Below are 144179 nucleotides of genomic sequence, written 5' to 3' on the forward strand. Positions count from 1 at the left end.
GCAGTTTCAGGGACTGTGAGAATGTCCCAGCATGAGGTCAGTGTCTCTACCCAAATAATTGTGAGGCTGGGTCATGCCACACCAACCCTTTTGCTGACTGTGTATTTTAAAGGGGTAAAATAGTCGCAGTAGATGTTCAAACTATACTTTCATTCCCCGACAATTTAGTCTTGTATTTCCAAAATCAGGGCTTTGGATCTTTATCGGATCTTGTCTACCCCTAAAATCTGACACAGCTTTCTAAAACTTTGTTTCTGCTGCTATCTCTCACTCCACCGTAAGGCACGCACATTATTTTTTTGACTGAGTTTTAACATCTCCAATGGAAATTGTTCCGAATTTTGCAACAGCACAAAACTTTCTGTGAGAGAAATTGTGGTTTGCAAGTCTTCTGCTCAGAATGTAATATTACAGTACAAAAAACAATACAAAGCTTTGACTAAAAACAAATATAATCGGGTCAAGAAATATAATCGTAAACCAGCATATTCTGATGGCTAAAATACGTTTTCTCGAGTCCAGCTTTAGGTAAATCGGATCCTGCCCCTAAATGCTCCCTGCTTTTCACAAGGTTGAAACACATAAACAGTGTCCTGTAATCGAATTAAGGCACGGTTAGTGCTAAACAGAATGTGCATGCCAAACCTATCAGCAGTCTGTGCCTGGTAGGCAATAGGCTTAAACCTCACAATACTGTACAGCTTTTAGCATTTGACAATAAATCAGAAGATGACAGACCCTCTACCAATTATTCTGGAGAAGAGCAAACAGAAAGAACCATGCCACTGTACGAATAGATCACGCTATGGCAGGGGTCTGCAACCTGCAGCTCTCCAGCTGTTCATGGACTACAAATCCCATCAGCCCCTGCCAGCGAAACCATGCTGGCAGGGGCTGATGGGAATTGTAGTCCATGAACGGCTGGAGAGCCACAGGTTGCAGACCCCTGCACTATGGAAAGTGTAAGCTTTGATGGCAGAAGAGAGATAAAGTCAACTTGTTTAACATCTATATAACTGCTGTGTATGCTAAAAATCTGCCCAATCCATCCTGTTAGGGCTACAAGACAAGTGTCTGCAAACCCAGAAGAAATCCCAGGTTTGCAAGAAAGTAACTTAAAAACAGTCACTAATCCCTGCCAAATCGGTAACGAAATTGGCACGTTGAAGGGGGAAAAAATGCACCATATGGCAAAATGTCAGCAAAACTGTTGGGAAAATAAAGGCAAGATTGTAGGAACTACAAGAAGAGAAAGTGAGCTGGCAAGGATGAAAAGAGTGGGTGGGACAAACAGCTGGAGTGAGGAAAGAGCAGGAAAGATAGACAGGAAGGAAAATTGGAAGCAAGGATCTGAAAGGAAATCATACTTTCCCTTCCCTATGACTCTCCAGGCTACCCTGATCTCATCAGATCTCAGATGCTAAGTAGGGTTGGTCCTCGCTAGCACTTGGATAGGAGACAACCATGGGACATTATGCAGAAGAAGGCAATGGCAAACCACCTCAGTCTCTTGCCTTGAAAACCCTACCGAGTTGCCGTAAGTCAGCTGTGACTTGACAACACTTTACACACAAATGCGCGCACAGATATCATTCTTTGGTCACATGGGAAGATGAGTCACTGGAAAAGACGGAAATACTTGGAAAGTTGAAGGCAGCAAGAAGAAAGCATGAGATAGTGTGACTCAATAATGGAAGCAACACAGTCCTCTGTTTGCAAGACCTCAGCAAGCCTGTTAACGGTAGGATATTTTGGAGGTCATTGATTCCTAAGTCATAAGTGTCTTGACAGCTTGTAACATGTAAATACACATGCATTGTGATTTTATCAGGTAGGTAACATTCTGCCAAAGGAAGGGTATGTATCAGCGATCTAACAATGGTTCCACAATATCATTTATCTCTTATGCCTGGAAACATCAAATGCATCTATTGGGGCAAGAGTTTGCAACCCTACCCAGGAAGGGGAAATGTTCCTTAAAGACAGGGGCCTAGCAGAACCAATTGGGGGTGTGTGGCTTAAATATTAAGCCAGGATCATGATTATTCACAATCTTACTTTGGAAGATACAAGATTACACATTCCCATTTGAATGATCAGTCTATCTGTGAATCTCACATTGATCTTGGAATTGTTATCAGATGACTACACTGGATTTGTAGTACTGATCACAAAGGAACACATTATGCGCATTCTCAAGAAGTCTATTGCTTTAGAAAATGGGAAATCTGATTATATCAACAAGTAGATTTGAACGAGACATTTAGTAACACAGTTCTGGGCATGAGGCTGTAATTCATTCACCTGACTTACTGTACAGATTACAGTTTTAATGCTGACATGGGACAAAGGCGCACACTTGATAGCTTTAAAAGGGGCTTGGACAGATTTATGGAGGAGAAGTCGATTTATGGCTACCAATCTTGATCCTCTTTGATCTGAGATTGCAAATGCCTTAACAGACCAGGTGATCGGGAGCAACAGCCGCAGAAGGCCATTGCTTTCACCTCCTGCAGGTGAGCTCCCAAAGGCACCTGGTGGGCCACTGCGAGTAGCAGAGAGCTGGACTAGATGGACTCTGGTCTGATCCAGCTGGCTTGTTCTTATGTTCTTACTTGAAATATGCACATTTCTCTTTAAAAAATGTTTTTTGTTTTTTTAAACCAATCAGTTGCTTTTCTAGGTGACCCTACCCAAAGCAATGCTCTATAAAAGCATAATGAAAACACAGTTAAGGCACAATAAAAACTTAGCTTGAATACTAATTTTAGAAGGAAGATGGTCACCTGCTTCCTACACATTTCAGGAACTACTTTGGGGCCTTATTAGAGAAGGAACTCCAGAGAATTGGAGCCATGACAGGGAAGTACAATCTACTGAGCGGTTGGGGGAGTCTTCTGGAGGTTTTACCAGATACCGGTGAACCCAGTGGGTTCACATGCAATTGGCTGGGCCTTGCCTGGTTAGGTTATTTTAACCTTATGTGCACTACAGAAGCCTTTGCATCCAGCAGAGCAGCCACACTGGGGGTTCCTTGTTCTGCATTTGGATCCACTACAGAACTGTTGACCAACTGCAGAAGCAATTCTGCAGTTCATAGCTTGCATTTCTGAGGTGCACACAACAGTTTTGATTTTTACACGTATAGGACCCCTCCAGCAAAGATGCATGCTTTAATTCTGCACTTTGAATGGACTGAAGCATTCCTACTGCCATGCTGAACTCTGTCCATCGGGTAAGGCTGTATGTTTTGACATTGTATCCGTATCCTCATTTCTACTTAATGCTTAAATTCAGATGTTCCAAGGCTATTTCACACAATACATTAATGAACAACAACCTGTCTTTTCAAGAGGCGTAGAAACTCTGAAAATGCAGTGGCATAGTGGCTAAGAGCAGGTGCACTCTGATCTGGAGGAACCAGGTTTGATTCCCAGCTCTGCCGCCTGAGCTGTGGAGGCTTATCTGGGGAATTCAGATTAGCCTGTGCACTCCCACACACGCCAGCTGGGTGACCTTGGGCTAGTCACAGCTTCTTGGAGCTCTCTCAGCCCCACCTACCTCACAGGGTGTTTGTTGTGAGGGGGGAAGGGCAAAGAGATTGTAAGCCCCTTTGAGTCTCCTTACAGGAGAGAAAGGGGGAATATAAATCCAAACTCCTCTTCTTCTTCAACAGGTATTCCAATCATGATGCACAATGACCCCCACATCCGATTATATTGGATGCGTACAATGATATTCTTGACAACATATGTGAAATTCCCGTTCTCTAGATTAGCTTGCCATCAATACACAAAGACCACTCATGCAACACACATCCAAATCATGAAATATAATTATAGATGGGTTATGCGAATCTGTCTTTCTATGAGTTACTCTCTTTTATCCATTAAGGTGGCATTGTACAAAAATTGCAGAGATCAGGAACTTACAGTATTAAAAAGTGCATTTTATTTGCAGTTATCCAAGCACAGAAGTGTCCACCATGTCTCCATTTTAAAAAAAATCACAAACCATTCTATGGCAATAAGACACCCTCAAACATTCACAGAGGGGCGCAGAGCAGGGAGGATGGGAAAGGAAGATGTTAAAAGCAGAAGCCGATTCTTTTTTAAATGAGAAAAAAAGGCAGTTCTGGTTCACAGTCAGGTCTTTCCACCATTCCTTCCAGGCATGAGAATGAAGGTCTGGCCGTGCGGACCATCATCGCTCGTGTTTCGTATTAGAGTCGCTACGTTCCACCGTCACCCCGTTGCCATTTCGAATTGCTTCCTTTCGGCTCCAGTCTCTTTCCATGTAGAATTCAGCTAACACTGGGCAATGGCTTGAGGCTACTCCACCCCATGACCAGTTGTCAGGGATCCAGGGGTTAGTGAGACCTTCTCTGACCACTGCCCAATAACCTGCAGAGACAGAAAATGTCAAGGAAAAAGAAAAGGGTGAAATTTTTTGAAGAAGACACCCAATGACAAAGCTTTGGGTCTTTTCCTTTTAGTATCCAAGGGAATGGCATAAAAAGGGTCTGAAAAACTGTAATCAACGTTCCCTGTAAGCCACGCAGCCATGCAGGTTGGGCAGCTGCCCAGCAGGGGTCGCTCTTGCGGGCAGCTCAGTTCTACTCAGTGAGAGTGAACTTCAGCACAGAGGTAAGGAAGCCTTAGAGGGACAGCTGACTGCAGTTCTTTTGAAATTAATCTACTGTGAATTTATTGTGTCTAGGAGCAGCATTAGGAAACTAATGAGAGCCACGTGTAAACTGCTAAAGCTTTCGAAAGGAAAAAAGCAGTAAAAAATGCAGAACAGTCACACCTCCTGACACCAGGGGATATGCAGTAGACATAGGCACAGGGAAAGCTACAGTTGGCCACACATCCCTTCTTCACATATTCACTGCAGAAACTATGAAATATTGCTAAGTAAAACATTCCCTGACTTAGATAACCCAGATCTTAAGAGCTAAGCCCTGGTTAGTATTTGGATGGGAAGCTACACAGAGGCAGGCAATAGCAAGCCACCTCTGAACATCTTTTCGCCTTGAAAACCCTATGAGGTCACCATACATTTGTTGCATCTCGATAGCAAAAAATCCAACCAAACAAAAAACACATCACAGCAACTTCCAGATACAGTGTGTTGTAGGTCTATTTGGAAGACAGACATCCAGGCTTCAGAGCTTTCTAAGGCCCTTTATACATGCAGCATTTACTCTGTGAACGTCAGCTTTGCAATGAGTTTCTTTGTTTTAGTGTGATTTTCCTGCTGCAAAGTGTCCCCAGTTGATCCAATCTGCCATTTAACCCACACATTCTCTCCATAACTTCCCACTGAGGAGATTGCTCTCTGATGCCTTTTTCCTTTTTCTTTTTTTTTTTTTGGGGGGGGGGGGCGTGTGCCATCTTGGATCTAGATTTATTTTGATAGTCCATGTTAATTTTTTTTAAAAAAGAAGAAAGTTCTTCTGACTGCTCTGAATTGCTGCCCCAAGAATGGGAGGAACTGCTGTTGGGTAGCCAGAGAGGAGCCAAACAACCCAATGCAAGCCAAAATGCATGCTGTTTCCCATCGCTTTCCCTGTGAAGTAAGAGGAAAAGTCATGCTTCAGAATTTTCAGAAACTGTGGAGATTCTCTGATCTGAGGGACAGTGAGTTTGGAGAAGGGGAAACGAGTGCATTACAGAGAATCCAACGCTTAATGTGAAGCAGACTGCAAGAGCATAAATGCCCTAAGTCTACTTAACAAAATGTGCTGACGGAAACTTATTTAGGTGCCCCAGATCTGGTGATTCTCACAGCATTACGACAAAAGCCTGATTCCGTATAGCCTTTGAATGTCCACCTCCTACAGAACTGGCAACTCACCAGTGAAAATCTTTTTCAAGCTACGACTGATCCAGATGTTGTCCAGTGACTTCGACCCCTGAGGGTTCTTTGTGCTGATGTTTGTAAACGTATTGGCGGGGACCAGATGGTGGAACTTCTCCTTCCTCAACAGGTCACAGTCGCTGCTGTCAGGAGCTTGACTGAAGTATCCTAAAATGATCACCTCTTTTTCTCCTGGGGAAGAAATAAAACAAAAATGGAGGGTTCAGTGAGTGACTGAGGAGAAGCCCCCCCCCCCAACCTTCACTCCTCTGATTCAATAGAGCTCTGCCTGTTCTCCTTTGCTATCCCCCTATGCATGGAACACCTAGCAAACCAGGTGCTCAGGAGCAGCAGCAGCCCATTGCTTTCACATCCTGCATGTGAGCTCCTAAAGCAGTGATGGCGAACCTTTTCGAGACTGAGTGCCCAAATGGCAACCCAAAACCCACTTATTTATCGCAAAGTGCCAACATGGCAATTTAACCTGAATACTAAGGTTTTCGCTGAGAAAAAATGGTTGGCTCCGAGGCGTGCGTTACTCAGGAGTAAGCTTGGTGGTAGTCGATCGCTTTGCTTTGAAGCAACCATGCAACTCATCCAACGGGTGAATCACCACCCTAGGAGGGTTTACTCAGAAGCAAACCCCATTGCCAGCAATCGAGCTTACTTCCAGGTAAACGATCACGCTTTAGTTCTTCGCATGGAAGTCCGTGGGGTTTAACAGCGCTTAACAGGGTTACCTACACTATTTCCCAAAAACTGGGTCTTAGGTTTAATGCTAATAATCGAGCCCAGCGGCCCAGGCCAGTCTAGATGTGTTTTGGGGGGGGGGGGACACTCTGTTTGCATGTGTCCACAGAGAGGGCTCTGTGCCACCTCTGGCACCCGTGCCATAGGTTCGCCATCACTGTCCTAAAGGCACCTGGTGGGCCACTGTGAGTAGCAGAGTGCTGGACTAGATGGACTCTGATCTGATCCAGCAGGCTCTTTCTTATGTTCTTAACACTTTTACTGATTTCCAAATGAGTATTTTTCTATTTTACATTCACATGCACAATATGTTTTTTAAATACACACACACATATTCTGGGAGAGCAACTGGGAATTTTACAAATGCACTCACTTTCTACTAGGTTAAATCTTTTTGATGCAAAATTTTATGTGGCCTCGATTTTTAATTAGTTTCTTTTGGACGGCTACCATCCCACCGGATTTCTGTACTCAGTTCCATCTCTGTGGCAGTGTACTGTACCTGGACTTTTAGCTTAATTATTTATGTTGGTCTTTGCTTCTGTATAATTCATTGCTAACATTCTCTTTTGGCCAAGTTTCCTTATCTGTTCTTGAAGCTGACCATCTGTGCAACAAGAGAAATTCTTGGGTTCAGCTACCAGATACCCTAAGGGATATGCTCAATAATGATGGAGAGAGGAGGCTCAAGATTTGATTAAACATCAATTAATAACTTGCTAAGATTCTATAAATATTTTCAGTTGTTAAAAGGTTAGAAATATTTAACAAGCGCAAAATGCGATGCCAAGAACCTACTGACTGTCGCATTATTTGTTTAAGCAGACATTTATTTCTCGGGAACATTTTCTAAATACTTATTGTGGACTCTTAAGACTCAAGTTATTATTGCTATGCAAATCATCAGCCAGCAGAGGGTGCCCATGATCAGTCAAAAATCCTCACCCTCTTGTATCCCATATTGCAACAACAGTACTTTACAAGGGTTCTCAAACCATAAATGTTACAGAGAGTACACAGCTAGAAAAGGCATTTGAACCCTTTCTGGTATAGCAAACACCCCGCTCTGTAAACAGGGGAACCATGTTGTAAAACAGACAACTGAGTGATTGTCACATTATTTGCAACCAATTTAAACGTATCTACGCTTACAAGGAAGTGTTTTCCCAGCACAACAGGTGTGGCTTTCCAAGCAATGCGTTCCTTCATACAGTTCAACTTGAAAAACTATTCCAGGTCAGAATGGTGATATGGGCAAGAAGGAGTTAACATGTCATGAACGGGGGAAAGTAACAGGAAAACTTAAATGGTCTCTAGTCCTTTGGATATTACAAAGGAAATAACACTAAGAGTAAAGCAGGATAACCTTTTGGGAAAGGGCATCATCCAATCCCCAGTCAGCCAACATTTTACATTTGGTTGGTCCACCTTGACTGCCCAGTCACATAAGTGGCTGCCAATACTATTTGGGAAAATTCCTTAATATTTTGGGGGTGGGGTCTAGGGATGGTGGGTTTGGGGAAGAACCTCAGCAGAGTATAATGCCTTAGAGTCTGGCCCTTTTCTCCAGAGGAACTGAGCTTTGCAGTCTGAAGATCAGCTGTAATTCCATAAGACCTTTTGACCTCACCTGGAGGCTGGAAGCCCCCTGATGGCAATTGCATAATCAGCACGGTCTGCATAGAAGGAATCTGGCCATATAAAAGGTATCTGCTTTTTCAAGGTTCCCACTTGGTCTTGCCTCCAATCCATATAAGTACTGAAGAACATGGATGGGCCTCTTGGGACTGTTATAGCTCTGGAGGTCTTGAAAGTTTTCTATACTTTGTCTCAGAAACAGATGTTAGTATGGTCAGATGACGTACAGCAGTTGAGACAATTATATAGTTCCGCATAAAAATATAGCCCCAAATGAATATGATAATTATAATTCATTTTCACATGCTGCCTTTGTCAAAGCCATTATTTTGTGCATTATTGAATATGGTACTTTGATTCAAGAGCATTTACAACTTTCAAACATATGGGCAGAAGCAGGGCTAGGTAGGCACTAGGACCCAGGTGGAGCATTCTACAAAAAAGAAGGTCCGGCATGTGAGTTCTGTGGCAGAAGAGTATACAACCCTACTAACATCTTTTTCTAAGTCAGTGTCAAGTAGGGTGATTAGAATCCTGGTCTATGACTTGGCTTCATTAGACTTGGAGCTGAGTTGCAACCAAAACAGAGAACCATCTGATGTTGTACCAGCAAAGCCTCACGAGAACAGAGGCTTCTTACACATGAGGAGGGAGGTGTGTGGGTTCTTACTGGGTCACTGATTGAGGCAGCACCCCATGGTACCTGCTTGGTCCCTGATGTAGGTAGAGAAGGTGCCATTTTGACAGTCGGCACAGCCAATCTTTGCTTCAGGGGGTTCAATTCTATGGGACCCAAAAAGGGTAGGGCCCATCTCCCAATGCCCCCTGAAGCAAAGTTCCACAAACCTGGACGGTGTCATCCAGAGACTCTCCTGAAGATATCCTGAAAGCTTTGTGACTGTACCTTCAGAAATGTGCACCCCGCAGACCTCCACCAGAAATTCCCCATTGACAGCAATGCAGCTAAGTCACTGCAGAACAAAGAATCTTGGGAAAATTTCGGGGGGTATCTGCATGGGGCCCATTTTTAAATGTATGGGCACCAAAATTTCAGGGTATCATCTGGTGACTGTCCTGATGATACCCCCCCAAGTTTGGTGCAGTTTGGTTCAGGGGGGCCAAAGTTATGGACCCTCAAAAGGGTAGCCCCCATCTCCTTAGCTCCCATTGGAAAGAATGGGGGATAGGGGCACCTCTTTTGGGGGTCCATAACTTTGGCCCCCCAGAACCAAACTGCACCAAAACTGGGTGGTAACATCAGGACAGTAACCGGATGATACCCTGAAATTTTGGTGCTGATATATCTATAAATGCGCCCCCTGCAGGCCAAAACGTGGAAAAACAACAAAAAATAAAAACGCATCCGAAATTCTCGATGTTCCCACAGATTCAGGGCAGTCTGAATCTGCAAGGTTCGGAATTTGACCAATCCAAGCCCATTGATCCGAATCTGGTCTGAATCAAATTGGAATGAATCTGGCTGGTATCGACCAACTCAAATTACTATGTCAGGCTGCACAGGGAGGCCACTGAAATTCACAAACACCAAGACAACTTCAATAAGAAAGAAGAGACTTTGAAAATAAGAAAGCATGGCTCCCAGTACTTAAAAAATGGACTGATAACCCCACCCACAATACAGTGCACTCAACCACATTTTTCCATCGCAAGTTCCACCCAAACACTTAATGATTGGTTCCCCACCCTGGGACATGAACAATACACCACACTAAACTTTCTCTTCTCACTAGACACAGTGTGAAACAGACTTTTCTCTGTGATACACCTCTGAAGATGCCAGCCACAGATGTAGGCGAAATGTTAGGAACAAGATCCACCAAACCATGGCCACACAGCCCGGAAAACCGACCAGAACTAGTATCAAGAAAATAGTTAGATAGTTGGCTTTGCCCAGTGAAGAAAAAGAACTCAAAAATCTAAAGGGCTCAGGGACCGATAAAAATGCAGGAATTGAGCAGATACCGTTACCTTAAAGAAACATTAGGTTAGGGACTTGTGAAGGGATTGAGGGAAATATCCCAAGAGGTAAGGTGACCCTATTTCGCTAGAGTGAGATTCTGGGGCTTAAGGAGGAGTTCCAAATAAAATCACTCTTCCTCTCTCACCGACAGAAATACCCTGTCAATTCAGGAAAGCTGTGGGTGTGTGAAAGTGTAGCTGTTTAAAGCAGACTTCTACGGTCCCTTGCCTTAAAGAACCACAACTTTTTACCTCCCTCGTCTTATCTACCACTAAGCATTGAGCTCTTCTAAACAAGAGACAACAGACAAATCCTTTTCTGTTGTGAAAGGAAGGTATTGGTATGAATCACTGAAGAAGGGGGGGAGGAGTAAAAAGTACCTCAGAGTCCTATTCTACCTTCCTGGGCTTCCCCTCCAATAGCGGCACATAATTCTAGCAGTTATTCATCAAAATTGCTTTATTGAACACTCACCAAAATCAACTTGGTCACTGCTAGTGGAAGGTGTGACGGGGACAGTGGAGAGATGAGAAAGCACTGGGCCGTCTGATGCACACACTTTAGTCCCTTAAAAGGGTTTTATTCAGCCAAGGCTGTTGGGGGTAGGCTGCTGTGGGGATGAGGGTGGCTTGACTCTCCTGTGCCAATGTGACAAGCAGGAAGGAGGTGGGAGGCATGCCACCAGAACAAAGAATCTTGGGAAAATTTCTGGGGGTGCCTGCATGGGGCGTATTTTTAGATGTATGGGCATCAAAATTTCAGGGTATCATCTGGAGACTGTCCTGATGATACCCCCCCCCCCCCACCAGTTTGGTGCAGTTTGGTTCAGGGAGGCCAAAGTTATGAATGGTGTAGGGATGAGGCATGTGAGTGAGGAGTATCTAGGGGAAATGGAGCCCAGGGGCAAAATCTGAATTTTCCGTGGTTCCCCCCCCCCCCCACACACCAGTGCCCTGGTCTACCCCTGTAGCTGGCAAAGCACCCACATCTATTGCCCAGTGCCGGCACTAGGGTCTACTGCCCGGAGCCGGAGAGGTGCCCAGGTCTACTGCCCAGAGTCAGCGAGCATGGCCTGGGCCTGGTCCCACATGATTAGATGGCATGCGCCTGGGGACATATGATACCCCATGTCCCTCTGGCAGACATGCCCCTGTGTGAGTGCATGCAATCCCAGCTTGCACAGCTAGGGCAGCTTTCCCCATCCCTGAGTGAAAGATGCCCAGGTTACATTTGTGGGCAAGGTACAGAAGTTGCCCTTGGGATGCCCCTAAGAGGGTATGAGTAAACATGCTGACCATCATTCCACAGTTCTTCTAGAATACTGCCAAGAGTGCTTCCCCCAAATGAGCAGTACAATGCTATTTTGGAGTCCATTTGCAAGGAAACTAATCAATATTTGTCTAATGGAGAATCACTCTGGAAGCTCTTTCCTAGCTTTAAAAAAATATGCATTAAAGTGGGGGGGGGGGATCTAACTCAATTGTGACCCAACAAATCTTGCATCAATTTTAGCAGCTTTAGTCTTTTAAAAGGAGCAATGAGTCTAGGCTAGAACAACCCTTTCTTTCCATGCTAAAGGTATAGCAGTCATGGTCAACAACAAGCAACTTACAGAGCCATGAAGCTCAAACACGCACAACGGATTGCATGCAAAGGCTCTCCCTCTCTGCACACCTCTTCTGAAACTGGAGATGGGTATGATGGATTCTGAAATTGGTTTTAAGCCACTGACCTTGAAAAACCAAGCTAAGTCATCCAATGTTTACAGCATGCCACATTTTTAGCTTTGGTAAACAACAAACAACAGGGTAGTTGCCCCAGACCCCAACAGAGCCCCAATGGCAACATATGTTATGGATGTGGAATCTATCTGGATCTCAGCCTGAAGTATCAGAAAAAGGGAAAGCAATAAGAAATGAAGAAACAGGGCTCTTTCACACATGCCAAATAATGCACTTTCAATCCACTGTAGTTGCACTTTGCAGCTGGATTTTACTCTGCAAAATGGCAATCGCCACTTGCAAATGATTGTTAAAGAGCATTGGAAGTAGAATGAAAGTGCATTATTCTTTAGATGTGAAGGTGAGGACAGATTCAAGGATCTAGTTGGCTACATGCAAGTGGGCAGGCTCAACTACACTCTCACCTTTAAAAAACACTCATGGTAGAAGCCCTTGGTATTTCTTAGAACAAACTTCAGTGTGAGATACTTTTGAAGAGCCTCCAGATGAGAGGTTAAGGTGTGATAGATCACACAAGCACTTTCCATCCCTTTAAATTTCCAGCTGATGTCTTAGCAAATTAAGGACGTCTTGACGAAACCCAAGGTCTTTTTATGAATTCACTGGGGGAGCCCAAAATAGGGCATTTCCGAGGTTTGTAAAATAGCTGAGGGTTGATGTATGTTTTTAAACCCAAGTGGATACAAGACCCACCAGAGTTTTTGTTTTTAATTTCTTTTAACTGCACAGGTTCAGTCTGAAGAAAAATAATGGCCTTACCTTTCAGTGTTTCCTGTAGAGTCTGTGCAAAAGCTGCTAGTTTGTGGCTATTGTGGTTTTTCACAGCATTGTCCCCCGTTGAGAGCAAAGGGGCCAGATGAATGTTAACCAGTGTGAGGTCATTCATCCCCACCTACATGCATGCGAGAAAGAAAGCATGAGCACACAGGCTTTTCATAGGACATCCACAAAGCCAGGCACCACTGTAAAAACTGAAACCATCTGCCAAGGTGACCATGAATCACTACAACAGAACTTCTCCTGCATCCCTGGCACATACCCCGCCCTCGGTCAGTATCTTGACATCCCCAGCCCACGCCTATAGTTCCTTTTACGGCATGAAGTCACGTTTGTTTCATCACACTGACAATTTTCACAGAAAATGAGTAACCATCAATTTAGAATTCTAAATTTAGATTTCTGCATTTAAATTTCACATTTGGAAGAATTCAGGAGAGAGTGTGTCAGGTTCAAATCCCAATGTAGTGTCGTCAGGCCAATTACTGTTTTGCCTAATCTCATTGGACTGCTGTGAAGATAGTTTAGGGATGTATCTCATATACCTCTGGGGATAGGAGAGATAAAAATTTGGAAGACAAGCAGACCTTAAATCTGAAGCCCTGTATTTCTTAAACTAGCGGTATTCTTCAGTAATCTGTCATTTTAAATAATCATCCCCCTCTCTAACTACATTGTATTCCTATATACCTGTGGTGGTGAACCTATGGCGCTCCAGATGTTCATGGACTACAATTCCCAACAGCCCCCAATTGGCCATGCTGGCAGGGGTTGATGGGAATTGTAGTCCATGAACAACTGGAGTGCCATAGGTTTGCCACCACTGCCAAATACTAACCAGGGGCGGATATTTCTGTTACAATCCTTTCCCTCTGCTATAATGAATTCTCACAGCTTTCCCTTTCCTTCCTGTCTTTTTGATGAGTGACAAACTATGAATGATCTCCATGATGCAGCTTATGTGAACAACATGAACTGTTACATGATTACAAAGGAAAAATTCGTTTAAGGAAACTGAGCTACTTTGGGATCCCAGCACGGCAGGAATTTTTGTTATCAACCAAGCTCCCCAATTTGGATTCCAAGAAAATTATTTTCCACTAAGTACACCATGATAATACTGCATATAAAAACATGCACGTGTTCTAAATGGGTCAAGTTTGCTAATATTCATCATGTAAGCAACCTGGACAGGGGTTGTGGACCAAATGGAGCAATATCAAGCTTAACACCCTTAGCAAAATTCCCTGTTGCTATCTCTGTCTAGCACCTTGCTACATAGCAGTCACAATTGTGACAATTATCTGACACATTTGAAAAAAGTGTTCTCATTAATAACCACGGAAAAGCTGTGCTTTGTTTGCATGTACAAGAAATTACTTTGGATCAAACATTTTATCCTGCAAGAAGGAGAAGCAGACACAGCAAAGCTCCTCCCCTAAGTCTGCTTGGCCCAACTGTCACTTGCCCCCTTCCTTCCTCTCACCAGTGGCCATTTTGGGAAGGGAAAGCAAGTGAGATCTTTCTTGGCAGCCTGGTTGGCCCAACAGCTCCTAATCTCTCCATTAACAGCTAGTTGCCTTTGAAGACAGAGCAAAATGTAGTATGGTCCTCGTTTGTGTATCTGCTTTCACTAAATTGGGCATAACATTGGGTGCTGTGTGGTTTCCAGGCTGTATGGCCGTGTTCTAGCAGCATTGTCTCCTGACGTTTCGCCTGCATCTGTGGCTGGCATCTTCAGAGGATCTGATGTTGGGAAAGCAAGTGGAGTACATATATCTGTTGGAGTGTCCAGGGTGGGTGGAGAAACATTGTCTGTGAGTAACAAAGAAGGCAACCAGGTCAATAGTTGAGGGCATCTGAATAGAAGTATGAGTAACAATGAAGACTATAGCATGGGAGTAACAATGGACATAGAATATTACATGGACATAGAATATTATTTGAAAAAACAGAAATTCTGGACCACTCTGAAAGCCACTACGTCAGACTACACAGAGAAGCAATTGAAATCCATAAGCACATGGACAATTGGATGACTTAGCTTGGTTTTTCAAGGTCTGTGACCTTGCTATCTCCATTGTTACTCCCATGCTATAGTCTTCATTGTTACTCATACTTCTATTCAGATGCCCTCAACTATTGACCTGGTTGCCTTCTTTGTTACTCACAGACAATGTTTCTCCACCCACCCTGGACACTCCAACAGATATATATACTCCACTTGCTTTCCCAACATCAGATCCTCTGAAGATGCCAGCCACAGATGCAGGCGAAACGTCAGGAGACAATGCTGCTAGAACGCGGCCATACAGCCCGGAAACCACACAGCACCCAAGTGATTCCGGCCGTGAAAGCCTTCGACAATACATTGGGCATAACATTCATTAGTTGCTTTGGATTTTTCTTTTGAAAAATCAAAGTGGAATATAGAAATATCAAAATAAATAGATATCAAAGTAGACGAGGGTCAGCTATATACTGGAGTATAAAATCGCAGAAGCAAAGAAAACAACAGGTCTCTTGAACACATTACCTTGAAGTGTGCAACATAAGGTTGAGGGTACGTCTGCCTCCCATTCCCATTTGTGTGCGAGTTCTCATATGTGGTGGCATCCTTCAACTCTACACCTGCAGTCACATCCCACAAGAAGCCCAAATATTCCACACCCTGGGAAGTAAAAGGGAAAAATTAATGAAGAAAGACCTCTTGTGTTTAAAAAAAAACCAAAACTCATACAACTACTCAAACCAAGACCAAAAATATACCAAAAATGAGCAATATTCTGAAGCCCCAGTTCAGGAATCCTACTCCAAGGTTTGGTTTACCTAAACTGGCTCTTGTCAACTGTCTTTGTGTGAGAAGATGTTCCCAGAGGTAACAGAGTTTTTAATCATGATAAAGAGAATTATGATGAACGGGCCACTTGAATTCACCACAAAGGTCTCTCACAGACATTATTTGTACCTGTGATGGATCAAGAACTTATCAAGTCTGGCTAGACACCTCCAGAAAATATACAAGCAGAATATGAAGACATCCTTTCCCCACTGATTAGCCCCCCAGTAGTTGGTGTTTGGACATGTGGTTCAACTCAATTACTATGGCTAAAAGTACAGGATAATGATTATTATTATTATTTCAACTTATTTCCTGCCCTTTACAATAGTCTCAGGGTGGGTTACAAAAAAAGCTTGATAAAACCCAAGGTCTAAAATTCCCACCCCAACCTCCCTCAAAAGTGGGCAGATTGTACAGGACACCTCGAGCCCCCCACCCACCCACACCAGTATGAAGTAACAGCTGAACACCCAGGTGAAGAGGCTGGTCTTCACCCAGTTCTGGAACACCAAAAGAGCAGATGCCTGGCGGGCGCCAGTGGGAGGACCTTCCATAGTGCAGGGGCTATTTTGACAAGGACCTCCAGACTACCCCTCCCCCCCACCTCTGAAGAAGGTGGGACAGCTAGATGACCCTCCTGCTCTGACCTCAGTGTCCAAACAGGGATACATGGGCAAATGTGCTCTGTCAAGTACCCAGGACTTAAGCTGTTTAGAGCCTTGTAGATTAATACCTGTACTTTGATTTGGCCTAGTAGTGCATCAGAAGCTAGTGCAGACTCCTCAGATTTAGGGTAATGTGATCCCAGTACGAAACACCTGTCAGATCTATCCATCATGATGCTGTCTAAACACTTTTTAAAGCTACATCACCCATCACAGCCCCTCTGTGTCTTCTGACTCTGAGGCCCATGAATATATTACACTTCGTTATGAAGAAGTACTTGTTTATTTTTTGCTGTCTATCAATATGTTTGGATGACTGAAGAAGAAGAAAAATTGCTATCCATTTCCTCCACACCATGCATAATTTTTCAACTGCTAAACAAATCATCCTCTATCCTTAGTTTCCCTACTTGGAAACTGGAGTTTTGATACGTGTCTTTCAATCCTCTAGCCCAGAGGTCTTCAAACTATGGCCCTCCAGATGTTCAGGAACTACAATTCCCATCAGCCTCTGCCAGCATGGCCAAGTAGCAGGGCTGATGGGAATTGTAGTTCCTGAACATCTGGAGGGCCATAGTTTGAAGACCCCTGCTCTAGCCAAAAGGCCACATCTCTAAATTTAGGATATTTTGTTAGTACATCAACATTTGTACACTGGATCTCTTTTAAGAATTCTTGCACATATACCAATCACTGCCAGCACCTTGTTCAGTTTCCCGTTGGTACGCTTTTGTCTCTTGTTACAACTCCGTTTAACTTTGTGCACCTTTCAGCTGACAGCACTGAATTTTGGAAATTAAATCTGCCCCCTTGCCATGAATAAGGCTTATTCTGGGATGAGCGCCAGGCTGGCACCCTGTCGAAAGAGCAAAAACTGAACTTGTTCGTAAAATATTTTGAAGCTATGGCTGTGAAACCATTCATTTGTGAGTTTTGACTGCAGTAAGATTTTTATGTTTCTGAATTTTTTGTAAATGCAGTGGATGGGAACCTGTTCCACAGAAATGACCAGTAGAGGTAAACCTTTCCCTCTTTGCCCTTTCTGCAGCAGACATGATGCCAAAAAGGCTATGCTGGGAGCTGCAGAATATGTGTGGATTACAGGCCATGCAAACAGGGAAACTGTTAGAGAAGGAAGCAACCAACACCCTCTTTTCTGCCTTTGGTGTCAGCAGAAACTGTACAGCCAGAGGGATTCTTCTTGTGCCAACAGAAAGGAGTCAGAGGATCCAACCCAATGTGTTGAGACTACACAGCTCAATTCAGCCATCTTGCAGAATTATGATTTAATTAAACTCCGTTATAATGAATGTGACTGAAGGCGGGACACTCTGTGATTATAGTTAGCATCCATCAAACCAGGTTCTGAAGACACAGATTTAAATTAGTTTATTATTCACCAGAGGTAGGCATAATCAAGTGTTGTAGACCTCATAACTTAGATACCAGCTTGTTCTCCAGTAATTTCCCTTCCTGGCTACTGAGTGAAGGCAATGAAACCAGCATTAATAGAAAGATACCAGGAGATGAGTGGTATCCTAGAAGCCAAACCATGGTTTTACAATCTAAAGGAATGGTTCTTCATCACGCCTCAACCAAGCCTTCTCCTTGGATCCCATTGGTAAATCCCTGATAACAGAAGGAATTTGGGCCCAGAGGCGTAACTCCAAGGGGACCAGGGTGTGCGTGACGCACCAGGCGCGTGCCCCTGTGGGGGCGTAGCGAGGGCATTCCGGGGGCATGGTGGCGGTGTTCTGGGGCAGGAGGACACACCAGTGCACCGGGTGCTTTCCCCCCTTGCTATGCCTCTGTTTGGGCCCCACCCATAATAGGGGGAAGGGACCTTCAGAAACAGAATGAGGGGTAACGGGGAAGGTGGGAATCTCTGCAAACCACCACTGTTCTATTAGCAGATGTTTACTATTTGCGCCAACCCATATTTACAGGAATCACTTTGAACAACTAGATTACAGCATAAAATCTGTCCGAACACAAGCATCCTTGGAGGCTAGTGGGTAGACACAAATATGTGTGGTTTAAACAGAACTCTTCTCTTTTTTGAACAAAAACTTACTGCAGTGTGAGGGGAAAAAGTGAGCATTTCCAAAATCAATAACAAAGTCATGGGGAAATTCAATTATCAGAAGTCAGCTCAAAGCAGAAAAGAAATACAATCCTTAACCGCTACCTTTTTAAAAAAATTGCAGAAGGCTTTATCACAGATTAAACTATGCCATTAGATAGACAAAAACAAAATGTTACAAGGAGTCACAATGATGAGACCAGAATACCTTTTGGGGTTCGCCTGAGACCTTCTCAGAAGTAACTCCTTTCCAGCACCCTCGTGGGCCTCTCCACTTGCGAATATTCGGCAGAGTTGGCTGATTTAACTCCATGCAAAACTGGAGAGAGACAACATAAGCAACAGAAGTCACAACACAAGAGCATTCGTAGGTCTTTACTAAAGTACAAAATTCTTCTACAATATCTCAGTCTGTAAACATTTCTGAGTAAGCGATTCATTTTAAAAGAAACAGGACTAAGAAACAGTTTAAAGAATATGGGGGTAGGAGGAGTAAGTGTCCTAGAAAACGTTTCAGTTTTAGGATTTTTCAAAATAACTTGGAGAGGGAATTTAATTCAAAGTACAGGATTTGGGGGTGGGGGAGGTTCCCCCCAATTCTTGAACGAGGCTACTGGTTTTCACTGGTGACACAGCCTTACATTAGACAAGGTGCCTAAACCAAGGATTCAGAAGCAGTCACGGTAATTAAAACAATCTCAAAAAATGCAACATTCTATTAATAGCACTGAAACGCGTGCCCTTCCCAAAGAAGGTGGAGAAGACTGTTGGATTTCCAGCGCTTCAGTGTCGCATTCAATTTGAGTCACATCCCACAAGAACCTCGGAAGGAACAGGCTTTTAGCTGATGGCAGGTGGTGTGTTGATCAGATTTGTCTTAAAAGACTGGATCCTCTGGGGAAGTCTGCTAGAAGCAGCCAGTGCTAAACGTGAAGCATTACACTTTCAACTCAAAGCTTTCCACATGTCAATCTGGCAGCCTTGCCAAATCAAAAATTCCCGTTATCCTTGGTTGCCAGGATCAGACTGCTGTCAAACCAGGTCTGTTAACTGACAACTAAACAATTTATCCATTCGTTTTGTTATTATAATACAATTTCAGAGTACATTATGCTTTGCTGAGTGACATAACAGGAAGAGTGCCCAGCTGACATTTTCACAGAGTGGGAGATCAAGGGAGAGGAAGAAAGAGAAAATGGATAAATAATGAAAAGCAGACAAGCTTGAATAAATTCTGTTCTGCTGGTAACATGTATGTGCAGTTTACATTTCAAGTACAGTTTTACCATAGAGTTTCTGAAAATTCCTAGAGAGGCATGACTCCATTTCTGGGTTTTTCCTAGAAGTGATGTCATACCAACGGTGCCCCCACACATTCACCTCAGACTTTTGCCAAGTCATGCTTGGTAACCTTAGTACTATGAGCAAAAGAGGAAGTCTTTCACTCTTTGGCAATTGAGTACCTTAAGATCACAAATCTTTGCTTTCTGTAACAAACAAGTGAGTCCAGATGTTTTTAAACTTATGCTTTACCTTCTTTCTTAAATAAACTTTTAAAATCCATTTTGTGTTTCAGGGCCCATGGCTCCATTTTGCTACCACCCCAAAAGGCTGGGTCAGACCTTTGACAGCTGTGCAGCCAGCAAGGGATGCTCTGTTCAAAGGAAGAAGCAGAAATCCAGGCTCCAATTATTAATATCAAGCTTGGCCAATCCTGAGGCTTCATACTGCCTGCCAATTGCCTGCCCTGTTGCTCCAAGTCTTGTTTTCTTAACAGGGGCTCTGAAGTCTGCAAACATACAGTCCTAAACAGTTAGCTAAACTAGATCCCTGCTCTAACCTGTGAAGCTTGTACTGGGAAATCATGTATCTGAATCATATTTTCAAAACAAATATACAAAAAAATGCTTACAAATGAAGATCACACCTTATTGTGTCAAATGCATAATTACAACTTCTCAGTGTAGCTCAGGCGCCCAACTCTGGCATGAAAACTTGCTGGTGTCCTTGGGCCAGGTCACTCTCAGCCAGCTTACTACACAGGGTTGTTGGGAGGATAAAATGGAGGAGGTGATGTATACATGAGTTCCTTAAAGGAAGTGATGTATACATGAGTTCCTTAATGTGATGTATACATGAGTTCCTTAAAGGAAGGGTGTACTAAATATGTATGAATCAGATAAAGAAATAAATAAATAAATAAATAAATACATACATACATACATACATACATACATACATACATACATACATACATACATACATACATACATACATAAGTATATAATACATGGGGAAACAAAACAAATACAGTCTTCACAATAGCAGCTATTCTATCCCCATGCAGACATACACCTTGCCGGGGGGGGGGGGGGGTCACATAAATTGAACAAAACAAATAATAAATAAATAAAAGTAAACAATCATGATTGAAGCAGTGTTATATTGGTTTCCTTACAGTGCTGAGTCATTCCTCATTTGACTCAGCGCTGACATACACAGATACTGTGTAAATTGATCTACTATGGACAGATTGGAAGTAATATGACACTACTTAAAAGATGAACTCCTAAATAAGTGGAAGACTATTTGCACTCATTATAAAGACCTACATATGATTTGATACACAACTCTTCCTACTAGTTTGATTATTTTTGCACTAATGTAATATATGATTTGTACACACACACACATTTTGACCTCTGAAAAAGACCTTTGGGTTGAAATGCATCAGGTCAATATTTGTAACGTCTTATGTGCTGTTATTGTGGGGGTTTTATTGAAGATTCAACTCCTGAATTTATATTTCCATTGAATTTCTACAATTTTAAACAGTTGCAAATGTTAATATATTCTTCTTACAGTGTAATAAAAATATTTTGCATACAGTTTTAATATTCCCTCAGATTTTCTCAAACCTTTGGTTCCTTCCTTACAGATGGGCCTTTTGGAACTCGCAAGTAAAATATTTCTCAATCATAAGGCATATGACTAACTAACACAAGGTTTCTGCAGGCAGGTGACCTCTCTTAAAAGTTCCATCCAAGTTGGAAACATTGATTTTTGCTCAGCTCTTGGTCAGAGGTCGAATTAGTAACTATTCAGATTACGCATTAATACTGCATCAAAAAAGATATGCTGCAAAGAATGTCTTTAGCAGTTAATTATTCATTAAAGAGGAAACAAAACAAAATAAAATAAAAATCAATTGTAATGGACCTCGCTAGTTTCCAGGGGAAACATCTTTAAATATTTAAGAAGTAAATATATCAAATTATTTTTCTCAGATTAAAGGGCAGAAGTCAATGAAAACAAAACGCTAAAGGCAAAAGGATGAAGTTGAAGGAAAATGAGAAAACATCTCAACAGAAAATCAGCACCACAAGCAAAGATAGAATGAGTGATTTTATCTCCCTTCCCCTCTTCACCATATAGTGGCTACTCCAAGTATTGGAAAGGATTCAGTGGTGGGATCCAAAAATTTTAGTAACAGGTTCCCATGGTGGTGGGATTCAAACTGTGGCGTAATGCCAATGGGGCTGGGCAGGGCCCGACGGGGGCGTGGCCGGGCATTCTGGGGGCGGGGCATTCCTGGGCGGGGCTGTGGCAAGGACGCAGCCGCTGCGCCGGTCCTTGGGCGGGAAACAAATGCACACAGGCGCAGGCTGCCAGGCACGCCAGTGCACCTCCTGCTAGACTGCTTCAAGTTCTGTGCGCTACTGCTGAGAGGAGGGGCGTAACTAAGGCAAAAATTACATGGCAAAATCACCAATTAGTAATCCCCTCTCGGCACATACAAATAATTAGTAACCTACTTTTGGGAACCTGTGGGAACCTGCTGGATCCCACCTCTGAAAGGACTGCTGTGGGACTGGGAACATCTGCAATCCTTGAGTGAGAACATCACTGCATCTAATGCATAGCCCTTCAAAATTGAACAAAATCCTGACATGAAATGATATTTGAAAACAGGTGAATAGCATACTATGACATTTTCGACTTTTCACGATGGGAATGCAAAATGAAATCAAGAGATCAATTATTAGAAGATCAAGTATGGTTTTTCTATGCACCGTTACTAGAAATATTCAAAATAAGGGAAAGATCTCAGGATTTTGAAGATTCCAAGACTGAATCTGAAGTGGAACTACACATGAATGACAAACAAGTTACTGCTAAAAAGTATAAGTGTTGAGATTCGACACAGAATAAGAACGAGTGATAGACTATGACAAAATGGACATCAACTTTGGGTATAATATACATATGGAACAGTGGGGAAATATATGGTTAAAGAGCCTTAATAATTTCCAGACTTAAAGAAAACTTTTATAAAATGATGTATTGTTGGTACCTGATGCCAAAGAAATTGGCAAAGATGCATAAAAACATTTCAAATGTTTGTTGGATCATCATGAAGGAACTTTTTTACCACTTACAGTGGACATATAACAAGGCTAAAATTGTTGGCTGCAAATACATTCAATCATTCAAAATATTTAAAAGACTAATATACAAAGGAAACTAGAAGCTTTCCTTTTGCGTCATATAGACAGACCACTTTTTAAAAATGGAACTTTGCTTTTATATACAGCAACAGCAGCAAGAATATTATATGAGCAAAAATGGAAAACTTCATCTATACCTACAACAGAAGATTAGGAGAACTTATTGAAATTCATCATTGGAAACCCCTGATAGATAGACCTTTTACAGAAAAAATGAACTGATGATATGTGAATTTTGAAAAATAGAACAAGAAAACAGATATAACCAAAAAAGTGTGAAACTTATTAATAACTAAGAATTAATTTTACTATTGTAACTTGAGAGCAAGAAGAAAACTTTTAAGTTTGTTTATATTTGGTACAGACAATATCAAGAGCCCTCGCTTTCCCCTATTATATGTACTTTTTGTGTTTTTCCCCTCTTTTTTGTTTGTTAAGTTTTAATAATAGTAAATAATAAATAAAACAAAAACCTGAAACCTACTAGTCTACTCTTTGGCAGAGAAAAGGGTGTGTGGAATAATAACCACTTCTGTTTCTGGGGAAGAAAGTTGAACTTGTCCCCCATTCCACCCCTGGTCCCCTAATAGCCACTTAAGTGATAGACTTAAGAAAGAAGTCTACCTTCTGAATTTCAAATAAAGGAGGATAATTTCACAGTCTGCCCTTATTTTCTGCACCCAGTTCCCCATATAGCTAAAGTTTTGTGGGCATGCTTGGTGGGTTGCCTACTGTGAAGCTGACAAACATTAACATGTCTTTAAACCTCTAGGCATAAGCTCCTTCAAAATCTAGCAGCTGTCCCACACTTCTCCATGCCAGAACATTCATTCACCCAACCAGTTTCAATCCTCTGATTCCCAGCTCCATTACTATTCAGTTCAGCCTTCATCAAAACCAGACATCAGCAAATAATACAGCAGATCAGCAGAACAAGATGAATGACCATAAAACAATTATTAGTTTAAAATATAACAATTTAGATAATAAAGTCAACAGCTTTATTACTGGCTACACAACCAACGGTCAAAGTGATCTGCTCTTGTGCAAGCAGGCTGGCTGGTTGTGATTACTAATTGGAGCCCAACGACGAAAAACATTTATTCACAGCTATCTTATGGCGACTCAGCAGCGTTTTCAAGACAAGAGATGTTCAAAGGTGGTGTTGCCATTGTTTGCCTCTGCATCTAGTCCCTGATATTCCTTGGAGGTCTCATATCTGAATACTAGCCAAAGTTGAGGCCCAAGGTCACCCAGCAAGATTTCATGGCATGATTGGTATTAAAACCCAGGTTTCTCAGGTTCTAATACCATGCTGGCTCTCATTTAGCTTTTGAGCTATGAGTGACACAAAAACCTTGAGATGTGTACCACTTGCTATCACACAAGTGTCATTTGCAACAGTGTTCTGCTGTGGTAGAAATCAACACGAGCCCTCATTTATTTAGCTGTTTATACACAGGGGTGTACCGGGGGGAATGTCCCAGGCAGCCTGGTGGGGTGGGGCCATGGGTCGCCCCTCAGCCCGGTCCCGCCAGGCTGCTCCTTCAGTTAGTGGAGGCTGGGCCGGGAGCCTGCTCTGGGCTGCCCCTTGGCCAAGCCCCGCCAGACTGGCCGGAATCATTGCTGTCCTCCCCCGCCAGCTGAAGGAGAAGCCTGGTAGGGCTGGCCTGAGGGGCAGCCCATAGCTGGGCGCCCCCATGAGGTCTAATGGGTGGCGCCCGGGTCAATTAACCCCCTGTGTCTCCCTGGCAGATACGCCACTGTTTATACACCGCTTTACTCCCCTAGCGGATTCAAAGTGGCTTACTTAATCCTCCCTTCCTCCATTTTATTCTCAATAAAGCATCCTGTAATAAAAGTCAGGCTGAGAGAGTCATGGCAAGCTTTCATGAGCAGACTGGAGATTCAAACCTGGGTCTTCGAGATCCTAGTCCAACACTCTAATCACTAGACCTTGTTGGATGGCACAACTTGTATGCTAAAGCAATCAAGAAGATTTATTGCAAGCCAAGTTGGTTTAATTTACTTGAACATACTTTGACTTTGATAAATCAACAAATGGCAGAAATCAAAAGCAACTTGTACTAATCTGATTTATTTTTGCCATCAAGCCAAAATCATGAGCAAAACCAAAAAAACATGCCACAAAGCACCTTAGCCAGGAACACAGCTGATGCAGGCATTTGCAATGTTTGCAAGTTTTGAAGTTTTATAGTGTGCTGTGAGTTTTACCGTTTGCAAACAAAAAAAAAAACAAGCATCGATGAGAAACCTCGCTCTTCCTCTCCCTTGAGTATGAACTAGGAACATGATTCTGGAGCTACTGCCAGCCATTTGCTGAAGAAGCAGCTATGAATTCGGCTCTCCGGAGTCTCAGTTAAACTACTGGAAAGTATTGAGCATGTGTCTGTGTGCACCCAGAAAACTTGGTTATGCATTAATCAAGGTTCTTCAAGAGCAGTGGTTCTCAACCTGTGGGTCGCGACCCCTTTGGGGGTCGAACGACCCTTTCACTGGAGTCACCTAAGATTCTCTGCATCAGTGTTCTCCATCTGTAAAATGGATAAATGTTAGGGTTGGGGGTCACCACAACATGAGGAACTGTATTAAAGGGTCGTGGCATTAGGAAGGTTGAGAACCACTGTTCAAGAGGAAATTCTTATCTTCAGCAGAATGGGAGGGTATGTGTTATATACAAAGTAGCGTAGTTGGGTGATGAGGGGACAAAATATGGGGGCAACTGCCAGACAGGGTAGCTGAGGGTTTTTTTCCCCAATGATCCTTAGGTTGGGTCTAACTGATATGAAAAGGCAGAGGTAAAGATAGAAAAGCTCAGAAAAGAATCAAACAGAAAATTAAAGGAAGATTTTTTTTTCCTTTTTTCCCCATATTTTTGATTGAAAAACAATGGGAAAATTGGGGAACACCCCCACCCCCACCTCCACCCCCACAACTCATGTGAAATGCTTTTAAAGATAAAGTCTTATTCACTTGGCATGTATGGCATGAAAACATGAAAATTTTTCCCCAATTTTTTCTCCACTGGAAAAATTGGGAAATCTTGGAGTGCTGAAAAATTTTAAATGACAGTTTTTTCCTCGTGTGTAATGAATGGTGTGCTAACATAACATATATGGAAGCAGTTTGCAACTCTCCCTCTTATTTTATTATTGGGTGTATTTGCAGTTTTGTTTGTAGACAACTAAGACAGTGATACTTTTAAGTTAAATCCTCTTTCATTCTTTACTGAATATCCTACCTTGCAGATTATATTGACTCACTCTCTGAAATCTGCCTAGAATTCAAGTGAGAAAGGCGGACTATAAATAACAAATAAATACATTTCCATGGAAATGCCATTTAAAACAATGTTATGTTAAGTAATACATGGGGCATTTTATGTTGTTAAGGTAGCAAAACAGGTTTAAGTTTGACAGGAAGTATTGCGTATATTTCAATTCCCCCCCATCCAAGATTTCCATTTTGTTCCCTGACAAAACAAAATGGAATTTGCATCACAAGGCAAAGGGCCTCTTGCCAGGACACACGGTGTCTCATTAATCTTAGTTACAGATAAACATTATGCCACAGATATGTACCTTAGATGTGATAATATCTACCTTATCATTTGGCAAGATGATGAATGACCTAACTATTTCAAAAGCTCACAGATACCATCTACTTGGGCTACATATCAGACTGCCATGGAAACCATAACTGCAGTTAGGAAGGGAAACGGAGTTATAAAAAATCTGCTGCCTTCTCTTCACACATACTTATTTAGAACTCTTTTGACACTATAAACAATACCATTAATAAAAGACATCAGAGAAGCTAACTGTTTTAAAAGGCACAGATCAATTAAATATGAATTGTCTGGAAGCTACAGCTTAACAAAATTTTCTATACTGTCTAAGTCTTAATATCCCTGTTCTAGCAAACTGAACTTCTACCGGTATGTATTATGTGTTCATGTTTTATATTATTGCCATCTCATGCACATTCTGGAACCTGTTTATTCTGGAACCTACCCAATAAATATTAGCACATAACATTCTAGGGTGTTCAGGCACCTAAAATTTATGTTAAATATTGTCCATATAATACCAGGTTCTTCCTTTTGCTCTCAACCTGTAAGGGAATAATGATTTCCAGTTTAGCATTTGAGAGGAACATGGTTTAACAGTTTCAAGTTTGTGATGCCTTCATCTTTTATTAAAAAGCCTAGTTTGTTAAGTATCAGACATGCAAACAATAGAAGCCGGCTCCAGTCTGACTCTGCTAACCTTCCAAGATTGGTAAAATGAGTAGCTAGCTTTCTGGGGGCAAAGTGTAGGTGACCGGGGAAGGCAATGGCAAACCATCCTGTAAACAAAGTCTGCCTAGTGAGCACTGTGATGTGATGTCACCCTATGGGTTGTAATGACCTGCTGCTTGCACAGGTGCCTACCTTTTTTACTAGAAGGAGAGGCATGGCTCAATAAGAGAGCGCAGACATGAACCCCACACCAAAGTTCCATGGACTAATCCCTATACTATTCTCTGCTGTAGCTACCACAGGGCAGGGTGGGGACAGGAGCCCTGGGTGGGCGCCGTTGGGGTCTCGTGGTGGGTGGAAAATTGCCCCCACAACCTTCTTCCTTCCCCCCTCACCCTGCTCTGCCAGGCTCAGTGGAAGTCGCTGTGCATGCCCCTATTCATCCCAGCCCCGCCACCAGCTAAGGTAAGTGGGGAGCAGGGGGGGCGCAGGGAACAGTGTGGGAGGTCCGGGGGCGGGGCAGAAAACTTGGAATCTGCCCCGGGCTCCATTTTCCCAAGCTACACCCCCTCTGCCCAAGAAAGCGGAGAGCCACTACCAGCCACAATAGACAGTGTGCTACTGTCTTGCCTATACTCCCTCTGTAAGACAGCTTCATCTACTCAAAATTAGCTTGTGCACCACAACTGCTGAAGGGAGCAGCAGCAAATTAGGAGATTCCTTCAATCAAGAGCCAAAGAATTACTTCTAGATATATCCAAGGGCTTAAACGTCCCTTTTCATCACACTTGAAAAGCTCATGTTTTATCTCACCCAACACTGCAGTTATCACAAATTGTTCTGAAACTAGATGGTTTACCATAGCACTATCAAGAAACCCAAGCGCGAAGTCTCTTGTATGTGCAGTTGCGAAGTTTTTGGGATCTTGGCCTAGTTCAAAAAGTAGATGTGTAGCCCATAGTCTAGTGGCTAATCGTCATAGCTAGCAAACAAAAGAGCAGAAGGGCTTTTGGTTTTTGACCTGGATCTTTTGTCTCTGTTCCACTGACACTGGAGCTTTCTTCTGGCAGAAACAGTCGGTGGCAGAAAACTCCACATCAGTAGAATACAGATACTGGAGCGTGGTCTTTGAGTGGCGTCACATGGCAATAAACAGAAAGACAGGACAGGGAAGTTGACAACCAAATCCTGCTCCTCTGACATGAGGCAATATGAAGAAAGGGTTTCAGGAATTACTTCTTTATGTGGCATGGTTAACAGTAAATAGGGTGTCCTGTTGCCAATAACTGTACTTGTGTTACTCTATAAACAGATTAAAAATACCTTTTCCAGTGCATCTCTGTCAACCAACTCCTGGACAGCCAAAAGCTTGATGCTATAAGGGAGAGAAACACAGAAAATGTGTCATTTCAAACAACATCCAACTAGAACGTGGAAGTACAAAACATTATGCGGTAAATTAGCCAGCTGCTTATGCTATTCTAGACCCGCCACAGTAAACAGCTCTACATCAGTACAACCAGCTACTGAACACCTTTATTTGTTCTGCCTTGCAAATGTTTGTGGTACTTTGTGGGGCCCAGATACTGCGGTTTGGTCTATTTAAAGCGGATAGAGATCATGCACATTGACTTTTCTGCCTGACAATTACTCTATTGAAATCCAGTAGGTTAGAACCTATAGCTGGAGAATTTTTGGAATGGCAAGATCCTATGCACTGTCTTGTAGAATTGGGATTTGGGTCCACCTAGTTAGGCATTCAGTAGCCAACCAGATGCTGCTGGATTGTTTAACTGGTATCTGTGCAACTCATTAGATTATTGGAACTATGCTGCCTTTGAACCCAGAGGTGCCATTTAGCTGTTATGACTAACAGTAAGGAATACGCTCATCTCCCACTAATCTGTCTGAAAGCCACTGAAGCAACTAGTCAATCACCTCATCTTGTGCTAATGAAGTCCTCAGAAGCATTTCAGCCAATCTCAAACATTATCATCATCAAACACATTCCACTGGCCAATGAAAACCAATGGAAGGGCAGGATCATACCTGGCATTACTTCAACAAGCCACTCTGTAAAACAAAACCAAACCAGAAACCCCCTAAAACAGTGGTGGCGAACCTATGGCACGGGTGCCAGAGGTGGCACTCAGAGCCCTCTCTATGGGCACGCGCACACAGAGTTCGTCATGTGTGTGTGGGGGGGTGGAAAATCCCCACACACACATCTAGGCTGTCCTGGGCCGCTGGGCACGACATGTAGGTAACCCTGTTAAGTGCTGTTAAACCCCACTGATTTTCATGGGAAGAACTAAAGCACAATCCTTTACCTGGGAGTAAGCTCGGTTGCTGGCAATGGGGCTTGCTTCTAAACCATCCTAGGGTCGTGATTCACCCATTCGAAGCGTTGCATGGTTGCTTAAAAGCAAAGCCACCGACTACCACCAAGCTTACTCCCAAGTAATGTGTGCCTTGGAGCCAACCGTTTTTTTTTAAAAAATAAAACCTCAGTATTCAAATTAAATTGCTGTGTTGGCACTTTGCAATAAATAAGTGGGTTTTAGGTTGCAATTTGGGCACTCGGCCTCAAAAAGGTTCACCATCACTGCCCTAAAACATACTGCCCAATTAACAAAAGTCAATTTGTTAAAACCTGAGCATCTTCAAACATGAGCCAGTCACTATTAAAAGACTGATTCTGTGTCAAAGCACAAGCTCAAACCCAATAAAATTTTTTAGTGCAGAATGGGATGGAAAAATAGAGAGAGAGAACATTTCAAGGCTGACCTTTTGCCTTATATAACAGGTTCACAAAGATTGTTTGAAGTTTATTTGTAACCTTCAGCTTGACTGCGTGTTGATGTAGAGCCATATGCTGCAACGCACAGGAGAACGAAGAAGGACATAAGATGGCTCCTCTGGCTGTTGTTAACTTTAGCCAGGCTTCCGTGCTGACTAATAGAAAGCACAAAGCTTCTAAAGAAGCATAATCACCAAGCCAAGATTTATAGCACTGCACTGTGGAAGAGAGATCTATTTGTCTAAATGGTAGCTGGCAGCCTGGCACCAGTAACTGTTGTAGGAAGCAGAACTGATTGGACATCCTCCATGGTTTTTCAGAACTTGAGCTGCAACCGCTCTAAAAATAGGAGGCCATTATTGCTGTCTGGTTCGATCCGCTGCACTTTCGCAAGGACTGCAAAGGTTGGCTTTAAAAGAAGCAACAACAACAAAAAATCTTAGTGCAGCTTATATACATAGCCAGCTATGGAGAAATGATCGTCCGAAGAACAGGAACATCCTGGATGGAAATCTGCATTGAACCTTAGAATTGACAACCTAAGGTCATGGTGGCGAACCTTTGGCACTCCAGATGTTATGGACTACAATTCCCATCAGCCCCTTCCAGCATGGCCAATTGGCCATGATGGCAGGGGCTGATGGGAATTGTAGTCCATAACATCTGGAGTGCCAAAGGTTTGCCACCACTGACCTAAAGGATACTGGGCATGGATTCAGTCTCAGCATCATCTCTCAATTCTGGATAAAGAAGGGACCTGCAGAAAGACTGGCCACTCTGGCCACAAAGCTGCAGTAGGCCACAGCAGGTCAGATGGTCCCTCTAGAGTCTAGATCTTCAGGTTCGTCCTTGCTGAGTCCTCTGACCAACCTGCAGACTGCAATCATCGCTAAGACCTTGTGGATCAGAAGTCTTCTGTCAAAAATCTGGGAACCCAGGGAGTTTGTCAAATATTCCACAATAATTCTCCAGCTAAACCAATAACGAGGAAAGACAGATTGTAGTCAACTGAAGGTAGAAGAATAATAGCCATCCACAGTGGAAATTTCAAACATTGTAGTGTATTTGTTTCAGGCTTTTCTTCTTATGTCCATTTTATTTGGTTCAGAGGGAAAAACCAAAGGAGTATTTTTGGCAATAGACTGGAATACAACCTTTTATTTGTCTCTGCAGGACCATCGCCTTGCCTGAAACGTCAAGATTTGACATATGGATTTTTTTATACTTCCCCCACTCAGCTGTTCCGACACTTTTGTTCTCTTTCTCCAACTAAAGAACAGTACGTACCTTCAAAGTACCAGCAAATCCAGAGTGACCCTACTGCAGTACACTATACTGGCTTGTTTAATTTCATCTCATGGCACACCAACACTTGATTTGTATTAAAATTCTCCCTGCAACTTGGAAGGACAATCTAGAGAACCCCATATTTATAAGCATCTCATGATTATCTCCATCCTTCTACTGTCAATCAAATAGTGGGAAGGCATAACAATCACAAACTACAGAGACTACACAGGCATAACAATAGACTACAGAGGCTATAGAAAAGATTATTGTGGATAAACCCATATAGACCCTCGGACACCCATCTCAGCAACTGCTTGTACTTTCCTCTCTGCTTTACAATTTGGGAACCCTGATTCTCATGGTTACACTAGATATACACACACACATGGAAATGTTCACACAACACATAAAATGGGTAGGAAGGATACAGTTCTTATTGATTTGTCTCGTAAAAAATAATGTAAGTAGTAAGTACAGATCTAAGTGCAACAAAAAGGTCTACTTCCTGGACAAGAGCAACCTTCTAACAAAAGCCAATGACACTTAAGGAAATTCAGCACTGATCCATCTGTAGGATTGTAAGACTGGACATGGTGGTTACCGCTGGCACACTTATGACATAGAAAAGAAATTTTCCTTGTGGCAGGACATGTTTGTTCGTCTATCAACAAATGAAGAATCTCTAACAGTAGCAGATGTTGCATGGAAAATGTATAGAAACGACCTAAGGCTTCCATCAATCTGTCATGGAGAAATGGAAATAATCCCATCTGTGGGAGAGAAGGTGGGTTGGATCCAGACACTTCTGTCAGTGGAACAGAGAAGTCCTACCTCCCCTCTCCTACAGCAGCCCATCAATCTCCCCAAAACTTGGCTTGTGGGGGTGTGTGGTCAGTGTGGTCATCAAAAACAGAATGAGAGGCAGATCAGGAGTCTGCAGCAGAAGACAGGACATGTAGAAGTTCCCTCACCCCCTTAGACTAAAGAAAATGTAGTCTGAAACCAACCTGATGTTTTCAAAATGATTCAAAGTTTTAGCGAAGAAGTGTAAAAAAAATGCATAGTTTGGTTTTCAGTCAATGCTGTGGTAAAAATGCGGCAATTCTGACCACCCTTAGCAGAAAATTTGAGTTGTGTCTCAGTATAGGAACATAAAATATACAGAATTATCAGGGTTTCTCTACCTGACTTGGGCATGTAGAACAAGGATCTCCTCTAAAATGAAGAAATATATCCAACTTGTGATGGACTTCAAAAACAGAGTTACAGGCCATGCTTCCAACTGACTTCCTGTGTCATTCTTTCCTACCATATCATATAGCTAGTTTTGCTAACTTCTACCACATCTTCCCCTCTGCTCCCAGGGCACTTTCGCACCTGCAGAATAATGCACATTCAATCCACTTTCAATGTACTTTGCAGCTGGATTTTACTGTGAAAAATAGCAAAATCCAGTTGCAAACAATTAGACTGAAAGTGCATTATTCTGCAGGTGCGAAAATGTCCCAAGTCTTCAAATCATCCATGTGTTCCATTCAATGCTAGAGAAAGATTTGATCACTAGATCAAATGCTGGAGATACATTTGATCTACTAGATAATTTGATCTATTGGGGTAGCCATTTTCCCTTCTTCCCGGAAGACTGAGATGCAAACTGGCACTGGCACCACCTAAATTGAATCAACTCTGCTGTATATCCTGCTTGTAAGGCAGACAAGAAACCTTAGCCCCGCAGCTTAAAACATGCCCCCCCCCCCCCCGGCATTTAAATATCCAGCCTGATGAGGAATTCTCAGAATTCCCACACTTTTTGTGATATTTTAATTGGTCCAAAAAAAACTGTGTTCTGGAATTGTTAGTTTTTCTGTTGCACATGTTTTTAGAGGTTTTTGCAATGTAATGAAATGGAAGTAATATCTTTCTACCCAGTGCTGATTAAATTTGCCCTCGTGCCAAAAATAGATGGCTTACAGACAGTTAATATACCAAAAGGAAATAAGGGGTTTTATTGAACTGAAGCTGAAATGCAATTGACGTGTTTTTTTTTAACCGCACCAGGAGAATGCTATTGCTTCTGGGAAGTGAAGTGGACGGACTGCCTTTCAGAATAACAGCTAGCGCAACAACAACAACAGGCATTCCCCAGAAATGACTCTTCCCTTGGCACCTTTTGGAACACTATGTAGGTTGAAAATACTGTGGGATGGATAAGAACATAAAGGAAAGCTCCACTGCAGCCAAGGAGGCTCCCTGGAGTGGCAATTGAGAGGGGGTGTCACAGCATCTTTGCCAAACAAAATTAGGCCCCTTCCGCACACACAAAATAATGCATTTTCAAACCACTTTCACAACTGTTTGCAAGTGGATTTTGCTATTCCTCACAGCTTCAAAAAGCACTGAAAGCAGTTTGAAAGTGAATTATTCTGCATGTGCGGAATGAGCCCTTGATTCTTGTTTCTCCACCCAAAGAGCTTGCTTGGTGGCTCAAGTGAAGAAGCAGACACCTGGCTTGATTGATTTAGTCGCGGGAACACTGTTGTTTGAGGACCAAACTAAATATGGTGGAACCCCCATGTCTACCACAGAGATGCCGTCGCCATTTTGATTGGTTTAAAAGTGTGGTGATTCTGACCAAGCCTGCAAGGCTCATGTGCTTGTTTAAACTGGAAATCTTGTCTGGGAAATCTTGCAATCCGTTTTCCCACTGGCATGAATTCCTCTTTTCTCTTTTATGGCCATAACGGTAATTATGGAGAGCCAGCGTGGTATAGTGGTTAAGAGCAGGTGGATTCTAATCGGGAAAACGGGGTTTGATTCCTCACTCCTCCACCTGAGTGGCAGAGGCTTATCTGGTGAACCAGATGTGTTTCCGCACTCCTACATTCCTGCTTGGGCTAGTCACAGTTCTCTCAGAACTCTCTCAGTCCCACCTACCTCACAAGGCATCTGTTGTGGGGAGAAGAAGGGAAAGGAGCTTGTAAGCCACCTGGAGTCTCCTCACAGGAGAGAAAGGTGGGGTATAAATCCAAACTCCTCTTCTTCTAATTGAGTGGTGAGGGCATATACATTTATTCAAAGACTTTTGATCCTGAAAACGTGGACTCTATGAGGTATACAAATAAAAAGCGACATAAAATCCAAGTTGTGTGGCACCAGCTTGATTAATATGAACTCAGTATCACAGGCTGAGCCTGATTAGCAGGAAGCCATTTGCACGGGGCTTTATTCTAATTATAGTACATCCTTCTATTAAAACAAAGCCTTACAGTTTTAGCTAATTTAATCCAGATTTGTTTGCTACTACATTAGCACTTGGAATGAATCCTATCCCACTGGGCTGACTTATTTTGTAATCGTGGAAAACGCACTGGGTTATGAACGTTCCATCGATTTTGTTTAAATCTTCAGGGTGTATTGCTGGAGCCAGCAGGTTCCTTAAACCTTTTGCTGCACAAGGAGTACTGGGGATATCATTCTTCATCTCTCTCTCTACAGAAGTATTTAAATTTGGTTTGGATGACTCATATCACGGATAAAATTCTCTCCACTGGAAGAAGGAAGACTAACATTGAAAACAAAGACCTGGGCCTCCCGATAACAATGGCTGGCTCATGATTCCCAAATAAAGAACATGATTATTTTACAAATAAACAAACGTGTGTGCTTGGTCCCTTTGCTTCGTTTTTCTAATTTCCTTTGATGCCTCAGAAGTGCCATTTCCTCCTGATTCTGCCTCACTGCTTCAACTGAAGAACCAGCTAGCTCTTTATTTGTGTGTGCGCGCGTTTGGGAAAAATTAAAGAAACAGTCAATGGTTTATCATCATTTCTTGACACAAAACCAAGCTAAAAATAAAATTAAGGGGCTGTGAGATGAACTCAGAAATAGAAGGGGGTGTTGCTTGTGGGATTTATCATCCACGGCGTTTAATCCTGCGCCCTTGCCAAAAGGCTTTAAACTCTACGTAATCAAACGTAATTTAAGGTTGTTTGGTTCCCTGCTTTCAGAGTCCTTCTGCCAAATCCCACGCAGGGCTTTCAGAAAGAAAATGTTCATCTCGCCTTAATTTTCAACAGTGCTATGCGCTCCCTAGACTATCTTTTGAGACTCTACCATGTTGTAAGTATTTTAAAAAATTGTGTTGAATTGTTTCACATTTGAAATGGAGGACATCAGGTAGTACACATTTGGCCTGTTTCCTTGCGCCGAAAATGCTTCCACGTACAAAACAGCGCGAAACCTGCTTGCTGTATTACGAATTCAACGAAGGACATTTTGCAGCAGAGTTTTCCGAGCAGACTGCAGTCCCTGAAGGTTTCAAATCATTGTTGTTCTGACAAACTTTGGTACATTTCAGAAGCACAGACATATGAAATTTATGTTCCACTAGTCTTGAAGCTTGTTCGAGAACCGGTACACATCCAGGTTCCAGTTAGCTTAGTGGATGTCTTGTACTGCACTGGATTTTTATCTGTGTTATTAGGATCTGTTTGTACTCTTGTAGTTTTGAACACTTATTACACTTATAACAAGTCTTCATATGAAAGAAGACAGAAATTGCTGAGAGCCTTTTTCAGTGTAATTTCTATTGGGTTGTGATGTATCATGAAGGCATATGTGCAGTTTTGCCATGTGTACTCAAAGTATAGAGTTGACTGTTGTTTCAGGGTGTTTTTACACAGAAAAAATATATATGCAGCCTGCCTTTGTCAGGCTGTATCCACAAATCTCCAGGAATTTCCCCACCCAGAGGTGGCAACCGTATATTAAACCAGAGAAACCATAAGGGGTTGCACTGGTTCACAGCAAAACCTGAAAGCAAAGGTCACATAACCCCTTTTATTACAAACAACTAAAACACCACAATATAGTGTGCAAACCTTTATTTGTGGAATTTGCTATGGACCAAAGGGGCTACGCATACTTTCTGAGAATACTTAAATTGAACCACTGGATTAAAAAGGAACACCTCTATTACAGAAGAAGGAGGTTTCACTAAGTAATACAGTAACGATTTGGATCTTTACTTATTGCATAAAATAGAATATAAAGACTACTATATTTTCTCATTTGCTCTCAGGCTAGGGATGGAGAAAGAGGGAACTGTGCCTGAGGCACGACCTGTGTGCATGCCCTGCCCACACCCCGCTTCTGGGAGGAGGGGTCTGGGGGGCGATTTTCCGCCCCCACGTGATGCCAATAGTGCACACCTGGGGCACGGTGCCCCCCTGCCCTGTTGCAGCTTCGCCACCTTTTCAGCCTGATAAAGTATTTGTACAAGAACGATACTTGATCAACTACTGATTGGATAGTTTCCAATTTTTGTTCTCTGTTCTCAGCGTATGCCAAAGGTATAATACACTCACTGCAGTCAGCAAAGCATTCTAATACAGAATGATTACAACAGGCCTTAAGATCACGGCTCAAAATATATTTTGATTCCCCCCACCTCACTCCATCCATTTGACGAAAAATACTGGAGAACTGGAAAACTTGCACTCTGTGTTGTGTTACGCAGTCAATCTTAATGAAAAATATTATATGGCTTTCGGTTTTGGACCCTTTAAATATTTCTCCCCAAGCTTTCCCATGGTGTTGCATACAGTGACATTTTTATTGCTCCGAAACACTGTATAAGATTGCCACATTTTTCTTTGGCCTGGCTCCTGCACTTTCAAAAGCACATGACATAACACAATTGAGCAAGCAAAGCTGCTTTGGGTTGTGGCCACGGCTCAAAGTAGAGCATTTGTGCATGAAGAATGTCATATGACCAATCCATGGCCTGTGTAGATGAAAGCAGCAGGTCGTGAGTAATGTGAGAGGTTTCCCTCCTGAGATGCTGGACAGCCATTGCCAGTCAGAGTAGACAAGACTAACCTTGGTAGACAAACGGTCTACTCTAACAGGATAAGACAGCTACATGCATTCAAGCTTTCCTTAAAGGCCCAGCTTCAAATCCCCACTGGGTAACTCTACACCAGACACACTCCGTCTAACTTAACTCACAGGTTATTGGATTATAAAATAAAGGAGGTGGGCAAGGGGCTTTAAATCCTTGTTGGGAAGAAAGGAGGGGATAAATGAAGCAAACAAACACCAGTCAAATCTCACATGGAGTGAATCAGACAAACCCCACATGGAATACAATTCCACAACCAAACTCAACACACTTTCCTCTGTGCCACACTGGCCCAAGAAATACTATATTTCAGAAGAAACACACCTGTGCCCTGTGCTGGATTTACCTTTGAGCTTGGCAGGCCAAAGTCTAGGGCAGTGGTGGTGAACCTACGGCCCGGGTGCCAGAGGTGGCACTCAGAGCCCTCTCCATGGGCACGCGCAAACAGAGTGCCCCCCCCCCCCACATCTAGGCTGGCCTGGGCCACTGGGCTCGATTATTAGCATTAAACCTAAAGTGTGGGTAACCCTTTTAAGTGCTGTTAAACCCCACTGATTTTCATGCGAAGAACTAAAGCGTGATCCTTTACCTGGGAGTAAGCTCGGTTGCTGGCAATGGGGCTTGCTTCTGAGTAAACCCTCCTAGGGTCATGTTTCACCCATTGGAAGAGTTGCACGGTTGCTTCAAAGCAAAGCCACCGACTACCACCAAGCTGAGTAACGCACGCCTCGGAGCCAACCGTTTTTTCTAAACAAAAACCTCAGTATTCAGGTTAAATTGCCGTGTTGGCACTTTGCGATAAATAAGTGGGTTTTGGGTTGCAATTTGGGCACTCGGTCTCGAAAAGGTTCGCCATCACTGGTCTAGGGCTTCAAAATCTAGGGCACCTCCAGCCAAGGCGCGTAACATTTTTGACACTGTCATAGGCCTTTTTTACACATACTGTCATAATACACTATAGTCTCTACCCAACCCTTCAGTAATTTTCCTTGCACTCCATTTCAGAATATTACTGTCTTAAGCCGATAACTTGACACTAGAATTGATTTCTGTATTGGAGTCCTTTGAGGACTTCAGAGAAGTGGACCTCATTTTGTGACAACGCCCCTTCCTGTTTTCCTTTCTGATAAACGTTGAAGATTAATTTTACTTTTCATTTTCAGATTCCGATCCGAGCATGACATAACAGTGAACTTACAATTTCATTTTCCTAAAAATTCCTGCTTATTCCACAAAATGCTTACAAAGTTCGGTTACGGCAAAAGATTTCATAGTGTTAATCTTAACATTTATTCATCTTTTTTTTTTTGATCACTTTGGTATTCAACAATAACATCTTATGTCTTTTAGAGGAGGAATTGTGAATTGCGGAATTTTAAACACCCATCATCATCTTTAGCTTTATTCAATTTTGTATATACTCTTCCACCTTTCTCTAGTCATGAGGGGGGGCGGGATTGGGAGGAGACTCACAAGTGGAATAGCCTACTAGGGCCTCTCTTCATCTAAATCCAGAACTGTTTTGTGTCATTTATCTATTTTAGTTACAATATTCAAGAAGAAACAGCCAATCTACACATTATGAAAGCCACCAAATCCCATTATCTATGTGGCTTACACTGTGCAGAGCAGGTTGCTATAGAAATAATCTCTCATGTGGAATGTTTCCAGGCACCCAGTGTCTTCAAAGGCCGTTTTCCCACTAGAAAAATGAAAGTGGATACAAACTGGTTTGGGAAGAATCGGGACCTTTTGAGTGCAGTTTCATGGTCCCCACTGCAGCTTGTGGCCCCCAAACAACCCCTGCTCCAGGCGATGCCGCAAGATTCTGCTCAGGGGCTTTCCTGATTGGCTGCTGTGTTGTGCTGGGGCAGGAATTTTTAAAAATTTTCTACCCTGCGGATCCACGACTGCATTGAGCATGCGCAGAACAACTGTATGCAGAAATGGGGAAACGGGCGATTAAAGCAATGCCCCGTTTCTGTGCTGCTTTGTCCCCCCACATCAACGTGGATACAAGGTTTAGCATTGCTTTGTATTGCTTTTTACTCAGAAAATCATTCTAAACCAGCCTCACGTCGCCTCATATCCTCGTGGATCTCGGCTACGTGAAATTTTTTTTAAGGGCGGTGCATGCACCGCGCACAGCCCACTGCACCCTGATTGGATGGGAGGCTCCACGTCACTCACAACAGCGAGAGAGTCAACCCACCGATCTTCCCCACTGCTCCCCTCCAATCCGGATTGATCCTGGCGTTGTTCAAAAGGTCTCCTTTCATCCAGGTCCGGGAAAAGCACGCGCTATGGGGGAGAAGGAGCAGCAGAACCGGCTTCGCCCAGAACGCAGTGGGGAATTGTGTGTGAAACCTGGTTTTTTCCCCGCGAGTAGCGCACGCTATTTAGTCAGTGGGAAATCGACCAAATATTCCTCAAAGTTGCGGCCTAGAAGATGCCACATGTGATTCCATAGATGCTGTCTTGGGTGTGGGGTTTGGCCTGTACCAGAATGGCAGACCAGGAGGGAAGGTGACATGTTTAGGCCAATCTCATCATATCTCAGAAGCTAAGCAGGGTCAGAACTTGGAAGGGAGACCACCAAGGAAGGCTCTGCAGAGGAAAAGAGGCCACCAAGGAAGGCTCTGCAGAGGAAGGCAATGGCAAAACAACTCTGGTCTTGAAAGCCCCTCGCTGGGGTTGCCAAAAGTCGGCTGCGACCTGACGGCACTTCACACACACATGCAGGGTGGCAGATCAGCTGGATACTCTGTGTACACTAATCTGAGCTCTTTGAAGAAAGCGCAAAATGGAAACATAGCTAAATACACAAAATAAAGAAATCTACAAGCCAACACAAAATGATATTTGAAGTTGACGTTTTTGCCTGAAGCATCAGTAGAAACAGAAATTGAGAACACAAATCTATTTCTTCCTTATAACCTGCCGGAACTTTTAAAGAAGCAATTGGAGCCAGCCGTGCAATTTAAAAAAAACTGAGACTCCATGTCCTTTTAGATAGAACTTTTGAATTTCACAACTGCTATATTCATTTCATGTGGGAAGCAACATGACTGCGTCAAAAACCACAGCGTGTCTGTGTGTGGGGAAAGCTTGTGGCCTTTTCTTAATGCTCTATTATAATTTTTTTTAAACCACAAAGCAAACAAGATTATTTTCTCATCGGGACACAGCGTTCTCCCCCCATATAGCAAAGGAGTTCAGTAGTATTATAGGAAACTCAAGCTTCACATCAGCCACAAAAATCTTGTTGTGTATATTACAATGTCATTGCCACTACTGTTTCGAATCAAAAGTGCATGATATTTGATACATAAAAATTCAGAGTTGTTTCAGAAACTGTAATTCTAGCCCAGAGCACATGAAATTTCATCAGAGTCTACACTACTTAAGCGAAATAATTTCTTTAAAGAAGCATGCAGGAATATGCCAACAGCTCACATATACACATTCACAGAACTATACAACCTGGATATTGTAGCTGATTCAATTATATTACAACCGGAACATAAAAATAATTTGCTTTCTGAAGTTTTTCTTTTCTTATGCAGGGAAAATACCCAAGGGGAACACACAATGACCCCAAAACACATTAAGGAAAGCCAGAATAAATGCATCTTTTGTTGAACTGCTATATAATCAAGTAATAATTCCTAAAGGAGGATGTTTGACACTCTGGGTGTATGTAAGGAATCCGGATAGAAATGTGGCAGAAAGCTGCTGAGACCAGAAGGAAAGGTGAGGACAGAAATCAAAATTTGCTTGTCCTTCAGAGGCTTCATAAACCTGGCTACAGGAAGGTGGTGTGGAAATCTAAGAGTCTGTCCCAGTGGAATGCAGAAGGCCAGGGCAGCTAGGACAGAGTATGGATCAAAGAGAAAACTACACTCCAGCCATGAAACCAGCCCATAGTGACAACATATAAGCCTCCTAAGAAATGTTTGGACCATTCACAATCTAGGATTTGATTATGAATGAAACAGAGCAGGTATTTGGTAACTGTCTGCCAACTGTCTGACATGAAAGTGTATATGAACCACAGAAGGAATAAGGTTTGAACAAATGGGGGCCAACTCTCAGATTGTGAGGGGGATTGTATCTAGGTGATTGAGATGAATTCGTAGCTCAATGTAATTGCTACAAGATATATATAACCAGCCTGATATGTTATCACTGATTCTGGGACATTCTTTCCTTGACCTTTGCTTTATAGCTTCACACGCCAAGTAGATAACTAGGCTTTCCCCTGACACTTTGGTCTCATGGGAACCAGGATTGTTTCGATTATCTTGAGGGGGCAGGATGACAGGCTGCTCTCTGTCTCTGTCACCGACCTTGGGACGCTTCAGCTCCAAACTAACTCTTTCTCATATTTCTTGGGAAAATGGGACAGGGGATTAACATCGGAATAAGGGGATAGCAAAAGCCAGGTTTGCTAGAACTGGCTTTGTCAAGTTGGGTGCTCTGATGCCTATCAATAAACACTGCTGATCAACAATACAGAGTCTGTTTATTGCTTCAAGGTTCGAGACCTAACGCAGGTACGGTGTTCATTACATACAGAACAATCCAACAGTCACTCCCTGTCCCCTGAGGGAAATTCTGTGGGGTGGGCTTGCAAGAGAGGCTTTTCAGCACCTTCAAGGAAACGACAGATCCCCAACTTGACAAAGCCAGTTCTGGCAAACCTGGCTTTTGCTATCCCCCTTATTCCGATGTTAATCCCCTGTCCCATTTTCCCAAGAAATATGAGAAAGAGTTAGTTTGGAGCTGAAGCGTCCCAAGGTCCCAAGTTACCACAGGTATAACAATAGATCATGTACTGCACAGATGGGTGCAGGGTTTCAAAACTGACCTGGTGCTCTCCCAGGCACCATTCATGAGTCATCCTGTCCTTAGTCCCAGCCCTTTATCTGATGGGTGCACTTATCAAAGTAATAAAAGGGAGGAATCCTTCTGGTGACAGTCTCCAAACCGATCAATCAGATAAAGTTATCAGAATGAGTAATGAAGGACATGCACAAATTACATATGGCATCTCGGTATCGGAGCATCAAGGATACTGTGGAACACAACAATAGCAACTCTTGTCGAGAGCTCCAGCATGTACTAAGTCAAAGGTTTTATGTCCGTCAGCAGTCACACACAACAGTTCCAACTCAGCAAGATTCTGTTTCCTGAAAAGTGGCAATGGTTTCATCACTACCCTTTTGACAAACGGCTGTGGGCACAGCAGCTTAGCAACTCAAAACACAACACTGTCTGGTGTGGGCCAAGAGAGAGGGGAGGAGTTTCTTGTAGTAGCTGTGTGTAAGCTGGCACATACTCAGTTTTGAGTTCTAATCCCACTACCTGAAGGGCGCTGAAAGCTACCATGAGCCCTTGAAAAGATTACCTCCAGCACACCCCTTAACCTCCAGAAGAGAACATGTAATATACTTGATTAAAACAGGGGTAATGCTGGTACCCCCATAGGGGCAGCTTACCCATGGTCCCTGGTTTCCAGGGCAACCGCTCCCCTCCCCGTCCCCGATTTTGAACTCACTATTTCTCCTAGGCACCGACTGGTATCATCAACACAATTTTGAATTCACTATCTCTCCTAGGCTCCAACTGTATAATCAAGCAGTAAAATCTTTTCCTTGCCCTTTACCATTTCAAGCAGGAAGATGTTTATACATTTGAAACTTGCCCTACCTCATGACTGAATGTTTAAGAAAACACAAAGATAGTAGATATATTTGCCAGATTTGTGATTCTTTGATTGTGAGATTTTAAAATCAGAATTTAAAGCAGCATTCAAAGAAGCAAACCCTTTTCCCACCACCATTTGAAACAAAAAATAAAGGGGGGGGGATTTCAGTTGTCTGATGATTGCATAAACCCATGAAGCCATTTTTACCAAATCAGATCATTGGTCTGTAAAGGTCAGTCCTGTCTATTCTGATTGGTCCTAGTGCTCCAGAGTCTCAGAGCCAGCGTGGTGTAGTGGTTAAGATCAGGGGGATTATGATCTGGAGAACCAGGTTTGATTCCCCACTCCTCCACCGGAGTGGCAGCGGCTTATTTGGTGAACCAGATATGTTTCCGCACTCCTACATTCCTGCTGGGTGACCTTGGACCAGTCACAGTTCTTCGGAAGTCTCTCAGCCCCACCTATCTCACAAGGTGCCTGTTGTGGGGAGAGGAAGGGAAAGCTTGTAAGCCACCTTGAGTCTCCTTACAGAACAGAAAGGTGGGGTATAAACCCAAACTCTTCCTCTTCCTCCCCCTCCCCCTCCCCCCTCCCCCTCCTCCTCCTCCTCCTCCTGGCAGAGGTTCCTCACATCACTTAGTACTTGATTCTTGTTTAAAACTGAAAATTCCAGTGATTGAATTCTGGACCTTCTGGGTGCAAAGCAGATACGGTGCCTCTGAGTGAGTCTCTCCCTGAGGGCATACGTTGGTGATACTCATGTGAGAATCTTGTGGCCCATGTGAACAATGCCTGAGATAACTGGGAGCAATTAGGGAGGCATGCTAGCATCTTTATCACCAATGTATCAGATGTTGATACAATAGGGGAATGTGAATGTGTTAGAATGTGGATGGGACCAGGGCAAGTCTACATTCCTATCTGCGATAATCAGCCACAGTATTACTGAGCTGGGCTAATCTTGAATTACTGGAAAACACTTCCATTAGGTTTTTTCCCCCTTGAGGGCTAATAGCAGTGCGTGGGGGTGAGGAGCTGGGGAGCACTCATTGGCAAAAACGACACAGAGGCAGAATTACCCCCCCTTCCAGTTCCTACTATTGCTTCTATGAACATATTAAAAACACTACAGACACAGATCTTCCAACATCTCTTCCCATTTGACGCTTAATTAGCAACTTTCTTTCTTTCTTTCTTTCTTTCTTTCTTTCTTTCTTTCTTTCTTTCTTTCTTTCTTTCTTTCTTTCTTTCTTTCTTTCTTTCTTTCTTTCTTTCTTTCTTTAGCTTGATAAACCGCCCAGCCCCCGGAGGGCTCTGGGCAGTGTACAATAAACGTAAAAAGCATTTACAATGTAAAATATCATAAAATAGTATACCAATAAAAAACACTAAAATACATTATAGCAGCAGTTCATATATCAATACAAATACTGAAGGCGTTCAAAGGCCAGGAGGGTCAGCATTGCCCAAAAATAGATGGAATCAGTAACCAGGCAATGCTGGAGATGGCAAGCTATTGCGGGGGCTTCAGAGGGGGGGCAGGCAAACTGCGGCTGGCATTCCCAAAGGCCCGGTGGAATAACTCGGTCTTGCAGGCCCTGCGGAACTCACCAAGGTTCCGCAGGGCCCGGACAGCAGATAGTAAAGCATTCCACCAAGACGGTATCTTAACAAGTTGTATCTTAACAACCTTACACTTGTGAGTTAGGAGAGTGCGTAAAGCCCCATCAGTAGTAGGGTTTCCAAGGCAAGAGACAAACAGAGGTGTTTTGCCATTGCCTGCCTCTGCACAGACTTCCTTGGTAGTCTCCCATCCAAATCAGGGCCTGCTTAGCTTCTAAAGTGAGGTTAGATCAGGCTAGCCTGGGCCATGCAGGCCAGGGCTGTGAGGTAGATCAGGCCAAGAAAAAGAGTGATCGGTCCAAGGTCTCCCAGCAAGCTTCACAGCAGAATCCAGATTCAGATCTGAGTTTCCGAGATACTAGTTCTCTGCCCTGACCTCTTCATCTCCCTCTCACTGCTTCAGATTCAGAACTTAATCTCTGTGAATGAGCCTTGATACCCCATATCTCTGTGCTTGTTATGGAAGGACTACAGGCTTCAATAACTAAAACCTGAGTCTTTCCCCTGGATATCTGGTTCTGTCATTTTCAATGGAACAGGAATACTAGAGCGAAGGCAGATGTTCACTGTTTCTGTTCCCAAACATTCCTAAAGGCAAGAGAGATTTTTTTCTTTCTCAATGTCAGTGATCCCTTGGCTTGGAAGGGAAAGCTAAAGTGGTATATGACATAGTTAAATTAAAAAACGAATATCAGTGTCTTTCCTCTAGGAAAAGCATGCAGTTTGGGCTGGAGAGTTAGAGGAGAACCAGACCTCTGGTCTCAAAAAGCAAATGCTTGAACACAGCCTTACAACAAAATTAGTCTGACAGGAACTTTTGAAAATAATTTAGGCCCACTTTTGCAGAACCTCTGGTCAAACGGGCTTGTAGCCTACATGAATTGCAAGTTACTGAAAAACAAACAATCAACTCCGTTCCCCAAAACGTGAACACACACATTAAATACTGTCAAAACAACATCAAAGCCTTATATCGCAACATCATGACACCTGTTCCCTTCACTTGTTTTAGCTGTCAGTTCAGAGCAGTCAATCTAAAAAACTGTATAACAGAAGAGTAACAGATGAGAGCCGGAAAACGAATACTCAGTTGCTCTCAATTCCTTCCCAGTGACCTTATTTAAAGCCCCTTTCTCCAAATTCGTTTAACCCTTGCTTCTCCCTGCAGCTTTGTGGGTACATACACTGAAAGGAGCAGGATGGCAGCAAGATAAATTCACTCAGTTCTGAAAATGAATCCTTTATAACACAGATTTCACCTCACAGAAGCTCTTTTCTGATTTTTCCACCTTTTCCCAAAACGGCCAGTCACCCCACACCCTGACCAGTCGGTCCCCTGTACACAAACAAAAGCTCACTTTGGCTACTCTCTCCTCCTGGGCCTGATCTGTCCCAGTTCCCACTTTCCTATGGTGACCAGACGTCCCGCTTTTGGCGGGACAGTCCCGCCTTAAAACAATTTGTCCCGCGGGTTTTTTGAACCGTCCCGATTTTTGGAAGGCTGCTGTACTGCCTTCTGGGGCGCGCCCGGTTTACAAAGATAACAATCTGGGTCCCGGTTTACAAAGATGACAATCTGGTCACCTTACACTTTCCCTACTAACCGGTCCCCCGACACACTTGGTACTTGCAGTGCGGAACTATCCTTCCTGCCACTGAGGCCATAGGTCTGGTTCCACCGTCCTCTCCCTCTCATGTGAGTCAGATATCACAAAACTTCCCATCGCATGCTTGCAGCTTGGTGGGTCTTTTAACTACGATACGTGCTTGGGTCTTTGTGGCAAAGGAAACACAGCACTGAGAAGCCCTCCATTGGGCTTTATGGGCTTACACCACCCAAAAAGGTGTCATAAGCCCAAGCCCACGGACCCAGCGTTCCTGCAGGCAAAGGCTGGGTGGAAAAAACCTAATGTTGGCTCCGCCCCCCAGCCACGCTTCTGGAACATTCCCACTACGCTGGTGGAGGTGGTGAGGGTACAGGAGTGCTAAAGTGTCGCTCTGCACTGTGTCTGCCCACCATGGAGAGCCACAGCAGCTGCATTACAACAGATCTGCCCTTCCGCCAGGGAAAGTACCCCGGGGAGGGAAAATATACCAGCCCCGCCCCCTCCATAGGCAGATTCAGTCCCCCCCCCCAAGATTGGGCTGTGAGTCATTTTGTCGCAGCTAGCTGACTTGGTAGTTAAATTGTATCTCCAAATCAATTATAAATCCATTAACTACCATCTGTAACCTCACTGAATTCCTATTCTCCCTCTGCAGAAAGCCTTATAACGCCACAACACTTCGTATTAAAACCAGACTTTTCAAAAATCAAAACGAAGCAGTCTGAAGATACTAGGCTTTCCGCAGCATGCAACAAACCTGCAAATTCTCCCTCTCTTTGCCCTCCTTCTCTTTTACGTGCGGTCACCACATGACCGCCTGTTTTGGAGCAGCGTGAGCTTTTGTGAAGAGCAGGCGTGTTGAACTCAAGTAACACCGACCTGGGCAAAAAGCCAAGCAGACATCTATGGGGTTACTAGAATTCCTTGTGGAAGAAAGAGGAACATGTTTTTTAAAATGACAACAGCATTAAAATTGCTGACAGCAGACACGCCACGACACGATGAGAAGAGCGATTTCCATTATCAACGTGAATTGTGCAACAGTGCGGCTGAGGTGAAACCACTGAAATTGAGCAGAGAAGTTTCCTAATTTGTTTGGGGGAGGGGGAGGAAGCCTACAGGCCCACAGACATCAGAGCAGCGTCAGGATCTTACAGCTCCTCTCACTGGGATACGAACTGTCATTACTGACGATCAGTCTCCAATCCAGATCTCCAGCGGGGAAGATACAAGACTTTTAGCATTGCTTCCCCGGATCTCCCAAGGGTTCGCAACCTATCAAAAGAGCCATTTCTGCCCCTGCCCCCTCTGTCTGGAACCAACATATTTGAGCTTTATAATGAAGGTAACATAGACAATCAAGTTTAACATAGCCTATGACTGCTGCCCTATTGGACCACCTTTCCTTCCCAGCCTCGCGGGCTCTGCACAGAATTGGCTGCCAGCTCTAGGACAGGCAGCATATCCTGCCCGGCCATTTACTCTAGGGCAGTGGTGGCGAACCTCTGGCATGGGTGCCAGAGGTGGCACTCAGAGCCCTCTCTGTGGGCACGCACTAAGAGAGTGCCCCTCCACACATCTAGGCTGGCCTGGGCCGTTGGGCTCGATTGTTAGCATTAAGCCTAAGACCTAATTTTGGGGAAGCAGTGTAGGTAACCCTGTTAAGCGCTGTTAAACTCCACTGATTTTCATGCGAAGAACTAAAGCATGATCCTTTACCTGGGAGTAAGCTCGGTAGCTTGCAATGGGGCTTGCTTCTGAGTAAACCCTCCTAGGGTCATGATTCACCCATTGGAAGAGTTGCACGGTTGCTTCAAAGCAAATCCACCGACTACCACCTAGCTTTCTCCTGAGTAACACACGCCTCGGAGCCAACCATTTTTTCTTAACTAAAACCTCGGTATTCAGGTTAAATGGCCGTGTTGGCACTTTGTGATAAATAAGTGGGTTTTGGGTTGCAATTTGGGCACTCAGTCTTGAAAAGGTTCGCTATCACTGCTCTAGCGAATCTCTGCAGAATGGCAAAAGAGCTACATGTGGTTCAGGAATTGCAGACTGCATACCTCCGCCTTAAGACAAGACACTGAGAAACCAAACTTGAAAACTAATAAATGCAACTGTTGAGTTCAGACATGGGGAAATCTATAGAATTGATAGGATTACAGGAGCAAAACATACGGCCAGCTGCACCTCACTGTGTTTTCAGAGTAAGGTAACAGATATGACCCGCCAATCTTATGTGAGGGTTGCTGTGACTTTAAAACCAGTGTGGGTGGAACATGGATAGCAACAGATTAGCCTAGCGGTGGCCAACCTATAGTGCTCCAGATGTTCATGGACTACAATTCCCATCAGCTCCTGCCAGAATGGCAATTGGCCATGCTGGCAGGGGCTGATGGGAATTGTAGTCCATGAACATCTGGAGAACCATAGGTTGGCCATCCCTGGATTAGCCGGTCATGTGCTCCTGCCTCAGCACATCTGCTGCCCCAGCAATAACACCAACATCTGCCTGGTGCTTTGCCCATGGCTCCAACTCTTGCCCTTGGTCCTCATCCATACAGCAATGAAGCCAACACCTCTCACCAAGACAACTAGGTCAGCAGCTCATTCCCAAGCACTCTGTGGGAGCTCAGCCTCCACAGCAGTGAAATGTTTGAGGGTGTTATTGTCGTTCATTTCCATGAGGCTCTTTGATGACAGTGGTGACTGCAGAGACAGAAACCCATAGCGCTTTAATTTGCTGACCCACCTCCTACAGAACTCAGGAGAAGCGGTAGTGCCGATGTCAGCATGGAGCCTGGAATTCCCACTGTGGGCACTCACTGGTCCGCACAAATCCTGCTGATCTTATTGTCAAAGGTTTTCATGGCCGGAATCACTAGGACGTTGTGGGTTTTATGGGTTGTATGGCCGTGTTCCAGCTGTATTTTCTCCTGACATTTCGCCTGCATCTGTGGCTGGCATCTTCAGAGGATCCTCTGTGACTAAAGTATGGTAGTCTCAGGTTTGTTCATCTTAGCTTCTAATGGAGGTTCTAATGTGAAGCATTCCCTGGACAATTAGACTGAAAGTGAACCATCAGGAAAAGCCCACACACTGGAAAGAGAAGACTTCGGCTGATTTCTCAAGACGCAACCTTGCAAATGGTTCACATCTCCCTTTCACAGCCACCTTTTATCATATCATCCAGCCCTATATGGTCGCAACCGGTTTCGCAGCCTCCCTTAAGGCAGGAATAAGCAGCAATAGCTTATCAGCCACACAATAGGATACTCACCCAAGTCAATGGTTCATGTCCGGTGCTGCTCCATTGTGCTGCTCCATTGCTTCCCCCCCCCCCCCCAACATCGTGATTATGGTTGCATTGCTACAGAGTATTTCAAAACATATGCTATTGCTGGCAAGGTGATGAAAGGGACATTCCCCAACCACTTCCAGACTGCTGTAATAAAGCTACCCATTGGGTCATTTTCCAGTCAGCTTACCTGCCATATTGATCCACCCTTGAATTCACCTAAGAACCTTCCCCCTGACTTTGACCTCCAACTACACGGAGCCAAGTTCTGGGAACATAAAGCAAAATAAGCCACCCACCATTGTGCTATTCACTGAAGAGATGTTCACAAATATTTCTTCTTCTATTCAAAAAGACTGAAGTAATTTATGTCAAAGACATTTCTTGTTTACAATCCTAAGAGATGATGCCAAGTTTGGCGATGACGGGTGAACTCACACCTTTGTGGATGTCAAAACTTCAGCAGGAAAGTCAGCCAACCATCAAAGTATGTCTTTGGGTTCAGTGTTTCAACATTTAATGAAAGCAACACAGGAAAGCAGAATCAGAAACAGTCACTGGTGAGCAACTGTCGGTAGACAGAAAGGATTCTTTACCAAGCAACCAGATGAGGAAGGTCCAGGAGACTGGGGAGAAGGGAGGTTAATCATTTTTGTACTTATTTGCAAGGATTCTGTGACAGATCTCCCCAAGCATGTGACCCTTCAGAGAGCAGCACTAACTGCAAAGAAAGCATCTGAAAATACCCAAGGGGCAGAAAAAAACCCCAATGGCAGTCTCTCCTCTCTTGCTCTGCAAGGTTTCTACTGGAGTCAATACTGGACTCATAGGTGTCAAACTCACAGCGCTCCAGATGTTATGGACTACAGTTCCCATCATCCCCTGCCAGCATCATGCTGGCAGGGGATGATGGGGACTGTAGTCCATAACATCTGGAGAGCCGCGAGTGTGACACCTGTGATAGGAGACCTCTGCTGTGTCTCATTAATGGTGCAGACACTCTTCCAAACCCGAAAGTTCAAAAAGCAGATATTTTAAGTTTGTGATATCTGAACACCAGTTTCTTTCTACTCTTGTTCTATTACATCACACGAACTTCAAGGGAAACTGGTAACTGAGTAGTCTTTGCTCCAGAAAAGTGTTTCAAAGAATGCTTAAAGGCCAAGTTCATACAAATTTTATTAATTGGATTGCTGTCATTAGAAGAAAAGGAGGAAAGAGAGTAAAGGTTTCCATGTGTGGAGCTGTGGCAGGCAATTAAAATGCTATCTAATATTTAAGCACTAGCAGAAGAGATGGTAGAAGGCTGTAGTATACAAGTTTGATTGAGATCTCAATAATATTTGTGAAAGCGACGTTGACGTGCACGAAAACCAGGTGGAATACTAGCCACAGGAATGGAGCCTACGTGTATATAGCTTATACATGGATATATATTTCCTGATGTTGTAGAATAGGGGTGGCCAACCTATGGTGCTCCACATGTTCATGGACTACAATTCCCATCAGCCTCTGCCAGGACTGATGGAAATTGTAGTCCATGAACAGCTGCAGCACCATAGGTTGGTCACCCCTATTGTAGAATGTGCAAAGGGCAGTAGGTCAATGCACTTGGCTCTTCTTGCCTTCTCTGCATGATAACATATTCTGTGCATGGTCTTGTGTACATTGTTCCACCGCCAAGGATAACAAAAGTAAGCAGCAGAATTACTTAGGTAGTAGCTTCCTGCTCTGCCCAGAAAGCAAGCATGAGCTAAGAGTATCAGTTAAAAGAAAATACAGCAAGACCGTCCTCTTGATATGGCTGTATATGTGTATCTGTCTGTCTTACATATGCAAGGGAGAAGGAAAAGGAGAAGGAAACATTTAAAAACAGATCTGAAGACAATTTTTAAATCTTGAAATAGTGAGATACACCCTTTTCCATGTATCTCTGAGAGGGAAGCGAGTTAGAGACTTTTTTCAAATGAAAGCTAGGAGAACCTGCTACACTACAATGGTAATATTTTATTCTCGACTTCTTTAAAAAAATGCATAAACCCTGGGAAGGAAGGGTTGCCACTTCTACACTCTGTCTCAGATAAAGATGTTAGTATGGTCGGTTGAGGTTCAGCAATAGAGAAAACTGCACGCTTCCACATTAGAAAATAGTCCTGAACAAACATGAGAATTATCATTCATTTTTACATGCTGCCTTTGTCAAAACCATTATTTTGTGCATTACTGAACATGGTGCTTTGATACAAGAGGATTAATTGTTCATTGAACAACTATCACCAATACTTGCCTTGTGCAAACTGGTAGCCACTAGGACCCAAGTAGAGCATTCTACAACAAAGAAGGTCTGGCATGTTGAGTTCTGCAGCGGAGGAATATACAATCGTACTATCATCTTTTTCAGAGTCAGAGTATAGCTCCAGGAAAAAAATGGTGCACTTTGAAATGGACATATGATGGGTGGCTGAGCTGCCCCCTTTTTAGATTCCCCTCTGTAAAGACAGACAGGTGGGTATGGGGTGAAATCTGATCAAGCCTCCCAAATAGCCAGCAGAAGCCCCCCCCCACTGAAATATTACCCTTCCTCCCCATCAGCCTTATGTATGTCAACGAAGCCCCCCCACACACACGCGTGCTTTCTCTTCATCTTAACCATATATACATTTTTGATCTTTAAAAAAATTCACCCAGGGTATTGATCAGTCCAGCATAAGCAGGAGCAAAAAATAAAAGGAGAGGAGTTGTGACAACAGCGATAACAGCAGCCTCCTTTGAAAATCCTGATTATTTAAGCCTTGCGCAGAAAAAGCGAATTAACCCCACATCTGAAAATGCACAGGAATGGCAGATGTGTGAAAGAACCATGCCCAATCCAATTCCAGCGTATCAACTCCCAAGAAAATCAAGAATAAGTCTAGCATGTGGCAAAACCCACACTGTGCTATGTCTGGCTGGATGTATGCACCAAGTAAAGTTTACTCTTTGCTCCTGCCTCTGTCAGAGGCCAGAGGCATGAGGGGGGATGGCGCCTGGAGTAAAACCTGTTTGGGGTGCGCCTCCTCCCCGCCCCACTACCTTGGCTGGGCCATCACCAGGCGCCCCTCATTCCTACCCCACCAGGCTGCTCCTTCAGCCGGCGACGGCTCCACTGGCTGAAGGAGCAGTCTGGTGAGGAGGGGCTGAGGGGAGGGATGTGGGGACGCTTCCACATGACCAGCTGGCGTGCACCTGGGGCCATGTGACCGCACATGTCCCCGTGAGCACTCTGCCTCTGCTAAAGGCTACAGGAAACCGTCGTGGTAGGTCAGTGAGATGCAACCTTGAGAGAAGGTTACCAACTGTGGCTTGGGAAATTCCTGGAGATTTAGGGTCAGTGCCAGGGGAAAGAAGGGAGTGGGTATGGGATACTTGGTTTCTAAGGAAAATAAGCAACTGTTCAAAAATACTTGCCGCTCATATTTTGCCATACTCCTGCACAAAAAGTGTTTTCCTAAGGATTTTACTTCCAACTCTGTACAAAAGGCCTCTCAAACACAGTGAATACTTGAGCTGATGGATCCAAAGGTTCAACTGTAATCTCCGAACTATTTTAACTTGCTGCTAAGTAAATCTCCTGATGCTATAAAGGTTCGTTGCATTGGAACAGCCAAAACCAAAATGTTCCACTCTGCCTGCAAGCCGGGAATGAATTTCAACATTGAAGAACAGCTTTTAAAAATAGGACCTGTCTGTGTCGAGATGGAGTGATTCATAAAGCTGAAATATCCAGTAAGTTAGGAATGCTACAGAGCAGGAATCCAACCAAGTTGCTGCCTATTTGTTCTTTAAAAAGAGAGCAACCAGCCATGAAGCACCCTACCCAGAATCGAACTACTGACCTTCTATCTTGATTCACCATTTGCTGTGACTGGCAATGATTCTTCAAGATCTCTAGCAAAAGCTTTGCCTTAAACTTGCCACTCAAAATACTTTAAATTGACACACAAGAAAAGCAGTTGGCACTATCATCAAGTTAGAGGAGCACCACTCATGGACCAAATGTGGGAATTTAAGATATTGGAAGCTGATACAGCCCAACAAGAACCTCCATCATGTACCTCATTGTCAGGTGTAGAGAGTTTCTAACAACTGGGGGTATGGTTCTGACCAAGTTCATAGTGAAAAGTATTTGGGATACCAGTCCAGTGGAATGCACTACCTCGGAGTGTGGTGGAGTCTCCTTCTTTGGAGGTTTTTAAAGAGAAGATGGCCATCTGTCAGGAGTGCTCTGATTATGTGTTCCTGCACTGCAGGGGGTGGACATGATGGCCCTTGGAGTCTCTTCCAAATCTATGATTCCACAAGGCAAGGTGGACTTCTGCAAGTCAGATGGAAATCATATGTTCTCCACAGTGGGTAGGGTCTGCTTTGAAAGAGAGCATGGTTTCTTTTTACAAGTTGGGGTTGCAAGAGAGATAAATTTCACACATCATGGATAGTTCCACAGTTCTCGCCATTTAAAGCAGCCAAGAAAGGCTAACATTGGGGGGAGGGCTGCTCAGCTCTTTTCTTCCCTGCCATTTTTCTGCCCAAGAGCATCCACTCCAGAAAGCTGCGGTTCTTCTCCAGTTTGAGGCCATCTTCATGTAGGATCGAGATTCCATACCCGTGGCATTTCTTGGATGGACTGAAAAAGTATACCCAATTGCCTGAATGGTGCCTCAGGCTAATACAAGGTCTGCGGACAGAGTCCATACAGTTCAGTATTATTACTAAGAATTATACCTGTGCCCTAATCTATCTGGTTTAAAGATTTGGGGTAATATTAAAAGAGACTGCAAGGGACTGTCTGACAATTTACTGTTATTCAATATTTCATACAACACCTTGAAAGAAAGAAAGAAAGAAAGAAAGAAAGAAAGAAAGAAAGAAAGAAAGAAAGAAAGAAAGAAAGAAAGAAAGAAAGGAAGGAAGGAAGGAAGGAAGGAAGGAAGGAAGGAAGGAAGGAAGGAAGGAAGGAAGGAAGGAAGGAAGGAAGGAAGGAAGGAAGGAAGGAAGGAAGGAAGGAAGGAAGGAAGGAAGGAAGAAAGAAAGACCTTCATAGTGCTTCTGTTTTTTTAAAAAATGCCCAGTACTCATATATTAGGTTGCACAGATTTCTATTCCCCCCTCAGGACTTGAGACAGTCCCCCCCACACGTGCCAATAGTCAGTACTAATTAGCATCACCAAAAAGGGAGGGCTTCTTATATTTTGCTTGACCACACAGAGGCTCATTCCGCACATGCAGAATAATGCACTTTCTAACTGCTTTCAGTGCTCTTTGAAGCTGTGCGGAATGGCAAAATCCACTTCCAAACAGTTGTGAAAGTGGTTTGAAAACGCATTATTTTGCGTGTGCGGAAGGGGCCAGAGACTGCTGGATTTACCAGCTGCTGGTTTTTACGCTTTCAGTTTAATATCTACCCTGTTGAAGCGAACTGCTATTTGTAGAATTTCTAACTTAACGCCTTTTTAACGTGACACTCGTGTTGCATTTTTAACTTGAATTTTGCTTGACTGACATTTTGTGGTCAATACAGACAATTTTCTAAAATAAACAAATACATTTTAAAAATCTGAGTTTTGGAACTGGCCAACCACCAACGAATTGCAATTCTCTTTGTAGTAACAGCGTGCTGGTTCAGGTTAATCAAAGCAGGAACATTTACATGCAACCAGAAAAACAGGTTAGATGTCTTATAGGTAGCTGGATGGCTAAAAGAAGCCAGGTATGCTACAATGTTCATTTCCCCAAGTGTTTTATCATCATCATCATCATCATCACCACCACCATCATCATCATCATCTCACCAAGGATTCCCCATTGCCTTCCATGGACTCTTTATGAAAATTAAGTTAAATGCTTAGTCATTGCTCATTCCAGCAACCTCCCATATTTCTGCAGGACACAATTTGTCGCCTACAGGAGAGCTTACAGCCTTACAACAAGGCCTGCAGATGAATTGAAAGGACGGTGCTTGGAGCATCCCTGTTTAGAATTCAAATGAATTCAAATTCTGGATGAAAAACTTCTGGTGTCCTTTTACCGCTGTGCGATAGAGAGTGTCCTAACCTACTGCATCTGTGTATGGTTCTCCAGTTGCACAGTGGCGAATAGGAAGGCGCTCCAAAGGGTGATCACTACTGCACAAAGGATTATCGGCTGCCCTCTTCCCTCCTTGGAAGAAATCTATAATTCCCGAAGCCTAAATAAAGCCCAAAATATTCTGAGGGACCCGTCTCATCCAGCACACTCTCTTTTTAAACTGTTACCATCTGGCAGACGATACAGGGCCCTCAGAACTAGGACAAAGAGGCTTAGAGACAGCTTCTACTCTAGAGCTGTGGCTATGCTAAACTCCGCTGCTTCATATTGATGTATTTGGGGCTGTGTAGGGATGGGTGGAGGAAGGGGAAAGTGAGGATGATGTATGAGTCTGAAATTGTGTGCATCGAGGAATGCTGCTGTTAATTTCGTTGTGCGTGCACAATGACAATAAAATGCTTATGCTTATGCTTATGCTTAAAAAAAAGGGAATACACAGCTAAGAGACATCCATCTTTTGGGTTCACATTATTCCCACAATGCTAATTGATGACAACCAACAGTTTCACTGCCAATAAAAGAAAGACACCAAAGCATTAAAAAAAAATGTGTGGAGTTACTGAAACTAATTGACTTTTTTCAAATGTTCAAAATAGGATGTCTTCTGCCCTACAACGATAGATCTTCTACCTCAAAGAGCCAGAGTTGGAAAACTCCCTGCTACAAAGACCAAGAATGACAATAGGAATAGATTTGTCCCTGTGTGGTTTAAAAAAAAACCTGAAGCTTTTCTAAATCAGCAATTTCTGCACGCATGATGGAAAGCCACTTCAAGTTCAGCAAGAACACATTAAAAGCTCTCTCATCAGCAAACTCCCACTGAGGTCAATGACCAGGAATTAGTCCGAGGGAAGCGCTGGAACAGACCCAGGCAGGGGCGTGGATGGGAGAAGAGCATGCATATGTGCGGTTTATTGCAGCCACAGGCGTATGACAAAGGAGAGGAAATAAACTCTGTACAACAATATTACTAGGGCAATATTTCAGAGCATCCTATTAAGCTGCAGATTTAATAGATGCAACATTTTTTTTCCTTCCATCGACAAGTGAGGGCAACTCCATAAATTACCGGTGACATTTACTTATAGACTGAGGCTTCTAGTAAATTTTGCAGCATACGTCTATTACTTTCTTTTCTTTTTTTTACAAAAGTTAAGAAAAACTCTTCCTGTACTTTAATCTTTATGTCTTCTCTTCAACTGTACACATTGAAACCTAAACAGACGTGGCAATAAAAACGGTCTGTGCCTTTTGTTTATTACCAAAGGAGAGACCTTCCTACAAGTTATCTCCTTTTACAAAATAGCTCCACCTACTCACTTGATTTCAGAGGTCAGGTTTAAGAAACTGACTAATTCTCTGGCAAAGGTGACCATAATAAGCCCCTTCTTTTCTCTTGCTCTTCATGCCCTTGCCTGATTCTAAGTTCGGACCCTCTCTGAGCCACTAGCCCCGTGGTGGTGAACCTTTGGCACTCCAGATGTTATGGACTACAATTCCCACCAGCCCCTGCCAGCATGGCCAAAAATTAATATAAGACACTGTCTTATATTCGGGGAAACACGGTAGTATATATTGAGAAGATCCAAGAGAAGGGAAGAATAAAATCTCTTCCCCGAATATGTGATATGGATCCAACTTGGGCCTTCCTTGGCTACTTCTGAAAGACAATTAAAGGCAAAGAGATTCCATCATGACTCATTGTCCTCTCATCTGACCTATGTTAAACTTTCTGTTTCTTCAGGAAGGACAATTGAAGATTATTTGGCTGGTTATATAAAACACCACATGATGAGTTGTTCTTTAGATGAATGAACTTAGAGATTTATCTAGAGCAGATAGAACAGACAAATATATGAGGATGACAAGGAGAAATAGTATGATTAGGATCTGGTGAAAAGAATACATTAACATGCGAGAACAGATCATCATGTACTCAGTACAGCCTGTGGGGTGAGGTTGCATACATAAATTGTTCAACCATTATCTGGAGTATTTGAGCCATAGATGCAGATTCAACAGGAATTAAAACTATTGGAAGCCTTCTGAAGTATGCAGGAGAACGTTTTCTGAGCAGTCAACCAAAGTGTATCACCTGTCAGTATAGAATCAGCATTCCTCGTTGAAGACCAAGCACAGCACAAATCTGGTTCTGTCCATTTCGGGCTATGCACAGCACTGACTGGCCAGTGCTTGTAAAGTCTTGAACCTGCCCTTCCACAATGCAAATTGTAAACAGACTTTCTTCATATCATTTTTCCCTAATAGACATAAGTACAATTGGAAGATTTGAGTAAAAAGGTAAGACAGATGAAGCAGATCAAGTCAGATGAACTGATATCTGTCAAAGAACTTTGTGGGAAAATAGTGAGTTTTATTTCAGGGGTGAATCTATATGCACCTTTTGAGAAAAGAATTCTGAAATAAATATTGTGATGACGAGTGCATGTGTCTGGATGAAGGACCTAAGATTTATAACCCAATCTTAACCATGTTTGCTCATTCAAATTCAGTTATTTGCTGGTATGGGTAGGGTTGCAAGGATTGGCACTCGAGGCATTATCTCCCCATGAAATGAACAGGAATAGCTCATTTACTGCTCTATTACTCATTATTTAAACTGCTCATTCCAACTGTCTTCATTTGGAGGGTTATATACCAGCGGTAAGTTCAGAAGTTATATTTCAATAATCTTGTTTTGGTTTCCCCACATATTTTACTCCCTCAGCATCATCAGAAATAATTCGAAAACAGACAGGAGATGCAATCATACTGTCAGATGAAATTAAATCTCCCCTCAGCTTTCGTGTTCATTAATTTAAACAGAAGACCTGCAACTTATGCTCAAAGACCTGACAGCCCCTTTGCTTCCTTCTAATCACAGAGAGTCACGAACTCTTTAAAGGGCAAAATGGAGAAGCCGCATTTGCTGTTAACAGCACAGGAAATCAATACTAAGTGATGCACTACTAAGGTTGTCATTTTCTAACTGATCTATTGAGCTGTCTCTTTAATAGCTATTTTCACCTGCAGCAATTATCTGGTTAATTAGGTTCAGGCCACACGAAGCTTCAATTGCCTGTTTCTGCACATCAAACCTCTATTAAAGGGAAAGGACTTTCGGGTGTTGTGGGTTTTCTGGTTTGTATGGCCAAAAGGACTTTGTTTTCTCTGGACAGCTGGCAAATCTATGTTCCTGAAACAAGAAGGTCTTACTGGGATGTCTGGAGTCCTATGGGATGAGTCACAAGGAAAGGTGGTGTATATGAATATTTCAATATTTCAATCATTAAAATAAATAGTAACTTAACACACAGGGTTGGATCACAATCGTGCCAGAGAGTGTCAAAGGCTCATTCCGCACATGCAGAATAATGCACTTTCAAACTGCTTTCAGTGCTCTTTGAAGCTGTGCGGAATGGCAAAATCCACTTGCAAACAGTTGTGAAAGTGGTTTGAAAACTCATTATTTTGCGTGTGCGGAAGGGGCCAAAGAAATGACCAGGCTTTAGGAGCATATGATGAAAAGTTCTCAGCCCTTGATTATAGGAGCTGGAAGTAATATCCAGTAGCATACAAGAGCATCGCTAAATTTCAGTACCACATTGGATGAACAGGCAAAAAAGTATTTACCATCAGTTGGAAACAGAATGCAACTTTAAAATGGTAAGTACATCCTGCAGAAAGAAACAAATAACTGAGAACATGTATCCCACAACAAATGTCTCCCTCCCCACCCCCCACTGCTACATGTTTCACTCCCAGCAAGAGTCATTCTGCAAAAACTTGGCTCAAATTTTCTTTAATTGTCAACAGTCTTTATTATGATCTGCCGTTCCCTCTCCAACTAACATTCCTTTCCCTGTGCTCTCATGTTCTGACATCTAGCAGTACTGAAAGCTCCTTGGGGCAGGGAGTCTTTTTCGCTACCTTTTGTTGTGGTAAAAGGGGGAGACTCATGATTGTGGCCCCAAGATTGTGCAATGATCTCCCCACCCCCAATGAGGCACATCAAGCATCTTCTTGAAATGCATTTAGAAAACTGGTAAAGATGCACCTATTTTTCTTGGCTTTTGGCTGAGGAGAGGGCATCCCCCTTTTGAAAATATCATGAATTTTAGGAATTTCAATAGGTTTTATTGTTACATGCGGTCGTTGTTTTTAGGTCGCAATGGGTCTTATGTTGTAACTTGCCCTGAAATCTTCTCTCTGGAATATTGTGAACTTCTTAAATTGTACAAGATTTACAGCCACCATGTAGTCTGTGGGATAATGATTTCAATGGGTTTTAAAACAAAGCCACATCTTTCAGTTTGGGTGCAGAATACAGATACTGCCTTATTTTAGGAAATTCACTAAGGGAGGGATACATTTAAAAAGAAAGGGAGCAAAGAATATCTGGTGCCAGAGTGGAGTGCTAGCACTGGAAACGTGCCACAGATATACCTATGGATGCCTACATAAGGAAGAGAAACCTATTTCTCATCAGTTTCATCAGGGTTGGTCTTGAAGTCTCCAGCAAATATTTTTGCATCTTTTGATTTGAATACCTTCAAGTTCAGCAAATACAGGGCTTGTAACCTCTTGCCCCCTGCTTAGATTCCTGTATGCGAGGGCAGATTATTGATTTAAGAAGAAAAAATAAGGGCAAAGTACACAAAAGTTCCAAGTAGCACTGGCTCAAACAAAAAAAAAAATCAAAATCAAAGCTCACTACTTTGTTTCATTTTGGCTGACACCAATAAAGATATCAAATGAATTTTGTTTTGAGATTCAGAGCAGGTCATTCCAAGCATAATACATACTCCACCGCTGTTATCTACATTCTATAGCAGCAATTCCCAAACAGGGTTCCGTGGTACCCTGGGGTGACGTGAGCATGTCCCAGGGGTACCACCACCATGCTACCGGCCCCCCTCACTTTTGCAGTGTCTCCCACTGGCACCAGCAAGGATATGGAGCTGGCCCAGGGGGCAGGGCCTGCTGCAAGGTCAGCAGCCATTTCCCACCCCCACCCCCGTGCTTCCCTTCACCCTGGGAAGGGAAGGTGGGGGGTGGCAAGCAGGGGAACTGGGAAGGGACATGGGGGGGGAGGGCAGGGGTACCGTGAGATATGAAGTGAGGTCAAGGGTACCGTGACGTTGAAAAGGTTGGAAAACACTGTTCTATAGTGCTATCTATCTATCTATCTATCTATCTATCTATCTATCTATCTATCTATCTATCTATCTATCTATCTATCTATCTATCTATATTTTTTTGCTATTTTCACTGATTTATTACAAAAAGCTGATCTGGTGCTTTGCACAAAGCAACTCAAGCATAAAAGTAAAAGGCTAAAGGTAACACTTTTAAATTCTCTCTACGCAACCAGGAAGATTTCAAAAAAATGAAAAGACAGGAAGAAAAAGATGCAATTTGTAACTTAATTTAGGAACCTTGAGAAAAGAGCTGAAGTAGCACTGCACTGCAGATTCACAAATGCTGGGGGTACAAAATATCTTTAAATCTGTTCTGGGAGTGTAGCTGGTAACAGATCCAAGGTACAAGCACTGAGGGTGGCATTTGGTACAAAACGTGATCCTGAGATTCACAAGGATGAAAGGGGAGGGGTGGTCTAGAAGTATAATAAATAAGACAATCCAAAGGGCAGTAACCCATTGCTAAATACATTGTCAACAGGCTTCGAACTTTTCTTTAAATCTACTGCCGGTCACTTTATGCTAGACAGGTATATTCTAGCCCTCATAGTTACAGAGAAAAAAAGTTCAGAAATGTGAAGAATTGCTTATCAAAAGATCTAAGTTAAATTCCAATGGTCAATAAATCAATTTGAAATTTCCTAGCACAGCTTATTTTATCTGGTTAATCAGAAGACGCTTACACCGGGGACCTGTAAAACGTTTTTCAGAAAAAATGTTTTGTTCAAATGTAAATTTTGGCACATACGCTGCAATATGTTTAATTACATACGTTACTGAAGAGTTCAGTGTCTTTAATGTTCAAGTTCCGCTTCATTTCTAAATATGCTGGTAGACTTTCACATTGTGATTGTATGAAAAAGTCTGCGTACTTTTGTTCAGTACAGAATTCGTTTTCCATCTTCAACTTTTATTTTTTTCCTACCTCCCAAATCAGAAAAAGTTAAAGACACGTGTGCTATGGTAGTGCAGCATTCCACAATTTGCTACTCTTTTTCAAATACTGAGTATACTTCCAATTCCCATTAAAAAGATACTCATACTTCTGAATTCTGTAAGTATGCTAAGCGGTATAATTTTACATGTCAAGTTATAAATCACGCGCTCGTGTTCTTTAATCAGTAGAAGCAGTTTAGGTTTAACAGGAAGGCAACTATTGCATATCTTTTAATTACCCCTCCCCCCTTTTTGTTTTTTTCCAACCGCTCCCCCAGCTTCAAAATTTTCAGAAATTTTATATCTCTACATCAGTACTGCAGAAGGAAGCAGCTCCCTCCTTCCCATGATAGGGTTTTCCTGAGCTGAAATGGGCACATTTTTTGACCCATTGGGGAGGGTTCCATTTGCACTGAAGGAGCTTGATTGTGCAACCCTGATGGGATAACTAAGGCCCTTTCCCCACTTACCTTAAGCCCCACGCTACTCTCCTCAAGTAGTGTGGGGTCCCGGGGCACTCCCCACTACAGGGGCGGCAACAATGCAGCCGCCCCGATGCTGCCACTCTCGCGCCCCCTCAGCGCGTGGCATCCTTGGCACTCCTCAAAACAGCGCCTTTTGATGACCCCACGCAGAGCGTGGGGTTGTGGGGACGCCCAGGCGCGCGCCAGAGATAAGAACATAAGAACAAGCCTGTTGGATCAGACCAGAGTCCATCTAGTCCAGCTCTCTGCTACTCACAGTGGCCCACCAGGTGCCTTTGGGAGCACACCTGCAGGATGTGAAAGCAATGGCCTTCTGCGGCTGTTGCTCCCGAGCACCTGGACATTTGCAATCTCAGATCAAAGAGGATCAAGATTGGTAGCCATAAATCGACTTCTCCTCCATAAATCTGTCCAAGCCCCTTTTAAAGTTATCCAAGTTAGTGGCCATCACCACCTCCTGTGGCAGCATATTCCAAACACCAATCACACGTTGACAGTAGCGCGCAGCAAAGGGCAGCAAAGGTAAGTGGGGAAAGGGCCTAACATCTCCCAATGCCATTCCAGCTCAGGGAAATGGTACAGCAGGGGGAGCCTTTACCCTCTGTGCCATAGTCTCAATCTGAATTGGGCTCCTCCATTACTTTTGAAAGGAGGTCCCAGGAGAAACGTGCAGCTACAATATGGCTGTAAGTCTCCAGGGATGACACACATACGTCGAATTGTACAGTTTGGCCTTGAGATTACACTTTTGCTGCTTTTCCAATCAGCCGATATGCAGCGTACACTGCAAGTACATCGCCTGGATTTGTGGAAGACCGGTTAGAGACCGGAGGCAGACTCTGAAATCATGCTGAAACCACTACCATGTTTTGCACCCTTCCGAGCTCAAGGTATCTGTGTGTACTCAAGTTATTAAGGCTGTGCTTTCCCCTACTTCTATATTTCAGGGGAGTTTATCTTGGAAGGACTCCAGTGTATTATTAGAATGGATACAGGAAAATATACAGAGAGATAAAAGGAAGCGATAAGGAGCAGAACAGACACACCTAATGACTCTGCCAAGCCATCAGCTGCTAAGCACACAAAAATAAACCAACAGAAGCATATGTGGCTTGTTGATGCTTTGAAAAGTTTATAGATTAGCGGCAATGTAATATCAGTTGGGATACTGTTCCTCTCCATTGCAGAGGCAGGAGTTTTAGAAGACTACTCAGAATGCAACTCTCCATAAGCCGAGAATTTTAGCCTTTACCCTGAAAGAAGAAAACGCCCACCCACTTCTCAGTATCATCTTTGCAAAGGGAAGTCTGGAATGGTTGGGCAGACAACCGTGCTTACTCATATCATCAGATGAAGCCATTTCCTTCCCAAAGAATACAGGGAGAAGGAAGCCTTTGCATTTTCATTCTCGAAGCACTAGTGCAGCCAAGTGAGCAGATCAATCTTTTTTCCTTTTTTTGTAAAATGTGTTGGTAATATTGAAAAAACCCCACAAGACACACTTAAGAAAGGCCATTTGTCACCCACATAATCTTTACAATAAGCGCCCATCTCAGCAAAGAATACAACAGAAGCCTAGAATCCAAAGATGTGCACCCATTTCTATATAATGGAGATGCTTCTTTAATACCTGCAAAGGTGTGGATTAAAGAGATTAACACTTAAGGAAGACCAAAACTACTCAAGGTGCAACTTCGCAGTTTACAGCTTAAGGGCCAGCCTACACGCGACACATTTTAAACTAAATTCAAAACTGTTTAGCTCCCAGGATCAAGAAGGCCTTGGAACAATCATCCGGGAAATAGACCAGGGTCATAAGAAGAAGAACATAAGAACTAGCCTGCTGGATCAGACCAGAGTCCATCTAGTCCAGCATTCTGCTACTCGCAGTGGCCCACCAGGTGCCTTTGGGAGCTCACATGCAGGATGTGAAAGCAATGGCCTTCTGCTGCTGCTGCTCCTGAGCACCTGGTCTGCTAAGGCATTTGCAAACTGAGATCAAGGAGGATCAAGATTGGTAGCCAGGTCAATTCAAGACTTCTCAGTGATTACGTGAAACTGTAAGTGATCCCCAGAACTCTGAGGAAATCAAAATAGTTTCTCGTTGGTGTAAATATGTGACGCTGATGCACTCCTAAAAGGACATACACACCATTCTTGTTGGAATGCGATCGCCCTGTGCAACTCACTGCAAAGATATGGGAACTCTTCTCAACCACTGGCCAAATTATTTTCCATCTCACAAGGATCAGTCAACATGTGATTTTCTGCAGAGGAGGGAGAATCTAATTCAAGAAAGATATTGACAAGCTGGAGCATGTCCAGAGGAGGGCGACCAAAATAGTAAAAGGTCTAGAATCCATGCCCTTTGAGGAGAGACTTCTGGCACCATTCAGGAGCGGGGGAGAGCTTTGGGGAGCACCATGACCTCACACCAACCTGTTTGCTCCCTCTGCCAGCGCAAAGAACATCCCCCACCAGTGCAGGGAGCAAACACACTGGCATCTGGCTGCCCCTCAGCTCAGCAGTGGTAAAAGCCAGAAGTCTGGGCCACCGTGGAGTTGCGCTGGCATCCCAATAAGACACTGACACGGGGGGAGGATGGGGTGTTCTTGGGGTGGAGACAACCATAGTAGGTTCCCACCCAGGCTTTTGCTGTGGGCGTGTTGTGCCTGGCACCCCACACTTATGCCACCCAAAAGGGTAGCGTAAGTCCATTTAACACTGTGGGGGGTTTTTGGGGGGGAGGTAGGGAGGTCTGGGGAGGGGGCTTGCCTCCTGCCACCGCCTGAAAGTCCTCTGAAGGTGGTAGGGTGGTATGGCACTGGAACTGTCCCAGCCACCTTAGGCTTTGGATGGAGCTGCCAGGAAAATGAATATGTTTAGTCTGCAGAAGAGAAGGGTAAGGTGACATGATAGCTATGCTTAAATTTTTAAAGGGATGTCACGCTGAAGAAGAAGCAAACTTGTTTTCTGCTGCTCCAGAGACTAAGACACGAGGTAATGGATTCAAACTACAAGAAAAGGGACTCCACCTAAACATGGTGGTAAGGACTGTTCAACAGTAAAATACAGAGGATGGTGAAGTCTCCTTCTTTGGAAGTTTTTAAACAGAGGCTGGATGGCCATCGGTCAGGAGTGCTTTGATTGTGTATTCCTGCATAGCAGGGAGTTGGACTGGGTAACTATTGTGGTCTCTTCCAACCCTTGAGATTCTATTATTTTAATTGTCCATTTTTAAAGCAAACATAAAAGGCATAAATAGTCATCACTAAATAATGAAGAGTTTGTGCTAAAAGAAGATATGCTGGACATTAAAAAGTCACCCCCTCAACATCCTAGGTCCATTGTTCAACAGCATGTTTACAGAAGTAGCAGCACCAGGAACACCAAAAACGTAATAAGTGTTAAATCCTGAAATGCAATTATAAATATAATGAAGCAAAGCAGGCTACCCACCATTTTAAATCAATATAAATGATTCATCTTTCTTCTTTTATAATAAATAAAAAAGGAAAAAAGCAGACACAGTGAAGAACTGGTGTTTTCCTTCACAGATACAAAAGGAACTTTGGGTCTGGAGTATTTCAAGTCAGGTGGATTAAAGAATCAAGCACACAGGGCGAAACTGACTGCGCTCCCTCTCGTGTATTTCCACAGGCCGAGTTCGAAAAGTGAAATATTAGATTCTTACAGTGGCTGTCAGCCTCATCATTCCCTACGGAAATTCCAACAGTGTTATGAACTCCACTGCACGTGATTGAAGAGGCAGGGCAGGCATGCCGAGGGGTTTTCCACTTAAGACTAGGGAACTCCCATGGCCTGCCTCCTCCGCTGCCACCTTGGACCAACTCCAAGGAGATAAAGATCTCAAGTTAACTTGCATTAAGGCAACATGGCAAATACAGCAACCACTGCCAGGATTTAAGCTTCCTTCCTGACCCCGGCTGGCTCCAAAGGTGCTGTTTTGCTTACAGAGAGCCTACCTTTGGAGCCAAGGTAATCCGGCCATGTGCAGGCAGAGAAGGGATTTGGATCCAAGATTCCCAGGCCCTAGTCTACTGCTCTAGCCACTATACCATACAGACCTTTTGTCAGATACTTAGGAAAGGAGCACGGCAGGCGCAGCAAAGTGGAGAGTAATTCAAAAGCAACGTGAAATAAAGGAGTCATTTAGCCTTTGTCATGTTCCTCAACATGATCAAGATGGGAACTGAATACTCCTGCCAATAATTTTCAGAAATTAGCCTGTGATTTCTTCTAGGTACGTTTTATCCCACCTGAAATTGAAAAACCTATTGACAGCAGAATGACAAATCTAGAGCTAATCCATAACAGAGCTCTGGACTTCAAAATGCCAAACCCAGATGAGGAAAAACATTTGGCTGTTAAGACTTCCTTTCTTCTAGAAAGCTAGCATATTAACAAAAAGGACTCCAGCTTGCCTTCTCCCTGATATACTAGTTTTCTGGGTGTTGGGAGTTTCTAGAGTAGAGGGTCAAATACAGCCGACACCATCTGCCACAGGGGCAATATCCAAAGGGCTTTGTCCCATGATATTTCTGAAGCAATTGTTCCAACATTCAGTTTGAAATCCTATTCTGAGAAGTCCTGCTGATTTCAATGAGATTTGTTCCCAAGGAAAAACACAAATAGATTGTGCTGACAAACTCCAGAAGGATAGTCCAGAACAGCAGCTTTTAATCTATAAGGTGATACGTGGGAAACAGATGCTCCCAATACTTCACTTGAAATTAAGTTCCCTTGGTTTCCCCTAAGTCATACATCCATGCAGTACGATGAGATTTAGAGCATAAACAGACAGAAGTTTTTTTGCATTTTTTCCTAATGCAGCTATCTGCAATTTCTCTGTGGGTCCTAATAAACAGTATTGCACAGAGTACAAAACAGGCGTTCGGTTTGAAAAGCGTAAACAATCCATCATGCCTCATGTTCCGCTACTTTTAGAAGTGCAAATTATCAATTACTGAGCCGAAAGATCAACATGAAACAAGGCAGTCCTTCTCAGTTCTACAACTACCCTGAGCTATGTCAGAATCCGACACTGCATTCAGTCTCAGCAGTTGCAAGCCGTGCCAGGAAATCAGTTCTTTGAAGGACGCTGCACAAATGCATACAATAAATGACTAAGACCAGCAGCTTTTAGGAAACCATAGTATTTTTCAGTTCGCCTTGGAAACATTCAAAGCCAAAAACACACCATCTGCACAAACGCAAGGCTCTTGTACGCTCTGGATCGTTTAACAGAGCTGCGTTGTTACAGAACAGGACTGCAACCCAGATCTACTTACAGAATATGAGAATTGCCTATTAGTTCCTTTTAACACAAAGCAATGAAGCAAAACGTACTGTAGTGGCTCTCTGCACTGCAGACACACGAACAATACCCTTTCTTCAACTCCGTGTTGCAGTGCAGGCTAAAAACAAAGAAAAACATGGGCGTAACAAGACAGCAATCTAAAACAGCTTATCCATAACACTCTTCCTGCATATACTTTTCTCAGAGAACGCATTAAGTGATTATATTAAGAAACCAGGTTTTTGTAACCCTAGGGAGAGAAGTTGTTTTTACTTGTGGAAGAGAGCAAGGGAGAAAGTTCTTGCACTAAGAAGAACTGTGCGGTCACTTCTTGGAGAACTCCAGACACACCACAACTCTCGTTTCAAATCATGTTTGTCATGGAAACGTACAGGCACAGAAGCCTAACAACTAACAAAAATGCTAAATTTTTTAAAAAGTGACTGCATCTCTTGCTCATCAGCCGCCAATTAGTTGCATCACGGTGCAGCGTTGCTAACGACCCGTCAAAGCTGTGGCCACGCAAACCAGGCTGTGCCCTGAAGTTTCGCCCTCAATACCATGGACAAAATATTGCTCAGAGAAGTGAAATTCAGCCAGCACACAGACAGGTCCCTGTCCCTGCCAAGTTAGCAACAGGGCCAAGTTAAACATGGTTGTTGACACACAGAGACCTCCAAATGAGAGAGAGAGAAAAGTGTTTTTTTGGGGGGGTGGGGGGATAAGATTTGTGAGAAAGTCCTGACTTAATCTCTGCTACATAATACAATCCTGCTGAGTTAGGTCATTCTCTTTGTCCTGCCACAAACTGTCAACTGGGTCTCAAGGCTAGTAACACACGCTAGGAACGGACGCCCCTAAAGTTCTATAAGGTTCATTATACAACGCGCAACATCAAGTTGAACACAAGCCCGAAGGGGCAAGTTTTGAAATGACATGTCATGTTGTTCAACAAGGCCTTTGCTAAATGTGTTTGGGTTCAAGGGATGCTCCAAATGGATCACAAGGCATACGCATTGAGTAACTTATGTACAGTGTACTTATGTATTGAGTACTTATGTACAGTAGCTAAATTGCACAGAAATTCTTACGGCTTTATAGATAAGGCTGTACCACTTTTTAAAAAGGCAGCATTGATAGCACTTCACTCCTAGAGGTGGAAGAGCTGCAGCAAGTAACAACAGAGGGGGAAAATATACCTGTTCTCCAGAATGGTCATGCACACGACCTCACGCACTCCGGGGTTGTTGGCTTTCTCAACAGAGCAACCCTGCAGGTTCCAAGTGGCCACCCTCAGGACGGGCTTCCCCTCTCTCATCCCCCCAAACATTTCCACGGTGGGCCGGGTGGAGATAATCTGAGTGGGGCCCCCAGGTGGCAAATCCAAATCCTCACTCTGGAGGCTGAGGGAGGTGGGGCTGGGGTGAGGCTTGACCGTGAAGTTGAGACCCCCGTTGGTGTTGGTGGACGGGGGCCTCGACCGCTCCGCGAAGATCTGGTGCCGGATCCGGTCCAGAAACGAGGAGTTGACGCCGTCCACCCTGACCAGGTCGTCGATGCTCTTGAACGGCCCGTGGGCTTTGCGGTAGTCGGCGATGCCCTGGGCGATCTTCTCGGTGACCCCGCGGATGCTCATCAGCTGGGCGCAGGTGGCCGTGTTGATGTTGATCTTGGCCGCGGACAGGTGGTCCAGGTTCTGGTCCTTGCGCAGGGAGCTGGGCGAGTGCTGGGCCGAGTTGCCCTTGCTGCTGACGCAAATCTCAAACTTGACCTGCTCCAGCTTGGCCGCCCCGACCCCGCTGACCAGAGCCAGGTCCTCCACCTTCTTGAAGCCCCCGATGTACTCACGGTACTCCACGATGTTCTGGGCCACCGTGCGGGTGACCCCCGGGAGGGTCATCAGCTCCTCCTCGGTGGCCGTGTTGATGTTCAGCCGCTCCTGGTTGACCAGGATGTTGCTGAAGTTGCACGCCGCGCTGAACTTGCGGCTGGGGCACAAGTCCGACGGGTCCCGGGGAATGGAGCGGTGACAGCCCAGGTTGCCCCCCATGCTTGCCCCGCGCAAACCGGCCCGGCGGCTGGCCCCTTCACCAGCGTCGGCCCTGCACACCCTGCGGGGGGACGGCTGGAGGCGAAGCACGGCGAGCCGGAGCCAAGCCGCCCATCCCGGCGGGGGAGGGCTCGCAAGCGCAGCGCTCCGGCTCCAAACTTGGCCACTGCACCGGGGCTCGTCGCCGGTCGGGCAAAGTTAAAAATACGCCGAGCCCCCCAGCGGCCTCCTGGCTCAGAGCGGGGAAAGTGCCTCGCAGCGGGCAGGCGGCGAAGCGGAAAGCGCGTTGCAATGGCAGCTGCAACCGATGCTTGCTCTCCCGGGGTAAGGCGCTGCTGCTCCCGGGGCTGCACCAAGCACGGGGTGGCTTTTCAAGCCGCGGCTCTTCCTCCCCTCCCCGCACGTGCGCTGTTTGCCCAGCCTTCCCCGGGCCGGGAAGAAGAGCGGGGGCAGCCGCTGAGCAAACAAGCGCCCTCCTCCTGGCCGGGCTTCAGGGCACCACCGCCGCCGCCACCCCGGTCCCTCGCGCTCTGCCCCGGGGCACCGCAGTCCTGGCCCGCCCTGCTCCCGCGGAGACAGCAGCGCCCCTTGCGGCCAGTCGCGGCAGCGCTCTCGCTCCCTCCTCGCCGGCTGTTGTGAGTCTGGCTCTGGCTCTGGCGGCGGCTCCGCCCTCTCCGCACGGCCGGGGCGGGGCTTGGGCTGCACTGACCACGCCTCCAACCTGGCCGGCCAGTGGGCGCTTCGACGCGGCTGCGGGAAGGTCTCCGCCCCGCCCCTTTTCTCCTTCCACCGGCTTAGTCACGGGGGCGGGGAAGCGGGTCACGTTTTGAGCCTCGCCTGTCTGCCTCGCAGGGTTGTTGTTGTGAGTACGAGAACGGCGCTCCGCGTTCCTTGGAGGCAGGATGGTGGAAACGCTGTACTGGGGTCCAAAGAAAGGCTAGGATCTTGATCACTCTGCTTTGGATACGCCTTGTCTTCGCAAAGCTGTCATGCAAGGTAGAATTAATGCATTTCCATCACCAGTCTTGGCTGGCAGCGTCCAGCAAACCCCTTACCGGGGAAGACGATGTTTATGCGGAGGCAAAACTCCTGACTCTGTGTAGCACATTCTTGTGGACTGTCACCTGGATGATGATGAACTAAGAAACAGACTAATAAGGCCCCTAATTGCTGCCAAAAAATACTTAAGTAGAGCCAGACTTTTCCAGTTCTTGATGTCACGTCAAGACCCAGACGTAACTTTAACTATAGCTAAATTTTTAGTGCCAAACAAAGGATGAACATATGTCTGGGTATGTTCAGACATCAACCTGTGAATTTTTAAAACAATCCATACCATTTATTTTCTCTCTTTTTCTAAGACCAATATATGTATAGTTATTTTTATATTTTGTTCTTTCTATATAATATCGAACTTGTGCCATTAAAGGTTTGGTTTCGGATTTGGAATGACCAGAGGCATTTTGCTACCCATTATGCTTTGGCAGCTGCCTTATGCTGTTTGTTTATATGCCGGCCTTCCCCTAACAGTTTTAGGGCCACTTCCAACAAATTCTAATAAATATAAAATAACCACAGTGTCAATATATTTAAAACCCTTACTAAAAACATAAGGGAAACAATATTGAGAATAAACACTCAAAACAGAAAGGGGAAAAGGATGGTGAAAATGGTAATGTTTTGTTTAACGGCTTGTACAGCATGTGATTTTGTTTGTTTGTGTGTAAATGATGCACAGGCCCTACTTGAGCAACCCCATGGACACAAATACACATAAAGCTGGCTGTACTGAATCAGATCCTCGGTCCAGCAAGTTCTGTATTGTCTATTCAGACTGGCAGTGATCTTGGGCAAAGAAGAAGAGGAAGAGGAAGAAGAGGAAGAAGAAGAAGAGTTGGATTTATACTCCACTTTTGTCTCCCATAAGGAGTCTCAAAGAGGCTTACAAACTCCTTCCCTTCCTCTCCCAACAACAGACAACCTTGTGAGGTAGGTGGGGCTTAGAGAGTTCTGAAGAACTGTGACTAGCCCAAGGTCACCCAGCAGGCTTCATGTGTAGGAGCAGAGAAACAAATCCAGTCCACCAAATAAGAGTCTGCTGCTCCCGTGGAGGAGTGGAGAATCAAACTTGGTTCTCCAGATTAGGGTCCACATGCTCTTAACTACTACACCACGCTGGTGTCTTCCATATCACCTTCTGCCTGATATTTTTTACCTGGAGATGCTGGGGATGGTATCTAGTACCTTCTGCATGCCAAGCGCAGACTGTTTCATTAAACCCCTCCTCTCCCCTTTCCCTCTGCATCTCGCTAGTTTGTGAATTTCTGATTCATGTGCATGCCAAAGGTCCAAACCATTCCCGAAGGAAAGGGGGCTATTGGTTTGCCTTTGCAATTGTTATTATGATGAAGCACCAAAATAGACACACAAACCATACTACTTTAACATAACTGCACATTTTTTGCGGTGGTTTGTCAATGTATCTGGTCCCTTCCGCACATGCAGAATAATGCACTTTCGACCCACTTTCAATGCACTTTGAAGCTGGATTTTACTGTGCGGAATTGTTAAATCCACTTTGAAACAATTGTGAAAGTGGATTGAAAGTGCATTATTCTGCATGTGCGGAAGGGACCAAGTCTCTTCTTCCCATTGGCACTTGAGGCTACTACACTTTTTTCTTACTATAAGAACACTGCAGAAACATACATTAAAAAGAATTGGCACACCGAGGACAAGTCACTTGGCGCTGAGGCCTTTTGGGTTTGCTTCAAATAATCAAGAGCCAGCTCAGCTATCAGTCTTTCTGTCCTTACCCTTCAGGCAAGCTGCCAACCTCTTTATTTTTTAAAGCACCACATTCATATTTTATCCGTTTGTTCATAGGTTTGCTTTTTTAAATTGCACAGCACAAACTACTATGGGGATTGGCGAGGAGGGTGCCACAAAGGCGCCAGCCGACCGGCCGCTGTATAGCTGGCTTCTCCTGTGAAGTAACCAACAGCCTTTTTGAAGCTCATAAAACAGCAAAGAAAAGACACGTTTGGGTTGAAGGCAGCCAGAATGCTTCCAAATGAAAACGTTTCCTCTGCCTCCCTTGCTGTGTTCCTTGCTAGATCCCAGCCACAAGCATGGGCTTGTGAGGATGAAATGGGATAATCTTATGCAGGCTGTCCTAAACTTCTTGGAGCAGGAGGTAGTATCAGTGGGTTGTTTAACACAACTACCCACTGATACTACCTCCTGCTCCAAGAAGTTTAGTACAGTCTGCATAAGATTATCCCATGCAGTGGAAGAGCTAGATTCAAGTCCAATTGTATCGCCTCAGCACTTAGAGACCAACAAGAATTTCGAGAGTGAAAGCAGTTGAATGAAGCTTTGGCTGTATTGTCGAAGGCTTTCACTGGCTGTTGTGGGTTTTCCGGGCTGTATGGCAGCGGGTCTGGTAGATTTTGTTCCTAACATTTCGCCTGCATCTGCGGCTGACATCTTCAGAGGTGTGTCATGGTGAGATGTGCAGAAACACATTGTGAAACGCCTCTGGAGATTCCAGCCATAGTTGAAGCCGAACAGTTAGGAGCAGCAACTTCCAGACCACGGTCTTGCAGCCTGGAAAATCCACTAAAACCAGAAGCTTTGATTCTCAAAAGATTAAGCTCAGAGGATCTTGAGGGTCTCTCAGGTGGTACTGGACTTGAATCTAGAACTTGGGGTAGGAGGCACATCTAATGATTAATTAATTAATCTATACCCCTTACAAAGGAGTTTCAGGGAATAAGGCCGGCACCTTGTTTAAACTGCAGTTACCCTCTGGCGTGTATATTTGTGCTCTTGATGCCCACAGATGAAAATCATAATTTCATTATGCATTTCCTTTTCAGGTTTCTTGCCAAAATGAAAAGAAGCAAGGCCTTGGCATGAACAAAGTGTAGCATGGGGGGGGGAGAAAGTTGTAATACTTCATGCTTATTATTGAAAGAAAGCACTTCATTTTCAAAGTGCTGAGGCGATACAAGCAAAAGAATACACTTCTGAAGCCACGCTGATTGCATCTGGTATGCTTTGCACAAGGGAACGGGTACTTATTCACCAGGGGTGGTTTTGTGTTTTCTATGCTTTTGGCACTTCACAGAAGCCCTTAGAGTAGCACACATCAACGTGCAGTTAAGCAGCTGAAAGAAAGGTTTTGGAAACGCTTTCTAGTAAAATGAAGAAATGTTTGTTTGGATTGCAAACGTTTGTTTGGTCTCAGGACTCACAACAGCTTATGGTTATTTCCCTTTTTTACATATATCCTGCTTTTCTCCCTAACGGGTCCAAAACAGCTTACATCCTTTGGTGTCCTGGTAAGAATTTTCACGATTATTTATATTTTATTTATATTTTGCATTTGTACCACGCCAGTCTCCCAAGGGACTTGAGGGTTACGTTAGGCGTTTCACAGTTGCCAACTCTGAGTTGGGAAATTCCTATTGGGGGTGGAACCTTGGTAGGGGAGGATCTAATGCCAAAGAACCCACTTGGAGGATCTAGTGCCCAAGAGGATTTGGAGGATCTAATGCCAAAGAATCTGCAAGATCCAATGCCAAAGAACCCACCCTCCAAGGCAGCCATTTTCTCCAGCGTCACTGATCCATGTCATCCGGAGATCAGTTGTCATTCTGACAAATTTTCATGGCCCACCTGCAGGATGTTCCCAGGACTGTCGTCCAAAAATAACTATTGGATGTTAACTGTAAATCGAAAATTTGTGGAGGTGTTATATATGTGGCCATTTATGTTATCTGTTTGTACTAATAGTCCACCTTTCTCATGGTGACTTAAGGCAGAATTAGGACACATTCCTAATTAATATTGGTTTGGCCCGTTCTCGTGTTCGCTGCAGCAACATTTGGTCTGAAATTGGATTTCTTGGAGGGTCATCTGTGAAGGGGGTGAAGAGTAGAAAGCAAAGGTCCTGCTTCTGTACTCCTCCACCTGGCAAAGTGGTCAGTTGCCGTAGATCTTCGTACATTTCTCTTTTGTGTGGGGTTGACAACTAGAGAGTCAGTTCACAGCATGCTGGGTTTGGCCTAGGGCTGTGGTGGCGAACCTTTGGCACTCCAGATGTTATGGACTTCAATTCCCATCACCCCTTGCCAGCATGGCCAATTGACCATGCTGGCAGGGGCTGATGGGGATTGTAGTCCATAACATCTGGAGTGCCAAAGGTTCGCCACTATGGGCCCTAGGGCTTTCCAGTTGCTGATTGTGCCACCTTGGGCTATATGAGGCTATTTTAAACAGGTACTCTGGGGATACTTTGTCACAGTTGGTCTACTCTAGTATCAAAGTTTAGTAGCAACCACACATCATCACCACCCCACCATTAGTCATTGTCTGTGTCCCCCCCCCTCCCCACTTTGCTGCAATCTTTCCAAAATGCAATTTGGTATTGAGTTTTTTTGAAGATCACAGACAAGGCGCTTGTGTGTGAAGGAATGCATTTTTTTCATATCCCACCCACATTGTGACCACTTTCCTTGCTTCAGCTCCCCACCCCCACCATTTCCCCTTGTTGCCAGAGGACTTGGGGGGCTTTTTATAATGTCCCAGAGATCTACGAGCTCCTCTGGATTCTCAGCTTCCATTTCAAAAAAGAGCAGGCCTTTTCATTGCAGACCTACAGCTTTCCCCTTAAAGATGCGCAACAAAAATGTCTAGACACTTTTTGAAGAAAAAAAGCTGAGAATTATGAGGACCTAGCAAACAAATCACATTGATGTGGGAACACTAAAGCAACACTAGTTGCAGATTTAAAAAGAAAAGCCCTGAAAAGCCCTTCAGTAGTGGCGGGGGGGGGGGGAAATTGAGGAGGGTGGTCAAGGGAAGGAAAATGCAGGCAAAACAGCCACATGTATGCTTCATTAGCACCAGCAGGGAAAGCTACACAGGGAATAATGGCTGTGTGGGAGCAGCCTGGGACTCCTGCTAGCCTACAATATGTGTGATTCCCGTCACCACCCCTGCGAGAGAGTTAAGGAAGATTTCTTCCCAGCATCCCATTTACCAATTACCAGATTTTGCAACCACAGTATTGTTACTTCTCTCCTGAAAAGACAGCTTACGGGCATATTGTAAATCTTTAATGCCTCAGATGCAGCAGCATTCTGAGAAATCCCCCTCTTCTGCTGATCTGGCTTATCAGTTGACTATCAAAACAGATGCCTTCCTTGTTCAAGCCTTTTCCCAGTTTTCGACAGCGTTTCGACGAAGAGAACAAGGAACTATAAACGTCACACTGCGATAAAATCTTTGCCGTTCGTACCACAAGCTACACCACAGTCTCCATCTTGGTATCATGCACTGTTATGTTGTATAATGGTATCAAGGTGACATTTCAGTTAGGCTAAAAAAAAAACACCAACCTCTTTCTGCTAAGAGTCACAATCTTTAGATTGTGGGGCCTTACGCAGCTAGATGTGTAGGGAAAATCCTGCTTACATCAAACCAGAGAATCATGCTTGAAGCTACAAGCCGTTAAAAACGTTTCTGAATGACACTTCCTACAGGAAGGTTGTTGTACCACCTAGGCCCCTTCTGCACATGCAGAATAAGGCACTTTCAATCCACTTTCACAATTGTTTGCAAGTGGATTTTGCTGTTCCGCGCAGTAAAATCCAGCTGCAAAGTGCATTGATAGTGAATTGAAAGTGCATTATTCTGCATGTGTGGAAGGAGCCCTGATCAGGGACTCTTTGGCAACACACATGGTGATGGTGGAGAGTGCTGGTAGGTCACAGTTGACTTACGATGACCCCACAGGATGTTCAAGGCAAGAGATGTTTGGAAATGGCTTGCCATTATCTGCCTCCATATCATGACCTTGGTGTTTCTGCCTCCATATCATGACCTTGAGCCCTTCGGGGATAAGGCGGCCTATAAGTTTAATAAAATAAATAAATAAATAAAATATTTTTTGGAGGTCTCCCATCCAAATGGGAGACCTCCAAGGCTGCCAATGATCAGAGTAGCCTGGGCTATCTAGGTCAGGGCAACCCACATATGCAGGCCATAATAAATGATAAGTATTTCCAACCTTCCTGATCTTCTTTTTGCTTTTGGATGGCAAGTTCCTTCCTCTCCAGCATCCCCATTCCTCCCTATCTTCCATTCCAAGGTAAGACTTACTTTCCTTCTTCCATAAACCTATCCTTCAATCTTCCACATTCCCCCAGGGAAAGATGCATATCTTCCCCTTCCTCTGGTTGGTTTTCCCTTGCACTAGTCACCTGGGAAGATCTCCTCTTTGGGGCAAACTCTACTTAAAGAAGACACTAGGAATTTCTGATTGACAGCTAATATAGTTGTGATTGACTGCTAGTGTATTTTGGAAATACCCGGAGTGTTACGTTGTTTAGAGCTGTTCTTCTGAGAACGGCCTCCAAATTTAGCATTGTTTTGATGTCTAGAATCGCCTGCTTTCCTGTACCTTTTATTAGATCAATAGAGATAAAATTGTTTAAGCGCCTCTCTTCCTCTGTCTCTGTATACTTCCAGAGGGATGCCATACCAAGTCATGTCTGCATATAAAAAGACCTGGTATTTGTTGGAGCTGAGGATCTGGGATTTGCACATTTGCCTATGCACATATGCCCTTCTTGGTACTGTCAAAACAGCAGCAAAGCAGTATGTCAGGATGTGTACCTGGTGATTGAGGAACAGATCCAGCTTATTGCATTGCAGCCATTTATATTGCTCTGGATAGCATCTAGGTGACAGAGAGGTGCTCTCACTGCAATGTAATTGTTGCAAGATATATGTAACCTGCCTGCTTTATGTAAAAGGCATCTCCTCTCTCTATTGAGCTTCATGGCTTGACACTGATTGTAGATCAGATTGTAGATAACTAGAGACACAGATTGTAGATAACTAGAGACCCTGGTGGGCTACCCCCCAGGGAGACAGGATGTGCATGTTGCTCTGTGGGGGTAGGCAAGCCAGGTGGCTGTATCTATCCCTATCGCGACCTTGGGGCACCTAGCTCCAAAATAACTCTCTTCACGCTTTCTCTGGGAAAACAGGAGGGGGGACAGATCGGGGATAAAGGGACTGGAAAAAGCCAGGTCTGGCAGAACCGGCTTTCTCAAGCTGGGTACTCCGTTACCTTTCAATAAATGCTACCGATTAAGAATCTAGAGTCTGTTTATTGGCTGAAGGTCCAAGACCTGACACAGTACAGAGAGTGTAACACAACTTGCAAAGTCCCAGTTAACCATCAAGACACAAGTAACACAGGTGATTCACAACAGCTAATTCATAAATGATGCCACCACCTTGCTCAAAATAGCGCTGTCTGCAGAGTAAGACACTTGTGTACAATAAATGGCCATGCCGCTACTTTAAAGATGATTTCCCTTGAGAGAATCAATGAGGCTAGAATTAAAAAAAACCCTGTCCAGTTATTTATTTCGGAGCTGGGCCCTTCAATAGAAGGAGGAGTAGGAGTAGGAGGAGTATGGATTTATATCCCCCCTTTCTCTCCTATAGGAGACTCAAAGGGACTTACAATCTCCTTGCCCTTTCCCCCTCACAACAAACACCCTGTGAGGTGGGTGGGGCTGAGAGAGCTCAGAAGAACTGTGACTAGCCCAAGGTCACCCAGCTGGCGTGTGTGGGAGTGCACAGGCTAATCTGAATTCCCCAGATAAGCCACCACAGCTCAGTTGGCAGAGCTGGGAATCAAACCCGGTTCCTCCAGATTAGAATGCACCTGCTCTTAACCACTACGCCACTGCTGCTCCCTGTTCATGCTTGGGGTGGCATTGAAGCAGCAGCATGATAATTTAGAGGTGTGGGCTGTTTCAGAATTTATTGTTGCTCACAGTCCAGATATGCGGGGCATTTAAAATGCTCCATTCAGCGGTCAGGAGATGAGAATGGGCCGGGCATTTCCTATGGCTGGCTTTTTTTTTTTTTGATGAGCATTAATGGGGGAAGGGGCCCTGGAAACAAGGTAAGTCTGAAGATATTTCCCATGCTCCTGATGGTGACCTACAACACTCAAGCTGAAAGTTCTAGAAAGTACTACGAGGGTCCTTGCTTATCTTGTAAATTGCAATACATCCTCTCTCTTATGACCTCAGCCAGTGCGTTTCAGTTCTCATTTTGAACAACTGTCAGAGTACATGCAGCAAATGCATTCTGCAGAAGTAAATGCTTTTTTGCACAGCTGTAATGGGCCTTGCCAGAGGTGGGATCCAGCAGGTTCTCACAGGTTCTCGAGAGTAGGTTACTAATTATTTGTGTGTGCCGAGAGGGGGTTACTAATTGGTGATTTTGCCACGTGATTTTTGCCTTAGGGATGAATGATATCAAGTACTGTCCTTCAGAAGACATGGCTGCTGATGCACTCACCAAGCCGCTGACCAGAGGAAAGAACCTGCACAACAGACAACCTTCATAACTTAGGTGGCTGACATGTGAAAAGGGGTGTTGGTATAGCAATTGTCAGTTCTTCAGTCATGAAAGAGTTAATGATGTTAGTAAACATTAGATAAATTAGCATAGCAGTAGCACGCAGAACTTGAAGCAGTCTAGCAGGAGGTGCACCGGCATGCGTGGCAGCCTGCGCCTGCGTGCATTCGTTTCCTGCCCAAGGACCGGCGCAGCAGCTGCGTCCTTGCCACAGCCCCACCCAGGAATGCCCCACCCCTGGAATGCCCGGCCATGCCCCATTGTGCCCCGCCCAGCCCCAGTGGCGCTACGCCACAGTTTGAATCCCACCACCATGGGAACCTGTTACTAAAATGTTTGGATCCCGCCACTGGGCCTTACTCTGTCCTCTCAAGGCAGGAGTTGCTCATTCAACAGTGCAATCCAAAGGGGAGGGGCAGCAAAACCACACTGAAAGTGGTGCGACCCCTGCCCCAGCATCACTGCCACTTGCACAGGCAAAGCAGGCATGGATACTGATGCAAAGGCACTTCCCCCAGCGCAGGGGAAGCGCACAGCAGCGTGACGCCCCAGTGCCATGGAAGCCTCAGTGTCGGCACACCTCCAGTGCAGGAATCCACATCAGTGCAGACAGGGACATTCTGGGGGTGGTCCCAATGGTGGGGCTGACTTCAGTTGGCTTCCCGTGACCTTTTGCAAGGGAACGCCCCCTTTGCTGGCATGGATTCATGCTGGCAAAAACGCAGGTTTTTGGCCCCTTCCGCACATGCAGAATAATGCACTTTCAATCCACTTCCAATGAACTTTTGCAGCTGGATTTGACTGTGCGGAATAGCAAAATCCACTTGCAAACAATTGTGAAAGTGGATTGAAAGTGCATTATTCTGCATGTGTGGAAAGGGCCTTTGGGCTGCATAGGGTGTTTGAAGGGCAGTTGGGGATTTCTGTCATTTGTCTTGCTTCCCGCGCTGCCTAAAACTCTTTTGGGGGCAGTGCATTTGTGCCCCCGAGGCGCTGTCCTGGGCTGCCACTAAAGTGCCTCCCCTGCACCGTGGATTGCACTCGAAGTGGTTTAGAATGTATTCAGTTTTCCAAACTGTGCTACAGCATACTTAAAAAATGTATATATGGTTGAGAGAGCTACGGTTACTATTTTGTCCATCCCCATTTACCATCTATCATCAACCATTAATTATTATTATTATTAAACTGGTCCCCACAGTATTGTAGGTTTTTTTTTTACTGTTTTGTAGATCTGACAAGGAATTTGACTTCTGGATTGTTGCATTTTTCTTGGATATTTTAAATGTATGCACGTTTGTTGTATGCCGGCCCAAGGCTGAAAGGGGAGGGGCGGCCTATTAAATTTAATTAATAATAATAGTACAGATCTTATAGCTCTCTGTAGAAGAATCTTCTGGATTTAATGCTATCATAACCCTTTCCACAAAATAGAAAATAATTGAGATTGGAGTCATGGTTGGCATTTTGGAACAGGAATAAAGTAAAAGTTGGTTCTGTCTAATTGAATTTCTCCTTGTTATGCCTTCTGTAATGAAGGCATGCTTTATTAAAAGAACCGTTCTAAGGTTGAGTGGTTGTTTTTTTACTTCTAATGCAACATGAAATTTTTGAGCATGGTATTCATTTTCTCTAGTTCCTGGTAAAGAAGGTACTTCTGCTAACCCTACCTGATTGGATTTAAATCTCCATCTGTCACAAAGAAAAATCAGCCAAAAACATCTGAAGGTTGAAATATTTGTGAATGAAAAGGAACGGTGCAGTAACCAGGGTTTGGTATACAGTTCTGTGTGAAAATAAAATTTGTGCCAAGCCTGTCCAGCTTATATAAATTACTTAAGAAAATGTTTCATTCTGCACTGTTCTTGTTTTGAATAACTTATTGTCATTAGTCAAGAGAAGGGACTGAAACATTGCTGATCTCTGACCCCTGGAAATGATATTTAGCACTCTCTCCCTCTCTCTGCCCCCATGGCCCCACATAATGGTAAGCTGCATTAGCACAGTCAAAGCTGTGCTCGTGGCCTGAGTTCAATCTTGATGGAAGTTGGTTTCGAGTAGCTAGTTCAAGCTTGACTCGCACTTCATGGTGTAGTGGTTAAGAGCAGGTGGATACTAATCTAAAGAACCGGGTTTGATTCCCCACTCCTCCATCTGAGTGACAGAGGCTTGTCTGGTGAACCAAATGTGTTTCTGCACTCCTACATTCCTGTTGGGTGACCTTGGGCTAGTCACAGTTCTCTCAGAACTCTCTCAGCCCCACCTTCCTCACAAGGTGTCTGTTGTGGGGAGAGGAAGGGAAAGGAGCCTGTAGGCCACCTTGAATCTCCTTATAGGAGAGAAAGGTGGGATATAAATCCAAATTATTATTCTTCTATCCTTCTGTGGTTGCCAAAATGAGGCCCAAGCTTGCTAGGGGTAAAGTGTAAACGACTGAGGAAGGCGATGACCAACCACCCTGTAAATATAGTCAGCCTAGTAAACATAATGTGATGTCACCCCATGGGACAGAAATGACCTGGTACTTGCACAGGGGTCTACTTTTTCCTACCTGGCTTTAAATTTCAATAGGCATTGTTTATATACTTTGGAACATCTGTAATGGCTGTAAGATGGTAAAGTGGTATTGGGGCGTTACCACTTTGGACTACTGGGCTTTTACCACACACAAAAAGTCCATAGAAAGCTAGAAGGATTCTAGCTTAACCTACCTCTTTCCCTGACACGCTTCCCCCACCCCCATGGGCAAGGAATGGCTTTAATGACAATAGAGAGCTATTCAGTAAGGTGCGCCTCACCCTGAACTGAGAACTAGGTTGATGCTAATCAGATGATCCACAAAGTGATATTAGAAATGAGCAATGTTTCTATGGTCAGCCTAGACCTGTGGTGGCGAACCTTTGGCACTCCAGATGTTATGGACTACAATTCCCATCAGATCCTTCCAGCATGGCCAGTTGGCCATGCTGGAAGGGGCTGATGGGAATTGTAGTCCATAACATCTGGAGTACCAAAGGTTCGCCACCACTGGCCTAGACCATTGGAAGGTATATCCGTTCAGAAGGCTGTTATCATTACTGTCTTTCCCAGCATTCCAGGAATTATTTCCTGGAAACAGGGCATGACTTCAGAAATTGAGTTGAGACTCTTGCTGCAAAGGTTTCTGATGGGAGTCCTCTGGGCCAAAGTAGACAATAGATTTTTTGGGGAGTCCTGAACCCAACTGGTTTTCTACACACCATATATCACTTGCAGGAAATGTAACTTTAATGTTATGCAAATAACTCCTTGCTGGGACCCTTTCCGCTTCTGGAAAACAGTGTGTATCGGGGGGGGGGGGGGGGGAAGAAGCTCACCCTCCCCACAACCTGCAGGTTTTGGGCTCTTACTAGTTTTTAAATGAAATGTGTCCTGAGAGTCTGAAGTCAACCAGACAAAACATGTATTGTGTAGTTTGGCTATTGGTTTGCTGACTACACATGTTGTGTTACTAGGAAATCAGGTGAAGGTGACATCTGTTTTATTAGCATGTTAGCAGTGAAAATTTCAAGGCTACTTTGGCTACTATTACGGAACGTATTTTTCTGCTTTAGTTGCTCCTTGCCTGCAGCTGTGACAAATGGGTGATGTCAAGATCTGCGCTGGACAAAAACTGCATTTAAACATTCTTTGTCTTATCCCATTTTTTGAAGGTTTATGAGAAAATGTCCAACTGCAGTCTCAGTCTGTGAAAGCGGATGATTTAATTTATTTCGTTTGTACTCCTTTTTCTTCCCAATGGGCACCCAACATTCTCCACTTCATTTTCACAATCCTATGAAGTAGGTTCGACTGAGAGTAAGTGACCGGTCCAAGGTCGCCTGGCAAGCTTCCATGGCAGAGTGAGGATTTGAACCTGGGTCAGAGAGCCAACGTGGTATAGTGGTTAAGGGTGATGGACTCTCATCTGGAGATCTGGGTTTGATTCCTTCACATGAGTGGCAGACTTATTTGGTGAACTGGATTTGTTTCTCCACTCCTGTACATGAAACCTGTTGGGTGACCTCAGGCCTGTCACAGTTCTCTCAGAACTCTTCTCAGCCCCACCTACCTCACAAGATGTGTGTGTGGGAAGAGGAAGGGAAAAGAGTTTGTAAGCCCCTTTGAGTCTCCTTACAGCAGAGGAGGGGGGTATAAATCCAAACTCTACTTTTACTACTACTACTACTACCACCACCACCATCACCACTACCGCTACTACTACTACTTTTCTTCAACTATTACTACTTCTACTGCTTCTACTACTTCTGCTTCTACTACTACTACTACTGCCCCTGCTCCCGCTACTATTACCAATTATATTTCTTCTACCAGATCCTAGTCCTACACTTTTACCACTACACCACTCCAGCTTTCAAGATTTCAGACAAAAGATAAATCAAACTGAAAATAGAACTCTAAACAGCACCACATCAGTCTATCCTCATGAGAAAATCTTTTCAAGGATTTAATTGAGATGGATCTTGTGATTATATTAAAAGCCTTCTCTTATGATATCACTCTGGAAATTGCACAAATACCATTGTAGGAAAACGACAACACATCCCTCAATCATGGCTTGATGGTGGAAGATGTCATTCAAATGACACACAAACTATGTTAATTATTTAAACACTGACTATGTCAATTAGCTTCATCACTGCAACTCGTGATGGATATCTGTGGTAGCTCTCTGATTTGCCCAGTCATGTTGTACATGAAACATCATCAAACTGTTTGCTGATGTCATGGTGTACTTTGTTTTGTCTTTTATCTTTCCCGCTTGGAGGGGTCAGGAGGAGCGGGGAAGAGGGAATTAGCCAGTCTTTTGCTTCTCTGGTAGCAAACATTATTTGAGCATAGCACAGTTTGCATTGCTGAAATGTTTCATTATGCTGAAACGGAGATGACAAATGGGTGGATTTCCCTTACCTCAGAAAACCCGGATCGCCTAAACATGAAAAATTACATCACCTCAGGTTATACACTTATTATACACTGCTTGAGATTTAAAATTCCCATTAACTCCTCTAAATTCTAGCAACCTATTTTGGACCATGTCCTCGGTCTAGTGTTGTCAATCTTCAGGTAACCCCTGGAGATCTCCTAGAACTACAACTGATATACAGACTACAAGGGTCAGTCAGTTCTCCTGGAAAATATGGCTGCTTTGGAGGGTGGACTCCAAAACATTATACCCCAGTGAGCTCCCTCTCCTTCCCAAACCCCACCGCCCACCCCCAAATCTCTAGGAATTACCCTACCCCACCACCTTTCCCAACCCTCCAGACGTATGGGGCAAGAGAAAGTGGCAAACAGCCCCTCTCCAGTGACTGTAGAGAAAACAGTAAGAGTGACAGTCACAGTGAAGGGTGAAAAGGTGGGGCAGAAACACAAGTAGGGGAGGGGATGTCCCCTCCCTGCTAGTTTCTTGCTGGTCTCTGCTTGCTATAATGCATTGCTTATATAGCAACCATGAACAGTAGATCCAGTAGAACAATTCCCATATTGCCAGTATTGGGGTGTGGGGTGGGGAGGCTGTGACAGAACTTGAGTTTGCTCCCTAATTCAGAAAAATGAACCCCCTAGGGCTGAGTAGGAAGATAAGATTGTTAAAATCTCACTACAGATGCTAATTTTCTGCCCCCAGGTATATCCCCTCTATTCAGTGGTGTAGCTCCAAGGGGGTGGAAGGCGCATGATGCACCGGGCATGCGCTGGTGCGGGGGCATGGGGCGTGGGCACAGGGTGCATGTGTGCCCCAGGCGCAATTCCCCCTCGCTCCGGCCCTGCCTCTATTCTAATCTCTAGGATGTTGTGGGTTTTCCGGGTTGTATGGCCGTGTTCCAGTAGTATTTTCTTGTGATATTTCACCTGCATCTGTGGCCGGCATCTTCAGAGGATAGTGTTGGCAACCGAGAGGGGCCTGCCTTGATTGTGATACTTGGTTTTCCTGTGGGCGTGGCTTGTGGATGTTCGTTACACTCCTGCAGCCAACATAAATTGGGACACAACCAATGGTGGGATTCAAATAATTTAACAACCGGTTCCGGTGGTGGGATTTAAATAATTGAACATTTGGTTGTATACAAGAGGCATTTTAACAACCAATTCTGCCGAAGAGGTGCGAACCTGCTGAATCCCACCACTGCAACCTACCAAATGATTTAAGGACTTGTTGGAGCTGCAATTTACAGCAATCACATAACATATTTAGCTGTCTATGAGAAGAATTCTACAACTAGAGGAAAACGATCTCCCAATGGGACTTTACTAATGAGGGTTACGTGCCTTTCCTCCACTTGATATGCGGTTTGGTTTCTATTGACTTAATACATGGGACATAATGTACCAAGCTTAGTTAATATAATGACAGATCATGTTTTCCATTAGCCTTACCAAGAACTTGTGAGATCCGGACTGGGCTCGGATGAACCACTAGCATTTTTGTTTTCAAAGAGAGAGATCGCTTTCTGTTGTCATTTGCTTAGTAGCTTCTGGAGTAACTGGGAATGTAGCTCATTCTCATCACCACATAATAGATTACAAAACGCAGTCCTGAGCAGGTCTGCTTATAGTCCTTCTCAGGTCTGTTCAATGGGGCTTATCCCAAAGGATGTGCTCTTAGGATTGTACTGTAAATTTACCCGTCCCCATAGTCTCCATTTCATGAATGGTTATGTTCTTCGACAGGCGTAGCTGGGCCAAACTGCGCCCGGTGCACAGTCTATATTTTCTGCCCCCCCATACCCCCCGCGGCCCCCCTCCCCCCAATTACCTTAGTTTCTTTCCTTTTCCTAGAACTTTTTCAGGCTGAAAAAAAGGCCTATTCACAGTTCAGGCTTAAAAACGGCCTAATGGAAACTATACTTCCCAGGAGTCCTTGTAAGCCCCTAGGTCTCCTGGGAACTGTAGCCCCTCAGGCCATTTTTAGCCTGTACTGTGAACAGGCCTTTATTTTCAGCCTGAAAAAGTTCTAGGAGAAGGAACTAAGGTAAATGTGGGAAGGGGAGTGGGGGGCGCCGCGGGCAGGGCCTGGGGGCGATTGTCTGCCCCCAGGCGTGCACCTGGTGCATGGCGCACCCCCTGTCCCCTTGTAGCTCTGCCACATCAGACCCTAAATGTCCTTTTCTCTCCTGTCGCAGCTTTGTATTGAACATTCACCCTAATGATGAGTTCTTAGGAATTCAAATGATTATATTCACTTTTTTGGTGATGTTTTGGTGGGTTTTGATGAAAAAAGACACTCCTGTTACTCCAGTAATAAAGTAATAGCACCATTGTGGGGTGGGGATGATGTTTGAACCCCCCCCACACACACACACAGAGAGAGACTAGCACCAACTTGTTTATGCTGGAAAGAATTTCTGAAAAGATTCCACAGTCCTTTCTCTGTAGTTTAGGGCAATTCTAATATTCCTGCTCTTGGAAGTTCTGCTCTAACTGGTTTCCCTGCAGATATATAAACTCCAATATCTCCATCACTGACTAGGAGGGCTACTTTTTTGTTAGTTGGATCACTGGATTTAGGTTTTTCAGAAATCCAGTTGAGTTAACTTCCCCAATTGTGTAGAAGGCAAAACACAAAGGGGCTTTTTTGTCATGGCCCCCAAACTCTGGAACTCTCTCTCTCTCTAGAGATAGATTTGCCTGTCCCTCTCTGTTGCCGCCTTCCACCAGTAGGCGGAATACTCTTGTGCCTGGCATTCCCTCAGTGATCCCTCTTTCCTAGCCGAAGTTTTAACCCTGTTTTGTGATTTTTAGCAGGGAAGTTGTAAATAGTCAGCCATCTTGGTGACCCTTGTATGGGCTGAAAAGTGGGACACAACTGTTGTACATAAATAAATGGATCTATTTCATAACAAGCCTTTTGCGACGTGAAATGTTACATCCCATTAATATGACCCTTTTGGAAAGAACATCACACTCTGGCATCACCCTTTGGTTTGGGAAATCCTTTGCTCTCTGCTTGCTGGATGGGGCCAGCTATGCCCATGCAATGGAATCCCCCCACAGCACAATATGGTGAGTGGGGCCAGCTGTAAAGGCGGCAATGTGATGGCACAGCCGTGGGCTATTGACACTATGCCGATCTCCCTCCACGCACATCCTGCCAACTGTAGCAAGCACAAATGTGTTGTGTAAACAGAAGTAATTGAGAATCTTACATGAACTGTAAGCCACAGACTCAGGATAGATTGTACTGGCCTCACAGTGAGTGGTTCAAACAGTCCTATTGACGTTAATTAGCCTATCTGTATGGGCAAGTACCAGCGAGTGTGAATAAGTGTCATAAAATTTGGCCCCAAGACTGTCAGCTTCTTGGGAAAATGGTGCTTTTCTCTGATCTTAAACACCATGAGACATTGAGTAATGGAGGGAACATTGTAATTCTAAGCATCATGTTCTCTGATGCAACTGCAACATTACATATAATTGTTAGTGGCTTACTGCACACTCTGTAGGAAATCATGCCTATGAGTAGAGAGCAACCAAAAATGTAGTAGAACTGAATCATGAGACCATAAGTTCACCATTGGCCAAATGCATCCCATTTTTCCTTCTGACATTTCAGAGAGTACAAAGTGCTTCATCATCTTGGCCTCTTGTTGAAGTCTTCTTCCATTAGTTATCCAAAGCCCTGCCTTCAACATTTTAAAGACAGGTAGGTGGCCTCCAAGAGAGCAGAGGACGAATTCATCTAACGTCCTTGGAAGCCCCTGGATATGGAACTAAGGGCTGGTTGGCCTGTGATGATTTGCATGCTGAAGTGAGTCAGACATCCCAGGTTAAACTTGAATGCCCCTCAAGCACAATGCTTTTCTGTCAACTCAGCTCCTACAATCAACTGTCTTCAATCACACAGTGATCTTTGAGGAATCAAGTCATGTCCCTGTATGAGCTAGACCTGGTGTATGTCGTGAGGAATCAAGTTGCAGCTGACTTCTGGCAACCTGTAGCTTTTTCAAGGCTAGAGCTAGACTTCGTACACAAAGAAAGAAATAAAAAATGTCCTGGGCTTTAGTATGGCGTTTGGGACAACTCTGTTCAATTCATCTGGGCAAGCGTTTTAGACTCCCTGGATTGGTCAAGCCGTTCTCTCCAGGTATTGCTGTGGGCTACAGCAATAAATTGAAAGCTGCTATTACCTTCTGCAGGGAAGGAACCTTCTATGTCAGTGATGGCGAACCTATGGCACAGGTGCCAGAGGTGGCACTCGGAGCCCTCTCTGTGGGCACGCGCACACAGCGTTCATCATGTGGGGGGCGGAAAGTCACTCCCCCCCACACACATACATCTAGGCTGGCCTGGGCCACTGAGCACGATGTGTGCGCACCGCAGTGAGCAGGGAGGACCCGGCTGGTGGGCCTGGTGCCTGTGCTCCGGGTGGCTGCTGCCTGAGGGGGGGCGCAGAGGAGGCAGAGATGCTAGAGAGGCACAGAGCAGTGCGCACGGGACTTGCTGGAGGCTAGAGCAGGCTGGCCCCTGCTCAAGCGGGTGAGGCGGAGGAAGAGGGAGCCAACCGGTTTTTCTAAACTGAAACCTCAGCATTCAGGTTAAATTGCCAGGTTGGCACTATGTGATAAATAAGTGGGGTTCGGGTTGCAATTTGGGCACTTGGTCTCAAAAAGGTTCGCCACCACTGTTCTATGTGATTTGTTGTGGGTTTTCCAGCCAACTGTGTGGCTGTGGTCAGGTAGATCTTGTTCCTAACGTTTTGGCTGTGGCTGACATCTGTGGCTGACATCTTCGGAGGTGTATCACAGAGAGAAGTCTGTTACAGGACTTCTCTCTGTGATACACCTCTGAAGATGCCTGCCACAGATGCAGCCAAAACAGCCACAGATACAGCCACACAGCCCGGAAAACCCACAACAACCAGTTGAATCGGGCCGTGAAAGCCTTCGACAATACATTAGCCTTCCATGTGTTTGTTTAAAACTGTGCTACCATCTCTTTTGGATGCCTCCCTTCTGGATGCAACATTTAGTTTGCTGCTTGAAGGAGTTGCTAGGAAAGAAGGCAGTCATATTTGCGAAGCTTCATCTATCCAAACTGGACTGCAGCTATGTTTCACTACATTGCAGTTTCTGAATGAAGATGGTTTTTAGCTATCTACGATCATAGTTATATGACTGAATACTGTAATGCAATATCAATCCTCTGTAAAAAAAAAAAAAAACCTCAGGTGTCTAGAAAGTGGCTCGTTATCCAGGAAACAAGGGACATGCAATCTTCAGACGAAGAAAAAAAGATATTGATTATACGGTTCTGGAGCTTAGATTGGGAATAATAGCTGAGGTTTAGGATACAGAATAATGGGTTGGATCCAACAAGCTTTTCTGCTGGTGAAAACAGATGGATGGATGTCTTTGTTCACCACCAAAGGCAACGCTGGAGACCCTGTACAACAGGCCAAGGACCAAGACATATAAGTCAATGTGTGACAGTTCTATATAGAGTCTCTTTCTATATATATTCAGCATGGTGGCCCTTTGTAGGATTTGCAATCAAGGGAATTCCTGCTTGATTCTGTGTAGCCACCCCGGACATCCTTGGGGGTCTCCTATCCAATTTCAACCAAGGCTTAGCTTCCAAGATCTGACAGGATCAGAATAGCCTGTGTCATTCAGGACTGCCTAGTCCCGTGGTGGCGAACCTTTGGCACTCCAGATGTTATGGACTACAATTCCCATCAGCCCCTGCCAGCATGGCCAATTGACCATGCTGGCAGGGGAACAATGAGTGGCAAGGTGTAATCCATATCTAAGGAATGCCAAAAGGTCGCCACCCGAGAACCTAATCACTAATTCTGGGATCCTTAAATAATATGAAGAGCAATCCTTTGTCAGGCTGCTCTGGATTTTGCTCTGAAACATACCCAAATAATTCTCTATTAGCTTCAAACTGAGCCACTGGCTGTTGTGGGCTTGCTGTGCTGTGTGGCCGTGGTCTGGTCGTTTTCGCTGCTCACATTTCACTTTAATGGGAAACGGTCCTGGCTTCAGAGATTCCTGTTTTTGACAATGGTAAGTGGCTCAGTAAGTGCAGTGAAATATTCTCCCTGAACCCCACCAGAGCAATTTCAAAAAGACTGCAATCGTTTTCATAGTTCTCTTTGATGGGCAGAAGACCCTACACAGCAGCAACTCTGAAGAAAAGGGGAAGGGGATTTATTTACAGATCTGGTCTGGTGTATTCTGGAGGGTCAATATGGTAGCAAAAGCCGTTATAATTCAGGAGGGGTACCTGTGGTCGTTTCCCCACTTATCATCAACCACCCTTTGCTGTGCTCTACTTTCAGCATGCGTCATTTCTGGGGCGCTCCTGGGCTTCCCCACGACCCCGCATCATCAAAAGGCGCCATTTTGAGGAGCGCCAGGAATGGCAGCAGCGGAGGGAATGAATGATTGAGCCCCGGCAGCGTCGAGCGGCTGACGCGTTATCGCATACACCACCTGTGAGGTAGAGGAGTACGCGGCGGGACCAGCTTCACTTGGTGAAGATAGCAGCGCAGCAGATGGTAAGTGGGGAAACGACCTGTGTTTGTCTGTATCAGCAGAAATAAACAAGGTTCAGGGGGAACCCTAGAGATTTGAGTTCTAGTCCACAAAAGCTTATGCTGGGGGAAAATCTTGTTACACCCATATTTACAGGAAAATACTGTCAGTTAAATGAGCATTTAACTGCTTACACCAGGCCTAGGGATGGCATCACACAAAAATTGCTCTAACCTTTGGGAAGTTGCACAAGCTGTTGCAGCAGTTGTGGTTTCCTAAGCATTCGGTATTATTAAGATTTTCTAGCTTGCTTATCCCACCCTTGGGACCCCAAACTGATTGCAACACCCTCCTCCTCTCCTCTGTTTTATCTTCTCAACAACCAACCTGCAAAGTGTGCTAAGATGAGTGGTCACGTGTGATCGGCCAAAACCTAGCGAACTTCCACAGAAAAGTGCGGATCTTCCAGATTCTAGCCTGATACCCAAATCACTATAGTGGCTCTCTCCACAAAAACCCGAGCCCAAAGAACATAGCAAATCATGACAGATTATCAGTCAACAGACGTGCCAAAGGTCGCCTTTTTCCATTTTGTTATTTTCATTATTTTATTTATTTATTTATTTATTTGTTCGTTTGTTCGTTTATTCATTGGAGCAGCAGGGGCAGGCTATAAGCCCAATTAATTAATTAATTAAACAAATAAATAAATAACCCCCCCTATTACTTTGCAGTAAGAACAGCCAAGCTTTTTGCCCCACCCCTAAAAACCTGATTTCCTGTCGTAACTTTGATTTATTCCAACTTGATTTGCATCTCAGCTGAACCAAAGATTATCTGCAAAGTGTTTGCTAGCAAAATGTTAATTGGGTGTCCCAAAACTATAGCAGATTTCTGGGATAATCATGAAACACCCAATCCTGTGCTTTAGCTAGAAATTTTGCAGCCCTTTCTGAGCAACTGCACATTTTCAAATAAATAACGCCGACCCTCATTGCAAATCTCGGGTATTGCTAAGGTAACAACATGCAAACATCAATTTAAATTACCCACAGTTCTTGGCACAGAGACCGTCTATTTCCACACACACCCACTCTAATTGATGTCGAAATCAGCCCTCGTTATATATAACATCACTTTATGTATAAATCTATTTTACATTCTTCCAAGAAAGGGGCAGGGCGGGGGGAGGGGGGAGAGCTTGAGAACAACCTAATGGGCTGGGTTACAGGCATATTAATTAATAAGGGACATCTGGTACTTGGCCACCTGCCTGGGAAGCTGTGCCCACCCATGTGGGCTGGTAGGGAACATCAGAAGATACCTGAAGCAGACGATTGGTCCCTCTAGTCAGGCATCCTGTTTCACACAGTGGCATACCAGGGCTGACAAAGAGGGCGTAGAAGGACGGAGGGACTTCTGGTGGAGGGGACTGCTCCTCAAAGGAAGCCATGGAGATCACTGAGAAGGAGGAAGAGCTTTGGTTTAAGATGCTGCAGGGTGTAGCTGCAAATCCTGAGAAGCCAGCCTGCTCCCACTCACGCCATTGTTCTCATTGCCTGTGGGAGTGCAATAAAGCAGGGGCTTGAAATCCTCACAATGGAGTGTCTTCAACCTTGCAGTTCCTCCAATAGGGAAGCCTTGTTGTTTGGAGAAGATGCTTTGGTGGTGTCTGTGGGTCCCGCCCTCTCCCTGCAGGCTGCCCCTTTTCTTCCTGTGCTGTGCCTGAGGGCATCAGGCATGAAATCTGGGGTTCTCTTTGGGCCGCAGCAGGAGGGGGAAGCAGGACGTTCCTTGCGAAGTTTTCATGGATACATGGCAATACTTTGTCATGTAAGGTCTGGTCAAAGGCAAATTTTTCCATAACTGAGACAGACAATGTGCTCTGATGGTGCTCTGGCCCATAAAGTTTTTGTGGGGGCCAGTGCAGTGACTGCTCTGTCTTGCCCTGGAGGGCCCAGTCTAACCCCATCTCATCCAATCTTAAGAGCTAAGAAGAAGAGGAGGAGGAGGAGGAGGAGAAGAAGGAGGAGAAGGAGAAAGAGGAGGAGAAGAAGAAGAGGAGGAGGGGGGGGGGTTGGATTTATATCCTGCCATTCTCTCCTGTCAGGAGTCTCTTATAAACTCCTTTTCCTTCCTCTCCTCACAACAGACACATAGGCCAATTTTCCCACCGCCGGCTGTTCCCCACCCTTGCCCTGCTCTGGTGCAAAAAGTTGTGCCAGAAGTGCTTTCCCCGAGGAAAGTGAGAAGCACACACGGGGCAAGAAGAAGAATATCGGGTCAAGAAATCTTGCCCTGATGCGCCTCCTCTCTTGGCACACCACAAAGAGGAAGCGTTTTAGGACAGGATTTCTTGTCCAGCCCCACCACGTGCCCCAGTGTTGGTGGATAATTGGCCCTTGTGAGGTATGTGGGGCTGAGAGAGTTCTGAAGGAGTCTGACTAGCCCAAGGTCACCCAATTCCCAGTTAGTACTTGGAGGAGAGACTGCCAAGGAAGTCCAGGGTTGCTATACAGAGGCAGGCAATAGCAAATTACCTCTGATCATGTTGAAAAACTACAGGGTCACCATAAGTTGGGTGTGATTTGATAGCCCTTTCCACCACCAGTCATCATTCCTATGAATGATCTAAGACAGTGGTGGCAAACCTATGGCACGGGTGCCAGAGGTGGCACTCAGAGCCCTCTCTGTGGGCACGTGCAGAGTTCGTCATGTGGGGGGGATTGCCCCCCCCCACATCTAGGCTGCCCTGGATTGCTGGGCTCGATTATTAGCATTAAACCTAAGATCTAGTTTTGGGGAAGCAGTGTAGGTAACCCTGTTAAGTGCTGTTAAACCCCACTGATTTTCATGCAAAGAACTAAAGGCTTTACCTGGGAGTAAGCTCGGTTACTAGCAATGGGGCTTGCTTCTGAGTAAACCCTCCTAGGGTTGTGATTCATCTGTCCGAAGAGTTGCATGGTTGCTTCAAAGCAAAACCACCGACTACCACCAAGCTTACTCCAGAGTAACGCACGCTTCAGAGCCAACCATTTTTTCTAAACTAAAACCTCAGTATTCAGGTTAAATTGCCATGTTGGCACTTTGCGATAAATAAGTGGGGTTTGGGTTGCAATTTGGGCACTCGGTCTTGAAAAGGTTCGCCATCAGTGGTCTAAGAAGTAGCTCTGCAGTATACCAGTATATATCACCAGTGCCCAGAACATATTTCTCTGTGTGATCCCATGTATGAGAATTGTGTTTGGACATTTTTTTTCCTCCCTTCAGAAACAATACAGGTGAATTGGCCCTCAGATGCCGTGTAGATTCCACAGAACAAAAAGAACAGAATAATCTCTCTCAATATTTGCTAACTGAACAGCTACCTTTGCTCTGCTAAAAGAGTTCTCTGAAGCTCAAATGACAGCAGAGCTGGAAGGATGCCTTTTGGGTGAGTTTGATTTCACTGATGTAGCTTTCTTTCCTTGCTGAAACATTTCACCGCCTCTTTTGAGGTATGTGTAACCTAGTATTTACAGCCAAGCTAGATGGGCTGAAATCCAGTTAGCACAATTAAATGCCTAATACTTTCAGTCCCACTATTTTAACGACAACTGGTTATTAGGTTAGCCTGAACCCTGGACTTCTTAGAACAACATTTCAGCTGGCAATCTTATTTCTGAGGACACATTCTGAAAATCTCATTGCAGAATTTTAAACTTCGGTGAGGCCAATAAAGCTATGTCTTCTCAAATATGGTACTCATGGGTTGGTTGACTTAGCAACTTAAATCCTTTGGTAGCACTGGAAGCATAAATGTTTCTGTTGAGCTGCAGCCATTTGGGTGGGGGAGAAATCTCGTGAGGATGAGCCACCAGCTGTCCCAGGCATTTAAAATGCTTGTTAATGATCCTTCACAGAACAGCACTCATTATCATGGCAGTTAGGAAGAAACGGATCCCTCCGATGCATCAGAGTCTCCAACTGTGCTAAGCTTCATAAACAGAAATGACTTTCACAGGGCAGAAAGAGGAATTCCTTAGCACCAGGGAGCTCCAGGAGCTATGCAGATGAGCTATAACAGTGTAAACTCTTTTGCCAGTGACGAACTCCATCTTCCTTGCAGACATTTTGGTACCCAGTCTCATTCAAACATGCATTTTAGGATATAATGACAGTTATCTCTTCCACGTTGCAACTTCTCCCATCGCGATTTTGATATATTGCAGGTTGGCATGAGAAATGAAATGAGAATTTGGGGGGAGTTTTATGGAAGCCGTAGAGGACGCGTGAAGGCCAGCAGATGGCACAGGAAAACATCTGGGGCAGAAGAAACTGGGCCAGCCGGGGGTCCAAAGAAGTGGGGGGGGGGGGAGGAGAGAAACAGCCAGTGAGCTAGTGAACTGTTGCTGCTTGCTCCTGGAGGGGGAGGGAGGGGAGATGGCCCAGTGTGCCCCTTACATGACACGTTAAAGTGGTGCCTGTGTTGTCTGCCCCCTCTGGTTACCTTAAAGTGGCTACTGTGTGGGGTCACCATAAGAAAAAGAACAACAAGAAGAAGAGTTTGGATTTATATCCCCCCTTTCTCTCCTGCAGGAGACTCAAAGGGGCTTACAATCTCCTTGCCCTTCCCCCCTCACAACAAACACCCTGTGAGGTGGGTGGGGCTGAGAGAGCTCAGAGAAGCTGAGAGAGCTCTGAGAGCTGTGACTAGCCCAAGGTCATCCAGCTGGCGTGTGTGGGAGTGTATAGGCTAATCTGAATTCCCCAGATAAGCCTCCACAGCTCAAGCGGCAGAGCTGGGAATCAAACCCAGTTCCTCCAGATTAGATACACGAGCTCTTAACCTCCTACGCCACTGCTGCTGTGACTTGATGGCATGCACACACACAAATAAATATAGATTTATACTTCATGCCTCTGTTGATGTGATAAACTTACAAAAGCTTTTGCTGGGATAAATTCTTTTAGTGTTTAACGTGCCTCCGGACTTCTATTTTCTTTTGCTGAAACAGTCGTAACACGGCTGCTCCTCTGGAATAATTTTCAGGAAGCGTTTGTATGGACTTCCTTATTTAAGAACTACAGGTACATTTCTGAGATGTCCTGGGTTTTCCAGAACGCAGTCTTAAAGCCACAGTATATCATCGAGCCTGTTGTGCCAAAAAAGACCCCCAACTGATGTGAAAGAATCATCAATACTTGTGGCGCTAACATTTCTGCAATATAAACCCATGCAGCTTTTAAGTATCATGCTACCTTAAAAAAACAACAACTGGATTCTCAGGATGTTTGGGCTGTGAATACCAATCTTTCAAGAAGCTCTGAGTTCCAACGGTTTTGCAATTCACCTCACAAACATGAGCCCTGCACCATCAGTCTTGCTCGCCCCGACAGGGCAAGCATAATGAGGTAAGTGTGCGTCTTTCTTTGCATCGCAAGAATGTGGGAATATCCATCACTTGGGGGAAGCGGTTTTGCTTTACTAATGAGGGATCCACATCTAAAAGGAATGCAAGCTTAACAAAAGGCCTTAACGTACACATAGCCAAAGGCTTTCTACACCCCTCTGCTCAATTAAGTTCCTTTTTACGAGCCGGAGGATTAGAACCCCCTGCATCTATCAGATTACAGGATCTGAGCTTGATCCAGCTGGATGCAAAGTTCGAGGAATGAAGAAAGGGGGAGGGGAAATGATCATCAATACCTTTGAGAAGACTCTTCGCCCCAGGCGGAAGCTAATGTAAAGAATAATTTGCCACAATGCATTGCAGGGCCGAGTTGCCCTGTCACCTTTCAGCAGTAGTACTTTCTAAGGCTAAACAAAATCACAGGTGCTTCTCTCTGGAGGATGTTGATTCCAAGACAGGTTTTACTGCATGGCTGGGTTTGGAGCTGGATGAAAAGGAGAGCGGGAGGGAAGGGAAGATGTTTTGAGCCACATGGGACAGCCCTTGCAGAATACATGGGGTGAAGAGTGACCAAATCACAGGATTTTTGTGGGCGCTGTCTTGCGGCCAAAGGGGGCTCAAGCTATTGGCCTGCCTCAAAGAATCAGAGACCACGCAGCAACGGAAACACTGGATGTAGTTAATGCGCCTCACCTCACACCTGAAGCAAGGTGTGTTTTGCAAGCATCTCAGGAGCTTCCTTGAGACCAAGCTGGCAGCTATGTGAGTCCAGGAGACAATGAGGGGCGCAAGCCACGCCCTCCTCCAACACCATAATCTTTTGGGATATGGTCACCAACCTTGAGCAGGGGCGGAATTATGACTGATCTCCAGACTACAGAGATCAGCTTCCGATGGTCCACTTTAGGGAAGAACTTCTTTGCTGAGCCCCTTCGTCTCTCCAGGAACATCCCAGGGAGGTATATCTGAAGGAAGTCAAGCCCTCCTTCCGATACCCCAATCATCTTTTTTGGATTAGTAACCATCCCTACATACAGTCTCGGAAGGAGTGCATCAGTGGCGTAGTGGCTAAGAGCAGGGGCACTCTGATCTGGAGGAACCGGGTTTGATTCCCAGCTCTGCCGCTTGAGTTGTGGAGGCTTATCTGGGGAATTCAGATTAGCCTGTGAACTCCAATACACGCCAGCTGGGTGACCTTGGGCTAGTCACAGCTTCTCGGAGCTCTCTCAGCCCCACCCACCTCACAGGGTGTTTGTTGTGAGGGGGGAAGGGCAAGGAGATTGTAAGCCCCTTTGAGTCTCCTATAGGAGAGAAAGGGGGGATATAAATCCAAACTCCTCCTCCTCCTCCTCCTCCTCTTCTTCTTCTTCTTCTTCTTCTTCTTCTTCTTCTTCTTCTTCTTCTTCTTCTTCTTCTTCTTCATCAAATTCATGATCCTCTTCTGTGCATGTGGACCAGTCCCTAGCAAAGATTTATAGGTCTTCTTCATCAAATGAATCCCCTTAGTCTTAGCAATTCCTCTTTCTGGAACAAAATGTCCCCCACAGCTCATATTAAGGTTATTGGGTCAAGTGTTGTGTCTTTAAAATAGATTTTCATCTACTTAGAGGCATTTTAGTGAAGTGTATAATTATTTATAATCCATCAACTCAGCATTCATTTACATACAAATCAAGGAATAGTTCTCAAGAGAAAATACTCTGTTCGTTTTGGATGAACACCTGCATGATGCAGCAGGCACAATCTTAGAGGAGGGAGAATCTCCTGTGTGTGGGAGAGGAAAGAAGGTGCCTTTTCTATGACATAATTTACTATCTGTGGGATTTTTAAAATGCTTTAAAATACACCTTTTAACTTGATCACAAAGGATTGTCAGGGGCTAGATTCATTGATTGACAGCTTAGTACTGCAGGTCTATTAAAACACAAAATACCCCTCCTCTGCCCACCCCCAGACCAAGGCAACTTTAGTCACAGAACTCCACCTATCCAATGGTATGGCATGGAAGAAGAAGAAGAATTTGGATTTGTATCCCACCTTTCTCTCTTGTAAGGAGACTCAAGGTGTCTTACAAGCTCCTTTCCCTTCCTCTCCCTACAACAGGCACCTTGTGAGATAGGTGGCGCTGAGAGAGTTCTGAGAAAACTCTGACTAGCCCAAGATCACCCAGCAGGAATGCAGGAGTGCGAAAACACATCTGGTTCACCAGATAAGCCTCTGCCACTCAGGTGGAGGAGTGGGGGGGGGGTGTTATAATCTGAGACACTCCACCACGAAGCTTGCTGAGTTACTTTGGGCCAGGCACTGTCTCTCAGCCTCGCCTCACCATGGTGTTGTCAGAGTAAGCTCCCTGTAGGAAAAGCAGGATGAAAATGTAATACTAATAATATGAATACATAATTTCCACAGAGTAGACTTCAGATGGGGTGGGAGTGGAGTGCTAGCTCTGACAGCATAACGGCCCACCTCAAGAGACGCAACACTTTACAGCGCAGATGAGAATGGAATTGCCCTGACCTGAAGAGTTCAGGCTGGCCTGATCTTGTCAGATCTTGTAAGCCAAGCAGGGTCTGCCCTGGTTAGCATTTGGATGGGGAGATCCCAAGGAAGTCCCAGGTCACGGCACAGAGGCACACCATCACTGAGCATTTTTTGCCTTGAAAACCCTATGGGGTCACATAAGTCAGCTGTACCTTCACGGCAACACTTCCAGGCTCCCACTGCATTCTTTTAACCACATATTACTTCAAACACTCCAACTCCTGCCACAAATGCCACTGGCTAGATTAAGCTGACATCACTGCAGTTCCTAATACTTCAGGTTTTTATGTCATTCAGATCCCTAAAGACTGGGAAGCTGAAAGGTTTAAAGCTATCCAGCAGCCTAATTTTCCCGATTATATAATATCTATTTAATCTTTTACGTAACTTGTGTAGGGATTATGTCCATGTGAGTGGCTATGAGTTACATTCATTCTGTCCACTGCCTGCACAAAGACAGAACCGTACCGCCAGAGAGCAAGTTTGCGACCTGTACTCTCTTAGTGTACAATAAACGCAGGGAGCATTGTCAGTAAAGAGGAAACTATCGTGTTGATTTGAATGCACTGTTTGCTGATCATTAGCATAATTTGCATGCTACACTTCTAGCTGTGAAGCAGGAGGGAGGATATTTAAGAAGAGGAGAATTCAAAACAATACTAAGGGGGAATCTTATTTCTGGGACTGCCCAGCCCTGTTCCCCCTGCCCCTTCAGACTCAGTAAATACGATGTGGATCCAGATGAGAAGAGGGGCAGGAGGCAGGTTCAGTGGATGAAAGCAGCTAGCAGAAAAATCAGCACGCTTCCCCCTTCTAGAGAGTTTGGAGCAGAGTTTGGATTTATATCTCCCCGTTCTCTCCTGCAGGAGACTCAAAGGGGCTTACAATCTCCTTGTCCTTCCCCCCTCACAATAAACACCCTGTGAGGTAGGTGGGGCTGAGAGAGCTCCGAGAAGCTGTGACTAGCCCAAGGTCACCCAGCCGGCATGTGTGGGAGTGTGCAGGCTAATCTGAATTCCCCAGATAAGCCTCCACAGCTCAGGCAGCAGAGCGGAGAATCAAACCCAGTTCCTCCAGATTAGATACACGAGCTCTTAACCTCCTACGCCACTGCTGCATACACACAAAAGGAATATGGAATTGCAATATTGCAATACACACAAAAGGAATATGGAATTGCAATATTAAGGAAGTTATAAAGCATGATACAGAATACAGCAGGAGAGAATTCCCCATTAAAATGAAAAACAAAGCTTCAAATGCTTGGCGTAGGAGGTTAAGAGCTCGTGTATCTAATCTGGAGGAACCGGGTTTGATTCCCAGCTCTGCCGCCTGAGCTGTGGAGGCTTATCTGGGGAATTCAGATTAGCCTGTGCACTCCCACACTCGCCAGCTGGGTGACCTTGGGCTAGTCACAGCTTCTCGGAGCTCTCTCAGCCCCACCTACCTCACAGGATGTTTGTTGTGAGGGGGGAAGGGCAAGGAGATTGTAAGCCCCTTTGAGTCTCCTACAGGAGAGAAAGGGGGGATATAAATCCAAACTCTTCTTCTTCTTCTATTCAGATGGGTAACATTTAACTGTCCGTTAATTTGCTTCCACATAATTTGCTTCCACATCACTAGTGTGCAAAGTACAATCAGTGAAGCCAAAGTATACTACACATTTTCAACTGACTCGCTCATTAGACGTCTGTCGCCAAGCAGCTTGATTCTTACAGATTTTAATTTGGGAGTAAGGCTACGCTGAATTCAATTTGACTTACTCGTAGGTGAGGGTGCGTTGAACTGTAGCCCTGTGCCCTTGGGTATCCAATACCCCAGTCACCTGACTTCTGTTTCATCAGGGGATCACAAAGTCCAGAGAGCATCACAGACATTAGTGAGCATGTTGAACTTTGAAACCCCATTAGCTCAATGAATCCAAAACTAGGTCAGGAATGCTTCCGTTCCTGCATGCATCCACTGAATTATAGTACAATGCTAAGTACTAGAAATGATGGAGTTGAAAATAGGTGCTTGAGAGCCAGGTTCCAACTGCTCTATGTAAAAGGAATGAAAACAATATTTTGAGGGCCAGCCAAAAGAGAGACGACACCGTGCCAGCTGCAGATTGTGCAAAAACCTACAGTGCAGGTTTCCCGGTTTCCCTTCCCTTTTATATATTGTAGCAAATAGACAGCAAAGTTGGGATATGATTTCTTAAGTGGGATGTGTGTGTGTGTAGTGAGAGAACTTACAATTTCAAGCTATCCCCCTGTATTAGTCAGGAGTGTCAATTTGAAGACCTTCCCTAAGGTCACATATTCAAATAGGGTAGTTGAGAGTGCTTGCTTAGATTAAAAAATGTTTGAACTACTCCTCGTTGGATTGTACAGTTTCAAATATGTGAAGTACGTTCAATGCCAAATGGGCACACTTTTAGTTATGAAACTGGGAACAAGATATGCTCCCAAGGAACGTGTTTGCACATCTTGACCAATACTCTTGGTCTGGAAGAAAGCTTTGCTTTTATTCAGTGGAAGCTCAGAAAGACAGTGGCAAGCAACCATTCTGAGGAGGAAAAATCAGAAAAAATCAACATGCTGCCCTTTTGTTCATTATATATCTGTTCTAACCACCCACAGATTATACCACAGATTATAGCAACTGGGGGACGTAAATGAATGAAACAGATTTCTTCCTCAAGCAGACATCTGTTCATAGCTGCTACAGAATGGGATGCTTTCTAGATGCCCAAGAATGCAGAGTCTATATAGCTCCCTTTCGAAAGAACAGCTTCCAGATAATTCCTCATATATTTGTCAGCTCCGGGGAGTATCATCCTGTCCAGCTAGGGGGCATCACGTGAATAACAGGGCACTTGAACACAAGTTATTTGGCCCAGCTTGGATGCTATGGGGAAGTGGTGTTTTCCCCTCGCTTCCCCACAGCATCATGATGCATTTGTACACCTCTTGGATTTTCACATGTTTTACTGAGGCCTTTTGGGTGGGAAAAAATAAAAGGCTGGAATTACAGCAATGCTTCCATAAGCCCTGGCTGAAGCTCAGCAGAAAGGAACGTAGGTAGATTTATGTGAAAACCATCTGTTGATGAACAATACAGGCATATATGTGAGGTGCACTCTCAGGCATGCCCCATCTTATGACGTGTCTTAGGGGCTTTCCCCACTTACCATTTGCTGCGCGCTACTCCGGGAAAGTAGCACGGGGTCCAGCGGCGCTCCCCACTTGCAAGGGCGGCAACCACGCAGCCGCCCCGACGCTGCCGCTCTCCCGCCCCTTCAGCGCGCGTCATTTTTGGCGCTGAAGAAACGGCACCTTCTGACGGGGCAGTGGGAAACACAATCCCGCAGCAGAAATAACTCGTGCCGGGAGCGCGCTGGGAGTAGAGCGCCGCAAATGGTAAGTGGGGAAGGCCCCAGAGTTGCTATTTAAAATATTGCTGTATGATTTTGACCATATATGTTAGCCGCCGCAAGCCCAGCGTTGGCTGGGGAGGGTGGGATATTACATTAAATGAAAATTGAATTAAATATGACAGGCCTTCCCCCCTGGCTCAGACAGGACCTTTGTGAGCTTCAGTGGCCTCAAAGTGGGTGGAATTAGCAAAGGCCACTCAGCTCCAACCCCTGGCTGGCAAGGTCTCCATCCCACAGAACCTTCCCAATCCATCTCCTCTTTGACCTTGGCTCATCCTCATTGAAAGGGAAGTTGCTCCACCCCTTTTACATCTTCACCAATAGACTACTCCTCCCATAACCTTTCTCTCTCCAGAGGAGGAACTTCTACCCTCGCCCTATCCAATCCTTTGCCATGCCTACCTTCTTGTGTGCCCTCACTCCCAAGATTCCTGGCTTTCACCTTCCTTCCTTCATGCCCAGTGGGGCTGCTCGTAAGGTGTTTTTGCCTTCTTGCCCTGCTTTGGCTGTAGGCTACTGATAGTCTCCTGGCACTTCCTCTTTGTCAGCTTTGGAGGGAGTGCCTTGCCCTTTCCGTTGGAGATTCACCTGCCAAAGGGCAGGGCATTGCCTTCCTTGCCAATGAAGACAGGGGAGTGAGGAGCCAGCTGCAGGTAAGTACAGCCATTCTGCCTGGGTTGGTGCAGCATGAAGAAGAAGACTTTATTTACAGTCAATGAGCAGATATATTACAAATCTCCAAAATATCTACAACAAAACAAGAATGCAGATCTCTCTCCCGTATTCCAGCACTATCCATCTATATATCATTATACTTTGTAATCACACCAAACCGCATAAAAATACTAAACAAAACAAAAATATCTAAGGGGGATACCATATTCAGATCATTTTTTCTTTTTCATAATGAATAGACAGAATTTTGCTACCCATTTAGTAATATTCTCCTTCTTATCTTGTAATAGTTTTTCACAACAAACTTTATCAGAACAATATGTCATTTTGTGTAGTAGATGTGACAGGCATTTTTTCCTTGCCTCCTCATAAAGGGGACAGGTGCAGCATGGGGCATAGTGAAAGCACCCCAAGAGGAGCAAGGTACCTTCAGCCCCACTCCTGGAGAAGTCTGGGAGGCCCATTCTTAAGACTTCCCTGGACAATATGCAAGTTTGAGATGCCATGACGTCCCATTTAGGTATGCCTCAATTGAGTTTTGAGTAGTTAACCGCCCCCTCCTGAGTGTGTCAGGCTTCACGTACTTGCCTACTTGCATTAATCAAGGGCCAAGTAAATCGGAGATAATACCACTCCCCCAAGGAATAACAGTGAAATGACATTCATCGCCTTCACTTCCATGATCTCTTTTTTTCCTCTCTAAAGAAAACCTTCAGCTCTTTTGTAGAACTTCTCTTCCTTTCCTCCTCTTGATCCCAGGAGCAGCCTGTACAAACAGTGTGTCTTAAAAGGGCACAGTCAGAATTAAATATCATTCTCGGACTTAACTTGGTTCTAAAGAGCTCCAGCCACACCCCAGGTGAGCCACTGTTGGGACATTGTGCGGGGCGGGGGGGGGGGGGGCGGGGGAAGCAATGTTTAGGTCTTAGAATCCAACTAGCTGTGCCGTATATGAGAGTGTCTGTATTTATTTAAACCATTTTTATGTTGCGTTTTCCAAGGCAGCAAATGAACAGATGAATGTTTGTGTTGTACCTGTGGCCATTTCATCTCGACAGCAATTGGCTGAGCTGCTCTGATGGCTTGGAATGTTCGACCACTCAGGGAACAAAGCAGTTTGCTCATGTAAATTAGTACTAAGCAGCCACTCACTGGGGAAATCCAGGTTTTCCTGCTCTCACGGCAGCTATTGCAGCTTTGCTACCATTAATGCAGTTTCCCAGCAGAAAAAGGCCCATTCTCTTGCCATCTGGGGAAAACCTTTTTATTCATACCACAGAATCCATAATTTCCCAGTGGCAGTAACATCAATATATCAGCGTATCAATAAATTAATGTTACGTTCCTTTGAAATATGTTTAATATGTTCTGTACTGCCCCACACCCAAGCAGACTTTAGGTAAAGAGCACGAGAAGTCGTATGGGGGGGGGGGGGGAAGAAAGGGTCACGTGCCACAGGGCCCTGATTGGCACAAGCACAATACAAGTTCCTCATGTGAATTCCCCATGATAATTTTGTAGATGTGGAAACACCGAAAGGCAACACCTCATTGCAACAACCCAAACCCAGGGGAGGAGAAGGCGGTTTGCAAGGAAAATGTTACTCCTGTACCAAGAAAAAAGCTAAAGAGCCGGGGACAACGGCAGTATGAAATACGTGCTACTTTCCCCTCATGAAAGGGAGGCAAATTTACTACCGAGAAAGGATGGAATAAGACACGGGGGTGTAATTGGCCTCAGTTTGTGGCTCTCCTATTAACCACATCAGGCTAAATCCAAAATTCTCGCCGACCGCGGTTTATAACCATATAATTTATCATTATGGTTCGACTAGACTCCAATTTAACATGTCTAAATCCAACCCTGGCAAGATGGCAAGCATGATGGCAGATCATGGCTCTGAACACGAGGCTGGCACTCTTTCTGGCCCACTGAACTGGCTCTTCCAGTTGAATCTAGCCAAATGGACTCCAACCAGAGGTGGGATCCAGCAGGTTCTCACCAGTTCCCGAGAGTGGGTTACTAATGATTTGTGTGTGCCCAGAGAGGGTTACTAATTGGGTCTGCTTTTCCGTTAGAAATTCCATTACGTCCAAAAATCATAAAGTCCTGTTGTTTCCTATGTGGCTGGTTAGCGAAGGTAGAAAACAGGATAATTCTCCCTGCTGGGCTGTTTAAAAACATGTTTTAGAAATATGGTAAAGTTCCTTGTTTAAGGAAAGTATCCTTCTTTTGATTTCTAGAAACAAAATTAAGTATTTGAAAGTATTAAGTATTTGACAGGCAGTCAATTAGAGGAGAAGTAGTTGTTTCTGTTGGCAGTAGACGATAGGACTTGCTATAATGAGTTTAAATTATGGACAGAAAGATGCCAGCTGGAAATTAGGAACTTTTTTTTTACAGTAAGAGTTTTTTACAGTAACAGAGAAATTATGAATGCCCCGCCCCCGGAATGCCCGGCCACGCCCCTCTCGGGGCCCGCCCAGCCCCATTGGCTACTGTTTGAATCCCACCACCATGGGAACCTGTTACTAAAAATTTTGGATCCCACCACTGGCTTCAACGTTCTATGTTTCTGTTCTGAACTGAACCTCTTGATGCGTGATATAGTTGCTCATTAATCAGCAACACCGGGTCAGCCCAGTTGCTTAAAATGTCTCACAGATGAGAAAAACAAGGGACAATCTGCTGTTTTCACAGGCAACAGACACCGTGTCAGATTTGTGAGATTCCAGTTTGCAAGAGGTTGTGTTTTTTTTCGTGCCATAAATTGATGTGGGAAAATGTGACTCATTTTCAGATCACAGTAACATGGGTGCAGCCAGCACGCACTTATCCTGACTTCCAGATGTGTTAAAGGCACATCACCCAAAGACCCCTAGCCCATGGCCAACAAAGCTCCCTGTCCAGTTAGCTTCTTCATGAGGAACAGTAATCTGATACCGATGTTTAGTAGTGCTAGTTCCCTCCACAGATCTCTCAAGAGCACAGGTGTCAAACTCGCGGCCCTCCAGGTGTAATGGACTACAGTTCCCATCATCCCCTGCCAGCATCATGCTGGCAGGGGATGATGGGAACTGTAGTCCATAACATCTGGAGGGCCACAAGTTTGACACCTATGCTCAAGAGAGAGTCAAATGCACCTTTCAAATCAAGAAAGGTAGTGAGTAGTTTGGTCTTACCTCTTATGACATATTTACTTACTAGGTGGGAGAGTATCAAGCAGTGATCCAGGGTAGAACTACCTTGTCGAAGCTCCCTGTCCATTCTTTCCTTCTCCTATAAATAATGAGCAAATGGCTTCCAGTCTTTATTGTTATTGTTGTTGTTTGAATTCATACTCTCCTTTTCTCGACCATAAGGAGCCTCAAAGTGGCTTACAATCACAATACCTTCTTCTCCCCACAACAGACACCTTGTGAGCTAGGTGGGGCTGAGAGAGTTCTAAGAGAACTGTGACTAGCCGAAGGTCACTTGGCTTCATGTGGAGGAACATGGAAACAAATCCAGTTTACCAGATTAGAATCTGCCGCTCAGGTGGAGGAGTGGGGAATCAAACCCGGTTCTCCAGATTGGAGTCCGCTGCTCTTAACCCCTACACCACGCCGGCTCTTATTATTATTGCAAAGCCTCCTCTATCATGGCTACCAATGTCCACAAATTAATTGCCCAGCACTAAAAGGCTCTGCAAGAGCGCATCTCGACATGAACCGGGAATTAGAGGGAGCTGAATGTGGAACATTTGACACGTTCTAATCTTAGCAGCTTTAGGGGGATCAGGGCTGTCATCTAATAATATCACCTTTTAATAATCTCTTAACTATTCTAGAGAGACCAAAACACTGGAGGAAGCCATAGAGGGAAAACAGACCTTCAGCTGCTGGGCTTGTCAGTGCTCTTGCTGGTAGGAGGTAAAAATAAAAGTGCGAGAGACATAATTAGTACTGTTAATATTAGCTGCAATCAGCCAGGCAGGGACCCAGTCGAGGAAAGCAGATAGCTGGTTAATTATATGCAACAGTAGCTTGTAATCTTTTAAAACTCGATTGGTCCAAAAATCCAACACATTTGTGCAGGGCCCAGTATCGGTTTGGACTTGGAGCTGAAGGGAATTGCCTTCCCAATTTGACATCATGAAAGTTTTTGGAAACTCCCTTCAATTTCCCAAACTATTCTCCATGTCGCAGGGAGGGGTGGCTTTCCGGTCATGCCCCCCCCCCCCCCCCGCTCCAAACATTGCATGCGTTCATAGTCGGCTGTGTGTGGGTCATGGCTAATAGACTTTGAACCATCTCCCCACTCACGGCAGCACGTAATGTAGGCCAGAGTTCATCAAACTCTTGTCATGCCAGAGTTTAATCTGTAAAATATATGAAGAAAGAACAGAACCCTGAGCAGGGACAGAGTGTCCCGCTGAGAGGAAATGCAGACAGTCCCCAATTGTCAGAGCAAGAGTGACACAGTGGACCTGGGGAAATTCACATTTTGCCATGGAAGCTTGTGATCTTGGACCAGTTGTGCTTGCTCGACCTAACCTACCTCACAGGGTTGGTGTGATAGCATAGGACCGGGGAAGGAGGAGTGCATGCTGCAATAAGCCACTTTCCTAGGGACTAACAGTGCGACCCCTCGAAAAATCCAAGCTCACTGAAATGGAGCTACTTTGCATAGGATTTGCAGTCTAACTGAACTCAGTGGGATTGACTGCAGGTGCGTTCTAATCTGGAGGAACCCGGTTTGATTCCTCACTCTGCTGCTTGAGCTGTGGAGGCTTATCTGGGGAATTTAGATTAGCCTGTGCACTCCCACACACGCCAGCTGGGTGACCTTGGGCTAGTCACAGCTCTTCTGAGCTCTCTCAGCCCCACGCACCTCACAGGATGTTTGTTGTGAGGGGGGAAGGGAAAGGAGATTGTCAGTCCCTTTGAGTCTCCTTACAGGAGAGAAAGGGGGGGATATAAATCCAACTCTTCTTCTTCTTCTTCTTCTTCTTCTTCTTCTTCTTCTTCTTCTTCTTCTTCTTCTTCTTCTTCTTCTTCTTCTTCTTGAGTAACATACATAGAATTGCCCTGTGCAGCTTGCAAATGTAACATTTACATTTAGATACCAGCATCCGCACAGTTGTCAACATGACCACACAGCAATGAGTTATTCTGGATTCCGTGGACTTTCTCCCGAGTGAGTGTGTTTAGGATTACAGCCCAAATATCTGTTTGGTCTTTCATTGTGACACAAAGTTCAGCTCCCAAATATTACATCCTTGAATTGGTGGACTCTTGCGATAGGCACATTCCTGACACGCTTGTCATCAAGCATTTGTTTACCAGGCTGTGGTTAAAATTAGGAGGCTAAATCGTGTTAGTGTAAACCACAGCTGTGTTTATTTCTAAAACGTGTGAACATACCATGGTATTTTTTTCCCCTCTGGAACTTGTCATTTATAATGTTTTTTCCAACTCTAAAAAGAAATGTACTGAAAACAGGGAGGTCATAGCCAACAAAAACTCTGGGCTACATTGCAAGATCAATCTAAAAAAATTATCATGGGTTTATATATAGACACAGTGCTTTTTCATTTTGCAAGTTTCTCTCCATATGCAAAATGCATGCTGATATATCAGCGCCCCAAGGGGCAGACTGCAGTCCCTATACCGTTAAGAGGATCAGACACACAGCTTTGTGAACGGTTGCTTCCACTCTGCACTTGGCCAGTACAAGATTCCAACTCACTCCGCTCACTTGATCAAATTCTATGAATTACAATTGTGTGGGTTCGGGATACTCAATTCAACTTGTGCTTGGTCATGAGCAGGAAGCTGATCTTTTGTTGAAGTTTGACAGTTTGTGAACCTTTTGAGTTGGGTTACTTTTCACGACCTGTGTGCAACGGTATAGCCCAATTAGCACTGTTTCACTCAGGCGCATTTTCACATGGTCTTTAGAGAGGACTATTTTCTTCCGGCACAGAACTGTTGTTGCTGCATGCTGCTCGGCAGTCAATTGTATAAATAAAAAGTGAGCCAGTCATCCAGCTAGTGATTATAATAAGCATTGTTGTTTTTAAATCTTACCATTAGGTGTTCTTTTAAGTCCGTGTCATTGCCTGTATTGCTCACGTGTGCATTTTCATATAACCATAAGGGAGGTATAATATCACTTCATGTTGTTTAATTGCCTGCCCCAATCACTAATAACCCTGGTAGAAGCATCTCACCCATGATGGCACAAACGGAAAAGGCCCCGTAAGGCAAGGAAATGACACTCCATCACTGCTGCTGTGTAGCCACAAAGCTTTTCATCAACTGTTTGAGTAGAGGAGTTTGGATTTATATCCCCCCTTTCTCTCCTGTAGGAGACTCAAAGGGGCTTACAATCTCCTTTCCCTTCCTCCCTCATAACAAACACCCTGTGAGGTAGGTGGGGCTGAGAGAGCTCCGAGAAGCTGTGACTAGCCCAAGGTCACCCAGCTGGCGTGTGTGGGAGTGTACAGACTAATCTGAATTCCCCAGATAAGCCTCCACATCTCTAGCGGCAGAGCTGGGAATCAAACCCGGTTCCTCCAGATTAGATTGCATCTGCTCTTAACCACTACACCACTGCTGCTTTGAGGTGGAGGGTGGACAGGTAAATAGAACTGTGCTTCAGCTCATGGGTGCTTGTGGATGTTGCCACAATGTTTGCAATATGTTTGTATTGGGGTTGTGCCTGTGGGCCTTGACAATAATCTCAGCACACTTATCCTACCTTTCATGCTGGGCCAGCGTGGTGTAGTGGTTAAGAACAGTGAACACTAAGCTGGAGAACCAGATTTGATTCCCCTCTGCTCCACATGAAGCCTGCAGGGTGACCTTGGACCAGTCACAGTTCTCTCCGAACTCTCAGCCCCGCCTACCTCACAAAATGTCTGTTGTGGGGAGAGGAAGGGTGGGAATTTGTAAGCCGCTTTGAAACCATTTACTGTTGAGAAGAGGAGGGTATAAATCCAAACTCTTCTTTTTATTATACGTGTACAAATTGTTGACACATTTGAATTGTCATTTATTATTCAATGATTTAGATCATTTACAGTATGTCTTTTTTCGCACTGAGACTTGTGCATAGGATCCAGATTAGCTTGTCTCTGAATCTGAACCACTCCAATACATGCCAGCTGGGTGATCTTGGGCTAGTCACAGTTCTTCAGAGCTCTCTCAGCCCAACCCACTTTACAGGGTGCTTGTTGTGGGGCAGGGAGAGTTGTATGCCCCTTTGAATCTCCTTACAGGAGAGAAAGGGGAGATATAAATCCAAACTCCTCCTCCTCCTCCTCCTCCTCCTCCTCCTCCTCCTCCTCCTCCTCCTCTTCTTCTTCTTCTTCTTCTTCTTCTTCTTCTTCTTCTTCTTCTTCTTCTTCTTCTTCTTCTCCTCTTGCTTTTTTCTATGGGATGGGTGGTACAGAGAGCATATGTGAACATTAAGCAGTACATGTATAGGCTCTGTGAAATGTTTAAGTGACTGCATGGAGGCTGGGGGTGGGGTAAATGTTTACAGTCCTATCCTCTGCCTTTGTGTGTTCAATACCCCCAGAATTTAGTCACGTGGTAGTGGCTATAACATGTCATACTGTCCGCAGCTACAAATGGGAACAGCCAGAAGGGTAGCCTAGAAGCCCTTTAAGCTGCTCTCCATCCTCAAAACATTTTAATATTTATATATTAAACATAGAAGAGATGCAAGGGACAGGGGGACTGTGTGGAGAGAATTAGGAATGTGTCATTCGTTGCTGTGAAATTTACAAGCTGCATTTCACTTGTTAATAAAAACAAGGTGGGAAATGGCAGAAGAGAGAATACCTCATGGGATCGCAAGGGAATTTCTCTTGTACATATGTGTGCTGTCCAACAGAGGGATGGAAAGTTGGCAGAAATAACAGTTTCACACTGTAGTGAGGTAAAAGTAATTCCCCAATGAGTCACTTTCTTCTTTGGACTTGATAAGGCACCCTCGATAGAATGCTGACTTGTGCCTTTATGTAGACATCACTGCAACCGAATAAGGCTACGTTTCACTCTCTAAAGTCTGTGTTGACACTGCAGAGAATTCTTGAATTACTGTACTTCAGGTTGAGCTGAAGTTGAGCTGCCCAGCCAATAGGCATAGCATTGGTGCTAGCCTTAAAATTAGTTACCCTGGAACTTCCAGCTGGATGAGGCCCAGTGCATATTCCAGACAGGCTCGGTATTTGCATAGCCGGGAATCTGACTCGCTCAAGTTACCAGATCCTCTGCCAAACGGGGATTCTGTTCCCATCATGTGAATGCTGGCCTGCTGAGATTTTATCTACTACAAGGTTTTATAAAACGACTGCAATATTGTCCAGGAAAAGCACTGGTAAGCATGTCTGTAATTGTTGCTCATTTACTTACCTTGTGCAATAACGGACTTCAACTCATTGGTTGGAACCTTCAAGTAGATTGCTATCTTCTAAAAACTCCCCCACCCCCTTCTGTTTGGAAGGACCTAGTGCTAGTGCAAATACTTAGGGTGAGGGCACCTTGTCTTCTGATCTTTTCTAAAAATTCTCACTGTGCTTTATGTGTCTTATGTCTTCCAGTGCTTTATGTGTGCTTATAAAAGAGACTACCCCCTCCCCACTGTTGAGTTTGAAAGCTGGCATGGTGCAGCGGCTCGAATGTTGGAATAGGACCTGAGATGACCTAGTTTGAATCCACACTCTGCAGTGGAAGCTTGCTGGGTGAGGCTGGACCCTCTACAGTTTCTCAGCTTCACCTACCTCATAAGGTTATCATCAGCCCTTTCTGCACACCAAAATAAAACGTTTTGAGGTAGGAAATAAAACATTTCCTTCATAGAGTTCCACATGGTTTCCCCCCAAAACGTTTTATTTCAGTCTGAAAACATTTTAAATTAATCCTTTTCTTTAGAGATCTTTTTGTGGAACCGTTTTCAATTGTTGCGTGGCTCCCTTTAAAATGTTTCCCATGCTGCTCTGCAGTCCCCGGACTTTGTCCTCGGTCCCGTTTTCTGAGCTCGCTTGCTCTGTCAGCTCACCTGTTTATTTTTGTCATTTAAATATATATATATATATATATTGGGGGGTTGAATCTTTGAAGCCTCATGTACACAACCTATGAGAACCGCAGTATGAGGCTTTGAAGCAACATAGCACTGAATCCACAGAGAAACGCACATAACAATTTATAGCCCCCTTTGAACTGCCAGATCCTACAGAGCTCGACACTAGACGCCAAAAATTGTGCAACTGACTGAATTTCTGACAAAGGGCTCCTTGCATCATTTTGCAAGGAAATTGCCAGAGAGAAAGCACATCTAGTAGGCAGTGAGCTTGGTCGTGTAAATAAACGAATAATTTACTTGGTTTTTATATTACACTTAGGCCCTATCGCACATGCTCTCTCTCTCTTTCTGCATTCTTCCAGAACATCAGAGCCTTGTAAAGTGTAATGAAAATGGCTAAGAATATTGCAGTTCCTAGAACTATGTCCAGCTCTGCTTTGTGCCATATTTTTTTAACACTTGGGGGCTGTCAGCTTATTTACAGGCCTATTGTAAGGATGAATGAGAAAAGGGCTGTTAAATATTTCATGGCCAGAAAGTGTTATATAGACAATAACTCATCTTAATGCATCCAGTGACAATTTTTGCTGGCAGATTACTTGGGCCCTGTGTCTGCCGGTAAGTTCTAGACAGATTTAGCACTTGTCGGCAAGGGAACGGTGTTGCTGTTCCTGTTCGAGACACAGCCTTCTCTTTCTTTCTGAGAATGGCCTCTTTTTTTTGTGAATGAAAGCTACATTAATGAAGGAGAGACTAATCACCCTGCCTTGAGAAAGACATAGTGCAAACAGGTGGCGGGGCAAGGTTTGCAAAGAGGGCTGTCAATCAAAAAATGCCACCAGGGCTGCCCCTGGCAGTACCGTTGAGTTAGTTATAAAAAGCAGAAGGTAAGCCCAGTAGGCAAAACGATACCTCTTAATAAACTAATCTAACTTGGCGTAATAGAATGCAAGATCCTGAGTTTTAGAGAAGCCTCTCTATCAGTCAAAATGGACAGGTAATTTGCAGAGAACAAGCCACCCTAATAGGGTCTATGTCTGGTGCTTTGGATGAGGGGATCATGATCTAGACTGAGTTTTATTCAGCTAAAGGGATTAGGGCAGGCCTGAAATGGGGCTTTTCCACAGTTCCAAAACGTTGCAGTGCTAAAAGGACATTGGATATTTGGAAATTCAGAGTACAGCTGTCTGACCATAACTATATTACACAGAAACGCCATTTGCAAGAGGCTATTGAGAAAGCTCAATGGCAAGTTTTGTTTTTTTCTAAAGAAAAATGGGGAGTCTACCCCGTTTTGTGCTGTATTAAAGTAATCATTGGCCCCTTCCGCACACACAAAATAATGCGTTTTCAAACCACTTTCACAACTGGTTGCAAGTGGATTTTGCTATTCCGCACAGCTTCAAAGAGCACTGAAAGCAGTTTGAAAGTGCATTATTCTGCATGTGCGGAATGAGCCATTCATGCTGAAGCACATCTCCTATAATATCTTGCCCTGAAAAATGATGTGTTAAAGAAATGGATGACTGGGATATTTTTTTTTTCACAGATGGTACATTAACTGATCAAAATGGAAATATTCAGGAGGGCACTAATATAAAAAAGAATAGTGATATGGATAAAGAGAACTCTGCAAGAAGGGCACTTTTTATAGTAGGGTTGCAGGCCATGCAACTGGCAGGACCTTCTTGGGCAGGGACATGGGAGACATGGTGCCATCTGTGCCTTGATGTCATTTCCTGGTAAACCTGGAAACGACATTGGGAAGCTCTAGGAATCAATGAAAATTCTATGTTGTACAATCTGAGGAGAAACCAGAGTATAATTCTATGTTAAAAACATAGACTTTCTGATAATTCCTAGAGTTACCCAGTGTCATTTCCAGGTTTTCACCTGCTATAACATTGTGAGTCCAACAACTGTAAAGGTGATATGGTTCTAACTTTAATTGATTGTGACGATTTTAGGCAGTTTTCTTTTCCTCCCCTTTTATACTGAATGGTTTATTAGACATACTGCATTGTCTTTATTTAATTGTTCTCTAATTGCAAAATCCACTGCATGGGATGTCTTATACTGTTTTACTGCATTGTTCATTGTTTGTATTACATGACACTCCATTGTTTGTATAACTCTGTGATCTGTCTTAAGCCTCGTGAGAAGAGCAAACAATAAATGAAGTAAACAAAGAAATAAATTGTGGCTAGGAAATTAGTGTTCATGGGAAACACAGGTTGATAGTATGGTTGATAGCAGCAGTGGCATAGTGGTTAAGAGCAGGTGCACTTTAATCTGGAGAACTGAGTTTGATTCCCTGCTCTGCCACTTGAGCTGTGAAGGCTTATCTGGGGAACTGGATTAGCCTGTGCATTCCAACACTCGCCAGCTGGGTGACCTTGGGCTAGTCACAGCTTTTTGGAGTTCTCTCAGCCCCACCCACCTCACAGAGTGTTTGTTGTGGAGGGGGGGGGGAAGGAGTTTATGTGCCCCTTTGAGTCCCTTTACAGGAGAGAAGGGGAGGGGGATATAAATCCAAACTCTTCTTCTCTTCTTCTTAAGTATCAAGTTGGTTGAAAATGATAATAAATATGGCCCATGTTAGAAAGGGTCTAGAGACATTCTCAACTTTTAACAGAATAGATCTTAGTGTAGATTGTTACATGTGTTACTACCCTGTTTCCCCAAAAATAAGACCTATCCCAAAAATAAGCCCTAGCATGATTTTTTGGGATTTTTGGAGGATTTTTGGAGGATGCTTGAAACTCCAAAAATAAGCCCTAGTTACAGATTCGCTGGTGCAGCTGATCTGGTCACGTGGGGGGCGCAAAATCATGGGAAAAAATAAGACATCCCCTGAAAATAAGCCCTCATGCATCTTTTGGAGCAAAAATTAATATAAGACCCTGTCTTATTTTTGGGGAAACATGGTATCAACAGAACATACGTTTTTCCATGCTTTTGCAAAATGATCAATGAGAACAATGATTATGATTGCAAAATAGCAGATACCAAGCTCACAGGTGTTACCTGTGAAAGACGTTCACTACCCAGTAAATTATTTTAAATCGTGCTGTCTTAGAGCATCTTTTAACTCCCAAAAGCATCCATAATGGTGTTCACCATTGATCAATCTGCCGACTCGCTGAAGAGGAGTCAAGGTTTTGTATGCCTTTTGTTTTGAGAAGGAGGTGCAGAAATTAACAGATGGTATCACATAACTGCATTCCTGACTTGAGGCAAGCAAATTCTATATAGGGGAACAGACTAAGTAGCCCAAGCCAAAAGCGTGCAGAGCCGTATCTCCTCCCGAGAAGGAGCGAGTGGAACGAAATAGAGAGCTTTATAGCCAGGGATTGAAGAATCATACTTTGGTTTTCTAGCAACATTTGCTATCTGGATGTGTGATTATGGAGAGAGGTGGAAGAGCACAACAAGGGTCAGTATTTTGTGCCCCGTGTGCAGTTTTACATGCCATATATGCTTGAATGATGATGCATCATCTCCCCGACGCCCCAATTTTCTATATTGTAAAAGAAGAACACAAAAGTAAAAGTAAAAGAGGAACACAAAATGTGACTACCAGAGACAGGTACCAGAAAATGGGGATTATCCTTAAAAAGTCAGGGTTTATTTTAAGCATCTTCTCCCCAGAGTAACGTAACCTCTCCAGTACAGATGTCTTCAAGCACAGCAGAATAGTTTCTGAACCAAAAAAGAGGAACAATAAATGATAAAGAGGGAAAATTAAGAAGACTAGCATTCCGTTTTGTCTCCCCACTCCATTCCATCTATTTTCAAAAAACAGCCAAGTTCTTCATTAAACCTCCATGCTTGTAAAGTGATTTATCCCTGAACAAAGTATGTAAAACTGCATATATTGATCACGCGGCAACGCCTGGTGTGCATATGGTTGGATCCAACTTGCAAACATTAGCTGGCCAGCCTTCATGCAAACATTTTGTAGATCGGAATCTGAAACTGAGGCCGTTTCCGCACGGCCCAAATATGACGCCTTAGGGACGGCAAAAATGCCGTCCCTAAGGTGCCGTTCGCACAGGCGGCGCTGCTGAAATGCAGCAACGCCGACCTGGCTTCCCTCCACCTCCCCCAGGGCAGCGTCAGGCCGCCCCCAAAAACCTCCCTCCTGGAGGGAGGTTTTTGAAAAACAGTGTGTTCCCGCCGGCGCAGTGTGAATGGCACCGCTGGGAACTTGCTGTTTTCCCCGTCGTCCCCACCTCACCTCGTTGTCCTGCGTCGCTCTGCCGGACTGCTGAGACCCTCCCTCGCTGTCTTCCGACCCCTGGAGGTCGGAGGGCAGCGTGGGCTGGTTTTAGCAGTCCAGCAGGGCAACGCAGGACGATGAGGTGAGTGGGGGGGGGACGGGGAAGAGGCCTCTCCCGCGCCGGCCTCTGCGGGGGCCGCTCGCACGCTCCCGTGCGAACGGCCCCCACTCCTCCACCGGCAGAATTCCTGCTGGTGCAGGGGCGCCCTTTCCGCAGTGCGGAAAGGGCCTGAGTTTCAATTCATGGTGGCTTGACTCAAGTATTTGTAGAGGCTAGATTTGAACTCAGGACACGCAGGTCTGCCTGTGGGGTACACACAAGTTTTTATGCTGGTTCAGAGCACTTTTGTCTCAAGCTCAGCTAACTCTGACTTCCAGCCCTAATATATATGCAAGTGAAACCAATAAAGCTGTCCACTATTCATCATGGATTTTTAGCTTATTTATTGATGAATTCAAATTTAATTATTGTTGCAGCTGAGCTGAGGTTCCCTGGTATACATTTTTTTTCCTTTCAAAGTACAGCACGTCTTTGTTTTGTGAAATATTCAGATACCTGACCCCTGAATAGGCTTTCTGTAGGGATTTATCCTCTACTCCCCAGTCTCTCTTTCAAGTTTTACAACTTTTGATTGGCATTCACAGCAGCACAGATTAATTGGCCAGCTGTTCTTTCTATTGGAACAATGGCAGAAGCAGCAGCCAAATGTTTGCACATAATTGTCTCAGAGATTTAATAAAAATGGAACACGAGAGATAATCATCGCGCATTAATTCATTACGGTAGCTCTGAAGACACATGACAGTGAGCATGTGTGCATCCTCCTTGGACCCATGCGGAACATTTTGAACGAAAGAGCCAAACATAAGCCAACTTTCAGAGCCCCGCACATTTTAGAGCCTAGAGAAGTGATGGAGAACCTTTTTGAGACCGAGTGCCCAAATTGCAACCCAAATCCCACTTATTTATTGTAAAGTGCCAACTCGGCAATTTAACCTGAATGCTGAGGTTTCAGTTTAGGAAAAACCGGTTGACTCCCTCTCTCTTCACCCCACCTGCTCGAGCAGGGGCCAGCCTGCTCTAGTCTCCATCAAGTCCTGCATACACCGCTCTGTGCCGCTCTAGCATCTCTGCCTCCTCTGCGCTCCCCCCCCCCCGGGCAGCAGCCACACGGAGCACAGGCACCAGCCCGCCAGCCGAGTCCTCCCTGCTCACTGCGGTGCGTGCACGTCGTGCTCAGTGGCCCAGGCCAGCCTAGATATGTGTATGTGGGTGTATATGATTTTCCGCCCCGCCCCCACAGAGAGGGCTCCAAGTGCCACTTCTGGCACCCGTGCCATAGGTTCGCCATCACTGGCCTAGAGCGTCATACTAGGATCCAATCCCTTCTCTCTTGGTGACCTTGGGACATGCTGGAGCTCTCAACCTAATCTGTTTTTCAGGGAGATTTGTTGTGAGAACAAAATGGAGGAGGGTAAGAACAATGTTGTAGGCTGCCTTGTCTCTCAATTGGGGAGAAAGCAGGGTATAAATATCTGAAGTAGGGAAACCAGCCTCCAGGTGGGACTTGGGGAGCTACAGTTCATCTCCAGAATACAGAGATAAGTTCCCCTGGAGAAAACGGATGGCTTGGAAGACGGCCTCTGTGGTGTTATACCTTGTAGTGTTTGACCTCTGTTGTATTCCTAAGGACATTCATCCTTCAGACCGAAAACAAAACAAACAAACAAACATTGGGTGCTAGTATTTTAAGTTAAAATGGTTAGAACCCAACATGTCTTGCTTTTGTTTTACTTCGGAACCACTGTCTCCAAACAAACACGTTCCTTTCAGTAGAAAGAAAAATCTCCGGCACTGTAAAACTAAACCGAAGTTAACCAAGTCCTTTGCATATTTTATTAAGCTGTGTCCCAAATTACTCAGGAATTCTAAAATATAAGAAAAAAAAATTGTTGCATTCTTGTGCTTGAAAATATTTTGTTCTTTAGACAAAGATGAACCATGCAATTGGTCAAGAGCATTTTTGTCATAGTAAGTAAACAGGATGCACTTAAATTTCAATCTATCATGTGTATTTGTAATGGTGCAGAGCATTAGCACAAAGTTGCACTCACCATAAATCTTAATTTGCCTCCCATAAATAGATCCTTGCAGAGATTTTGGTTTGCTTTGGTTTGCTTTGCTTTTATTGTACCATTTCCTTTGGTTTGCTTTTATTGTACCATTCCCAGGAAACTCAGGGAATGGGGGAGAAGATGTGCCTAGATCGGTAGAGAAGAGAAACAATTGATTTTCTATTTTCTATTTTCTTCTTCTTATGTCCACTTAAGATACTTTGAGCTTTCTTCTAGTACATGAAGACAAAACTATACCATTAATCCCCTAGCAACCGGCAAGGATTTGGACTATGCAGTTGCTCTACGGGTTCTCAAATGAAAATAAGTACACTTGTTTATTTCACGTTACATAAGTGTGGTGGTAAGTTCATCACTTGACAGTCACAGGGAACTCCTAACCTGATCTGGGGAGGAGGCATAACTTAGTAGTAAGGCACCCGCTTCACATACCTGTAGTTCCAAGGTCAGTTCTTCACGTCTCCAGTTTAAAATTTCTCATATCACGAGTCTTGGAAAGGTCTCTAGAGAGCCGCTGTCAAGGCTGCTGTCTTTGGGCTAGAGGGGTCATTAATAAGGCTAGTTATAGAAGCTCCTTAAACATTCTGTCTTTGCCAGATTATGGGTTGAATCCATTCAAGTTTTTCACTCATGCAATTTCTCTGCCTGCTGCAATCCTATTTCCATGTGGCTCTCATAAATGTAGATCCCATGTGTAATTAATTGATGTATTATCATATTTATACCCTTCCCTCGCCCTGCATAACCTTGTTTGATGGTTAAAGGAAAAATTCCCTTTCCTATTCACCAGCACAGGGGTCTGCAACCTGTGGATCTCCAGATGTTCATGGACTACAAATCCCAATTGGCCATGCTGGCAGCGGCTGATGGGATTTGTTGTCCATGAACATGTGGAGAACCGCAGGTTGCAGACCCCTGCACCAGCAGAAAAGCAGGTTGGATCCCACCTTGTGCAAATTTTCCTCATAATCTGCTTCCACTAAGTCAAATGTATCCCCGCTTGCATTTCTTCTTCTTCAAATGATTTCTGAGCTCTATAATGCATAGGGAGGGAACCACTAGGTCAGGAGTGGCCAACCTATGGCACTCCAGATGGTCATGGACTACAATTCTCATCAGTCCCTGCCAGCATGGCCAATTGGCCATTCTGGCAGGAGATTATGGGAATTGTAGTCCATGAACATCTGGGGTGCCATAGGTTGGCCACCCCTGCATTAGGCATTGTAAAAGGTCTTGGGCAAACACAACTGTCCTAAATCTCTTCATATTCCTACTTGCGCATTGTTGGATTCAAGCCAGTTTCTAGAAAATGTCTATTACTAGTGTGTAACTATGAAACCAGCATCTCCCTAACAACGAGAATAAAACCCTACTGAGAATAATCCATTTTTACTTCCTAGTGTTTGTTGACTATACCCCAACCATTGGCAAGATATTTATTGTTGCTTTAATGCATTCCCCACAGAGGGAAACGTTTTGCTTGATGTGCACTGTGCAGCAAAACTGTCACCAATAGCATTAAAGATTTCCACGCCTTGTTGGTTTGCCAATTCTATTTGTTTACTTCTTCAGGCTCTTTTTCAAGTTGGCCTCTGCCATAGACAGAGTTGGTGTGAACAATTAATCTGCAACCTCTTCCTGGGCCTTCTTTGTACTGAAAGGAGATGATAGCCATCTTAGGGAACTGGGGGAAAAACGATGAAATTGGAAGGTTTGTTTTGAAAAACCAATGGATGGAGAAGAATTCCTACACAACCTCAAGCAAAATGCAATTAAAACTGCTATGATAGCCCGAGGGATTCCAGAGATGCAGAAAGTGTTATCCGCAGCAGCCATTTTAATATCAGGACTTTTTTCTTACAGCGGAAGCACACTGCTTTCACCTCCACTGAACAAAGTAGAACCACTGTATTGTCGAAGGCTTTCACAGCCGGAATCACTTGGGTGCTGTGTGGTTTCCGGGCTGTATGGCCGTGTTCTAGCAGCATTCTCTCCTGACGTTTCGCCTGCATCTGTGGCTGGCATCTTCAGAGAATCTGATGTTGGGAAAGCAAGTGGAGTATATATATCTGTTGGAGTGTCCAGGGTGGGTGAAGAAACATTGTCTGTGAGTAACTCAGAAGGCAACCAGGTCAATAGTTGAGGGCATCTGAATAGAAGTATGAGTAACAATGAAGTCTATAGCATGGGAGTAACAATGGAGATAGCAAGGTCACTGGTGGGAGCATCTGAATAGAAGTATCCTTGGCAAGCCATTGTGAAGTAGCGTCAGAAAGAAGAAGAAGAAATTCAAGGAAACAAAAGTAGAACCACATTTTTATCTTTTGAAAGGACAGAGTATAGTTGGATCTATAGTGTTTCATAGATAGTGGTGACTAGAAACCGGGCTTTTTTTTGTGGTGGTCACTCCATCATCGGTAGTCTTTAAACAGTGGCTAGCCCAGGGGTAGGGAACCTGCGGCTCTCCAGATGTCCAGGAACTACAATTCCCATCAGCCCCAGTCAGCATGGCCAATTGGCCATGCTGGCAGGGGCTGATGGGAATTGTAGTTCCTGAACATCTGGAGAGCCGCAGGTTCCCTACCCCTGGGCTAGACAAACGCTTATCAACCAACCAATTGGCCATGCTGGCAGGGGCTGATGGGATTTGTAGTCCATGAACATCTGGAGAGCTGCAGGTTGCAGACCCCAGCTCTAGACAGAGGGTTGGACTGGATGGCCTGAATGGCCCCTTCTAACTCAGTGATTCTACCGGTATGAAAGAGTACATTTGTATCTCAATTACTGGCCCCTTCTGCACATGCAGAATAATGCACATTCAATCCACTTTCACAATTGTTTGCAAGTGGATTTTGCTATTCTGCACAGTAAAATCCAACTTCAAAGTGCATTGAAAGTGAATTGAAAGCGCATTATTCTGCATGTGCAGAAGAGGCCACTGCATTGTTTCCTTAACTTTTAATAGAATGGTGTTTGGTGCATGGATATCAGGCTGAAAAGGACTAAGAAGATATCTCAGATTTGGTCGATTTCTTTGGAAAAAAGCTGGGCAAGTTGACTGAAGCCTTGCTTTACTAAACAGGATGTTGGAAGGGCAATAAAGTACATGTACACTTTGTTCTATAATGCAGGGTAGGGTTCAGAAATATTTTTCTGAAACAAAAAGTCTTGATTTTTATTTTTCAAGTTTGGCCTCAGCTCAGCCTCATTTGGGGGTGAAATCAGTCCCTATTTATTCACTGCTGATATCTAGGAATGGATTGATCACCCAAACTGGTATTTCAAGCAAAAACCAGATCCAGAAATCTGTCAGACAGTTGCTACGAAGCTCATCCGGGGGGGGGGGGGAGGGGCACAATACCCTTGAGGGTGTTACAACTAACAGAAAAATAGTACAAATCACAGCATTAGCACAGCAACATGTTCACACCTTTTGATGTCTCTCCAGCAATGCCACTCCATAATATCTTTAATATATTATACAAATGTACCATAAACTATTGCAGATAATTTGTAATGCTTACAAACTTGCAGCCTTGGCCCTGGTGCGACCTTGCAGAATCCTGGCTACACAGACCCCTCTCCTAAATTATCTTTTCCAATTGGAGAGATGTGGGGAGGGGATTTAAATTAATAATTGACAGCGCCTTTGCGGTTTGATAAGCCATTGTGAAGTAGCATCAGAAAGAAGAAGAAGAAATTCAAGGAAACAAAAGTTTATCATAAACTCTAGTGGTTCAACTGAATCATAATGCATATTAACATAACAGTATAACATAACAGTATTTATCGAAACAGTATCCTTCAAATGGGCTTTTCAGAACAAAAGCAAATGGTGGCTAGTGTCATGAGGGAAAGAGAAAGCCCAAAAGGGCCCCTTCCGCACACGCAAAATAATGCGTTTTCAAACCACTTTCACAACTGTTTGCAAGTGGATTTTGCTATTCCACACAGCTTTAAAGAGCACTGAAAGCAGTTTGAAAGTGCATTATTCTGCATGTGCGGAATGAGCCAAGGTTAACTTAAAGACGTGCATAGCTGCTTCGCCCTGTCTGCTGTTTCAATGCTTCTTGCTGCAGCTCTGAGCAGTTTCCCTCAGACTCTGGGCTTTCTCTCTCCTGCTGAAGACCAGACTCACTCCTTGGAGGAAAGAGTTTGGAACCACAGATCTTTAACCACAACTCAACAGCTTAACAAACCCTTCCTTTCCCCCTGACCCATCACATCCCTGCAACGAAATCAGCAAGTCCCTTCTTTCTGAGCCTTCTTTCTCCAGGTGCAGACCAGACTGACTGAAAGAACGAGGCTCTCACCGTTGGTAATTCGCGAGCAAGTTTACTAACTGCCCATACTCCCTGATCGTTTGCTCCTTGGGCCCTAAATTCTAAACCTTTTAACACAAATGCAACGTGACATGGGTTATGGTGCAGACGTGATGATCTTCAGTCTCCGTGGCGTCTGACAATGCCATCTGGTCTGGGTAGCATGTCCACTGCCTCGCCAGGTCACCAAAACACAAACGAACGTTTGGACTTTAACTCCGACTTTGGGTCGCAAAATAAAACACCACCATGTTTTCATGCATACCTATGATAATATTATTCTTTGCATACAATAAATATTATTTAAGTGCTCTTGGTTAGATTTTTGTGTATGGATTTTGTCAACTAGATTTTCTTTTTTAAAAATTTACCTTCTTGGCCCTGATGCCGCCCTGCTGCTCCTTCCTGGATCTTTCCACTGCCCCAGGAGTGGTGCCACCCACTTTGGGAATCCCTGCTCTAGAACACGCCCCCCAATTGAAGCATGTAAGGATTTGTGCAAGAAGCAGCAATTGTGCTCAGCAGCTAAGAACTGATTGCTTGACTATTTCATTCAAGTGGAACAGGGGCTGGGATTCAAAATAATGATTAACAACACAAGCCCATGTACAGTGTTTTTGCCATCAACAGAAGACCCACCCTTAAGATTTTTCCGGAAGGAGAATCCTGATGGAGGGTATCGTATTGTAATAGCTATCATTCACATGTTATATAGGTGTATACTATGCCTGCAGACAACATTGACAGTATAAACTTGAACAGGATTACACCCAGATTACATTGTAAATATCTCCAGATTCAGTCTAGAGAATATTGTGATCATGTAGGGTTGTCACAAAAAACCTGGACATTAATAGTTTTGCATCAGTGGGCTTATAGCTATCCAAAAGAAGTGCAGAGGAAAGAGTTAGCTTCTGCCCTGAAACTTCAGATTTTGGCCTGCTTATTTTGAAGTTATTTCATTGAGATCAAGTCTCACAGAAATGTTTTGAAGAAATGTTGAATGGAAATGCTGCTGCATCTCGGGAAGTCTCCGGGACTGACCTATTGGGAAGGTTTGCATGGAATGTGGGGGTTTCTTTTCAGGGACAAGCGGAAGGCCTTGACCCAGAGACTGTGTGGGAGAGGAATGTCGGGTCTCTCACATCCTATGGGAGGCCTGCTCGAATTGTGCATGTTCCAATTACCCAGATTAGACCAGTGATAGAGGTAGAGTGTGGGAAAAGATGAATTTGACCTATGCTGTTATGTGGTTTATGGGTAAAGAACATAAGCCTTTTTGTCTCATGGTATGAAATAAGACAAGTGCACTTTTGTCTTCAGCCTTGAGAAGACAATGGAGGAATGAAATTCAAACATCTTGGTGCTCTGTTCACTAAACAGCAGAAGGAAGCTTTGAATATTTTGGCACAAACGGTTAGGCCACCCGTGACCTTTCTCTTGACCCCACTGAGGCTTTATTATAAATACAATTTGGGTTTATATAATAGCCTCCTCTGGAGCTAGTATTTGAAATGCGGGCAGCATCGTGTTCACCTGGTTCCCTAAATACTGCGAACCTGAGATTTCAAACGTTCTCTTCTTTATAGAAACACCGAGACAGTCTGACCCATAAAAAGGCAAGTTGTGAAACTAGAATTGATGGATTTACAGACCATTTCTTACAAGGCAATCTGAACATCTAGTGATTTGCTATGGTCAGAGTTTTGGTTTTTATGTGTAAGATGAACAATTTCATTGCAGCTGTGATTGGATAATTTTAGACTTTTTGAAATGGTTTAAACTTCACTTTAAAAAAAGCTTGAAGTAGGGTTGCTGGCCTTCAGGAGTTCTCCTGCTATTCTAACTTACTTACGAAACAGAGGCCAATTCACCAGATGAAAATGGCCGTTTTGGTAAGGTGCGCTCTACCCTACTGAGGTCCCTTCCCTCCCCAAACCCTGCCCTCTTCAGGCTCTACTACCCAAATTTCCAGGTATTTCCTAACCCAGAGTTGGCAAGCCAAGTTTGACTCCTTACTGGTAACCCCCTTCTCCCTTCAGTATGATCTATATACAGTTTGCAGAAGCAACCAGAAGGCCTCTATGAAGCCCACAAACACCACATGAGGGCTACTGTTCTTTGTCCCTAGCATCTGATTCTGAGAGACAGACTGTTCCTGATCATGGAGGTTCTGTTTTACCCAACTTAGAATCATAGAGTTGGAAGAGACCCCAAGGGCCATCAAGTCCAACCCCCTGCCATGCAGGAACACGTGATCAAAGCACTCCTGACTGGTGGTGATCGTCCAGCCTCTCTTTAAAAACCTCCAGAGAAGGAGACTCCACCACCCTGGTTAACAAGTTCTAAGAAACCAGCAGCCCAGTCCAGATTTGGGGGGGGGGGGGCTAAATGTTCACAGCGGGGTGGATGGCTGTGCCACTGTGTTCGGTCCCTTCACCAGCACAAGGGGCACCCCCACCAGCAGAGGGGGCAGAGGTGCTTGCGGCTGGCCCCCTGTCAGGTCTGTGATGGTAAAACTCTTAAGTCCAGGCCATCTCAGAGCAATGCCAGTATCCACTCAAATGCTGGGGCGGGGGGGGGGGGGCAGGCCAGGGTGTTCCGGGGTGTGGAGCCAACATTAGTCAATTTTTACCAGCGTTTCAGCGTGGGAATGCCAACCTTCAAACTTACACCGCACAAAAGTGTGGTATTGGCAGTAATGGCACGATTTGGGTGGTGGGGGGTTTTTTTGGGGTTTCCCTCCCTTCTGCATTGCCTTTGGAGGTGGTGTGGTTCTGTCTTCGCTGTGCTGCCTCTGGCCACTACAATGCCCCCCTCCCCTGAACTGGACTGCACGTTTATTTCTCCATTAATCTGTCAAACCCTTTTCAAAATGGCATCTAAGCTAAAGGCCATCACCAAAACGTATAGCAGAGCATTCTGGTATCCTCTATCCAGCCAGAACGTGTTTCCACTGGTAGGTCAGTGCATTTATTTCCTACAAAAGATCATATCTAATGTCTCCCTTTCTCTTGTTGGATTAGCCAGATGTAGATAAATAAAAAAATTAAAGGCAATCTCTGAAGCATGAACTTTTAAGATGGTAACAAAAGTGCGAATCAGAGCATACTTCTGGATTTTAGCAATGCTACCTCTTTTGAAATCAAAGCCAGCAATATCCATAGAATCTAGTCTTCTGCCTTGATTATTTTATATAATTGCATAGCAGTGACCAAGAACAACAGCATGCATCTGTGGATGAGCATTCCTTTCATGCAAAAGTAGGTTGCTCATATGGCAGGGGTATCACTATATTATTGTCTAGATAGAAGTTAACTGGAAAGCTTTTTAAATGGTAAAGGCACCCAAGGGAGGGAGGAAAACAGATGTCAGGAGCGGCACTATGTCTTGACACATGAGATGTGCAAAACACAGATCTCAAGATCAGATTGCATAGGGCACAATAGAAATGTTCTGGCCTTTTAGCAAATTAAAGAGACTAGAATTGCTGATAATGCCCAAGGGGAAGGACCAGTTGGTTTTATCTGTGCTTCCTGAAAAGGTAATAAGATCCCGGCCAAATAGGATCATTATTTTCCCAAAACAAAATAGATGCTGGAGACAGCATTTATTTAGGATAGATCTGTATGATCTATCTAAATGACCTAATTGTCTACTTAAGCAACGGCCTGCATGCTGAACAGAGGAGTTACGCAACATGGATGGGGACATAGTAATACTTGGTTCAGTTGTATGAGAATGCACACATGCAAAAAGCATTGTACTGCATGGTTGGGAAGCAAAACAGTGAAGTAACCTGCTGACCAGCCGTGAACAAGCATAGGTCACAACAAGCGCGCAGTCACTTCATCCCTAATTTACTGAGCATGATGGCAAGGACTGCTGGGAGCTACCACAGGGTTTCCCCCCCAACTAGACCGATGCCAATATCACTCAAAAGCCAGCCTTCTGATGTGCCAACTTCATGGGGCTCCAGGGTAACCAGAGACCCCAGAATTTTGTCCTCCAGTTATTCCTTCTTGACAGCACCTCATGTCACCTCATAAACATGCTAGCTTAGACTGATTATAACCTGGTATTCTGCTTCTGATGCTATTCTTTTCGGAGCACAGTTTCTGTTATGGATGCCCCCCCTCCCCCCGCACTGCATGGTAGAACTCATAATCTGTGATATTTATGAAAGTGGGCAAAGAGCGATCTTTTCCCCTGCTTCACAGGGAAGAGGGAAGAAATGGCCCTGCATTATTCTTTGCTTTGAGCTTTTTGGCTCCACCCCACTCCCCTGCTCTACTTCCGCCCTCCCCAGCGATTGGGAGGACTTTTAATAACCTTGTTTCATCTTCAAGCATTTGTACCATGTTAGATATATTGAAATAATGATAGATCTAATACAGGAATATAGAAATACCAAGAAATATCGAAATAACAAGCCTCTCTTTCCTCCTCCTGCAGCAGCAGCAGCAATAGCAGCAGCAGGAAGTATGTTTTGTTTCTGTATAGAGGGGGTGGAGAAGTTATCAGTTTTAGGACATGGTTCCTTACTTCAGCAAAGTGTAGTGCAGGGAATTGTGTTGCCTCTTTTATTTGGGAGGGATTATTTTTGGAAAGGAGCTACAATATCAATATAACTGCAATAACAGCAATATAGCTATAAACAGTAATTTAAAGGGCTTCAACAAAGCCAGCAGTCTTGCAACTGTGTGCCTTTAAGAGTGAGTTGATGGGTGGAGTTAAGAGAACCAGGAAAAGCAGGCCTGGGAGAGTTTAGCAGGCAAATAGGCACTGGAGTGTCTCCTCTCATGTAAACAGAGAAGCATGAGGAGACCACACTACAACCCCATTGCACAGCGAAGACCCCCGAGGTAAGTGTTCCATGCATAAGAGGCCTTAATCATTAATATTGGTCTGCCTCCATTCATCTGTCGGGGGCCTTTAAACTATGACCCGTGGGGCTCATCTGACTTGCTGCAAGATTTTATCTGGCCCACATCAGAAGCTGCTGCCTTTGCACCCCAAGTGGAGCACGGGAGCAGCAAGCACAGAGCCGAACGCCCAGCTCCTGAAGCCCAGAATTCAGTTTTGCAAAGCTGCTGCCTCCATACTTCATGTGGAGCATCAGGGCATCAGGCTCAGAACTGAACGCCCAGCTCCTGTGTCGCCCCAAACTCCATGTGGAGGCTGGAGGCAGCACACAGAGTGGAACACTGGGCTTGGCCTGGGTGGGTGCAGAGTGCAACCCCATGTGTTGCTCCCAAACTCGAAGTGTAGCCCAGAGGTGATTCGTGGAGTTGATTGCTGTAGCCAGCCAGCCAGCCAATAAGTGAGGAGGGAGAGGGGTTCCCTTTTTTAAAATGGCATTTTTACACATTATATGCCTTTTTTTTTTTCATTTTAAGCATAGCATTGTGTGTAATTGGCCCTTTCTGCACAATTAGTTTAAAATGTTTTGAGGCAGGAAATAACATGTTTCCTCCATGGAGGTCCACATTGCTTTTACCTCCCAATGTGTTATTTCCAGCCTCAATTTTTAAAAAACGAATCCCCTTTTAAAACAATTCTCTGACTGAAACATTTTGAAAATGTAATCCGTTGCTGTGCGATCTGTTGACTGTTTCCCACTCTTCTCTCCTTTCCTGAACTTCCTCCAGTGCCATTTTCTGAGCTCACTCCATTCCCCTCACCTGTTTATTTACCACATTTGTATTTGCTCTGGGGGGGGGGGGGATCTTTAAACTACTGAGTATACAAAGAGTATAGAATGCAGCACAAGGTTGTAAAAAGTAAAAAAAAAAAGGGGGGGGCAATCACAAAATGGCAGCCAGGAATGATTTCCAGGGGGTGAGTGCAAACAACAGGGGTTTTTTGAAAACATTTTACAAACATTTTAGCAGATTTGTGCAGAAAGGGGCAGTGTCACATTTCTGTTTTGTTCTGAATCATATCGTGCTGATTACAAAAAAAACCCCCATTCATTTGAATTTTATTCATTCATGGAAATGTTATTCACTCGTTTAAAACTGATTTTTTCGGCCCACAAATATTTGTAAAATATACAGTGTGGCTCTTGTGCTGAAAAGTTTTGAGACCCCTGTAGAATGTAGAAAGCAGGAAAGCAAAGGTCAAGCATATCCTACTAGAACAATCCTAGCTGCCCTGTCGTCAAGCACACAAACAATTATAACTTTTATTTTTACTGTGCAGTGTTCCTGAATTTTCTGGTCCAGAGACGCTGCTTGCTCAGCACTGGAGTGACCGTGCTAAGATTATATTATGCTGGCCATGCTCAATAAAAACATATTCAGCATGAAAGCATGGAAATCATCTGGCCAGTTTTCAAATGACAGTATTCCTTTTTAGACCATCAGTCATTGACTTGGTTTCAAATGAAGAGGCAAGTACCTTTGGTGATTTATTACACTGCAACAGGATCGGTGCATTACTGAATATCAGTCTGCGGAAAGAAATGTGATTTATGCAATATTAATACTCCTTAAATTCCCAGTTCTCCCTTCTCAGTGAAACTGTGTCCTCAGTGACTCCTACTCAATAACAGGCTTCCAGAAGGTAAGCAATCTGTTCTGCTGGGAGAGAGATCGAGTGGGACCATTTTGTGCTAAGCAGTCCTTCCTTGTCCGCAATCAGCTGTAAGTGGAATGGAAACTGGAAATTCCATATGGCACACAATATTGTGCTATAATCTCTGTCGACACCCAGCAATGCTTGTCCTTGTGACCCACAAGTTTACTCAGAAGTATGTCTTGTGGATCAAATGAGCCAGCGTGGTGTTGTGGTTAAGAGTAGGTGTATTCTAATCTGGAGAACTGGGTTTGATTCCCCACTCTGCCACTTGAGCTGTGGAGGCTTATCTGGTGAACCAGATTAGCTTGTGCACTCCAACACATGCCAGCTGGGTGACCTTTGGCTAGTCACAGTTCTTTGGAGCTCTCTCAGCCCCACCTATCTCACAGGGTATTTGTTGTGAAGGGGCAGTGGCGTAGCACCAGTGGGACCTGGGGGCGTGACGCCCCGGGTGCAGTTCCCTCTTGTTCTGCCCCTGTGAGGGGGGAAGGGAAAGGAGATTGTAAGCCCCTTTGAGTCTCCTTACAGGACAGAAAGGTGGGGTATAAATCCAAACTCTTCTTCTTCTCTGCTTTTCCTGGGGTTTTCTTTTTTTCTTTTACAATTTACTTTCTTCCCATTCTCTTATAACTGAAGTGTTTCAGGAATCAGGTGCTAATAATCAGTTTTGGTTGGTGGCCTCTAGGACTGCTTTTCACTTTGTAACCAAAGTCGTTGCTTTGCTTTGTAACCCTAATAGCCTGACCACAAAATTAGAACGATGAAAAATAATAAATAAAAATGATAAATGGGTTTGGCTTATCTCCCACTGCCTCCTTTCCATCAAGAACTGATAATTAATGATTGGGTGAGGAATGCCATGACCAGCTCTGAGAGCAGGACGCAGATGAAAATGAGAAGGAAAATGTAAAGGGGCAATCACCCTTCTTCATATTCAAAGGGTTCAAATCTATCTGGGTCTCCCAGATCTTAGTTCGGTACTCTAGCCAGCACAGCATTCTGGCTTTCCCACTTAAGTGGGAAGATTACTTCAGACTTCTGCTCACTGGAATGGTTGGGTACAGGCCATTGTCTGAATTCTCTGTTAAAACTGAATGAGTGTATGATTTACAGCTAAAGGACTGTTTTGAAAGAAAGACGTAAGCTGGGGAAAGACAGTTTAACTTTTAAGTGACAACCATACGATAATCCATAATTTGCCATGGTTTTCACACACGGCATTTCCCCCCCTCATTCTTACCTCTGATTTTGCCAAAAACAGATTTTGTGGGATTTTATAGCCCTACAAAACCTGTAAACAGAGACAATAGTGGGAAGTGTGTGCATGGCTCACTCAACAAATCTTTCTTCCTTCAACTCTCATGGGCAAAAAACACGACAAATTGTTCTTCTGTCAACACAAAAAAACACAACAAATCTTTCTTCCTTTAGCTCTCGTGAACAAAAAAAATCTGTCATCTGTCTCTGGTCAAGTAGTCTGCATAGTGTGCTACCCGTGACTCTTGCAGACATGTCTAGGATAGCAAAATCAAAGACAACTTCTGAATGTGCAATTAGGGTACATACTGCATGTATTTTAGAGAAGTTGTAGGTTTGGCAGATGACTGAGTTTTGCAGAAGTCTGAGTATCTTGGCGATAAAGATAACTGAGTTAAATGTCATCTCTGAGACCTCTTCAGTCTGTGGATAAGCTGCTGTGATGTCCTGGGATGCTCATAAGCACTGTAAAGGCTAAAGAATTACCATTGGCACAGAGAGCTGAAAAGAGCATGTTTTCTGTCAGAAGCAACCAACACTGTTAGGGGCATGAACAAGATTGAAGAGTGGAAATGTTAAATATTTGTGCATATGTATGTGGATAGTGTGAAAATGAGAATAGCTACGAGAGTACTAAGTGTAAGAATGGAATTGCAAAGAAAACAGGTACAGGAATCAGTGCATACAGGAGGCTGAAGAAGCCCCTTCTTCTCACATGCCGTAGTCCCAGTGTGAGGTGAAACCTCAAGTATCTGAGTACCAGAGGCGGAGCGAAGGGAAACTCTGCCTGGGGCGCGTGCGTGTGCTGCACCCCTGCCACGGCGTTGCCCGCATCGCCCCAGAATGCCGCCACCCTGCCCCCTCCGCGGCCTGGCCACGCCTCCACCACCGGTCCACCTGGGGCGTTGTGCCCCAACCCACCCTGTTGGTGCTACGCCTCTGCTGAGTACTGGGTTCTAATTTTCAGGACCTAGAGCGGACCTGGAAAGGACATGAGGAACATATATGTAATTTAGGCCCAAGAGGGCCTAATTACGTATGTTTCTCATGTCCTTTCCAGGTCCACACTAGGTCCTGAATGAGGGAGAAAACAAGTCTTGCCTTCCTAAGGTTGTCCCGCCAACTTCTGCTCTCAAACTCTCTCAACCTTTCTATGGAAAGAGAGGCAGAAAAACAAGAGCTCAGCCAAAAAAATAAGAGGAAAAACAGTATTCGTCAGGATTATGTACCTTCTCCATGAGTCATCTTTGGAGAAAAAGCCCCAAGAAGTGTTAAGTATTAAAAATAAATACATACGTTGGGATATAAGAGCGAACATGCCCCTTGTTTTCATTCAGGAAAAAAAGATTACTCAGTTATCAAAAATGTGAGAAAGGGCTGCATAAGGTCTTGGGAACAAAATTATTCTTCTTTATACTTGGAGAAACACTTCTGTTTCTTATCTGAATTGTCGAAGGCTTTCATGGCCAGAATCAATTGGCTGTTGTAGTTTTTCCAGGCTGTGTGGCCGCGGTCTGGTAGTTTTTACTCCTAATGTTTTGCCCTCATCTGTGGCTGGCATCTTTAGAGGCACATCTCTGTTTCTGTTGTGGGCAAGTCTTCTCTTCTACCGTTCCACAAGACTTGGAATACCATTTCTAGCAAAAGAGGATCTCTACAAGTTGCTCCGACTTTTGGCCAACACAGATAGGTAAAGGGGAGTATCTTTACATGCTTGTTGTTGAATATTAGTGTGTCATGGTTCCCAAGACAAATGAACATGGTTTTCTTGCTTCCTGACAATACGACGGTTTCCCAGATGGCATGATGAATCACCATCACCAGCTATTCAGGAGTCAGAAAATATAAAACAGTAAACACATAAAAAACCCCACATTTGGACTTCATATGATTTCCTGCCAGATATTCCTGGGCTGTGATCTGAGACAAGTGCAGGTGGGAGGGATTGAGGGAGGGAGGGAGAAATCAGACGCTGGTGGAATTCCAAACACCCTCTCCAATTGCAACAGGAACAAGGAGCGTCTCCAAAACATGCATTTCTCTGGCGGGCTGGTGTTGGAGGCAGGTATGTACAACTGGAACTGTCATGCATAAAGAGGACTGAGAAATGGACGGGTGTGACTTAAGACTATAACTGGATTCTGGTTTTCTTCAAGGTCATTAAGCTCTTCAGGAATGAAAATCAGGTCAACACTAATCTCTTGGTTTTGCTCCTTCAAGTAACATTCAAGCGACTGAAATCTGTATTGGTTTGACCAGCTGAATATTCCCAACACCATGTGGTGTAGCCCTAATGGTTCAGGCCCAACATACCTGGAAGACCACCTTCACCTGTATGAGAGCCAGCATGGTGTAGTGGTTAACAGCGGTGGACTCTAATCTGGAGAACCAGGTTTGATTCCCCACTTCTCCACATGAGCAGAGGGCTCTTATCTGGTGGACTGGATTTGTTGCCCACTCCTACACATGAAGCCTGCTGGGTGAACTTGGGCTAGTCATGGTTCTCACAGAACTCTCTCAGCCCCACTTTCCTCACAAGGTGCCTCTTGCGGGTAGAGGAAGGGAAGGAGCTTGTAAGCTGCTTTGAGACTCCTTTCAGGAGAGAATGGTGGAGTATAAATCCAAATTCTTCTTCTTTTATTCTTCTATGTACCTATTCATGCACATTTAATGATAACCCACATTCTCAGGTGTCACCCCTGATCTTTAGAACACCCTCCACTGGGAATTATAGTTAGTCCCCCTCGCTGCAAGGTGACCAGCTGAAAACTTGTTATAAATTCAAATAGACTATTTGAAGTTCTTGCCCTGGTTTTAAATTCTGCTTTGAACCTTTCTTACAGTTTTAGTGATTTTGGAATTTACTGCTGATTCTACTAGTATTTCATTAACTTGTGAGCTGCCTTGAGCATTTCTTCAAGTGGAAAGGCAGTTATAATGACCTAAATAAATAACATGAATATCCAACCAGAAGCATGCTTGACTTCGTGTACTACTTCCGTGGTGGCAAAGCTTTGGCACTCCAGATGTTATAAACTACAATTTCCATCAACCCCTGCCAGCATGACCAATTGTAGTCCATAACATCTGGAGTGCCAAAGGTTCGCCACCACTGGTCTACTTTCTTAAAAGTATGTTCACTTCAAGTCAGGCTGCCAACCTCCAGGTGGGAGCTGGGAATCTCCTGGAGTTACAATTGCTCTCCAGATTACATAAATCACTTATTTATTACTTGTTCATTTACGACACTCATTCCATTTCTCTGGGAGAAAATAGCTCCTTTGGAAGGTGGACAGAATGGCATTAGGCCCTATTGAAGTCCTTCCCCTACTTAATGTTTTATTGTTTATATTTGTATACTATTCTTAGTTCATTATATTGTTTTATTATATGCATATATGTAAGCCGCCTCAAGTCCCTTTGGGAGATTGGTGGGATAGAAAATGGAACATATAAACAAACAAACAAACAAACAAACAACCCCCCACTTTCTTAAGCTCCATCCTGAAATCTCCTGGTATTTTTGAATGCTGGCCTGGCAACCCTAACAAGATTGGACTCCCCAGTCTTGCTGAAACTGTGGGGCACTTTTGGAATTGTCAAAACTGGCCGTGGATGCCAAAACAAAATGGCCGCCATAGGAGATAGGCCCAGTTACAAAATGCCTGCCATGTGGGCTAGATATAATCAGAACATGTTGGGCTTCATCACTTTGTAATAAGTCCCAAGCTAAGCATCGCCTTATGATGAAGGCTGCCATTCCCAAATAGATGCTCCCTGCTGACACAAAAGGGGATGATTCTGGGGTCTTCTCAGAAACCTGTTCTCCGGTGGAAGGATGCCAGCATTTACTGTTTACTTTTGGGAAGAAACAAATGGGTGATACGTTCATGGATACCGTAACACCCATAGGCATCTCTTTAGGGATCACTACCATAGGCTTTTGGGATTCCAACACATGACAGATCCGGACATTTGTTAGGGATTTCCTATTAAAAAACCACTCAAGGCAATTAACATAACATGAACATATGAAACTGCCTTATGCTGAATTGGTCCTCCAAGGCCCACATTGTTTACCCGAAATGGGTAGCAATTCTTCAGGATCTCAGATAGAGCCCTATTACTGATGAAGTGGCTTAGCTTCTTATCTCTACCTGGATGTTACATTTCTAGTTCGATATAACAAAGAGCATTTTTAAAAACCCTTTAAAAATGGGAATGAGGGGTAGGAGAAAATGACTGAAGGGGAGGTTGGGTTGCTTCATAGGGCATGGATAAAGGCCAGATGTTTGGTGGGGTGGAGAAATAAAGACAATTTCAGCCTGATCACGCCTCAAGGGAAGCTGGCTCAGAAACAGGTGAAAAAACCATCATAGTAAAAAAAGTGCTTGGGAAAACAACGGAGGAAAAATGAAGGGGAAACGGTTCTGGAACCAAATGGAGGGGAAAAAACATGCAAAATTCAAAGGAGGAAAAAATAGCGCTCGACAGCAAGATTAATTGTAAACAACTCTTGCAGAAAAGACCTGAGATAAAGTGGATCATGTGGATACAGTTCAATCATTGTGGCAGCCCACAGAAGTGTCAGTGGAATGCATCCAAGGGAGAAAGGGTGGCTTATTCTTTGACTTTCTAGCCATCCTGTTAAAAGAGTCTGCCAAGAATGCAGAGAAGAAACAGGCAGCCAGTGTTGGATTCACTGACATGTAAAACAAACTGTATGAAGATGCGGCCATCAGACAGAAGTCGCCATCCAATGCCCAAGTGAAGAACCGAACGGAAACTCAGAATCCTTGCTCTGCTCTGACTCTTTGCTCTAATGGTTTTGGACGCGTGACCCGCCCCCCCCCCCCCCGAAGGCCCGTGACCACAAGCGACTAAATGAGCACAAAGTTCAGGCTGCACAAAAGCCTCCTCTCATTTGCCAACAAGGGTTACAAAACAAAAGAGTTTTTGCAACAGCCTGTCTGGCCAGTTTGTTTGCAAGGGAGCCCCCGAGATGCCAAAAATAAATGAATGAATGAATGAATAAATAAATAAATAAATAAATAAAATCCATGGAAAAAAGGGGTCAACTTGAGACCTAATTCAATCTTTCTTATGCTGTTTTTCAACAGTCTCTCCATAAAGATCGTTTTAGCCAGTCGGAACTCTGCTTTAAGCCAAGGTTTCCATGTGTTGAATAGTGCAAGTTCATTTCGCACACTATGGGAGACCTCAGGTTCAGTGCCCAGGTGGACACCAGTCATATATGCGGAGCTATGGGGTGGCAAGGTTTCTACAGACACTTTCTGACAGTGTTTTCCACAGTGCTAAAAAGAGTATTCTGCGAAGCCTGGCCAGGGGTGGGACTTCAGCAACCTGCATAGCTGCCATTTGAATTATGGGTGACCAATGTGGAGATTTATGATTCAATCCTCTCTCAATTCCCTGTCTAGAAGGCAACCTCTGTGCCTCTCCTCTCCTGAATGACAGGGAAGAAGAATTTGGATTTATACTCCCTCTTCTCTCAAAGGGGCTTGCAAACGCCTTTTCCTTCCTCTCCCCACAACAGAGACCCAGCGGCATAGCGCTAGCGGGGTGGGTGGGGTGCGATGCCCTGGGCAGAGGCATGGCGAAGGCGTGGCCGGACTGTGGAAAGGGTGTGGGAGAGCATTTCTGGGCAGGGTGGGAGCGGGTGTTGTTGTGGCAGGGGCGCAGGGCGCGCGAGCCATCAGGCGCAGTTTCCCCTCGCTCCGCCCCTCCAGAAACCTTGCAAGGTAGGTGGGACAGAGAGAGTTTTGAAGGGCTGTGATTAGCCCAAGGAGTGTAGAGGCAAATCTGGTTCACCAGATAAGGGTGTGCCGCTCATGTGGAGGAGTAGGGAATCAAACCTGGTTCTCCAGATTAGAGTCCACCTGCCCTTAACCACTACAAAACACCGGCTTTCCCAGGAACAGAGTAAAGAACAGAAATGGGATCCAACCTTGAGAGTGCTAAGCACACACTATAGAAGCATACAAAGAGCTGTGTTTGCCCATATAAAGGAACTGATCCCTCCCACCTTTCTCATAAATTGCTTTTGAAATTTCCTTTGGTTTCAAAAGGAATTCATCATGTGGCCCAGGGAGGGGGTAGCTGCTGAGACAAGAAAATTTTGTTCAGTTTTTTTTAAACGTTGTTTTTTCAACGATTGAAGGTTAGGGATTGTTAAAATAAGATTTTGAATGTTAGGGATTGTTAAAATAAGATCCAGTCGAGAAAAATGTGACTTTTATTAGTAGTAGCTCTAAAGATCCAATTTTACCTAGGTGGATAAAGAGCGAGTGGTAAAAAATTATATTTTTTAAGTGTTAATACTCTACGCAGATGAAACTGAGAATCCTTGTGGGAAATGTACTTTGTTTTTCTGTGAGTTTTTGTGTGTGTGTCCTTTGTGATTTAAAGCCATTTAAGTACTAATAAAAATTTTAACTACCAAATTTTAACTAGTCCCGCCCGCAGCCTCAGTGCTTATAAAAGCAGCTCTCGGAGGCTGAGAGACTGCAGTCACTTCTGGCTTCCCCAAATTGTGGGCGGAAGGGAGTGTGGGCTGCCGGCTGGGACCCCAGCCGGGAGCAAGGGGGTGGTGTGGTGTGGGGGGGCGGCGTGGGGCTGCGTGGCATGGCATGTCGGCCGGGGCAGTCTGGAGCCCTTGACCTTGCCCATGTTGATGACGACATGGGCTGGGCCAAGGGCACCCGAAGACGACAGCGAAGCCAAGGGTGCCCGAAGGCGCCGTCTTCCTGGTCATGTGCGAGCCGGGGGGTGGAACCATCTTCCTGGGCGTGTGTGTGTGTGGGAGGGGGCAACTTTGCACCCCCACATGACCCGATGGCGTGCGCCCGGGGACATGGGGTGCCCCATGTCTCCAGGCAGATATGCCTCTGGACACATCTCTGCTTCGTTCCTCTGAGGACAGCTCTCTAACGCATTTTTATCCCATTTTCCCACCTAGAAGTTACTAGTGGTTCATGTTTGTTCTCCTTTCCTCTGTTCTCACAACAACCCTTTGAGGTAATAGCCTGAGAAAATGGTACTGAACCAAGGTTGTCCAAGGAGCTTCATGGATGAGCTGGGATCTGGACCCAGATCTCCCAGATTCTAGCACAGCATCTAACCACTATTCCACATCGGCTCTCCATTATTCTGCATCTCTCTGTACCGGGCAGATCAGACGTGTACCTCCCAGGCGCAGGCCATTTAATCACGTGCAGGGGCGGAAAATCGCCCCCCCACATGGCCACACCCCTCAGCGCCCCTCCACCCCTGCAGGAGGAAGCAGTGTTTCCCCAGCCCTCCTAAGTGCTTCCTGTCCTGTGGGAGATGACGACATGGCAGCAGGCAGCATGTTAAATGGATACAGGGAAGCCCCCATGTTGAACTGGGGCAGGGACAGATGGAGGCATGGTGAAGCCCAGTTGGGAGGCAAGGGGTGGAGCTACGGAGCTGCAGCAGCAAGGCCCCCTTGTGCACGGAGTGTTGCCAGCAGGGTTGGCTGATTTCCCCCTGGCCCATGGGGCCCCCCCAGAAAAATCAGGTTTTGCCCCGGGCTCCATTTTCCCTTGATATACCTCTGGGGTAAATTGACACTACCCCTCCACTGACACTTGGTACAGAAACTGAGTCAAAATTAGCCAGTATAATCTGTCTGGAAGGACTCAAATCCAAAACAGTGATTCATTCTGAGGTTGTAGCAGGCGTCTTCCTCAGTGGGCAGGAACTCAAGGCTCACAAAAGCCTTTAAGTAATCGCTTCCTTTGTGTCACACCAGTGTATCTTGACACACAGTTTGCGGACTACTGCATCACAGCACATCACATGTACAGTTTAAGACTTCTATCCTCCAGCTTGACAAACATCAAGTTACAAGCTACAACTCTTTTTAGGAAAGATTGGATTATTATTATTATTGTTTATTACATTTCTAGACCATCTTTCAGGGACAAATAACTCTCCTTTGTGACATTTATCAGCTCCCTTTCAAAGGCAGTCTAGCTGACTGCTGCATTTTATTTTGAACAGTTCTCTAAATCAGTGTGCTGAAAACTAAATGGGGATGCATTGAGAGCGCAGGAGCTTAGAAGCAGATCCTTTTCTCTTCTTCTAAACAGGTCACCAATCAACCAATTTCCTCTGTGTATGTTATAACAAATCTGAATCGAAAAATAATGACAATTGTGCTGGGAAATCTTTGGAGTTTTCTGTTACTCTGGTGCCTGGCTATCTCGGTTTAGACTTCACAAAGGTCAGGAGGAGAGAAAGAGTGAAGAACAAATGACTCAGCACATGTATGCTTGGCAGGAATATTTACTGATCAAAAGTTACAGAGAAGGCTTGAAATGTAAAAGAGTTGTGTAAAGGTTTCCCTGTAGTCTGGATCCAACCAGGTGGCTATGATTGCTGTTCTGTTGGATTTTCATCTGCTAGGCATAGGGCCAAGCGTTTCAATTGCAAATCCCGGGATACAAACAGTCTGGCCTACAAAGTTTTTGGTATATAAAGGCATTTGCAAAAGGCCTGATGAGGTCTGGGTGGTAGGGATGATGAAGTCTTACTTCAGTGATGGAATGATGAAGTGATGGGATGATGAAGTCTTACTCCAGGGATATGATTGAAGTCTATAAAATTATGCATGGAACAGAAAATGTTGACAGAGAGACATTTCTCTCTCTTTCCCACAATACTAGAACCAGGGGGCATCCATTGAAAATGCTGGGGAGAAGAATTAGGACTAATAAAAGGAAACACTTCTTCACGCAACGTGTGATTGGTGTTTGGAATATGCTGCCACAGGAGGTGGTGATGGCCACTAACCTGGATAGCTTTAAAAAGAGTTTGGACAGATTTATGGAGGAGAAGTCGATCTATGGCTACCAATCTTGATCCTCCTTGATCTCAGATTGCAAATGCCTTAGCAGACCAGGTGCTCGGGAGCAGCAGCAGCAGAAGGCGATTGCTTTCACCTCCTGCATGTGAGCTCCCAAAGGCACCTGGTGGGCCACTGCGAGTAGCAGAGTGCTGGACTAGATGGACTCTGGTCTGATCCAGCAGGCTAGTTCTTATGTTCTTATGTTCTAATTCCCTTCTCTCAGCAGATATTTGCCGCAGGATCCAAGCCACTATATAACATTGTCTCACTTATTTAACTGTACTAATTGTAAATGGCCTTCAGTGTTTTTTAAGGCTATTAATAAAGCTTGGAAATAAATCTAAACTACTGATCTCAGTGTAGTTGCTTCAAGCATCTGTTTTCCAACAAGATATAGATTTTTAGAGTGACTAGACCCCAGTTTTAAAAAATGAAATATCTCTCTGAACAGACATCCAAGTATATACTGAATTTTCCAAAAGATGAGTGCTGTGGATAGAAACACATCTTACCACGGCATGCCTCTGAAGATGCCAGCCACACATGCAGGCGAAATGTTAGGAGAAAAAAACTACCAGACCAACTGGGAAAACCCACAACAGCTCATTGATTCCAGCCTTGAAAACCTTTGACAGTACATGCGTGAAAATCTTTTAAGAACCAAGCATTTCCTTCCACTTTGGGGACAAGCCCCAAATGTAATCTGACCCAGTCATTTTGTAATCCAATATCTTCTCCAAGATTTGCGGTGACTGAAATTGACCTCTCCACTCTGTTTTAGGGAAGTTATGTAAAAGTCTAGTGAAAAAGAAACATCACTAGAATTTTCAGCCTCATCTCAAACTGAGGTTTTCAGTTTTTCCTTTGTAATCAATTATAAGTAAGGGGGGTGGGGGGGGACTGACAATGGATAATATTAGAATTTAAGTGTATTCTCACCAGTAGCTGTATGGAGAAAGTCGTAATATTACTTTTATACTTTTGGCAAGAGAATATATTAAACAGATGTTTGATGTAGAAGTACCCAAATTGCATCAGATTTTGGAGTTTGTGGTATTGCCTGCTTGGCGCACTGCTTTTGACTTGAAGCCGTAACATTCTTCACGGAAGTCAACAGGAAAACTTGAGGGGAAATTTATCCAAAGGCTGTGGCTATTTCTAAAATTCAACAGGAAGGGAGCTGCTTCCTAATGTATTAGTACTTCCTGCAATCCAACTGATTTACACAGAGAAAGGAACTCTCTCAGGCTATTTCCATCAGCTATATCCCATGAGAACTGGCCAACGTAAAACAAAATTTTATGTAACAATGTTTTGTTTGGGCCTTGTGAAAATCACCTTTATCCTTCCTGTTCCTCTATAAGCACTTATCTGGTAGGTCACCTCAGCTGGGGGTGATGCTGAATTCAACAGGCCCAAAGTGTGGAGGCATAAAGGAGAGGTTGATAGTCAGAGAACACAGCCATCCAAATGCTCAAGCCCTACTACGTGTACCCTCTTTAGAATTTTCCTCAGAAAATATTATTCCTTTGCCTCTTAACCACGAGGTTCCTTTCCTCAGAATTAAGCTACACAGCAGTTCATGTTAACAGCTGAAAAAACAGTCACGCAACAGAAGCAGAAACAGAAGGAGCAGGAAAGGAGGAGTTTGGATTTATACCCCACTTTTCTCAACCAATGGTTGATTCCGCACTAGATTGGACTCGGTTCCCTGAAAAGAAACTGACCTAGGTCGACTCCATTGTTACTCCCCACAGCAGCCGAGTTCGTCCCACCAGAGCTGAGCTCAGAGCGCGGGATCACCTCAGCGCCTCTTCTGCTCTTTGTTCCCGATTGGCTGTCGTGTTACCATGGGAACGTGAACGTGCGTTCGTTTTTTTTTAACATAACGGCAACATAGCTACAAATCAGTGCTCTATGTAGCTAAAAGCAGCATTTAAACATGTGCTGTTTATATGTATGGCCATCGCTTCATATACAAGAAGGATCTTTTTAAAAAGGGCGCACTTTTCCCTGCCGCGAGTCTTTCGTTTTGAGCATGCCCAAAACACTGAACTGTGATTGGCTGACCGGAGGGAACAGTTCCTTGATGATTCCCCACTTTACCAGCTTCGACCTGAGTTCCACCTAGGTTCACTGAAAAAGTTGTACCTCCCTGATGGAGTCGGAATTTGAAGTTGGAACGGAACCGTGTCGAACTCAGCAGCTGTGGGGAATACCTAAGTCAAACCTAGGTTGAACCTAGGTCAAACCTGCCAGTGGGGAATCGACCTTTAAGGAGTCTCAAAGCAATTTAATATGCCTTCTTTTTCTCTCCCCACAACAGACACCTTGTGAGGTAGGTGGCACTGGGAGAGTTTAGAGAAAACTACGACTGGACCAAGCTCACCCAGCAGACATGTAGGAATGGGGAAACAATTCTGGTCCATGAACTTTAGACCCCTTCCGCACATGCAGAATAATGCACTTTCAATCTACTTTCAATCCACTTTGTGGCTGTGCGGAATAGCAAAATCCACTTGCAAACAATTGTGAAAGCGGATTGGAAGTGCATTATTCTGCATGTGCGGAAGGGGCCCTATAGTGACACCTGGAACATTTCTAGCAGCACTGGAAATGGCTAACCAAAGGACTCTGTTCATGGCTTCTGCATGTGTTGCTTTTAAAGTATTTAAGTATGTGGAGATTTAGATGGATAGTTGAAGTAGTCACTTGCTGGGTGATTAACTTTTGATGTAGTAATTGGCCATTTGATTGATTTCACATAAAAGATCCACGAGGCTGACCCTTTTACCTGGTTGAAGACCCAATTTCAGCCTAGTTTTATGACACAGAAAACCATCTCACATCATCAATCCTTGACAAGACAGGACAGCTGGGCGAAAACACAACTCCAGGTGCTTTAAAACCTTACTGGCAAAGAAAGAAAGAATGAGATACAAATAGGAGCCAGTGCAGTGAATGGGTTTAAAATTGCAGGTTTTACCTTACTTTGGACTGACTACTCTCCTTCTGCCTCTAGGCTCCAAAATAAAGAACACCTTGTGAGACTGTTTAAAAATACATCTTGCAGGTGTCAATCCATGGTCAGTATTTTCTGTGTCATCTTTTCATTTGAAGTTGCTTTTCTTTTTGCAGTCAAGGTACTTCTCTGCTTCTCTGTGAGCACTTCTGAAATAAATACCTGCTCATTGAAATAACAGGCAGAGAGCCTGCCTACCTCACAGGGTTGTTTCAAATCAACAAACTGGGATAACTCTCATCCATTAGTACAAAATTGGGGTCTTTGGAACAGTGGCGTAGTGCCCACAGGGTAGGGGTGCGACGCCCAGGTGGAGAAGCGGTGGAGGTGTGGCTGTGGCGTGGGCATTATGGGGTGGGGCGGGGCGGGGGTGGGTGATACTGTGGCCCTGGGTGCAGTTTCCCCTTGCTCCACCTCTGCCTTGGAAGAAATGTGAGCAATGAGTCAATAAAATATTGAAATGGGGAGAGGCAAAGAAGAAGAAGAAGAAGAAGAAGAAGAAGAAGAAGAAGAAGAAGAAGAAGAAGAAGAAGAAGAAGAAGAAGAGGAGGAGGAGGAGGAGGAGGAGGAGGAGGAGGAGGAGGAGGAGGAGGAGGAGTTTGGATTTATACCCACCTTTCTCTCCTGTAAGGACACTCAAGGTAGCTTACAAGCACCTTTCCCTTCCTCTCCCCACAACAGACACCTGTGAGGGAGGTGGGGCTGAGAGAGTTCTGAAGAACTGTGACTAGCCCAAGGTCACTAAGCAGGAATGTAGGAGTGTGGAAACACATCTGGTTCACCAGATAAGCCTCTGCCACTCAGGTGGAGGAGTGGGGAATCAAACCCAGTTCTCCAGATTAGAATCCACCTGCTCTTAGCCAATGCACCATGCTGTCCCTATTGCTTTCCTATCAGAGAAGAGAATACTACTTCTGTTCTCTTTTCCAGCCACCAAATGAACTGCCCAGAAGCCTAATTTCATTCTAGATCCACAGTCTGGATATATATGACTTACACAAGTTACAGCTGAATAAACTTCATGCCCAGACTTTGCAAAAGGAATATGCACAGGGATTTTTTTTTTAAGTTTTGCCCAAATGATCATTGCCTGCAAATGTCAAACCTCCTAGATGTGTTACTAATAACTCACAAGTTGGGGCAATTATCACAGATGTTTAGGTTATCACCTGAGAATGTGGCAGTTCTGAAATGCTAGGAAGAGCTGAAGGTTTCAGAAAACAAAGCCCAATTTGATGTTCCCATCTCATTTATAGATATTTGCCCCAACTGACCTCAAGCTAGCACTGTTAAAACAGATGGATCTCCATAAGTCAGCAAACCGAGCAGGCAAGATTGTCTTAACAACTCTGCATGCCGGCTTTCAGTTGGCCTGCACAGCTCTCTGTGCCATATGCAACTAGAAGGTATGATCCCTTAATGAGATTTGGAAAACTTTGCCTGAAAGCTGCATTCGCAGGACTGGGCCATTGGGTACCATGCACTTCCCCCGTGCATGAAATCAGAAAGGATTAGATACAAGCTTGTCTGGCAAACCAAACTGATGCTGAGATAACATGCTCAATTCTCAAATGGTGTGGAATCATTTTTAAAACCTCTTACTGACTTTGGTTCGTGCCAGTAGGGAAATATAATTTTTTTTAAAGGCCCTTTTGCAAAAACGGAAGGTTTTATAGCTTCCCTGATTTACCAAGGGGGAACCTGAAACCATCACCATTGTTTTCTTATTTTTACATGAGGCGGTGTTATTAAATGCAAGCCGGGAGAAGTCAGGTGTCAGGAATTCGGTTCTGGTAGAGATGTCCCATCTGAATTAAACGCCAAACAGAGGTGATGGATGTTTGTCATAACCCTGGAGGAGAGCTTTGCTCAAATGACCAGATTGGGCGAGATTGGAGTATCATCATCATCAACCTTTTATTGGCATGAGTTTAAAATACAACAGAGAGGTTGAGGAGAATCAAGTTAAAATAAGTAGGTTCAGACATTTCCAGCAGTTAAAACAATAAACAAACAAACAAACAAATAAATAAACAAATAAATAAATAAACTAAAATCTGTGGTGAATCTGTTGTGCCAGCGCCAGGAATTTGGCAACACCTAGGGATCTCTGAGGAGACTGATCACAAAGCAGATAGAAAGATTTGA

At 44.4% G+C, this 144179-nt stretch overlaps 1 protein-coding gene and 1 long non-coding RNA gene across 2 annotated transcripts; one reads left to right on the forward strand and one right to left on the reverse strand.

Moving 5' to 3' along the window:
* Positions 1-3928: 3928 nt before the first annotated feature.
* On the reverse strand, positions 3929-70087 carry EEPD1 (endonuclease/exonuclease/phosphatase family domain containing 1). Its single transcript, XM_048511556.1, has 7 exons — positions 68604-70087; positions 28433-28484; positions 18549-18659; positions 15287-15421; positions 12733-12865; positions 5860-6054; positions 3929-4403 (listed from the first exon to the last, which is right to left on the reverse strand). The coding sequence occupies exons 1-7, from the start codon at positions 69452-69454 to the stop codon at positions 4204-4206; spliced, it is 1677 nt and encodes a 558-aa protein (XP_048367513.1). The 5' UTR covers positions 69455-70087; the 3' UTR covers positions 3929-4203.
* Positions 70088-71408: 1321 nt separating this feature from the next.
* LOC125440539 lies at positions 71409-79081 on the forward strand. Its single transcript, XR_007245726.1, has 3 exons — positions 71409-71443; positions 73780-73800; positions 78796-79081. It is a non-coding gene; the product is annotated as an uncharacterized LOC125440539 (long non-coding RNA).
* The last annotated feature ends 65098 nt before the right edge of the window (positions 79082-144179 follow it).

The sequence above is a fragment of the Sphaerodactylus townsendi genome, linkage group LG11 (assembly GCF_021028975.2).
Source record: "Sphaerodactylus townsendi isolate TG3544 linkage group LG11, MPM_Stown_v2.3, whole genome shotgun sequence".
Taxonomy (NCBI): Eukaryota; Metazoa; Chordata; class Lepidosauria; order Squamata; family Sphaerodactylidae; genus Sphaerodactylus; species Sphaerodactylus townsendi.

What these genes read in the sequence shown, in the direction of transcription:
- EEPD1 (XM_048511556.1), bottom strand. Translation starts at nt 69,454, where the DNA reads ATGGGGGGCAACCTGGGCTGTCACCGCTCCATTCCCCGGGACCCGTCG. An exon ending in ACAGAGATGCACTGGAAAAG is followed by an intron (nt 18,660 to 28,432) that starts GTATTTTTAATC and finishes GTCTCTCTCCAG; the next exon opens with TTTTGCATGGAGTTAAATCA. An exon ending in TCTACAGGAAACACTGAAAG is followed by an intron (nt 6,055 to 12,732) that starts GTAAGGCCATTA and finishes TTTCTTCCCCAG; the next exon opens with GAGAAAAAGAGGTGATCATT.